At 39.7% G+C, this 144,179-nt stretch overlaps 1 protein-coding gene across 1 annotated transcript; it reads left to right on the top strand.

Moving 5' to 3' along the window:
• Positions 1–37,739: 37,739 nt before the first annotated feature.
• Positions 37,740–120,355, top strand: PNLIPRP3 (pancreatic lipase related protein 3). The gene is made up of 14 exons (XM_064269901.1): positions 37,740–37,834; positions 78,354–78,402; positions 81,070–81,253; positions 90,231–90,385; positions 95,580–95,699; positions 96,415–96,546; positions 98,826–98,934; positions 104,312–104,431; positions 104,512–104,634; positions 108,440–108,558; positions 114,754–114,886; positions 116,960–117,071; positions 119,840–120,007; positions 120,274–120,355. Exons 1-14 carry the CDS (start codon positions 37,740–37,742, stop codon positions 120,353–120,355), a joined length of 1,701 nt encoding a protein of 566 aa, XP_064125971.1.
• Positions 120,356–144,179: the final 23,824 nt, after the last annotated feature.

Below are 144,179 nucleotides of genomic sequence, written 5' to 3'. Positions count from 1 at the left end.
ATTAAAATTTGAAAATACCAAGGCCATATTTATAAAAACACTTCTTTCCAAAAAAAATCAAAGCTCTCTCTTGAGATTCTAGTTGGAAGTCATGCATTTAATCCCAGGTTTTGCAGGTGGAACTAGATCTTGATTGTTGATCTAATTTGGGTGAGGTTACAGGGAGCAACCAAATCCATTGTTGACTCAATTCCAACTCGTAGCAACCCCATAGGAAAAAGTAGAATTGCCCCACAGGGTTTCCAAGGAGCTCCACAGACAGCAAGTGATCTCTTTATTTACAGTTTAATTGCTTGGGTTTCAGTTCTAACATACATTAAAAATATATTCATTTTGAAGTTTTGCCTACAATAAAATCTTCACAACAAGTAAATATTAGAAGATAGAGAAATTTGGGAGCCCTGGTGGTGCAGTGGTTAAGCTTTTGGCTGCAAACCAAAAGGTTGGCAGTTTGGATTCACCAGCTACCCCTTGGAAATGCTATGGGGCAGTTCTGCTCACCTTTTTGGTACCAGAAAACATTGTTTAATCAGAATCAGTGAATGTTAATCTTTAATTTACTGATAGGACTATCTTTCCACACTCCTTGAGGAGAAAGGGGCAAATCAGTGCAAAACAGACACAAATCAAACATTATTGAAAATTCACCTTGTAGGTATTTATACCCATCATATTACAGTTTCTACAAATGCATTTCTACAAATGTTACCCTGTGGTCACTAATACTTAAAGTAATAACCTGAGGGAGAGCACCTTCTTAAAATACAAAATAATGAAGTTATGTTCATCCTTCAGTACTTGCTAAGGCAGGAATGTGACGAATAGAAAACTTCCAGAAAGATCAACATGAAAAAGAATTTCTCATTAACCTGAGGTTACCACTGTTGCCCATTGCTTTCTTTTCCCCTTCCATGTTTCTCTCTCTCCATTCTCTTATTCGTGCATTCATCTATCCATCCTGGCCCCCAGCTACCTGGTCTCCAAACTCATTGCATTGCGTATCACTCCCCCGCGTGCACTCTTCTCCAGCCATACTGGTGTTCTTTCTGTTCCCCAAATAGGCCAGACATGCTCCGACCTTGGGATCATTGCACGGCTGTGTTCCTGCAGCCTGGGAACGAACCTCCTCCTGCAGGTCTCTCTCCTGGTCATTCAGGTGTCCTCTGAAACGTCACCTCCTCAGAGAAGCCTTCCTTTAAACACTCAGTCTAAAGTCACAGGATCGTGCTGTCACACACCTAGTTTACTTTCCTTCATAAGGCTTACAATTTCTCATATCTTTCTTTTTTTCCTTTTCTGTTTATCACCACTAAAACGAGTTCCCTCAGAGCAGAGGCATCATTCCTCAGATCCTGGAACAGTGTGCCTGGCATATAGGAAATGTTCAATAAATATGTGTTGAAACATGGGTGGAATTAACTTATTTCTTCAACCTGCAGTTATTAACTGAGGACTTAAATATAAATTGTTGATTATCTAGTTAATGCAGTGATTCATTCATTGTTGATTCTATTTCTTGGCGGAATTAGCCTATCTTCTCATTTCTTGCTCTTTCTGAGCTCCTGTTTACTGAGCTGAAAAACGGTGGTAATAATGTTTACTCATTTCACAATCTATCTACAAGAACCAATGAAAGCATTGAAAAGAACCTACAAGAAAATAACGACTCCGCATCCCATGATGGAAAGTTTGTGGGTCTTTCAATGGTCACTTACAGCTTTCTGTTATCAAGCTGTTGATTGGCAGGTAATAGTTATGAATGCTTGCTTTCCACAAGCTGCTAGAATAGGAAGTGAAAATTGTAAGTTATTTGCAAGCTATGAATGTACACTAGAGCAGCTTAAAAGCATTATTTCTCCACAGTAATAGAAAATTTAGAAATGCATTTACTTCTGACTATGATTTATTCCATCGTCCTTGTCTGAAATACAAAGTTCAAGCCATCCTGTTTTTATTCGGCACCATATTTAGAAAAACATATGAGTGCCATCTGCTGGATGTCTCTGGTACCACATTGAACAAGATGATACGACAAATTTGGAGAGATTGTTTCAAGTTTGGGAATGACAAATTTCTTGTAAAAGAGCCTTCCTTCCTCTGTTTATGTAGATATGAATTTTAAATTTTCGATTTTTCAAATATAATTGTCAAGTGTATATTTTATGTGAATTTCAAAATTAGAATATACCCTACAGAAAATATAAGTCTAAGAAATCTGGGCAAATCTGGGGCAAAAGACCTCTTTAAAGTGTTAAAACGCAAATATATCACTTTGAGGACTAAGGTGTGCCTGCCCCAAGCCATGGTGTTTTCAGTCGCCTCCTATGCATGCAAAAGCTGGACAATGAATAAGGAAGACTGAAGAGGAATTGATGTGTTTGCATTATGGTGCTGGCGAAGGATATTGACTATATACTGCCAGAAGAACGACCAGGTCTGTCTTGGGAGAAGTACAGCTAGAATGCTCCTTAGAAGCGAGGATGGTGAGACTTCGTCTCACATACTTCAGATATGTTGTCAGGAGGAGCCAGTCCTTGGAGAAGGATATTATGCTTGGTAGAGGGTCAGCAAAAGAGAAGAAGACCCTCAACAAGATAGATTGACACAGTGGCTGCAACAGTGAACTCAAACATAGCAATAATTGTGAGGATGGGCAGGACCAGCAGTGTTTCATTCTGTTGTACACAGGGCCGCTGAGTCAGACCTGACTCAATGGCACCTGACAACAATAAGATATCCAGAGTGAAGTTTTAGTAATATCGAATACTGTTTCCACTTTTGCTAACCTTAAAAGAGACTAAATCTGTTTAATTAATACATTTCCTTTCTATTAAAAAAATTTAAGTAGATGACTTCCCCTTAAGATCACATAAAAAGTTGGTGTTAATTCAATGATGCTTGAGTTCTGGGTATTCCCTGACCCTTGAACACTTGATTGATTAATCCAGGATAATTTCCCCATGTCATTTATATATCTGCCTATTGATCCATCGATGTTGTTGTTAGGTGCCATCTAGCTGGTTCCGACTCATAGCGACCCTATATACGACAGAAGGAAAGACTGCGCAGTCCTGTGCCATCCTCACATATTTAAGCCCAGTGTTGCAGCCACTATGTCAATCCATCTCATTGACAGTCTTCCTCTTTTGTGCTGACCCTCAATATTCAATATTCTTCTCCAACACCACAATTCAAAGGCGTCAATTCTTTGGTCTTCCTTATTCATTGTCCAGCTTTCACATGCCTAGCAGGAGATTGAACATACCATGGCTTGGGTCAGGTGCACCTTAGTCTTCAAGATGACATCTTTGCTTTTCAACAGTTTAAAGAGGTCAAAATTTCCCCAATGCAATGCGTGTTTTGATTTCTTGACTGCTGCTTCCATGGCTGTTGATTGTGGATCCAAGTAAAATGAAATCCTTGACAACTTCAGTCTTTTCTCCATTTATCATGATGTTGCTCATTGGTCCAGTTGTGAGGATTTTTGTTTTCTTTATGTTGAGGTGTAATCCATACTGAAGGCTGTGGTCTTTGATCTTCATTTGTAAGTGCTTCAAGCCCTCTTCACTTTCAGCAAGCAAGGTTGTGATAGCTGCATAATGCAGGTTGTTAATGAGTCTCCCTCCAATCCTGATGCCCTGTTCTTCATTTATTCCAGCTTCTCAGATTATTTGCTCAGCATACAGATTGAATAAGTATGGTCAAAGGATACAACCCAGACACACACCTTTCCTGACTTTAAACCACGCAGTATCCTCTTGTTCTATTCCAATGATTGCCTCTTGGTCTAAGTACAGGTTCCTGAAGAGCACAATTAAGTGTTGTGGAATTCCCATTCTTCACAGTGTCATCCGTAGTTTGTTATGATCCACACAGTCGAATGCCTTTACGTACCCAATAAAACACGGGTAAACATTCTTCCAATATTCTCTGCTTTTAGCCAGGATCCATCTTACATCAGCAACGATATCCCTGGTTCCTCATCCTCTTCTGAATCCGGCTTGGATTTCTGGCAGTTCCCTGTTGATAAACTGCTGCAGCCACTTTTGAATGATCTTCAGCAAAAATTTACTTGCATGAGATATTAATGATATTGTTTCATAATTTCCATATTCAAGTGGATCACCTTTCTTTGGAACAGACATAAAAATGGATTTCTTTCAGTCAGTTGGGCAGGTAGCTGTCTTCCAAATTTCTTGGCATAGATGAGTGAGTACTTCCAGCGCTGTGTCCATTTGTTGAAACGTCTCAATTGGTATTCCATCAGTTCCCAGAGACTTGTTTTTTGCCAGTGCCTTCAGTGGGGCTTGGATTTCTTCCTTCAGTACCATTGGTTCCTGCTTATACCTCCTGAAAGAGCTGAATGTCTAACAGTTCTTTTTGGTATAGTGACTCTGTGTATTCCTTCCATTTTCTTTTGATGCTTCCTGCGTTGTTAAATATCTTCCCCATAGAATCCTTCAATATTGAAACTTGAGGCTTGAGCTTTTTCTTCAGTTTTTTTAGCTTGAGAAATGCAGAGTGTGCTTTTCCCTTTTGGCTTTCCATCTCTAGGTCTTTGCACATTTCATTATAATACTTTGTCTTCTAGAGCCACCCTTTGAAATCTTCTGTTCACCTCTTTTACTTCATCATTTCTTCCTTTCACTTTAGCTACTCTGTATTCAAGAGCAAGTTTCAGAGTCTCTTTTGACATCCATTTTGGTGTTTTCTTTCTTTCCTGTCTTTTTAATGACCTTTTGTATTCTTCATCTATGATTTCATTCCACAACTTGTCTGGTCTTCAGTCATCAGTATTCAGTGTCTTTAAATGGTCTTTAAATTCAGGTGGGATATACTCAAGGTCATATTTTGGGTCTCATGGACTTGTTATAATTTTCTTCAGTTTCAACTTGAACTTGCATATGAGCAATTGATGGTCTGTTCCACAGTCGGCCACTGGCCTTGTTCTGACTGATGATACCGTGGTTTTCTATCATCTCTTCCGGTTTTTTTTTTTTTCTTCCCACAGATGTAGTCGATTTGATTCCTGTGTATTCAATCTGGCAAGGTCCACGTGTATAGTCGCCATTTGTGTTGGTGAAAAAGGTATTTATAATGAAGAAGTTGTTGGTCTTGCAAAATTCTCTCATGCTATCTCTGGCACTGTTTCTATCATGAAGGCCATATTTTCCAACTACTGATCCTTCTTTGTTTCCAGCTTTTGAGTTCCAATCTCCAGTAATTATCAGTGCATGCTGATTGCATGTACAATTAATTTCAGACTGCAGAAGTTGGTAAAAATCTTCAATTTCTTTGTCTTTGGTCTTAGTGGTTGGTGCAGAAATTTGAATAATAGTCGTATTAACTGGTCTTCCTTGTAGGTGTATGGATATTACCCTATCACTGACAGCATTGTACTTCAGGATAGATCTTGAAATGGTCTTTTTGATGATGAATACAATGCCATTCCTCTTCAGGTTGTTAATCCCAGCATAGTAGACCATGTGATCATCTGATTCAAATGGCCAATGCCAGAGCATTTCAGTTCACTAATGCCTAGGATACCGATATTTATGCGATCCATTACATTTTTGATGACTTTCGACGACCATTTTCCTAGATTCTTAATTCGCACATTCCACGTTCCAATTGTTAATGGTCGTTTGCAGCTGTTCTCATTTTTAGTCATGCCACATCAGCAAATGAACGTCCTGAAAGCTTGACTTCGTCCACATCATTAAGGTGGACTCCGCTTTGAGGAGGCAGCTCTTCCCCAGTCATTTTGAGTGCCTTCCAATCTGAGGGGCTCATCTTCCAGCAATATATCAAACAATGTCCTACTGCTATTCATAACGTTTTCACTGGCTAAATCTTTTAAGAAGTAGACTGCAGGGTCCTTCTTCCTAGTCTGTCTTAGTCTGAAAGCTCAACTGAAACCTGTCCGCCGTGGGTGACCCTACTGGTATTTGAATACCGGTGGCAGAGCTTCCAGCATCACAGCAACATGCAAGCCCCCACAGTATGACAAACTGACAGACATGTGCGGGCATCTATCCATTGATAGATAGATACATGTATAAAGTATGCTGGTACAAATTCAGAATTCCGTCCTTGACCTTTCATGCTAGATGCTTTATATAAATCAGCTCTAATCTTCACCATTAACCTAATATATTGGAATACTGACTGTTTTACAGCCAAGAAAACAGAGGCTGCAAGATTAAAGAAATTGCCAAGATAATACAGTGTCAGTGTCATGATGCTATGAGAATGATGCTAGGTACTAGGAATATTTAAATGCCCTCTTCCCTGGTGGAGACCACTGTTTACTCCTTCTTATCAAGTGTGGAGGTAAGTGGAATAGGAATACCGATTCAGATTTTACACTATGTGTTTCTTTCTCTGCTAAGTGATAAAAAAAAAAAAAAAGTGATACTACCAGGCAAACCCTCTGTGTCCCATAGAGCTTTTTCTGAATGTGCATCATAGCATTATCTGGCAGTGGTATACTTATTAGTCTCCTCTGAATGGTGAACTACATGATAGCAAGAATTTTTATTCATTTGTGCATCTCCAGTTCATACCTTGCATATCAGGTACTCAATAAAAATTGAAGACGTCATGCATGTGATGAATTTATCCTTCATGTAGCTAGTGGAGTAAATGGCTTAAAACAGTACACAGTTATTGTCTCACAGTTCTGGAAGTCAGAAATCTGATGTAGGTCTCACTGGGCTAAAATCAAGGTGTCAGTAGGACTGCATTGTTTTCTGGAGGCTTCAGGGGAGAATCCATTTCCTTGTCTTTTTCCAGCTCATAAAGTCTGTTTGCATTCCTTGGCTTGTGGCCCCTTTCTTCTATCTTCAAAGCCAACAATGTCAGGCTGAGTCCTTTACATGCTACATCCCTCTGGTTCTCCCTCTTCCTTGCTATGCTGCTTAGAAGGACCCTTGTGATTACAGTGGGCCCACACAGATAATCCAGGATAATCTCCCCGTCTCAGAATCCTCTGATTAGCAACTGTAATTCCATCTGCAGCCTGAATTCCCCTTTGCCATGTAATATAACATATTCCTGAATTCTAGAGATTAGAATGTGGACACCTTTAGGGAGGGGAGGACATTACACTGCCTACCATATCAATGAAATGTTTGTGTTTTTAAAGACAGGTTAAGGTGTCCTTCTAAATTGTGCCAGACATTTTGCATTCATTTTCTTGGAAAAAACTTTTGAGTGAAAAATTCAGTATTGATCAATGATATTTTACCTTTTGTGATTCTGTGACCTATCTCCTAACCTGCAATGGAGTAAATATGTGATGTAATTGAGTGATCCCCACCCCCAACAGGAAACAGGACACTGTGTTGTTGTAACAAAGACATTTCATGAACAGTTTTAAATTAGCACTTTTTCTTCTTTTCCATCTCCCTCTTCTCCAATTCTTTGTCCTTCTTCTCCTCATCCTTCTCCTTCTAGTTGTCAAGATATCTGCTTTTCCTTTCTGAGATTTTCTGAAGCACTCCTTTAAAATTTTTTTGTTTTCTCATTTTTTTACCTTCTATTTTGTTTGCACACACTTACGTCTTTTATATATTTTACTGGATTACTTCCACTCTTGGGTAGTAAATAAAGCTGTGTTCCCTTTGTTTTTTAGATTTTAAAACTTGATAGTTACTTCCTGGCTGAATCTCCCTTTTCTGGTAAAAATCTCCAAGTGGAAGTTTCCCTAAAGAATATAAAACCTTTAGAGTGACCTATATAAGCCAAGGCAAAAATATCCATCCTGAAAGTATCCTTTAGGAAAACCACCTTGCAGTTCAAATGTTTAGAATATGTTTTTATTTGAAAAGACAGAAAATATTACAAAGTAATGTTATGTATCAAGGTCTGTGTGCCTCTGAAGGTTTTTCTGTGATGTCGATTCCCTTGACAGATATCCATCTAGTGACTCACCATACATATTTGTAATAATCTTGAATGAACTTGTTCAGGTGCAGTTTTCACAGAGCTATTAAGTATATTATAACAGTCTTCAATTTAATGAGTATGCCTTGAAGTTTTGCCCTTGGAGGTACTGTGTGGGTCACATACATACAAAAATAATAAGATATGGTCTAAGTGTGTAAGAAGCTTATGGTCAAGAAGTCTGTGTTGCATTATAAAATCAGGTTGGGTTGTGAGTTCGTGATAAGTATGTTTATTTGGTTTTACCTCACCTATTCCAGAATGGTCACATGGCAGCTTTAGAATGAGGTAGGCCTGTAATCCTTTTCTGGCTCTGCCCTTTCTGCATGGCCTTGGGCAAGTTACTTAACTCTTCTGGATTTCAGTTTCCTAATTGGTAATAAGAGAATGCCTGTTTTGTCAGGTTGCTGTAAAGATTCTACGGAGACGGCATGCGTAAAGGAGCTGGCATATTGCCTGACAGTATATGCTCAGTGAATCATAGCCATTTTAATTGTTGTTGGGCATAGGAGGCGTCGTAGATTGAATTGTGTCCCCCATAATAAGTGTCTACTTGATTAGACCATAATTCCCAATATTTTATGGTTGTGTTCCATTTTGTGATTGTAATTTTATGTTAAAGAATATTAGAGTAGGATTGTAATACCCTTACCCAGGTCACATCCCTGATCCAAAGTAAAGGGAGTTTCCCTGGGGTGTGGTCTATACCACCTTTTATCTTTCAAGAAATAAAAAGGAAAGGGAAGCGAGCAGGGGAGGGGGGACCTCATACAACCAAAAAAGCAGTGCTGGGAGCAGAGCGCATCCTTTGGACCCAGGATCCCTGTGCAGAGAAGCTCCTAGTGTGGGGGAAGATTGATGAGAAGGCCGACAGAGACAGAAAGCTTTCTCCTGCAGCTGACACCCTGAATTTGGACTTTTAGCCTACTTTACTGTGAAGAAATAAATTTCTCTCTGTTAAAGCCATCCATTTGTGGTATTTCTGTTATAGCAGTGCTAGATCACTAAGATAGGAGGGTATAGGATAGAGTGTCTTAACATGGTACTAATGTTTATAGTGTGAAGACCTGATGGCACAGTGGTTAAGCATTCAGCTGCTAACCAAAAGGTTGGCAGTTCGAATCCACCAGCCGCTCCTTGAAAACCCTATGGGGCATTTCTACTCTGTCCTATAGGGTAGTTATGAGTTGGAATTGACTAGACGACACCTTTTTTTTAATTTATAGTGATGCATTTTATATACAGAGATGAATTTATTCATTCATGTGCTTTGATTTCTTGCTGTGAGCCACCAGAATTTCATGTGTGGCTTGTATCCCAGACCCTTGACACACTTGGCCATGGTAAAAGTGCAGTCTGAAACTGTGAAAAGAATTACCCTCTGCAAACATAACTGACATCTTTTGCCAAGCCTGAAACAACTGAACTGACTGGCTGTCATGGATTGAATTGTTTCCCCCAAAATATCTGTTAACTTCCCAATATTGTATGATTGCCCACTATTTTGTCATCTGAAGTGATTTTCCTATATGTTGTAAATCCTATTTCTATGATGTTGATGAGATGGCATTATTGGCAATTATGTTAATGAGGCAGGACTGAATCTACAAGATTGGATTATGTCTGAGCCAATCTCTTTTGAGATATAAAAGAAGCAAGCAGAAAGACATAGGGACCTCATATGACCAAGAAAGTAGAACCAAGAGCACATGTCCTTTGGACCCAGAGTCCCTGTGCTGAGAAGCTCCTGGAGCAGGGGAAGATTGAGAAGATTGATGGCAAGGACCTTTCTCTAGATCTGATAGAGAAAGAAAGGCTTCCCCTGGAGCTGATACCCTGAATTTGGACTTCTAGCCTGGTAGACTGTGAGAGAATAAATTTCTCTTTGTTTAAGCCATCCACTTGTGGTATTTCTGTTATAGCAGCACTAGATGACTAAGACACCAGCCTAGAGAAACTTTTGAGATGGTTCCATTTGTTTTCAAGCTAATCCTGTTTGCTTTATAAGTCAAGATAAGACTTTCAGTTTCCAGTTGAAGATGGCAGATAAACAAAATTCCTTCCCCAAACTCCACTAATAGTAAAATGATTTTTTTTTTCTTTTAAGACCTAAAGGGCAAAGAGAAGATGATGTAGAGAAGATATGATAACAGTATGATTTTGGAACCTGGGAAGTAGACAGATTAGTGGGAAATGGCTTAGCAAACCCAAGAAAGTGAATCCCAAACTGGCAGAGGGAAAGATGAAAATCAACTTGATTTGCCTGCACAGAGTCCTCAAAACGCTCAGGAGCTGGCAAAACTAGGTACCTCTGGAAGTGAAGGTGAAGGGGGAATTGAAAACAAAGGGTTGATTGAATAGCCTAAGATCCCATTCCCAACTCCAGCTGGGGAACAACCTTTCCCCAACTGTCATGGATTGAATTATGTCCCCCCCCCCCCAAAAAAAATGTGTGTATCAATTGGGCTGGGCCATGCGTGATTCTTGATATTGTGTGATTTTCCTATTGTTGTAAATGTTGCCTCTATGATGTTAATGAGGGAGGATGGGCGGCAGTTGTGTTAGTGAAGCAGGACTCAACCTACAAGATTGGATTGTGTCTTGAGGCAGTCTCTTGAGATATAAAAGAAAGAACCAAACAGAGAGACAGGGGGACCTCAAATCACCAAGAAAGCACTACTGGGAGCAGAGCGTGTCCTTTGGACCTGGTGTCCCTGTGCAGAGACACTCCTAGTCTGGGGAAGATTGATGAGAAGGCCAACAGAGAGAGAAAGCCTTCCCCTGGAGCTAACACCCTGAATTTGGACTATTAGCCTACGTTACTGTGAGAAAATAAACTTTGCTTTGTTGAAGTCATCCTCTTGTGGTATTTCTGTTATAGCAGCACTGGATAACTAAGACACCAACCCTGACAGAAGATTTTAGGTTTATTTTCTGGAGAGTATAAAGCAGAGAGTCTCTGGACAGAGGGTACCAGGCACTGTTGAGGGTAAGTGTCATTAACGACGCACATTTATTAAAAAAAAAAAGTTTACATTCTGAATGTTGCAATTCCCAACCCTTTACTCTAACTCCGGTCTCAGATTTGGGCAATCAGATTTATACCCTCCAGGCGAAACTGTGTGTGTTCAGGACCAGCAGCATCAGCATCAGCATCGAGGAGGAAATTGTTACAAATGTGTGTTTTTTTTTGGACCCTACCCCAGACCTACTGAATCAGAAACTCAGCAACCTGTGTTTTCTCAAGCCCTCCAGTAATTCTGATGCACACACAAGTTTGAGAACCACTGCTCCAAGCAAAAGATTGGAATGTCCATCTTTGGGGAATCTCACAAGCTCAAAAAACTTAAGAGATCTTTCAATAAAATAGTGCAGCCATATGACCTTAGAGTGAAGCCCAGAGTTGACACGATTCATAAGACATGCCTGTAACATGAAGGAGATGTAACCAAAAAAATGGAGGGGAAACAATTTGGAAGAAAGAGACTCTGCAGAGAGCTAAAAACTTTGAAAATCATTGATATCCTCAGAGAGATGAGAAAACATTTGTATTACAGGATACTACTAATAAAAGAAATTAAAAGTGTTAGCAGAAGTTTTAAAAAAATCAACAAGTGTTATAAAGTTGAGAAATCCTCCCAGAAAATAGAGCAAAAAGACAAAGAGATGAAAAATAGAGAAAAGATAAGATTAGAATTAGTTCATTTGTTCAACATCAGAATAATAGAGGTTTAGAAAGAGCAGGAAAAACAGAAAAGAAAATTCTCAAGAATTAAAGGACACGAGTTTTTAGATTGACAGCACCCATTAAGGTCCCATTGGAAAGATGACCCACTGTCCGTGGTACATCATCACAAAACTTCAGAATACGGAGGACAAAAATAAGATTCTAAAAACTTGCAAAGTAAAAAATAGGTCATTGCTAGGAAAAATCAAATCCCCACTTCTCTGACACCATACTGTACTGATAAACCCAAATCAATTTATTATCAGTTCTGTTCCCCTGTCTTCCACTTCTGTCAGACACCAGCTGCACAAGCAGCACTCCCTCCTCTGACCCTAATCACCAGGAGCCAGGTCAGAGCTCCTAAGTTAGAGGGCACAGTCCCCCAGACAAACTCTACCCAAGATTCCAGACACTAGCTGTAAACTTGGGAGTCCCCGTGACACCCTCACTTCTGACCTGCTGGCTCCCACCACTCTCTTGGGTTCAATAATTTGCTAGAATGACTCGCAGAATTCATGGAAAATGTTATAGTTATGATTACAGTTTTGTTATAGGAGAAAGGATTCAAATAGAGCACAGAGCCACCTGGCGTGGGAGGTTCCCACTGTGGAACTTCCATGTCCCAAAACAGGATGCCCTCCCTTTCACGTGCATTGACATCTTTTACCTATCAGGAAGCCCATGGAGCCTCCCTGTCCAGAGCCTTTATTGAGGCCTCATTAAGTAGGCATGACCTATCCCACTCTTTTACCTGAGGTCAGCTGATATCAAGAGGTGGTCTTTCTGACCTGGCCAGCCCCCACCCAAAAGGTACCGCATTAGCATAAACCCTCAGGTGTGGTCTGGAAACCTCATCAAAGACACTTCAGTCAGGGGGGAAATTCCAAGGTTTTTAAGGTTATCTCTCAGGAACCAAGGACAAAGACCAAATTCTTTGGGTAAAGTTAAATATTTTACCCGACAGACACCTATAACAGACCAGGCGTCAGGGTAGCTTTGGACTCCTCAACAGCAACACTTGGATGACCCCCAAATAATTGGTTTACCAATTTAAAAGAGAAGTGATGAAAATCTCCTACATATGGGGAATAAATCTCAGATCATAGCTGTGCACCCAACACAGAAAGCAACCAGTCCAAATTACAGCAGCCTCATGAGAGATGTTTCCAAGAAGATGAAATTACTAGAATACCTGGCATGTTTGAATTATTGTTTGAACAATTGGGGTAGAGTTTTTGGTATAAATCAGTGATAAATACATAGAAAGCTAAGCAAATGTTAAAACAAAACAGAACCAAAAAAAACAAAACAAAGAACAAGGTGATCATTACCTCCAGGGAAAACAAAAAGTTGTGCAAGGAGGAAAAAGCAATCATAACACAGACAGCTCACCTGTGAATATTTTCATAAGCAAAATAGTGTAAACATTGACTGTCTAACTAAAAGTATAATAACAGTATGCTGGAAAGATGAGAGTAGGTGAGAAGGTGTTTGTGCTGGTGGCAGAAGTCCTATCTTCTATACTGGGAAACCAGTAGATAATGCTGAAACGGAAAAAAAAAAAAAAAAGCATAGCATGTTATCTAGTGACATGGAAGTAAGTCCAAAAATAAACAGCCCAAAGGTTCAAATTATTGCCTGAGGGTTGGGAAGGATGGAGAGAAAGAGGGAGCAAGATACTGACTGTTTTCATTAATAACCGTTGTAGAACTTTTTTTTGAATTTTTGCTTTGTAACTCTAAGCATGACATCCAAAACAGATCTTTATTTTAATATAATTCAATGTTGTGCTTGTAAACCAGCTCTCTGGAAAAACAAAATCAAACAACCCTGATTTGTAGCATGTTATAAATATTTCTGCCACAGCCAATTTCAAGCTTACAGTGATTTAACAGCTAGCTTGCGAAGTTCTTGAAATTTCACCATCGGCCCTCTTGAGCCAGTGTGTGCCAACTTATAATAAATCCAATAATAATATATATTATTTAAAGAAAATAAGTCCTCTTTGGCTTTCATGAAAAGTTCAGTATTGCTATGTCAAACATAGTTCTATATTTTTCTTTTTTCTTTAAGGTTGAATCAACTATTGAGGAGCAAGTCACATAAAATGAAATGCACCAATTTTAAGTGAACAGTTGGATAAGCTTTGACAAAAGTGCACACCCACGTAGCCACCACCTGAGCCAATGTATAGAACGCTCCCATCATTCCAGAAAGTTTCCCATGCCTCCTTGTAGCCACTTCCTACTCCTACTCCTTCCTCGCCTCAGGCAACCACTACTTTGATTTTCCCCACTATAGATTAGTATGGCCTGTACTTGAGCTTTATGTAAATGGATTCTACACAACGTTCTCTCTTGTATCTGGCTTCTTTTACTCAACATAGTGCCTGTGGGATTCACCACTTGTACGCGCATTTCCTTCAGCTGACTAGCATTTCACTGTATCTATAGACCACTTTTTTTTTATATAGACCACAGTGTTTTTCACTGTTTGCTAGATATTCTGGATGGTACCTGTAATGAGGTGGGATTATGACATCTTCCTTTAAGGAGTGTTTTGTCCTGATTAAAAAAAAAGCTAAACCCACTACCGTTGTGTCAATTCTAACTCACGGTGGCTCTATAGGACAGGGTAGGGTTTCCAAGCCCCATAGGGTTTTCAAGGCTGTAAAACTTTAGGAAGCTGACTGCCACATCTATCTCCTGTAGAGCAGCTGGTAGGTTCGAACCACTGATCTTTTGATTAGCAGCTGAGCGCTTTAACCACTGTGCCACCAGGGCTCCTTTTTGCCCCAAGGGATGTTTATATTACCGGCAAGTTCTTTTCATCCCATCAGTCTGGGTTTTAGTCTTTGTTAGGGTGGTCCTTTATTCATTTTGAACTTAGTTTTAGGCCTTGGCCCTTACTATTGGGTGTGGTCCATATACTAAGGTATGGACTTTCCGGGGTCTCAATTAAATTTCTGATGTGCTCAGCAAGGCCTCTTCAGTCTGGCTAGGCTGCAGCTACAGAATCTTCCAGCACTGCATAGTCTTTGGTGTCTCAGGTCAGCTCTCAAACTACAACAGGCGATCTCCCCTAGGTCTCCCCGTGCAGCTCAGCCCTCGTAAGGACCTGCAGTGACCGCCCCTCCCCCAATGCAGGCCCCTTTGCTTCTACCCAACCACCTATTTGTGGGGCAGCCTTTTCTCCAGTACCCTGCCGCACAAATTCCAGCTGCCTCTGCTGCCTGGAATTCTGATCTCTGCTTTCTCAGCCAGAAAGCCCACGTAGCCTACCTCTCTCTGCTTGACTCTCACCTCTCACCATGGGTGTCCTATCGCTAAAGGATCCTGAGCTGGCACTGCCTTCCTGCTTGGAAATAGTTGCCTAATATATTTGTACCATTTTATAGTTGTTTTCAGTGGAGGGCAAGTCCTGAGCCAGTTACTCTCTCGTGGTTGGAAGTGCAAGGGTGTAGACAATTTGACACTTTTTAAGCTGTAACTTGGATAAAACTAAAAATTGAAGAAAATAGAATCTCTCCCTTTCATTGCCTCTTTTGAGAAGGCTTTGAGTGGAGACTGAATTCCTACAGGGAGAAGTGGTGCCTTATCCATTTTTGTATTCCAGGGGCTAGGTCTGACCGGGCACAGAGTCAGCTGTCAACGAATCATTATTTAAGTGACTGAATGCACAAATGACTGAGTGGCTACATATGCAACTATGCTAAAAATTTTGAAAAATCTCTGAGCATGATGTATTTTTTCCTTTGAAATCCCCCCTGCCCCCCGCCCAGCAGAAAAAGAATAGCTGGCTGATTTAGTTGAGGGTAAGATATAACTGGTGGTAGGTGATGCGGGCCTAGTCTAAGGATCATTCGCCTGTTGTGTCAAGGCACAAAGAAGACTTTTGTTGCTTGTGGCATGCAGAGAGAAGAAAAAACTAAGTCTCTACTACCACTGCCATGGGTCTAGCAAGATGTGGTGCTGGAATCCTGGCCTGCATCTGACCTCTGTAGCAACCAAAAAAGTTTTTTGATTCTTATCAAAGAAAGGTGTACTGGAAATAAGACTGCCTACATTTGGAAACTAATCTAAACTAGTCTCATTCATTCACGTAAAACTGAACTAGATTTGGATTATGTTAAGTAACAGAAATGAGGTTTTGTGTGTACAGAAAAGTTGCAACATTGAAATTGCACAAGATACGTTAAGAAGACCTGATTCAATAAGTTTGCAACTTGATGATGCAGAAAAGGTAGTGAAATCCTGTCATACTGAGCAGGCAGTGCCCTACGCCTAATACATGCTGTTTGAATATAGCATGGGTTATACAAATCTTTCAATTATAAATTAAGACCAAGATTTATTTCCTGGTGCTTGTCAGGAAGACTGCCATCATAATGGTTAGTTTAAGGATTGATTCTTATGGCTTAATGTAGATACAGTAAACGAGTTCTGTGATGTTGCTCTGAATCTTTTTCTTAAGGGCTTGAACAAAATACAGAGCCTTCTTTGAGCAAAGCTAGACAAACCATTCCTTTAAGATGGACCATGATTCTATGCATGAAAAGTTTGAGAGACAAAGAAGGATCCTTCAGACAGGTGCCTTAAGAGACATAAAAAATCTTGCATGTTGGGATCACAATAGAGGGTCCCAGACAGAGCGGGAGAAAAATGTAGAACAAAATTCAAATTCACAGACAACAACCAGACAGAGACTGGAGAAACCCCAAGAGTATGGCCCCCCGAACACCGTCTTAATTCACCATTGAAGTCACTCCTGAAGTTCACCCTTTAGCCAAAGATTAGACGGGCCTATAAAACAAACAGTAACACAGGTAGTTGAACTGCATATATGAGACGAAATAGGTACGCCAGGCCAAAAGCAAAGATGAGAAGATAGGAAAGCTGGACAAATGGAAACGGGGAACATGAGGTCAAGAAAGGGAGAGTATTGACATATCGTGGGGTTGGCAACCAATGTCACAAAATAATTAGTGTATTAATTGTTTAATGAGAAACTAATTTGCTCTGTAAACTTCCACCTAAAGCGCACGCACACACACACACACACACAACAGGACTGTATCCCCTCCTCCACTTTTAAGAAAGGTTAAATTAAGCTGTATCAAACTTAATTTCTTCCTTTGCTTATGCTGTTTATATTTTTGACTTGGAATCTCTTCTGTGCTTCCTGCCTGTCAACATTTTATCCATTTTAATGGAAATTTATCAGGCACTGAATAAGTTGGGACATTTTATTTGCAAATCACCAGACAACCAACTCAAATGATTTAAAAAAAAAAAAAAAAAAGACTGTACTGTCTCACAAGTCCTAGACTATACCTTGACTTCAGGCATCGCTGGCTCCAGGGCTCAAACATTACCAGACGAGTTTCTCTGTTTTTTTTACTGTTTTGGCTTCATGCTCAGGCAAACCCTGGCCACATGATGGTAAAGAGGGCTGCTGGCAGCTCTAAGCTTTTATGGTATCAATTTAGCTATCCCGCTAGGAAGACAGCACCTTTCTTTAATAGTTCCAGAGAGTCTCAGAACTGGCTCTCATTGGCCTGACTTGAAACAAGCGTCTATTCCTCAACCTATCTCTGTGATTCTGTTGGCCAGGCCACATGGAGGGGTGGGGCAAAGGAACAAAATCACTTAATCCAAACCTCGCCTATCAGAAAGAGGAAGCATATTTCTCCAAAGGGAAGTGGGAATGCTGGTACCACATGAAGGAAGAATAAATGCTGGACAGGACCAGTAAAAGCACTTAAGATGTTCCAAGTACTCTGAACATCTACTTATTCTTCAAGGTTTGGCTTGGATGTCATTTTCTCTATAAAACATTTCTGTCCCTTTATCAACTGTAGGTAAAAATCCTTTAAGTTCTTTTTAACTTTGATATATACCTATATTATGGCATTTCATTGATGTTCAGTTCTAATCAGTTTGCCTTTCTGTTTCCTCCAGGCTCTTTGAGGGCACAGAGTGTACTTTATTCCTGTTTGAATTCCATTTAGTCATTCATTTAGTCAGCAAATATTTATTGAGTGACTGTTATATACCAGACAAGGTATTAATGGTAGGAAGATGGTGGAGCCCAGTATAACATTTTCCCTGCATTAACAAACCATATTCTTAGTAAGGAAGATGAATGAATAAAGCAGAATTACAAAGTGAATGTGCTGAATTTTATGATACAGGTTTTAATGGTTTATGGGAACAGACGCAGGGTAAGGGAATGACTCTTGAGAAGGGTGACGTTTAAACCAAAACCTAAAGAATGAATGAGTTAACATGATGGAGGGTGGATTGGGGGTGGGAGGTGGCCGTTTCAGGAAGAGAAAATGCCGTACATGAAACGTCCGAGGCAAGAGGTGACACCGTGAGTTTTCAAGGAACTGAATCCTGTGTAGATACAGTAAGCATAGGCCAGATCTTTGGATGCTTTATAAACTGCTCTCACTAGTTTGGATTTTACCTTGAGGACAATAGAAAAAGGGTTTTAATAAGGGGAATAACATGATCAAATTTATATTTTAGATCATTCTGATTACAAAATTGGGGGAAAAAAAAGAAACAAGACTAAAGGCAGAAAGACTAGAGGCTATTGTAGTAGTCCAAGTGAAAAATGATAGTGACTTGGACTAGCATGACTGTGGAGGTGATTGTGAGAAGGAAACAGATCTGGGGAAATTTAAACCCTAAAATTATTTTTTTTTTTAAATTGTGCTTTAAGTGAAAGTTTACAAATCAAGTCAGCCTCTCATACAAAAATTTATATACACCTTTCTATGTACTTCTAGTTGCTCTCCCCCTAAAGAGACAGCACGCTCCTTCCCTCCACCCTGTATTTCCTACATCCAACTAGCCAGCCTCTGTCCCCCTCTGCTCTCTCATCTCCCCTCCGTAGCCGCCCACATAGTCTCATGTGTCTACTTGAGCCAAGAAGCTCACTGCTCGCCAGCATCATTTTCTATCTTGTAGTCCATTCAATTCCCTATCTGAAGAGTTGTAAGCTCTAGAATTAAGAGGCCTTTGTGAATGATTGCGTGGGAGAAGGGACAAGGAAGAAATGAAGGAGGCAGAGGAATTAAACTTGTCTTCCAGATTTCTGACCTGATGACTAGGTTGCATTATTGTACTATCTTTGAGATAGGGAAGAGTGGGGCAGCAGCAGGTCGAGGGGAGGTTATTACGATGAGTATTAACTATTTGCAAGATACTTAAGTGGAGAAGTCCCTAGGCTATTGGATACACGATCTCAAGAAAGAGAACTAAGTAGGAAAAAAAATTTTTTTTTTTTGTCAACATATAGGCTATAATTGGAGACTTGGGCATGGATGGGATGGCCTGGGGAGAGTGAGTGGACACAGAAGGCCCATGGCAGTCCCCTGAGGAACTACCAAACTTTATGGGTGAAGTAGAAAAGGAGGAGCCAGCAAAGGAAAATGAGGATTGCCCTAAGAGGTAGGAGAAACGTAAGTGAGTGTGACCTTGAGAAAGCCCAGCAATGGAACTTTCAAGGAGGAAGGAATGGGTAACTGTTCGATGCTGTCAAGGAAGGTAAGGATTAAAACATGTTCAATGTCTAGCACAACAGCTGATTTCATTCATTCATTCCTTTGTCAAATAATGTTTACTAAAAAGCAACAATTGTGCCAAACTCTGTGCTAGGTACTAAGAATCCAAAAGTGAGTAAAAATTTTAGTAAGTGGTTACTATATGTTTGTTGAAGAAATGAGTAATCTGAATGAATTGTTTTTGTTAAAAATACAGATCAGGCTGCTTGAAGATGGGATAAAGCACACAGGGATACACTTCATTAGAATGCTGACTGTCAGCCAGCTTTCTGCCTTTCCCAGTGGCTAAACACTCTGAATGAAAGCAAATTGTTTTCAGCTTAGTTAATCTAGGCCAAAGGAAGGTGTCGTTGGTAGGGAAAGGACTCATTGGTAGGGCCTGGCGGGGTCATTACGATCTCTCACATCAAAAGCCATGTTCATAAGGATAGTTGGCTCTCTGGTCTCACCCTCTGTTTTGGTTCCTCAGGGGACCTCTATCAGTTTTTCATCTAGATTCATATGGAGCCTGCAATTCTTTTTAAAAAGTGTCCATCTTATCTAACAGCACCTGTGGAAATTTCTTATGTCATTGAAGCCTTTTGGGTCAAGCCAAGCAAGATAGTCCATTACAATCTTTTCCTTGTGGCAGAAGGTGGAGGGTACATCAGTGTTCTCTCTGTCTTGTCCAGGTATGTTGCTCATCATCCGGGAAGCATGAGACAGTGACTCAAAGGCTGACTGACACCTGTTACACTGTTCCATTGTCTGAGGACACTTTTAATCAACTTGATGTAATTAAAATTTATAGAACACACTACACCCAACCGCAGCAGAATAAACATTATAAGTGCACATAGATTGTTCACCAAGATAGGGCATATGGTGGGACATGAAAGAAGTTTCAATAAATATCAAAGAATTGAAACCATACAGAGAATATTCTCTGGCCACAATGAAAATAAATTAGAACTCTGTAACCATAAAGTATCTAGAGAATCCCCAAATGTTTAGAAATTGAACAATGCACTTTTAAATAATCTGTGAGTCAAAGAAGAAATCACAAGGGAAATTAGAAAATATTTTGAACTGAATAATGAAAGCACAGCGTAACAAAATTTGTGGGATACAGTGAAAGTAGTGCTTAGGGGGAAATTTATAGCTATAAACTTATATTAGAAAAGAAGAAAGGTATAAAGTTAATTACCTAAGCTCCCACCAAAAGGAGCTTGGAAAAAAAAAAGCAAATTAAAATAAGAAGAAAGAAAATAATAAAAATAGGAGTGGAAACCAACAAAAAATAAAACAGACAAATTGAAAATGAAATAGAAAAAGTCAAAAGTTGGTCCTTTGAAAATGTGAATAAAATTGATATGTCTCCAGCAAGTATGATCAAGAGAAAAAGAAAGGAAACACAAATTGTCTATATCTGAAATGAAAAAGGTGACACCGCTATAGATTCTACACATATTATAAGTGAATACTATGAACATCTTTGGAGCCCTGGTGGTACAGTGGTTAAGAACTTGGCTGCTAACCAAAGGTCAGCAGTTAGAATCCACCAATAGCTCCTTGAAAACCCTGTGGGGTGGTTCTACTGTCCTATAGGGTTGCTGTGAGTCAAGGTCAACTTGACGGTGACTTTTTTTTTTAATGAACATCTTTATGCCAATAAATTTGGAAATTTAATTTCTAATTTAAAATTATAATTTATAATTTCCCACAAAGAAAACTACAGTCCCAGCTAGTTTCATTAATGAATTCTACCAAAGATTTAAAGAATAAATGAAATTAATACTACACAAAGACTTTCAGAAAATAAAGGAGGGAATACTTTCCAATTTCTTGTTGAGGCTAGAATAACCCTGATACCTACCAAAGATATAACAAGTAAATTAGAAACCAAAGACCCTGGTGAACATAGGCACAAAAATCATTGCAAAATACTAGCATATTAAACCCAGTAATGTACATTATGACAAAGTGGAGTTTGTTCCATGAATACAAGATTGATTTAACATTCAAAAAGCAAATCAATGTAATTCACCGCTTAACAGAATAAAGGAGAAAACTCACAATAGATACAGATAAAGCATTTGACAAAGTTCAATACCTCTTCATGATTAAGAGCTCTCAGCAAACTAGGAATAGAAAGGATCCTGCTCAGTTTGATAAAAGGCATTACAAAAAACTTATGGCTAACATCCACTAAACCAAAAAGCAAACCTACTGCCGTCGAGTCAATGCCAACTCATAGTGACCCTATAGGACAGAGTAGAACCGCCCTATAGGGTTTCCAAGGCAGTAAACCTTTGCAGAAGCAAACTACCACATCTTTCTCCCCAGAGTGGCAGGTGGTTTCGAACTGCTGACCTTTTCGTTAGCAGCCGAGCACTTTAACCACTGTGACACCAGGGCTCGTAACACCCAACAGAATGGCTAAAATCAAAAAGACTTAGAAAGCCAAATGTTGGTAACAATATGAATCAACCACAACTTTCATACATTGTTGGTAAGAGTATAAAATGGTACAATTACTTTGGAGAATTGACAGTGTCTTATGAAGATAAACATACACATACTGAGCAATGACTTGGCAATCTCATTCCTAGGGATTTACCCAAAGGAAATGAAAATATGGTGACGAAAAGACTTGTGTATGCATGTTCGTAGCAGCCTTATTGAGAGTGGCCAAAAACTTCAAACAACACAAACACCTATCCTCAGAAGAATGGGTAAATGATGGTATGTTCATATAGTGGAATACTACTCAGTAGCCAAAAAGAATTAACTACCAATACCTACAACAACATGAATGAATTTCAAAAGATTATGTTAAATGAAAAAAGCCAGACAAAGAGTGTATACTTGTATGCCTTCATTTATATGAAGTCCAAGAACAAGTAAAACTAATTTTTAGTGATAGAAATCAAAAAGTGATTGCCCAGAAAGGGCAAGGGTATGGACAATAAACTGGACAAGGGCATGAGGAAGTTTCCTGGGGTGATGGATACGTTCTATATCTTGTTTTTGTGGTGCTAACTTGGAGCACTGGTGGCGCAGTGACCGAAAGGTCAGCAGTTCAAATCCACCAGCCGCTCCTTGGACACCCTGTGGGGCAGTTCTACTCTGTCCTGTAGGGTTGCTATGAGTCAGAATTGACTAGGCGGCAACTGGTTTGGTTTGGTTTTGGGTTAACCTGGATATATATAATTGTCAGAACTCTGAACTGAATATGTAGGATCTATATTTTTTTTTGGATGTTAAATTTACCTTAATTTAAAATATTAAAAAAAAGAAAGAGAGGACTAATGTTACACTAAAAACCAAACAAGCAAACAAAAAAACTGGTGCCGAGGCTTCTAAAGCTCGCAATTCACAGCGCTGAGGCTGAGAAGTACTTTCTTAATAGTTCTTGTATTGAGTTTCTTGGGGGAAACATTTTTGCAGTTGGCACCCTTTGCTGCTGGCCCATCTGCGCATTGTCGTATGCATTTCAAAGTTAGATTCCAGTGGCAAAAAACAATCATGACCCAGCTCCATCCACAGTTCTTTGCAAAAATCCACCTGTTAAAGACGAGTGAAGGGTAGGTACAGGCAGACCCCCTTTGGAATGGGGTGTTGTCTTGTGGGCCATGGGGACAGCTGAAGCAAGGGTGAAGTATCGTCCCACTTGTATCCATTGAACAGACTCTGGTTGTCAATATGGAACATGGCAGCCTGGAGAATGATGAGAAACCCAGTGAGTCTTGGTGGCAGTCTTCTTTACGCTGTATGTTTGGTGATAATCTTTGTTATCTGCACATTCATCCATTCAGCGTGAGCATTTGCTAGAAGCAACCATGAGGGCAGTTCAAACAATCCTGAGTTCACAGACTGTAACATCAGTGAGACTCACTGATTCGTTCAGACTCTGATAGTAACTACGTTATCTAGTGATCTGCCAGTTGCAAGTAATATCAATAGAACCATGATTGTGCCATAAAAGTCTGTTTTTCCTGCTGGTGGCTCAGAGCCAAAGATAATTATTTTATTTTACACACCTTTGAATTGCGCTCCTCTAGGCTGTTGTGGAATTGGGGCAGCATAGGTTATACTAAGGAGTCCTGGTGGCACAGTGGTTAAGCACTTGACTGCTAACTGAAAAGGTTGATGGTTCAACCTTCCGCAGCTGAAAGATGTGGCAGTCTGCTTCCGTGTAGATTACAGCCTTGAAAACCCGATGGGGCGGTTCTACTCTTTCCTATAGGGTTACTATGAGTCAGAATTGACTCAGCCCAAAACAACAACAACATGGGTTATACTGATGCATCTCCAACAGCTGAGTTTTTTTCACCTCTAAATCTCTAGTGCTTGGTTCTCTTGCCCTCTAGATTCCTTTCCTGCTATCCTTTCTATTTGGGGAAAAATCACTGGGTATTGTCTGGGGATCCTGGCCACTAGGGGACATTTCCCTGAGCCTGGATGTTCTCTTCTGGTTATGTCCTCTCCACTAAGGCCCTGATATCTGACTTCATCTGAATAAGGCTGAGATTCTTCTTGCCATTCCTGTCAGAAGGTTTCAATCCTATTCATCCAATCACCCTTTTGCTACTTCCACCAGGCTTAACTATTCCCCCTAAGCCCCTCACAATAGCTTCTCTCTGTCTGCAAGTCCAAAATATAAGTATTCTCCTTGTAGCCCAGGAAGCAACTTGTAATCAATGTAAATTATATAGATGTAATTGTGGACATAATTCTAGAGCCTCCCGACCGTGAGATTGAATCAAGGGCTTCTCTTATTTGGTTCCATTTTGTAGATGACACTGTCCTTTAAGAATAAACATTTGTCCTGTCAGCACCAGCTGATTTCTTAATGTGAAGCAGAGGAAATTATGGCTTGTGTTTGTAATGTCCTGGCACGAATTCAGAACTCAGTGCCTGCTTGATATTCCAGAAAGCATCTCTGTGCTGGTGAATTTAATATTGTGGAGCAACATTTTTCTGGTGGGCTGTAAAATAATTCAACAGTAGTTCACATTTACTGAATAAAAATACCGTAAAAACTGAGTAGCTTGTGAGCACTAAATATGGGCACTTAGGTTCTTATTTGATGGATCACTGGTAGCCTCTCAAAACAGTCCTGTGACCTTAGTTTGGAATCTTTTTGAAGTGACTTGGTATATCCCATTGCAGTGGTCCAGCCTTCTTTTTCCATTAACTTATTAGATTTTCAAGTTTTGTTTGTTTGTTTCCTTAGAACAAAAGATATGTTTTTTTTGCTTCCAAATAAATTGGTCCAATATCAGAATCTAGGTGGAATTATACTGGCTCCTATTTATAGGCTCCCAGTTCCTCAGATTAATTAAAAAAAAAATCTGTCAACAACTTGCTGAGGTCCTATTGCTTGGATATTATCAGTTTTTTAGACCTGAATTCTTGATGATGTGACTGACTTCTTTCCCAAGATATTTTCTAAGGCATCCCCCTGCTAGGGGTACAGTTGTCCTCTGTGGGGGTGGCTCTGTGCTTCTCTGCACCATTTTTAGCTACATCGTCTGTGGTGCTGATCAGTGCAACAGACCATGTGAGGAAGAGTTTGCTGTTGATTGACCCCCAAGAACTGCAATAGACATTGCTCAGTTATGGCCATTTTTGAGGGCTATTGCTAAAGTTGCCCTGCCCTGAGGTCTAAGCCCTAGTTTAGACAATCTGAATAAGACACTTACAATCAATACCACGTAAATTTCCACGTACAATCGTGAACAATTACCACAATATCTGAATGCTATTATGAGGTTGTCTTCACCCTAATGGCATAGTGGTTAAGTACTACGGCTGCTGACCAAAGGGTTGGCAGTTCAAATCTGCCAGGTGCTCCTTGGAAACTCTAGGGGGCAGTTCTACTCTGTCCTATAGGGTCGCTATGAGTCGGAATCGACTTGACGGCACTGGGTTTGGTTTTTTTTGGTTTTCACCCTAATGGCAGGTTCACTCAAAGTGGTACTTCCGGAGAAAATGTCCACCCTGTATCCTTAAATTTGTGGAGAAAGCTTCAGATAATACACAGCCCAAGCCTCATTTGGCTTGCCTGCTTGTATCCCAACTTAGGCATCTCCTGCATTCTGCTGATTTGGTGGGCAGCCACTTTCTGCCTGTGTAATACAGACAACATTCATATCAGAATGTGTTTCCTTAATTATTGTCATGTTTGGTTGTGCGGTTTCACTGGCTGGGGATTTTACTTGAGATGAATTCAGTGAGGCATTATCTTGGTCTTTAACATAAGCACTACAGTTCTTGATTCCATCTTTGAAGGGGGAATCTCTGAGCATTCTCTGACGCCATTGCTCTAATATTCAATTGTGCTATCCTAAGTGAAGCAATAATGACAGAAGACCTTATTAGGAAGTGGTTAAGAGCTATAGCTGCCAACCAAAAGGCTGACAGTTCAAATCCACCAGCCACTCCTTGGGAATCTTATGGGACAGTTCTAGTCTGTCCTATAGGGTCGCTATGAGCCAGAATTAACTGAACCACAACGGGTTTGGTTTTTGATTTTTAAATACACGAGTCCTGGAGATACAGTGGTTAAGTGCTCGGCTGCTAATCAAAAGGTTGGTGACCTGAACCCACCAGCTGCTCCATGGGAGAAAGATGTGGAAGTCTGCTTCCATACAGATTACAATCTTAGAAGCTCTGTGGGGCAGTTCTACTTTGTCTTAAGGGTCTCTGTGAGTTGGATTCAAGGGCAATGGTTTATTTATATATTTTTCAATACATAAGTGGGTTCCACAAACTTTTGTGTAAGGAAAGCCGTCAAGGAAATCCTGGAATGTATATTGATCAACATCAGACTCATCAGTATGTCCCAAATTGCTCATTTTAAAACAAAGTATCTACTTAAGTACTAGGATGGAGGTGAGAAGGACTGAGAATTAGTTAATTCTCCCCTTTTTTGTCCAATTTTCTTTTCAATAGAATCCCATCTTTGTATCCATTGTTCCATATAAGCCTTTACTGGGTAAAAACAATTCTAATCCCACCTGTTCTAAAATCTTACCGTATACAATACATGAATCCAAAAGGAATAAAAATTCCAGCAACTGATCAGAATGGTCCTTGACATGTGTCTTAGTTATCTAGTGCTGCTATAACAAAAATACCACAAGTGGATGGATTTAACAAACAGAAATTTACTCTCTCACAGTCTAGGAGGCTAGAAGTCCAAATTTAGGGCACCAGCTCCAAGGGAAGGCATTCTCTCTCTGTTGGCTCTGGGGGAATGTCCTTGTCCTCAATCTTCCCATGGTCTAGGAGCTTCTCAATGCAGGGACCTTGGGTCCAAAGGACGCGCTTTGGTCCCAGTGCTTCTTTCTTGGTAGCATGAGGTAACCTCTCCTCTTTGCATGATTCTTTTATATCTCAAAAGAGATTGACTCAAGATACAACCTAATCCTGTAGATTGAGTCCTGCCTCATTAACATAACTGCCTCTAATTCTGCCTCATTAACATCAAAAATTTAAATTTTACAACACATAGGATAATCACATCAGATCACAAAACAGACAAATACACAATGCTGGTAACCACGGCCTAGCCAAGTCAACACACATTTTGGGGGGACATAATTCAATCCATAACAACATGCAAAATTTTTGTTTAGTTCCTAGTCCCATGATATTTCTTTTATCCCTATCCTATAGTTGGTCATATACCAACACAATATTTTAGACCTCAATAGATGAATGTCAATTTTAGGGTGATTTTCACCAATTATCTTCTGTACTTAACCAATAATTCCTTATTTCTTCTTCTTTAGGGGTTATCCTATAGTAATTGCTGAGATGTTGTCTTCATTTTTTCTTCTGAAGAAACTTATGGCCATGGCTGCAATTAAAATCTTAGTCATTAGCCTTTCACCAACTCATTAATTCCTTCAACACTCTTCCTGAGTTCCTCTTCCTAATTCCTTTTGCAATGTGCTAAATGCTAGGGGTAAAAAAGATGAGTAAAACAGAGCCCCTGCCTTTGAAGAGCTCACAGTCTAATGGGGAAGATAGACTTGTGCATGACCTTGGTTCCTACCCATTTAGGAGCTTACAACTGAGAGGTGGCAAGGAAATGTTTCTCTTTTTTTGAAAATTGACTAGAATTGGTTTAATCTCTGCATTATGTACCACCCTTTTCTTTTCCCATACCCCCTCAATATGAGAAAAAAGGGAGTGAAATCGTTCTCAGAAAAAGTTCCTCTGACACAGCAGTAGAAATGATATTACTTCCTAAAGTAATAGATTAGGTGAAAGAATGTTACGATTTTAAGTCCACTCATGATTTTGAAAAGTCAGTGAGAGATAACTGGAGATAGCTAGTATAGTTCTATTTAGCACTAAATCAACCAGTTGTTTTCATCCTCTGTTCCTTAAATGATGGTATCACTTTGGCTCAGCATTAGTTATTTCATTTTTTACTTATGCCTGCATTTCATACCCCCACGTGTCTGTCAGTTTGTCGTACTGTGGGAGCTTCCATGTTGCTGTGATGCTGGAAGCTATGCCACTGGTATTCAGATACCAGCAGGGTCACCCATGGAGGACAGGTTTCAGCAGAGCTTCCAGACTAAGACAGACTAGGAAGAAGGACCCGGCAGTCTACTTCTGAAAAGCATTAGCCAGTGAAAACCTTATGAATAGGAGCAGAACATTGTCTGATAGAGTGCTGGAAGATGAGCCCCCCAGGTTGGAAGGCACTCAAAAGATGACTGGGGAAGAGCTGCCTCCTCAAAGTACAGTCAGCCTTAATGATGTGGTTGGAGTAAAGCTTTTGGGACCTTCATTTGCTGATGTGGCACGACTCAAAATGAGAAGAAACAGCTGCAAACATCCATTAATAATCAGAACCTGGAAAGTACGAAGTATGAATCTAGGAAAACTAGAAATCGTCAAAAATGAAATGGAATGCATAAACATCAATATCCTAGGCATTAGTGAGCTGAAATGGACTGGTATTGGCCATTTTGAATCAGACAATCATCTAGTCTACTGTGCTGGGAATGACAACTTGAAGAGGAATGGTTTTGCATTCATTGTCAAAAAGAATGTTTCAAGATCTATCCTGAAGTACAATGCTGTCAGTGATAGGATGATATCCATATAACCAGTTAATACAGCTATTATTCAAATTTACGCACCAACCACTAGGGCCTAAGATGAAGAAAGAGAAGATTTTTATCAGCTGCTGCAGTCTGAAATTGATCGAACATGCAATCAAGATGCATTGATAATTACTGGAGATTGGAATACGAAAGTTGGAAACCAAGTAGAAGGATCAGTAGTTGGGAAATATGTCCTTGGTGATAGAAACAATGCCAAAGATGGAATGATGGAATTTTGTAAGACCAACGACTTCTTCATTGCAAATACCTTCTTTCACCAACATAAACGGCGACTATACACATGGACCTCGCCAGATGGAACACACAGAAATCAAATTGACTACATCTGTGGAAAGAGATGATGGAAAAGCTCAATATCATCAGTCAGAACAAGGCCAGGGGGCGACTGTGAAACAGACCATCAATTGCTCCTATGCAAGTTCAAGCTGAAACTGAAGAAAATCAGAGCAAGTCCATGAGAGCCAAAATACGACCTTGAGTATAGCCCACCTGAATTTAGGTACCATCTCAAGAATAGATTTGATGCACTTAACGCTAATGACCAAAGACCAGACGAGTTGTGCAATGACATCAAGGACATCATCCATGAAGAAAGCAAGAGGTCACTGAAAAGACAGGAAAGAAAGAAAAGACCAAGATGGATGTCAGAGGAGACTCTGAAACTTGCTCTCGAACGTCGAACAGCTAAAGCAAAAGGAAGAATTGATGAAGTAAAAGAACTGAAGAGAAGATTTCAAAGGGCCTCTCGAGAAGACAAAGTAAAGTATTATATTGACATGTGCAAAGAGCTGGAGATGGAAAACCAAAAGGGAAGAACACGCTCGGCATTTCTCAAGCTGAAAGAACTGAAGAAAAAATTCAAGCCTCGAGTTGCAATAGTGAAGGATTCTATGGGGAAAATATTAAATGACGCAGGAAGCATCAAAAGAAGATGGAAGGAATACACAGAGTCATTGTACCAAAAAGAATTAGTCAATGTTCAACCATTTCAAGAGGTGGCATATGATCAGGAACCGATGGTACTGAAAGAAGAAGTCCAAGCTGCTCTGAAGGCATTGGCGAAAAACAAGGCTCCAGGAATTGATGGAATATCAATTGAGTTGTTTCAACAAACAGATGCAGCGTTGGAGGTGCTCACTTGTCTGTGCCAAGAGATACGGAAGACAGCTTCCTGGCCAAATGACTGGAAAAGATCCATATTTATGCCTATTCCCAAGACAGGTGATCCAACCGAATGTGGAAATTATAGAACAATATCATTAATATCCCATGCAAGCAAAATTCTGCTGAAAATCATTCAAAAACGGCTACAGCAATATATCGACAGGGAACTGCCAGAAATTCAGGCCAGTTTCAGAAGAGGATGTGGAACCAGGGATATCATTGCTGATGTCAGATGGATCCTGGCTGAAAGCAGAGAATACCGGAAGGATGTTTACCTGTGTTTTATTGACTATGTAAAGGCATTCGACTGGGTGGATCGTAACAAATTATGGATAACATTGTAAAGAATGGGAATTCCAGAACACTTAATTGTGCTCATGAGGAACCTTTACATAGATCAAGAGGCAGTTGTTAGGACAAAACAAGGGAATACTGATTGGTTCAAAGTCAGGAAAGGTGTGCGTCAGGGTTGTATTTTTTCACCATACCTATTCAATCTGTATGCTGAGCAAATAATCCGAGAAGCTGGACTTTAGGAAGAAGAACGGGGCAATAGGATTAGAGGAAGACTCATGAACAACCTCCATTATGCAGATGACACAACCTTGATTGCTGAAAGTGAAGAGAACTTGAACCACTTACTAACGAACATCACAGATCACAGCCTTCAGTACGGACTGCACCTCAACATAAAGAAAACAAAAATCCTCACAACTGGACCAATGAGCAACATCATGATAAACGGAGAAAAGATCGAAGTTGTGAAGGATTTCATTTTACTTGGATCCACAATCAACAGCCATGGAAGGAGCAGTCAAGGAATCAAAAGACGCATTGCATTGGGTAAATCTGCTGCAAATGACCTCTTTAAAGTGTTGAAGAGCAAAGAGGTCCCCTTGAAGACTAAGGTGCACCTGACCCAAGCCATGGTATTTCCAATCGCATCATATGCATGTGAAAGCTGGACAATGAATAAGGAAGACTGAAGAATAATTGACAACTTTGAATTGTGGTGCTGGCGAAGAATATTGAATATACCCTGGACTGCCAAAAGAACAAACAAATCTGTCTTAGAAGAAGTACAGCCAGAATGCCCCTTAGAGGTAAGGATCGCGAGACTGTGTCTTACATACTTTGGATATGTTGTCAGGAGGGATGAGTCCCTGGAGAAGGACATCGTGCTTGGCAGAGCACAGGATCAGTGGAAAAGAGGAAGACCCTCAACGAGGTTGATTGACACAGTGGCTGCAACAATGAGCTCAAGCATATCAGCAATTGTAAGGATGGCTCAGGACCAGGCAGTGTTTTGTTCTGTTGTGCATAGGGTCACTACGAGTCGGAACCGATTCAACGGCACCTAACAACAACAACAATGACATGAATTTCATAAATGGACATAAATGCAAAAATGGACAGAATAAACTAGGTGGTACGACCCAAAGTTTTCATTCGTGATAATTTAGAGTTTGAAATATAATGCAGGTGTTTAAAAGAATTTAAATTACTTCCACATGTAATTATTTAAAACAAAGATATGTCTGTGTATATCTTTAGTTTTATGTAGCTATAATAACAGAAGTTAGAAAAAAGAGACGCTCATAGATTATATGACATAATATTTCTTTTCAAGAACAATAAAGTAGAAAATTTAGCAATGGTAGCTAAGCAACACGTTAAAGAGCACACTGATTTGGGGGAAAGAAACCTGTTCATGTTGTATGAAAGACTTAAAAATCTTAGTATCTTACGTAAGATGGGTGTGTTATGCATTGATGCTACACTGCTGTTCATTTATTTGATACTTATTTTAACTAAAAGTCTAAGTTTATTCTCCAGGTTAATGAAACAGAAAAAGACTCCATTACAGTAGAATATTTTAAGAGAAGTTCAGAAAGATCCCTGTTTGTCTAGAGCAAAACATCCAGAAAGTGTACATTTTCACATTTGTAGAGCTTAGACTGGCTGAGGTGTTTTGATTTTCTTTATGCAATTAAAAATCATATAACATCATTTTTTATTTTCATACTTTAATAGTTTGAAATTAGTTGAATATGAGATGATCAATTGAGAAAAACATATTATGAAAATTATCTGATTATAGTTGATTTTTTTTCCAAGAAAGCCTTTGAACTACTTTATTTTTATTTTCAAGATGAGAAATTTCATTACAATGATTACTCTTTTAAAACATTTTTGGTCTGTTTTGTTAAGCAGACTGGATGACATTCCTTGTATACATTTGATCACTAGGTATTATTAATAATAACTTAGATTTTTTTTGAAATTTAAAAAGCTTATGTATGATATATATTCACTATTTCATGTGATTCTTTAAAAAAAAGTGAAGTTGATTCAATAGGTGATATTTTCTGCATTTTATGTGTGAAAAAACTGATCAGTTAAGTGTGTTGCCTGAGACTAATTAGCTGTTGAGAATTAGTTATTGAATCAAATTTTCTAATTTAAGTACAAAGCTCTGTGGCCATAAGGTAATACTATCAAATTATGAACTTTATTACCCTTATGTAAAATGAATTTAACACGTTTACTATCTACATTTTATTTGCATTTATTGAACTTTCAGATCCAAAAGAATGAGAATCCTAGATTTTAACATGGAAACCATCTTGCTTTGTAAGTTACTTTCTCATCATTTTGAATCAATATTTTAGCAAATTTTTTTGTAGGCATGATTAATAGAAAAGGAAGAGAATTTCTATTAACTGTTGTGAGAATTAATTGTTTTTCTTTAAAAACTACTTTGATTCATCCATAGATTCACTTTTGTAGATTTTAAAGAACTTCTCCAATACAGCAATTATTAAGTTAAAGTGGAAAAAAAGAATTTGAGCTATTTATGCCTTATTGTATATAAAATATTATCCTTAAGAGGACATTGCTGTATATTTATATAAAGGAAGAAAATATATTTTGAATTTGAGAATTAAATCAAAATATTACAAAGTTATATAAAGAATAATATCATTATTTTTAAAATTCTAAATGATAATGGTGGTTGATCCAAGTCACTCTGATTCATATTGATTTGTAAACACATTTTTAAAGCTGACTGGATCAACTGACAAGAGGGTCAGTGAAAAAGAGGAAGACCCTGAACAAGATGGATTGACAGTGGCTCCAACAATGGGCTCAAACATGGCAACAATTGTGGGGGTGGCGCAGGCCTGGGCAGTGCTTCATTCTGTCATACGTGGGGTCGCTATGAGTTGGAACCAACTCGACGGCACCTAACAACGTATGTAAAGAATCATTACTTAAAAGGCCATTATGAAGTAAACCATATAAGATCTATGACTGGTAAATAGAGAAGATGAGGGATGAAAAACTTAAGCTGAAAAAAAGACTGAAATTTCAACAAGCAATTGTTTTGAATATGAATAAAATATGATGCTACTATGAATGAAGTTATATATTAGGAGAAAACGTTGCCCAGGAAACAAAAGCTTTTATTAATGATGAGCTTATAAAAGAGCATTCATATAATACAGCAGAAATTATGTGTCCTACACTGAGACAATTTAAGTCTTACTGGAAATACTGTTGACCAGAATACTGAAGGTCTGTCTCAGCACTTACAGAAAAGTTACATGAAAAAAGTTAAATTGTTTGTAGCATTTCCTATTGTAGATAATGAAGGGACAGATATAAATAGCATCACCTAGTTCTGGGTTAGTTAGCTATATTTTTTTTGTGGTATTGACAAGAATGTTTATGTATTAGAAGATGAGAGACCATGACTGGAACTCAGCAAATGATCTCTTTATTGATGTCAGTAGGAACATTTTGCATAACGTAACACAGCTGGTCAAAATCAGCAAGTGTGACTCAGCTCTTGCAATGGACAATATTAATGTAAAAACTTAAATTCAAAAAGGCAACATTTTCCAAGAGACATAAAATTTAGGTCTACTGATTACATTATTTGCCAGGAATTGCTTTATGTCAAAAATTTTAATTAACACTATGAACTGAATAGGATACTATTCTCTGAACTATGGATGGCCCAGGGCTTCTCTTCATGAATTAGATGTACAATGCAGTAACCTGTTATAGTTCATGTATTTATGTGGCTGGGTGCTGACATATTTTTGGACACTTTCCTGTCAGTCAAGGGAAAAGCCCTACTTTGGGTTAATAATGAAGACTGAATCAAAGTCTTGAGCTTTTTGGCTGATGTTAGAACCTGTCAGCTTTGACTATTTCTTTGGGAGGGCATTCACAAACAACTACACAAAAGTATGATTTGATTTGCTCATTCAAGTGAAATTGTATCTTTTAAGAAATTGATTTGGTAAGGAATAATCTAGCCCATTTTCTTACACTGAAGTGTTAGTTGTTAGGTGCCATCGAGTTGGTTCCAACTCATAGCGACCCCATGTACAACAGAACGAAACACTGCGCAGGCCTGAGCCGTCCCCACAATTGTTGTTATGCTTGAGCCCATTGTTGCAGCCACAGTGTCAATCCATCTCATTGAAGGTCTTCTTTTTTTTTCTCTGGCCCTCTATTTCACCAAGTATGATGTCCTTCTCCAGGGACTGGTCCCTCCTGATAACATGTCCTTGCTTCTAATGAGCATTCTGGCTCTACTTCTTCCAAGACAGATTTGTTCATTCTTCTGGCATTTTTTGCCAACACCATAATTCAGCTGCATCAATTCTTCTTTGGTCTTCTTTACTCATTGTCCAGCTTTCACATGTGTATGAGGAGACTGAAAACACCATGGCTTCAGTCAGGTGCCTCTTAGTCCTTAAAGTGACATCTTTGCTTTTTAACACTTTAAAGAGATCTTTTGCAGCAGATTTGCCCAATGCAATGCTTCTTTTGATTTCTTGACTGCTGCTTCCATGGGTGTTGATTGTGGATCCAAGTAAAATGAAATCCTTAACAACTTCAATCTTTTCTCCTTTTATCATGATATTGGTTATAGGTCCAGTTGCGAAGATTTTTGTTTTCTTTGTGTTGAGCTGTAATCTATACTGAAGCCTATGGCCTTTGATTTTCATCAATAAGTGCTTTAAGTTCTTTTCACTTCCAGCAAGCAAGGTTGTGTCATCTGCATAACAGGGTGTTAATGAGTCTTCCTCCAATCCTGATGCCCCATTCATCTTCATATAGTTCAGCTTCTCAGATTATTTGCTCAGCATACTGACTGAATAACTATGGTGAAAGGATACAACCCTGACACATACCTTTCCTGGCTTTAAACCACACGGTATCTCCTTGTTCTGTTCGAATGACTGCCTCTTGGTCTAAGTATAGGTTCCTTGTGAGCACAAGTGTTCTGGAATTCCCATTCTTCGCAATGTCATCCATAGTTTGTTATGATCCACACAGTCAAATGCCTTAGCATAGTCAATAAAACACAGGTAAACATATTTCTGATATTCTCTACTTTCAGCCATGATTCACCTGACATCAGCAATGATATCCCTTATTCCATGTGCTCTTCTGAATCTGGCTTGAATTTCTGGAAGGTCCCTGCCGATGTACTGTTGTAATCATTTTTGAATGATCTTTAGCAAAATTTTACTTATGTGTGATATTAATGGTATCGCTCGATAATTTCCACATTCGGTTGGATGTCCTTTCTTTGGAATGGGTACAAATACAAATCTCTTCCAGCTGGTTGACCCGGTAGCTGTCTTCCATATTTCTTGGTATAAATGAGTGAGCGCTTCCACCCCTGCATCTGTTTGTTGAAACATCTCAATTGGTGTTCTGTCAATTCCTGGAGATTTGTTTTTTGCCAATGTCTTTAGTGCAACTTGAATCTCTTCCTTTAGTACCATGGGTTCTTGATCATATGTTACTTCCTGAAATGTTCGAGCATCAACCAATTCTTTTTGGTACAGTGACTCTGTATTTTTTCCATCTTCTTTTGATGTTTCCTGCCTCGTTTAATATTTTCCCTGTAGAATCTTTCAATATTGCAACTCGAGGCTTGAATATTTTCTTCAGTTCTTTCAGCTTGAGAAATGCAGAGAAATGTTCTTTCCTTTTGGTTTTCTATCTCCAGGTCTTTGCACGTTCCGTTATACTTTACTTTCTCTTCTTACCTGCCCTTTGAAATTTTCTGTTCAGGTCTCTTACTTCATTTCTTCCTTTCGTTTTAGATACTGTACATTCAAGAGCAAGTTTCAAAGTCTCTTCTGACACCCATTTTGGTCTTTTCTGTCTTGTCTGTTTAATGACCTCTTGTTTTCTTCAGGAAACCCTGGTGGCATAGTGGTTAAGAGCAGCAGCTGCTAACCAAAAGGTTGACAGTTCAGATCCACCAGGTGCTCCTTGGAAACCCTATGGGATAGTTCTACTCTGTGCTATAGGGTTGCTGTGAGTTAGAATCAACTCGACGGCAGCAGGTTTGGTTTGGTTTTTTGGTTTGCTTTCTTCATGTGTGATGTCCTTGATGTCATTCCACAACTCATCTGGTCTTCGGTCATTAGTGTTGAATGTGTCAAATCTGTTCTTGAGATGGTCTCTAAATTCTGGTGGGATATACTCAGGGTTGTACTTTGGCTCTCTTGGATGTGTTCTAGTTTTCTTAATCTTCAACTTGAACTTGCATGTGAGCAGTTGATGGCCTGTTCCACAGCCGGCCCCTGGCCTTGTTCTGACTGATGATACTGAGCTTTTCCAGCGTCTCTTCCACAGATGTAGTTGATTTGATTTGATTCCTGTGGATTCCATTTGGTGAGGCCCATGTGTATAGTTGCCGTTTATGTTGTTGAAAAAAGTATTTGCAACGAAGAAGTTGTTGGCATTGCAAATAACTTTCCTTAAATGAAAGTAATAGCCCAAACTACATCCCCAAAGCTATAGAGTTGAAAACAGAATTTCAGAAAGGTTTTCTGATTTTTAACTTTATGAAAATAACTTTGTATTACTTAAGTTTGCCTTTGCAGTTTGATATTGATAATATGAATGAATAGTTATTAAACTGCAAACTAATAAGTGACTAAAAACAAGATGCAATATTGTTGGAAGCCCAGAATTGAACACATATCTCTGGATAATATCCATCATGTAAAGAGAGTCTATCCATGTTAAGTAACACCGATGTTTCTAAACTCTGTTTTTGGATATGAAACTGAGTAAAACAAATTATTTCTCCCAGTTGGCAGATTTGTGGTTTAGTTTCATTTGACCAGACAATGATGTCTTATACTAGGTTATAATAACAAATCAAAGGAATGACCAATTATGATAGAAAACTCCAATAGGGAAATATTCCTAATTTTCCGATTTTTAAAAAAATTTCTAATACTGTATTTTTACACAAATAATGTGTGCCTTCTATGTTTGTTTGCCAACCATGCCCTCTCACTCATGGTATTTTCATAAGTGCCTCTATGCCAAATTTTTTTTACATGTTGCTGTAAAAAAAAAAAGTGTGCTTATGAAAATACTTCACAGGGGAGCGGGGAAGCAGGGGAAGGCCCCTTTGGCAAACACACGTACAAGGCGCACATTATTTCTGAAAGAATACATCATCTCTAATACCATACATACTTGTTTGTACTTTTTTACATGCTTAGATCGTTCCTCAGGAAATATAAATTAAGCTGGTTGTTTTTCTGGTACTTGATTTCCTTTGCATCTAGTTGGCTTCATTTATTTACGTGATTGGCTGGCCCTGTTGTTATCGGAGTAAGTGGCCTCTGCCTTGACCTAATCCTCTAGATGATGCTCTGCCATCCACTGATGAAAAACAACATTCAAGATAAGAACCTATATAGTGTCTGTGTCTGTAATCAGAGAGTCCAAAGGGTAAGAACTTGTCAGTGTGTCTCCAGCACTATCTAGGGGAAAATGTACACAGACCAATGGCCTCCAGTACAAATTGTCTTGGCAGATCTATCCTTACTGTGGAGATAGATGCATTAGTCTCTCCTAGACGGATAATGGTGGCCATAAATATCATTCAAATAGTCTCCTCGATCAGATGCTGTGCTCACCAAGCTGCAAGAACATGATTGATCTGGCTTGAGAAGGAGACCATAATTAACAGGCTCCAGAGCATCTTGTCTCCTCAGATGGGAAGTTTTTCTCTATATGTTGTTTGCTTCCTACTTTACGTAGCAGCCTCTTGTTAGTTTGGGTGCCTAAATCAGCCACAGGAACCTTATCACCCTTGGACATTCTGAAAGTTAAAGTTTCCTGATCTGTAACAATGGACCAGCTCCTGGCTGCCTCTGATCCAGCCAATGCCTTGTCCCAGGTGGCTCTACTGAGCACCCATCTGACATTCCACGAGGACCACGTCAGGTTTGTTTACCCATCCATTTTACAATTATTTCTTTACGTATTTATAACTCTGTGTTCAACTGAACTTACATATGAGTGTCTGGGAATACTTTGAGAGGCTTCCTTACCACAAGAATTTAGAAATGAAATTACTCTTTGAAATCCTACATAAATGGATGAGCTTAAGCACTGGTGGAGACTGGTGGAGAAATTTTGGGACTATTCCAAGTGCTGATCAAAGTTGCTAGTGTGTAGTTCCAGGAAAGAATATTTCTACTAATGCTTTTTTTTTCTTCTTTTCATTTCAGTCCGACCCAGCAGCTTTACATTGTGAAAAATTGACCCAGTAGGCTAGCTAGATACGAGGTTACTGCTATAAGAAGTCACATCAAGGTAGAGAGGGCCATCTGCAGAGCTCCCCACCAGGGCCCAATTGACTGTGGTTAATGGCCCCGGTAGGCTTTTCTACAATAAATTAATTAATATGGGTTTACATCCTTCTCAGAGGTGAATTGGCATTCTCTGACATGCACCTATTAATACATGTTATGAGACAAAGTATTTTAATTATATATCATGCCACATAAGACTTTATAACTTATACCAAGTCTGTCAGTATTGAAGTCAATAAAAGTTGAGTGACTGTGAAATAAGGTTCTGAACAATTAATCTTAAAGCTGAAATAGTAAGAAGAGTGAATGGAAATTAAAGATGTATGTAAGCTTATTTATTAGCCCCACCCTTTTTGATTTGTATTATATAAAATAATTAAATTTTTCTTTTAAAAAAAAATCCGTCATGATTATATTGAAAAAAAAGTTCATATCTGTCTTTTAGAAATCATTTTAAATATGCTCTGTTGGGTTTTTTTGATTCAATTCTTTCACGTGTTTTCAGTAAAATTAAGAATGATTGTTCTAAGAACTAATGTTGCATCGTGATAATATATAATAGAGACATTTCTGAAGGAGAAAACATCTGAGACATGAATGGAACAGGAAAGCATACAAGCCTGGATTTTTAAAATCCTCACTGTAGTGATAGTCTTAATAAAACCACAAAGCATTTGTTGGAAGAGATCTTGAAGGTCAGGTTCTTTTTAACATTTTACCGGATGTATGACTCTCCCTTACGTCACCCCAAATAGTCATGCAGCCTCTCCTTGAACATTGCAATGACATTGGATTTGTTACCTTGCTACTCAGTTCATAAATTTTGCCTTCTATCTAGTTTTAGAGTTCTTTATGTATGTGCTGTAAGACTTCTACTAGGTCGTAATCTCCTCGAGGGCAAAATCAATATTTAAATCCCCGTCTTCCCCAAAATAACATTCTCAAATATATTACTGAAGTAATCAATTAATGAGTTCCAATTTGGGGGCACTGGACTTACTAGATTTCTCCTTACTTTGAGCCTTTTACCTTATGCGAACTGGTCTTTCCTTTCCTAGGAGTCCCCCAGCCTTAGGGTGCCTCTTCTTCCACTAAGGTGGAGCTTAAAGGTATTTAGCGTCTTGTTATCGCTTTCATTATTCCTTTCCACGTAGGAAAAAAAAAAAGCTGATCTCAGTTTCTGTCGTTTTAAAATAAATGGGTGGTAGTCCATTTCCCCATCATGCCACTGCAAGGTCTCAGATTTGATTGGCTGTAAATCAATCCTTTGACACATCAAGACACATCAATTCTTTGGTTATTTTAGTTGAAGTTCAAGTCACTCTCCATTCCTAAAATTGCCCAATGATTTCCTGCTCTAAGAGAGGAGCCCTTCCTGGGTGGTGCCAAGAGCCACCAGCTATGATAAACACTGAGTCAGCCTAGGTGGCAAGAAATAATTGCATTTTAGGATGATTTTGTGGTTATAGAGCCAGCAACATTCTCAGAGAGGAAGCCAAATTGGTCAAGTTCCCTCCCCTCCCTCCCTGCTGCTCAAGAAGAACCAAACCCAAAACCCATTGCCATCAAGTCAATTCCAACTCATAGTGACCCTACAGGACAGAATAGAACTGCCTCATAGGGTTTTCTAGACTGTAATCTTTACAGGAGCAGATTGCTGGGTCTTTTCCTCCTAAGGAGCCAATGGTGGGTTCAAACTACTTACCTTTCTGTTAGCAGCCAAGCAGTTAACCACTGTGCCTCCAGGGCTCCTCCCAGAAGAAGAGCTTACTCAAATGCCTATGCATGTGATCATTAAAATTCAAAGCATGTACTGTTTTAGAACCACAAAGGACATATCAGAAAGTTCAACTTCTCATTTTACAGTCAAGAAAGCTAAGACTTAGGGGGTATTGTCCTAGGTCATAGCTAATTAGTAGCAACTCTATGGGACAGAGTAGAACTGCTTCATAAGTTTTCCTAGGCTGAAATCTTTACGGGAGTAGGTAGCCAGGTCTCTCCTCCCACAGAGTGGCTGGTGGGTTAACAGCAAAGCACTTAACCATTGCACCACCAAGGCTTCTGCTAGTGGCAGTATCAAAAGTAAAGCCCAAGACCCTTTATTTCTAGAATAGTGTCCTTCTCACACTGCTCTCTTCAGATATCAAATTGAGTTGTCTTTTCCGTATCATGTCCTGCCATATAAAATGTAAATATAAAATCTGCCAGAGTGCTTTGATTAAAATGTGTTTTGTGATTTATCATGCTAAAGAGTTTAAGGAGTCCTTGGGTGGCACAAATTATTATCATGCTTAGCTGCTAACCAAAAGGTTAAAGTTTCGAGTCCACCCTGAGGCACGTTGGAGAAAGTCCTGGTGATTTACTTCCAAAAAATCAGCCATCGAAAATCCTATGGAGCACAGTTCTGCTCTGACACACATGGGGTCACTGTGGGTCGAACTCAACTCGACAGCAACTGGTATTCATAAAGAGCTTAAAAATAAGTATGAAGTAAGTGTCAACTAGTAGCATGTCAGAGCCATGGTGGCACAGTGGTTAAACATAAAGCTGCTAACCAAATGGTCAGCAGTTCGAATCCACCAGGCACTCCTTGGAAGCCAGATAGGGCAGTTCTACTCTGTCCTATAGGGTTGCTATGAGTTAGATTCAACTTGATGGCAATGGGTTTGTTTTTGTGGGTTCTGAGTAGCATGTCATTTTGTCTATAGCAGCCTATGTGTTGTTGGCTCTCGTGTGAAAAGAGAAAATTCAGTTGGTCTCAGATTACCTCTAAGTCATCTTTTTCTCAGAAAATTTAAATTCACTAAGATGGAAACTAGTCATATTTTTTAAATATAGATGCGCAAATAAGTAACTAGTTAAGGAAATAACCCAGTGTCCTTTATAGAGGTCTAGCAGTCACCAAAGTTGAATTCCTGGCATTATTTATTATGGGAATATATATATGTCATATTAGGGCTGTTGTTGTTAGTTTCTATCAAGTTGATCCCAACTCATGGCAACCCAATATACAATACAATGAGACATTGCCCAATTTGAGTCCATTGTGCCCACTGTGTATTTGGAGTGCCTTCCAACCTACGGGGCTTATCTTTCAGCACTATATTTGAGAATATTCTGTTATGATCCATAGTGTTTTCATTGGCTCATTTTGGAAGTAGGTCACCAGGCCTTTTTTTCCTAGTCTATTTTTGTCTGAAAGCTCTGCTGAAACCAGTTTATCATGAGTGACTGGTATTTGAAATACCAGTGGCATAACTTCTAGTATCACAGCAACATACAAGCCAACACAGTGCAACAAGCTGACAGACAAAACAAACTGACAGGGTAGTGGTACACATATACCTTTTTTAGTATATATTGTTAGTTGCTGTGGAGTTGATTCCAATTCATAGTGACCCCATGTGAGAACAGTAGAGCTGCTCCATAGAGTTTTCAAAGTTGTGACCTTTTGGAAGCAAATCTTCAGGCCTGTCTCCTGAGGTGCTACTGGGTGGATTTGAACTGGCAGCTTTGCATCTAGGAGTCAAGTGCTTAACCATTTGTACCACTCAGGAATTTGTTTTTAGTATGTAGAGGAGAATGATATATAATAGTGATCCTTGGATTTCAGAGAAAAGGAACCTGGCCTGAAATTGATTTTTTTTTTTTAATCTTTGAGCCTGGATGTACTAGAACACATGAAGAATGAAATGAATAAATGTGTGGGGTTGTTTTCTTCCCCATGATTTGCCAAAGATTCTAATTTTAGGAGTTTTAATCCACAAAAAAAATTTCAGATTTTTTATATGCTTAATCAACTCAAGATAAATTAATTTAATATTTATTTAGGTCTCTTCATTCTTTTATTTAAACTTTTTTAGTTTTTTTCACTCATTCCTTCATGTGTTGGAGTATTTGTTCAAGAAGTACTGAGTGCCTGCCATGTAGCAGGCCTCTTATCTGGCACTGGAAAACAAGAACATGACTATGAGGCACTGATTTCCTTAATATTGAAGAGGCGGTCAGGTGGCACAGTCCAACATGCAACTAATAATAATGCAGAATTAGGGTTTTCTCCAAGGTGTAGGGGGAGCCTGGAGTAAGAAGTGAAAATTTCCAATGTAGGGGCTGGAGATGATTTCACAGAGTAGGTAATATTTGAGCTGGATCTGGATGGAGGATTAGGATTTTACCTGGTGGAGGAGAGGGAGGGAAATCGTGGTGAGACTAGCAAGAAGGAGGAACAGAGGCATAGGCACAGCTAGCTTGTTTGCAGTGCCCTGTGTGGTTCAGCTTGACGGGCACTTTGAGAGGGCTGGGGAAGAAAAGCACAGGGAAAGGAGGACTGGGGTCAGTTTGAGGAAGGCCATGCATGACATCTTTATGAGTTTGAATTTTATCTCAGAGACAAAATAGTAGAATGAAATGATCAGACCTGTGTTTTAGAAAGAAAACCTGTATTCATCAGGTATTATAACAAGCATACACATATATACTCCTGGACTTCAAGCTTACTATTTAGTAATGGAGATGAAAAAGTATTTTTAAAAAAGTAAGTAATAAAAAATGTGGTGGGTATTCAGAAACTGGAGAAATCTTGTATGACTGAGAGGAATCAGAAAAAAAAAAAAAAATCCAGGAAAGAGATTGTTACATTAAACTGGGCCTTAAATTATGAGAAGGACTCAGACGTACACAGAACTGTGGAGAAGGACCTCCACAGGAGAAGGAACAGCTTAAACAAAAGCTCAGAAGGTAGAAGAGGAGTGATGGGTGTGTGAAGGGGAATGGGATTATGACTCAGAAGGTAGACCTAGGAGAGGACATGAAGGTCTTTGCCTTAAGTTGAAATAGTTTGAGCTTCACTCAATAGAGTTGTTTGAGGAGAACATGATTAGAGGTGATTTAAGATGTATGTAATGTCTAGGATGCATGATTGGGGATACAGAAACCTGGGACAGCAGCAATATTTCAGGTAAGAGAAAAGATCTTGAGAAGGAATTTTGACAGGAGGAAATGAATAAGGGAGACACCCTAAAGGGAGAACCAACATGACTTATTGAATGTGGGAGGCAGTGACCTTGGGAGCGTCAGAGGTGATGGGGACATTTCCAGCTCAGGTGACTCAAACAATAACAACTGCAATAATACGAATGAGGAAGGCACGAAGAAGACCCTTTGGAGAGAAAAGAAGTGCTTAGGCTTCAAATATGATGACTTTATAATCTGGATGAAACACCCACATTTTATTATTTGCAAGTAAAAACATCCACAGTGGTAATGCTGGGCTGGAAGCTTTGAAAAGAAGATGAAGGGAAGTTTCTGACATATAGACAAAAGGTGAAATCAAAAGGGGGCATGGTATTGCCAAGTGTGAAAATATCTAGGAATCCATGGAGCATAGAGAAAGGAGAAGAATCTTGGGGAGTAACTGTATGCGAAGAATAAGAAAAGAAAAAGAAAGACTCACCAGCATTGGAGCCAGAGAAGTAATAGAAATAGGTGAGAAACAGGTTATTTCCACAAGAGAAAAGACCTGGCAATCTGTCCCCATAAAGATTACAGCCTAGGAAATCCTATGGGGTAGTTCTACACTGTCCAGTAGGGTTGACTTGATGGCATAAAACAAGAAGAAGATAAGGATGTGTTTCAAGAACCAGGAACCAGGAAAAGTAAATGTAGCAGAGCTGTGGGAGGATCAAAAATTTGAAAAGTCTTTTGCAAGACATTGAAGTGATTGCAGTTCATACTAGGTTCAAATCCTAGCCAGCTGTCATAATTATCTTGGAGATAATTTATGTAACCTCTTAGAACTTCACCTTCCTCACTGAATAAAAATTGGAGTAAGTATCAATTTTGTAGGGCAGTTGTGAGAACAAAATGAGGTAATGTATGTGTAACATCTAGCATGGTTACTGATAGGTAAACATGCCTAATAAATGTTATCTTCTTTCTTTACTTCCTTTATTTCATTGCTGACCTACAGTTCAATCACACCTATATAATGTGTCATATAACAGGTGCTGACTTAGGTCATACCTAAAAGATCACCAGCTAATTAACAGGGCCACTCCTTTGTTTCTGTCATTTCATCTTTCAATTGCCAAAACTGATTAAGTAATAATGATATCAGTCTCATTAGTTTGCCTGCACTCGTTTTATTTTTAATGTTAATATTGTTGCCTTTTCTCCCTAATCTAAATGTCATGGATTGCAAATGTCCCCCCAAAAATGTGTGTATTAACTTCGTTAGGCCGTGATTCCTAGTATTCTGTGTTTGTCCTCCATTTTGTGGTTGTAATTTTATGTTAAAGAGGATTAGGGTGGGATTGTAACACCCCTCTACCAGGTCGCATCCCAGATCCAATGTAAAGGGAGTTTCCCTGGGGTGTAACCTGCACCACCTTTTATCTTTCAAGAGATAAAAGGAAAGGGAAGCTATCAGAGAGTTGGGGACCCCATGCCCAAGAAAGCAGTGCTGGGAGCAGAGTGTGTCCTTTGGACCCAGGGTCCCTACATGAAGAAGCTCCTAGTCTGGGGGAACATTGATGAGAAGGCTGACAGAGAGAGGAAGCCTTCCCCTAGAGCTGACACCCTGAATTTGGACTTTTAGCCTACTTTACTCTGAGAAAATAAACTTCTCTTTGTTAAAGCCATCCACTTGTTGTATTTCTGTTATAGCACCACTAGATAGCTAAGACAAACAGGTACTGACTTAGGTAATACCTAAAGATCTCCATTTAACTGGGCCACTCCTTTGTTTCTGTCATTTCATCTTTGGATTACCAAAACTGAATAAGTAATAATTATATCAGTCTCATTGGCTTCCCTGCACTCATTTTATTTTGAATGTTAGTGTGTTTTCCTTTCCTCCCTAATCTAGCTATTCATAGTATTCATGGCACTACTTAAGATGAGAAGAAACAGCTGCAAACATCCATTAATAATTGGAACATTGGAATGTATGAAGTATGAATCAAGGAAAATTGGAAGTTGTCAAAAATGAAATGGATTGCAAAAAGATCTATATCCTAGGCATTAGTGATCTGAAATGGACTAGTATTGGCCATTTTGAATCAGATAATCATATGGTCTACTATGATGGGAATGACAAATTGAAGAGGAATGGTGTCACATTCATCATCAAAAAGAACATTTCAAGATCTATCCTGAAGTACAATGGTGTCAGTGATATTCATACGCCTACAAGGAAAACCAGTTAAAACGACTATTATTCTAATTTATCCACCAACCACAAATGCCAAAGATGAAGAAACTGAAAATTTTTACCGACGTCTGCAGTCTGAAATTGATCAAATATGAAATGAAGATGGATTGATAATTACTGGTGTTTGGAATGGGAAAATTGGAAACAAATAAGAAGTATCAGTAGTTGGAAAATATGGCCTTGGTGACAGAAAAGACTCTGGAGATCTCATGATAGAATTTTGTAAGACCAATGACTTATTCATTACAAATATCTTTTTTCAACAACATAAATGGCGACTATATACATGAACCTCCCTGGATAAATATGAAGGAATCAAATTGACTACATCTGTGGAAAGAGATGATAGAGAAGCTCTATATAATCAGTCAGAACAAGGCCAGAGGCCGACTGCAGAAAAGACCATCAATTGTTCACATGCAAGTTAAAGTTGAAGCTGAAAATTAAGTCCATTGGAGCCAAAGTATGACCTTGAATATAACCCGCCTGAATTTAGAGACCATCTCAAGAATAGATTTGATGTATTGAAAACTAATGACCAAAAACCAGACAAGTTGTGGGATGACATCATACTTGAAGAAAGCAAAAGGTCATTAAAAAAGATAGCAAAGAAAGAAAAGACCAAAAAGGATGTCAGAAGAGACTCTGAAACTTGCTCTTGAATGTAGAGTAGCTAAAAGAAATGGAAGAAATGATGAAGTGAAAGAGCAGATTGCAAAAAGCAGTTGGATTCCTATACACCAATAAAGAGAACTATGAAAAGGAAATCAGGAAAGCAACATAATAGCCCCTAAAAAAACAAAATACTTAGGAATAAACCTAACCAGGGATATAAAAGACCTATATAAAGGGAAATACAAAACACTACTGCAAGATACCATAAAAGACCTATATAAATGGAAAAACATACCATGCTCATCAATGGGTAGACTCAACGTTGTGAAAATGTCAATCCTACCCAAAGTAACCTACAAATACAATGCAATCTCTATCCAAATACCAACAGAATTCTTTGATGAGTTAGAAGAATTATATAGAAAGGAAAGAGGCCCTAGATAAATAAAGAATTTTTGAAGAAGAGCAAAGTAGGAGGCCTTGCACTACCTGACCTCAAAACCTCCTATACAGCTACAGTAGTCAAAACAGCCTGGTACTGGTACAGTGACAGACTCATTGACCAATAGAATAGAATTGAGAACTCAGATGTAAATTTATCCACCTACAGCCACCTATGGAAACCCTGGTGCTGTAGTGGTTAAGAGCTACCTCTGCTAACCAAAAGGTTGGCAGTTTGAATCCACCAGGCACTCCTTGGAAACTCTATAGAGCAGTTCTACTCTGTCGTATAGGGTCGCTATGAGCTGGAACTGACTCAGTGGCTTTGGGTTTGGGTTTGGGTTTGGTTTATGGCCACCTGATCTTTGACAAAGGCCCAAAGTCCATTAAATGGGGAAAAGACCGTCTTTAACAAATAGTACTGGCAAAACTGAATGTCCTTCTGTAAAAAATGAAACAAGACCCATACCTCACACCACACACAAAAGCTAATTCAAAATGGATCAAATATAAAAACAAGAACTACAAAGACCATGGAAGAAAAAAAAGAGGGGCTAGGGACCCTAATATACAACACAAATACAATACAAACCATACCTAACAATACACAAACACCAGAAGATAAACTAGATAATTGGAATCTTCTAAAAATTAAACATTTATGCTCATCAAAGAGCTTCACCAAAAGAGTGAAAAGAGAACCTACAGACTGGGAAAAAAAAATTTTGGCTATGACATAGTCGACAAAGGTCTAATCTCTAAAATCTATGAGAAAATCCAACACCTCTGCAACAAAAATGTAAATAATCTGGAAGGTTGAGCCAACATGGCTCTACAGACAGAAGCACCATGCTGTCCCTCTGTAGCAAAGACCCAAAAAACTAAATAAAACAGATACAAACGTTAATTCTGGAACTCTAAGCATCAAATGAAGGGATAAAGCACTAGGTCCAGCCCTGAGTGGAAGAAGAAAATGACAGAGAACAGAGAATGAGGAGAGCTACAGAGTAGAGGTCTCCTACCAGCTAACATGGTGGCTTTGCAATCTTGGAACACAGCCAACAGTGACCCTGGATAGGGAGTATGGGAAGGCAACTTCTCAGAGCTCCCAACAGGAGTACAGAGCACCCAGTAACCAGAGATACACACTTTCCAACCCCTCATCCTTCTGCCCTGTACACTGCCTCCACTGCTTTCCAATGGGCCACTGTTGCTCGGCTGGGGAGACACCAGTATGCTGCCATCCTGGGCTCTGCCCCACCCCTACCGGCCAGCTCTCTCAATGCCATATATGTTTTTGTTTGTTTGTTTCTGTTTCCATTTCTTCCTTTTACTTCTCCCTTCCAACTAGCCCCTTGCATTGCATATGCCCCTTACTGATGGGCTGTGCTGAACTGCCCAGCAAGAGAGACACAAGCTCGCCACCACCTTGGTTCTGCTCTTCCCCCAACGACCGGTTCCCTCAGTGCCATATTCTTTTTGTTTTGTTTTCTCTCTCTTTCTCTTCCTTCCTTTTGTTTCTCCCACCCACCTAACCACATATGTCACCGCCACCCCTTCTCGATGGGCTGTGCTGCACTACTCAGCTAGAGAGCCAGTGCACACAGCCTCTCCAGGTCTGCTCCCACCCTCTTCCACTGCACTGACATTTTTTTATTTTTTGCTTTTGTTTCTCTGTTTTCTTTTTTTCTTTCTCCCTCCCACCTAGCTCCACTCATCACATCCTCTCCCTTCCCTCTTGCCACTCTGCACTGCCTGCTGAGTGCCGTATCCCCAAACAGCACAGGTGCAGATCTCCAGACCCCCGGACTCTGCCCTGCGCTGCCCCCCAGATGTGCTCCACCAAGTGCTACACTCCCGAGCAGGACCACAACAGACTCCCAGACCTCTGGACCCTGCCCCGTGCTGCCCCAGCCCCACCCCACCAAGTGCTATGCCCGTGACAGAACTGGCACAGATCTCTGGATGCCTGGACTCTGCCTTGTGTCATTCCCTGGCCTTGCCCCACCAAGCACCATGCCCCCATGTGAGACCAAGGTGAACCTCTGGACCTCCAACCCCACCCCACTGTGCCAACCCAGACCTGTCCTGCTGGCCCTGGTTCATGCTGCAGACAAAGGACCCATCCCCACCCCTCCTCCCCCCACTGTACTTGCCCTGCTGCACAGTAGCTGAGCGACAGGCCCTACCCACCTGGGCAAGGTCATAACTATTGTGCCCACAGACAAGCAAGCAACAAAACACACCCAACCCACCCACCCAGACATAATCAAATAAAACAAAAAAAAGAGGATGAAACAAATCTACAATCAATAAACAAAAAGAAAATAATTCCTGAATGTCTCAGAGACAGAAGACAACATCAAAACATAAAAAACAGGACAGAATGGCTCCAGTAAGTGGCCAAAATAAGACACCAAATGACCTTCTGGTAGAATAAAAAGCATTGAAGCTACATGATAGGGAATTCAAAAGCCTAATATCCAGGGGCCTCCAAGAGATTAGGAAAGAGAGCAAAGAAAACACAGACAAAACTAAGGAAAAAATAGACGAAGTCACGGAAAACACAGACAAAGCAATGGAAGAATTCAGGAAAGTAATACAAGAACAAAATGTCAAAATAAACAATTAGAAATCATACGAAAACAGCAATTAGAAATATTAAAAATCAACAAAATTTCAGAAATGGACAACTCCATAGAAGGTTTTAGGTGCAAATTAAAACAATGGAAGACAGGATCAGCAAAATTGAAGATAAATCCATTGGTACCACTTTGTTTGAGGAAAAATCAGAGAAAAGAATGAAGTAAATCTAAGAACTATGTGGGATACAATCAAAGGCAAGGATTTTGCATGTGATTGGAGTTCAAGAACAGGGGGAGAAAATGGAAAACATAGAAAGGATCACTGAAGATTTGCTGACAGAAAACTTTCCTAACATCATGAAAGACGAAAAGCTGTCCATCCCAGAATCTCAATGAAACTCACATAGGATAGATCCCAAAAGAAAGCCACCAAGACATATCTTAATCATGCTCTCCAAAACCAAAGACAAAGGAAGAATCTTGAGAGCAGCTCGAGAAAAATGAAAAGTCACAAACAAAGAAGAAGCAGTAAGATTAAACTCCAAATCATTGGCAGAAACCATGAAGGAACGAAGGCAACAGTATGACATATTGAAACCTCAAAAGAAAGAAATGGCCAAGAAAGAATAATATATCCTGCAAAACTCTCATTCAAATATGATGGTGAAATTAGGACATTTCCAGATAAACAGAAATTAAGGGAATATGTAAAAACCAAAGCAAACTTACAAGAATTATTAAAGGGTAAAAAAAATTTTTTTTTTCTTTTTGTCCTTCATTTAGAGAACCGACAACAATCTGAATCTAGGACACAGGACAGCATCAGCCAGATACTATCCTAGGTAATGAACTCTCAAGGATAAAACAAAGCTAAAAGATTTACAACAGGGAACCAGAAAGGTCAATCTGTAATTGTCAAAACAATAAAAGGGGGAATGAACAGTATTGGTACAGAATTTTCAAAGGGAGAGGAAGTTAAGGAGATATCAAGTAATAAAAGACTGGTTCAAACTTAGGAAGATAGGGGTAAATTTCAAGGTATCCACAAAAAGTTAAACCTACTCATCAAAATAAAGAAGAAAAACATAAAGCCTCAGTAAACACAAATTCTACAGAAATGAAAAGAAATTCCACAAACAAAAGGAACTTAGCACAGGAGAGTAAGAGGAACAAGGAAAAATCAACACCACACACACACACACACAAAAAGACGAAGAAAGCACTGCAAAATGACAGTAATAAACTCACACTTATTGATAGTCACATTGAATGTAAATGGCTTAAATGCACCCATAAAAAGACAGAGAGTGACAGAATGGATTAAAAAAAAAAAAGATCCATCAATATGCTGTCTACAAGAGACACACCTTAGAAACAAAGACATAAATTAAAAATCAAAGGATGGGAAAAAATACATCAAGCAAACAGCAACCAAAAAAGCAGGAGTGGTAATACTAATCTCAGATAAAATAGACTTTAAGGCAAAGATAAGGGATGGCATTATAAAATAACTAAAAGGACAATCCACCATAATGACATAACCATAATAAATATCTTTGCACCCAACGACAGGGTTCCAAAATACATAAAACAAACTCTAACAGCACTGAAAAGAGAAATTGACAGTTCCACCATAATAGTAGGAGACTTCAACACACCACTCTCGGTAGAGGACAGAACATCTAGAAAGAAACTCAACAAAGATACAAAAGATCTAAAGGGCACGATCAACCAATTTGACCTCATAGATATGTATAGAACATTTCACCCAACAGCAGCAAAGTATAAATTCTTTTCCAACACATATAGAACATTCTCCAGAATAGACCATATCTTAGGCCACAAAGCAATCTTCAACAAAACCCAAAACGTTGAGATAACACACAGCATCTTCTCTGATCACAATGCCATAAAAGTAGAAATTAATAATAGGAAGAGCAAGAAAAAAATTGAAAACATAGAAACTGAATAAAACCTTGGTTAAAAACCACTGGGTAATAGAAGAATTCAAAGATGGAATAAAAAAATTCCTAGGGTCAAATAAGAATTGGGACACAGCTAAGCAGTGCTTGAGGTCAATTTATAGCAATAGATGCACACATCAAAAAATAAAAATGTTAGCATTATAACTCAAACAAATAGAGAACAGCAAAAGAAGTCCACAGCCACCAGAAGAAAGGAAATAATAAAGACCAGAGCAGAAATAAATGAAAGAGAAAATAGAAAAACAATAGAATCAACAAAACCAAAAGTTGGTTCTTTGAAAGGATCAACAAAATCGACAAACCATTGGCCAAATTGTCAAAACAAGAGAAGGAAATAACCCAAATAAAAATTAAACCTGGGACATTACAACAGACCCGACTGAAATAAAAAAGATCATAACAGATTACTATGAAAAACTGTACTCCATCAAATATGAAAACTTAGAGGAAATGCATAAATTTCAAGAAACACACTACCTACCTAAACTAACACAAACTGAGGTTGAAAATCTGAACAGACCCTAACAAGAGAAGAGATTGAAAATGTAATGAAAAAAAAAAAAAAAAAACTCCCAACAAAAAAAAAGTCCTGGCCCAGATGGCATAACTGGAGAATTCTACCAAACATTCAGAGAAGAGGTCACACCACTGCTACTCAAACTGTTTCAGAACACAAAAAAGGAAGGGATACTTCTGAGTCATTTCTATGAAGCCAGTATAACCCTGATACCAAAACCAAAGACACCACAAAAAAGAAAATTACAGACCAATATCTCTCATGAATAAAAATGCAAAAATTCTCAGCAAAATTCTAGCCAATAAAATTCAGCATCACATAAAAATACACCCTGACCAAGTGGGGTTCTTGCCAGGTGTCATGGATTGAACTGTGACCCCAAAAAATATCTGTCCACTTGGCTAGGCCATGATTCCCAGTATTGTGAGATTGTCCACCATTTTGTTATCTGATTTGGTTTTCCTATGTGTTGTAAATCCTACCTGTATGACGCTAATGAGGCAGAATTACAGGCAGTTATATTAAAGAGGCAGGACTCAATCTACAAGATTAGGTTGAGTCTTAAGCCAATCTCTTTTGAGATATAAAAGAGAGAAGTGAGCAGTGAGACATGGAGACTGCATATCACCAAGAAAAAAGAGTCAGAAGAATAGCACATCCTTTGGACCCAGAATCCCTATGCTGAGAAGTTCCTCGACTGGAGAAGATTGATGACAAGGACCTTTCTCCAGAGCGGACACAGAGAGAACGCGTTCCCCTGAAGCTGGCACCCCGAATTCACACTTCTATCCTACTAGACTGTGAGAGAATAAATTTCTCTTTGTTAAAACAATCCGCTTGTGGTATTTCTGTTATAGCTGTAATAGATAACTAAGACACCAGGTATGCAAGGATGTTCAACATTAGGAAATCAAGCAATGTAATCCACCACATAAATAAAACAGAAGAAAAGAATTGCATGATCATCTCAATCGACACAAAAAGGCATTTGAGAAAGTCAAACACCCACTCCTAATAAAAGAAAAAAAAATTTTTTTTTTACCCAGTAATTTAGGAATAGAAGGGAAATTCCTCAACACAATAAAAGGCATCTATACAAAACCAACAGCTGACATCATTCTCAATGGAAAGAGGCTGAAAACATTCCCACTGTAAACAGGGATGTCATGGATTGAATTGTGTCTTCCCAAAGTATCTGTCAACTTAGCTGGGCCATGAGTCCCAGTATTGTGTGATTGACCACCATTTTATGTGATTTCCCTATGTGTTGTAAATCCTGCCACTACAATGAAATGCGATGGATTAGTGGCAGTTATATGGATGAGATATACAAGATCAGATAGTGTCTTAAAGCAATTCTTTTTAAAGCAATCTCTGAGATGTAAAAGAGAGAAGCAAGCAGAGAGATAGGGAGACCTCATACCACCAAGAAAGCAGTGACAGAAGCAGAGCGCACGCTTTGGACCCAAGATTTCTGTGCTGAGATGCTCTCAGACCAAGGGAAGATTGATGACAAGGACCTTCCTCCAGAATACAGAAAGAGAAAGCCTTCCTCTTGGAGCTAGTGCCCTGAATTGGGACTTGTAGCCTACTAGACTGTGAGATAATAAGTTTCTCTTTGTTAAAACCATCCATTTGTGGTATTTCTGTTACAGCAGCACTAGATGACTAAGACAGGGGACAAGACAAGGATAGCCTTCATCATCTCTCTTATTTAACATCGTGCTGGAAGTCCTAGCTAGAGCAATAAGACAAGAAAAAGAAATAAAGTGCACCCAAAATGGAAAAGAATTAAAACTATCCCTATTTGTGGATGATATGATACTATACATAAAACCAGAAAAACCACACCCATTGTTGTTGAGTTGATTTTGACTCATAGTGACCCTATAGGACAGTGTAGAACTGCCCCATAGGGTTTCCAAGGAGCACCTGGTGGATTCAAACTGTCAAATTTTTGGTTGTCAGCTGTAGTTCTTAACCACTACACCACCAGGGTTTCCAACACGATACATACAGAATCCTAAAGACTCCAAAAGAAAACTAATGGAACTAACAGAAAGATTCACCAGAGTAGCAGTTTATAAGATAAATATACAAAAATCAGTTGGATTCCTATACACCAATAAAGAGAACCAGGAAAAGAAAATCAGGAAAACAATACTGTCTTAGTCATCTAGTGTGCTATAACAGAAATACCACAAGTGGATGGCTTTAACAAAGAGAAATTTATTTTCTCACAGTCCTGCAGGCTGGAAGTCCAAATTCAGGGTGTCAGCTCCAGGGGAAGTCTTTCTCTCTCTGTTGGCTCTGGAGGAAGGTCCTTCTCGTTAATCTTTCCCTGGACTAGGAGCTTCTCCAAGCAGGAACCCCAGATCCAAAGGACATGCCCTGCTCCCGGTACTTCTTTCTTGGTGGTACGAGATCCTCACTCTCTGCTTGCTTCCCTTTCCTTTTATCTTTTGTAGGATAAAAGGTAGTACAGGCCACACTCCAGGGAAACTCCCTTTACATTGGATCAGGGATGTGACCTTAGTAAGGGTGTTACAGTCCCACCCTAATGCTCTTTAACATAAAATTACAATCACAAAATGGAAGACAACAACATAATATTGAGAATCGTGGTCTAACCAAGTTGACACATATTTTTAGGGGACACAATTCAATCCATGACATTCCACTCTTTGACCTCCCCAAAATTCATGTCCTTGCTACACATAAGACATATTCATCCCATCACGTCATAGCTAAAGTCTTAAAGCAACTCCAAGTCTAAAATTCAAAAATTCCTATTCATCTGTGAAATCTAGAATACAAGTTATCTGCTTGCAAAGTACAATGGCAGAACAGGCATAAGCCAGACATTTCTATTACAAGTGGGAGAAACTGGAAGGAAAGACAGGATAACAGGCACCAAGCAAGTTAGCAGAATGCATTACATTAGCCCCCAAGGCTTGAAAATAATTCTCTGCTCTCTAAGACCATTTACACAATGGCCCTGCCTCCAGACTCTAGGTATTGACCATACTCTCTGGATTCTGAGTTGTTATCCCTTGGCCCTGGGCTTCAACTCCGCCTTCCAGGCCCACTGGGACAGCAACTCTGCTCACTTGGTGTCATGGATTGAATTATATCCCCCCAAAAATGTGTCTATCAATTTGGCTGGGCCATGATTCCAAGTATTGTGTGATTTTCCCGTATGTAGTAAATCCTGCCTCCATGATGTTAATGAGGGAGGATGGGTGGCAGTTGTGTTAGTGAGGCAGGACTCAACCTACAAGTTTGGATTGTGTCTTGAGGCAATCTCTTGAGATATAAAAGAAAGAAGCGAGCAGAGAGACTGGGGACCTCATTCCACCAAGAAAGCATCACGAGGAGCAGAGCACAACCTTTGGACCTGGGGTCCCTGCGCCTGAGAAGCTTCTCAATCAGGGGAATATTGGTGACAAGGAATCTTCCTCTGGAGCCAACAGAGGGAGAAAGCCTTCCGCTGGAGCTGACACCCTGAATTTGGACTTGTAACCTACTAGAATGTGAGAGAATAAATTTCTCTTTGTTAAATCCATCCACTTGTGGTATTTCTGTTACAGCAGCATTAGATGACTAAGACACTTGGCTTTAGGCGCACCATTCTCCTAGTCTATCTGAGTGACAGACCCACCCTTAGAAACACCAGAGGCCATGACACCACCTTTTGAAACCTCAGAGGTCATGGCCATAACTTTTGAGACTGAGGCAGATTGGGTTCCTGTGTTCCTTGTCTTTTCAGCTTCTGCTTTCTGGTTTCTTGGCGTCTCGGCCCTCCAGCCTCTTGCCTGCATCTGCCCTGCTGGGGCAAGTGTTGCAAAGCTCCGTAGCTCCACTGATAAGTGCCTGGAGGCACCCCGTTCCACCAGGAAGCCTTCTGTGCACAGGCATTCAGCTCTCTTGCTCTGTGGCTTGGCTCCAGCACTGTCTGGTGCCAGTCTCCCTGTTCTACAGCTGCTGATTTGCTGCTGAAGCCAGTCCTCTGCTGCTGTTTCTCACCATCTGTGCCTTCCTCAGTGTTAACAGTTCTCCTCATTTCCTTCTGAGTCTTCTATCCATTCACAGTTTCAAAACCCCTTCCTCATATTAAGGTATCTGTTTGAGAAGCACCCCACTCTCTTGGTACCAAATTCTGTTTTAGTCATCTAGTGCTACTATAACAGAAATAGCACAAGTGGATGGCTTTACCAAAGAGAAATTTATTTTCTCATAGCCTAATAGGCTAGAAGTCCAAATTCAGGGTGTCAGTTCCAGGAGAAGGCTTTCTCTCTCTGTCAGCCCTGGAGGAAGGTCCTTCCCATCAATCTTCCCCTGGACTAGGAGTTTCTCTGAGCAGGAATCCCAGGTTCAAAGGACAGTCTTTGCTCCTGGTACATCTTTCTTGGTGGTATGAGGTCCCTACTCTCTGCTTGCTTTCCTTTTCTTTTATCTCTTGTAAGGTAAAAGGTGGTACAGGCCACAGTCCAAGGAAAGTCAAAACAGCCTGGTACTGGTACAACAACAGACACATTGGCCAATGAAACAGAATTGAGAACCCAGATGCAAATTCATCCAGGTAAGTTCAGCTGATCTTTGACAAAGGACCAAAGTCCATTAAGTGGGGGGAAAGACAGCCTTTTAAACAAATGGTGCTGGCAAAACTGGATATCCATCTGTAAAAAAATGAAACAGGACCCATATCTCACACCATACATAAAAACTAATTCCAAATGGATCAGAGACCTAAATATAAAACCAAAAAAAGTAAAGATCATGGAAGAAAAAATAGAGTCAACACTGTTGTTGTTGTTATTAGGTGCCATTGAGTCAATTCTGGCATAAATAGAATACAAACCATAACTAACAATACACAAGCACCAGAAGATAAGCTAGATAACTGGTATCTTCCAATAATTAAACACTTACGTACATCAAAAGACATCACCAAGAGTAAAAAGAGAGCCTACAAGCTGTGAAAAAAAACTGGGCTATGAATATCTTACAAAGTTCTAATCCCTAAAATCTATACAAAGATTCAGCACCTCTACAAAAAAAGACAAATAATCCAATTAAAAAATGGGTGTCACTTTGGTGAGTGGTGTCTCGGGTCTTAAATGCTAGCAAGCTGCCATCTAAGATGCATCAGTAGATCTCAACCAACCTGGAGCAAAGGAGAATGAAGAACACCAAAGACATATGGTAAAGATGAGTCCAAGAGACAGAAAGGGTCACATAAACCAGAGACTACATCAGCCTGAGACTGGAAGAACTAGATGGTATAGGCTACCACCGATGACTGCCCTGACAGGGAACACAACAGAGAATCCCTGATGGAGCAGGAGAACAGTGGGTTGCAGACCTCAAATTCTCTTAAAAAGACCAGACTTAATGGTCTGACTGAGACTAGAGGGAACCCGGAGGTCATGGTCCCCAGACCCTTTGTTAGCCCAAGACTGGAACCATTCCTGAAGCCAATTCTTCAGACAGGGATTGGACTGGATAATAAGAAAACAATACTGCTGAGGAGTGAGCTTCTTGGCTCAAGAAGACACATAAGACTACGTGGGCAACTCTTGTCTGGAGGTGAGATGAGAAGGCAGAGGGGGATAAGAGCTGGTTGAATGGACATGGGGAATACAGGGTGGAGGGGAGGAGTGTGCTGTCTCACTAGGGGGGAGAGCAGCTAGGAGTACATACCAATGTGTGTATAAGTTTTTGTATGAGAAACTGACTTGATTTGTAAACTTTCATTTAAAGCACAATAAATAAATTTTTAAAACATGAGTGAAGGATATGAGCAGACACTTCATCAAAGAAGACATTCAGGTGGCTAACAGACAAATGAGGATATGCTAGCGATCACTAGCCATTGGAATAATGCAAATCAAAACTACAATGAGATACCATCTCACCCAGACATTACTGGCACTAATCTAGAAAACACAAAATAACAAATGTTGAAGAGACTATGGGGAGATTGGAACTCTTATTCACTGCTGGTGGGAATGCAAAATGGTACAACTATTTTGGAAAACAATATGGTGTTTCCTTAAAAAGCTAGAAATAGAAATACCATATGATCCAGCAATCATACTCCTAGGAATATATCCTAGAGAAATAAGAGCCATCACACGAATAGACATATGTACAACCGTGTTCATTGCAACACTATTCACAATAGCAAAAAGATAGAAACAACTTAAGTGTCCATCAACAGATGAATGGATAAACAAACTATGATACATTCACACAGTGGAATACTACAAAACAATAAAAACAATGATGAATCTGTGAAACATCTCACAACATGGATGAATCTGCAGGGCATTATGCTGAGTGAAATAGCCAATCACAAAAGGACAAATACTGTATGAGACCACTATTAATAAAACTCTAGAAAAGGTTTAAACACAGAAAGAAACAATCTTTGATGGTTACAAGGGAAGGGAGGGGTGGGAAGAGAAAAACACTAACTAGATAGTAGTTGATAAGGGGCAACTTTGGTGAAGGGTAAGACAGCACACAATACTAAAGGGAAGTCAGCGCAACTTAACCAAGGCAAAGGCATAGAAGCTTCATAGACGCATCCAACCTCTCTGAGGAACTGTGTTACTGGGCTGAGTGCTGGGACCATGGTCTCAGGGGACATCTAGCTCAATTGGCATGTTGTTGTTGTTGTTAGGTGCCATTTAGTTGCTTCCAACTTATAGCGACCCTCCTAGGACAGTGCCCTGTTCCATTCCTGTGTTGAAACATTTCAACTGGTATTCTTTCATTCCTGAAGCCTTGTTTTTTGCCAATGCCTTTGGTGCAGCTTGGACTTCTTCTTTCAGTACCGTCAGTTCTTAATCATATGCTACCTCCTGAAAAGCTTGAATGTCAACCAATTTTTTTTTGTTACAGTAACTCTGTGTATTCCTTCCATCTTCGTTTGATGCTTCCTGCATTGTTTAATATTTTCCCCCATGGAATCCTTCAATATTGTAGCTCAAGGCTTGAATTTTCTCTTCAATTCTTTCAGCATGAGAAATGCCAAGTGTGTTCTTCTCTTTTGGTTTTCTAACTCAAGGTCTTTGCACATGTCATTATAATACTTCATTTTGTCTTTTTGAGCTGCCCTTTGAAATCTTCTGTTCAGCTCTTTTACTTCGTCATTTCTTCCTTCTGCTTTAGTTACTCTGCATTCAAGAGCAAGTTTCAGAGTATCTTGTGACATCCATTTTAGTCTTTTCTTTCTTTCCTTTCTTTTAATGACCTCTTGCTTTCTTCATGTATGGTGTCCTTGATGTCATTCCACAACTCATCTTGTCTTCAGACATTAGTGTTTAATGCATCAAATCTATTCTTGAGATGGTTTCTAAATTCAGGTGGAATATGCTCAAGGTCATACTTTGGCTCTGGTGGACTTGTTCTAATTGTCTCCAATTTCAACTTGAAATACTGATGGCATAGCTTCCAGCATCACAGCAACGTTCATGCCACCACAGTATGACAAACTGGCAGATGTGCGGGGTCAGTTGGCATAACATAGTTTATAAAAGAAATGTTCTACATCTGATTGTGGTAGGTAGCGTCTGCGGTCTTAAAAGCCTGTGAATGGTCATCTAAGATATATGTACTGGTTCCATTCCATTTGGAGCAAAACAAAATGAAGAAACCCAAAGACATAAGGGAAAGATTAGTCCAAAGGACTAATGGACCACAACTACCACAGCCTGCACCAGACTGAGCCCAGAACAAATAGGTGGTGCCTGGCTACCACCACCAAATGCTCTCACAGGGATCACAATAGAGGGTCTCAGACAGAGAGGGAGAAGAATGTAGAAAAAAATTCAAACTCGCAAAAAAAAAAAAAAAAAAAAAAGACCAGACTTACTGGCCTGGCAGACTGGAGAAACCTCCAGAGTATGGCCCCCAGAGACCCTTTTAACCCAGAACTGAAATCACTCCAGAGGCTCACCCTTCAGCCAAAGATTAGACAGGTCTATAAAACACATGTGAGGAATGTGCTGCACAGTCCAACCATGTATACAAGGCTAAATGGAAACACCAGCCCAAAAGCAAAGACAAGAAGGCAGGAAGGGACAGGAAAACTGGAGGAATAGAAATGAAGAACCTGGGGTAGAGAAGGGGAGAGTGCTGACACCTCATGTGGTTAGCAACCAATGTCACAAAATAATTTGTGTTTTAATTGTTTAATGAGAAACTAATTTGCTCTGTCATCTTTCACCTAAAGCACAATTAAAAAAAAAAAAAAAGAGCTTAACAGAAGATTTCACAGGGCGGCCCGAGAAGACAAAGTAAAGTATTATAATGAAATGTGCAAAGATATACCAAACACAAACCAAATCCACTGCCATTGAGTCGATTCCGACTCATAGCGACCCTGTAGAACAGAGTAGAACTGCCCGATAGAGTTTCCAAGGAGTGCCTGGTGGGTTCGAACTACAGACCTGTTGGTTAGCAGCTGTAGCACTTAACTACTATGCCATAAAGTTGGAAAAACAAAAAGCAAGAAGGTTGACAATTCTCAAGCTGAAAGAACTGAAGAAAAAATTCAAGCCTCAAGTTGCAGTATTGAAAGATTCTATGGGCAGAGTATTGAATGATGCAGGAAATATCAAAGGAAAATGGAAGGACTACACAGAGTCACTGTACCAAAAAGAATTGGTCAATGTTCAGCCATTTCAGTAGGTAATATATGATAAATAACTGATGGTATTGAAGGAAGAAGTCCAAGCTGCACTGAAGGCACTGGCGAAAAACAAGGCTCCAGGATTGACATAATACCAGTTGAGATGTTTCAACAAACGGATGCAATGCTTGAAGCACTCACTTGTTTATGCCCAGAAATTTAGGAGACAGCTACCTGGCCAACTAACTGGAAGAGATCCATATTTGTGTTCATCCCAAAGAAAGGTGACCCAACTGAATGCAGAAATTGTAGAATGATATCATTAATATCACATGCAAGCAAAGTTTTGCTGAAGATAATTTAAAAACGATTACAACAGAACATTGACAGGGAAGTGCCAGAAATTCAAGCCAGATTAAGAGGACATGGAATAAGGGATATCAGATGGATCTTGGCTAAGGCAGAGAATACCACAAAGATATTTACCTGTGTTTTATTGACTATGTAAAGGCATTTAACTGTGTGGATCATAAAAAATTATGGATAACATTTTGAAGAACAGGAATTCAATAACACTTAATTGTGCTCATGCAGAACCTGTACATAGAGCAAGAGGCTGTCATTCAAACAGAACAAGGAGATACTGCATGGTTTAGTATCAGGAAAGGTGTGTGTCAGGGTTGTATCGTTTCACTGTATTTATTCAATCTGTATGCTGAGCAAATAATCCGAGAAACTGGACTGTATGAAGAAGAATGGGGCATCAGGATTGCAGGAAGACTGCATTTTGCACTTGACACAATCTTGCTTACTGAAAGTGAAGAGGACTTGAAGCACTCACTGATGAAAATCAAAATCCTTCAGTATGGATTACACCTCACCATAAAGAAAACAAAAATCCTCACAACTGGACCAATAAGCAACGTCATGATAAATGGGGAAAAGTTTGACGTTGTCAAGGATTTCATTTTACTTAGATCCACAATCAATGCCCATGGAAGCAGTAGTCAAGAAATCAAACAACATATTGTGTTGGGCAAATCTGGTGCCAAAGACCTCTTTAAAGTGTTAAAAAGCAAATATATCACCTTAAGGACTAAGATGCACGTGACCCAAGCCTTGGTGTTTTCAGTCACCTCATATGCGTTCAAAAGCTGGACAATGAATAAGGAAAATTGAAGAATTGGTTCCTTTGAATTATGGTGGTGAGGAAGAATATGGAATATACCATTGACTGCCAGAAAAACAAACAAATCTGTCTTGGAAGAAGTACAGCCAGAATGCTCCTTAGAAGGGAGGATGTTGAAACTTTACCTTATGCACTTTGGACGTGCTATATCAGGAAGGACTAGTCCCCAGAGACGAACATCATGCTTGGTAAAGTACAGGGCCAGCAAAAAAGAGGAAGACCCTCAACAAGATGGATTGACACAGTGGCTGCAACAATGAGCTCAAAGATAGCAACAATTGTGAGGATGCTGTGGGATTAGGCAGTGTTTTGTTATGTTGTACATGTGGTCACTATGAGTTGGAACTGACTTAAAGCCACCTTACAACAACAGATTTGCCTTTTCTCCTTTATCTAGCTGTTCATTTCTTTTCCACTTAACTAACATTTCTCTGTCCTCTTCCCCCCAACCCTGGGCTTGCTTCATAGATCATAGCTACTGGAGCTGAGAGGAGCATTAAAGACCAACCACAGTTAACCTAGTCCACTCATTTGGGAGTTGAAGAAACATGATACCTAAACATATTAAGTACCATGTCCAAGTTCACAGGGCCAGGACCAGAATATAGGCTCCTTCTACTATGATGAACATCCTCTGTGGTTAGTATCAAATAGGATAAGAACTTTCTTTCCCATAACACTCAGACTCTGTGCCTTCCTAGACTCTACCTAATATGCTTCTGTTGCTGCTTTGTGTTTCCATTTGCAAATATTATTTTTTATATTGTAAAGTAAGTATTGAGCTCTCTGTGGATTCAGACTTCTCCTAAATCTTTGCGGTGCCATTCCTTGGATGTAGCTCACATCCTCATGGTCCAAGATGAGTTCTAGAACTCTGGCTATTACAACCAGGTAATGGAAGGAAGGAAGAAGATGGGCTCTTCCCTTTTAAGAAGGCTTTTCAGAATTCTCATATACAATTTCCCCTATTACTATTAGCCAACTTTTAGTTCTATGACTACATGTAGCTGCGAGGGAGGCTAGAAATGAGTCTTTATATCTACAGATAATGTGTAAAATAAAATCCAGGGTTTATGTTACTAACAGAGATAGGGATAATTAATATTGGAAGGTTATTAGCATCCACTGCCACAGTACTTCATGGGACTACTGTGATGGTGAAAGGAGGTAATTCTCATAAAGCCTTTAGCATAGTGTTGACATGTAGAAAGAGCTCACTGCATGTTGGCTATTGCTGTTCTAATACTGTTTGCCTCACTGTATAGCACCACCTATGCGTCTTAATTCAGTGGTGTTCAGAGTGAGCACCTTCCGGAAGTTCTGCCAATGACTCCAAAATGTAAAGCAATGCACTGATGTTTAGTTATACATTCTCTCAGCGTAGTAAGAATAAAAGGAATGCAATCTACTCTGAGTGCCTTTAGTGTTGGGAACTCACCAACTGGCTTGAACACAAGGAGGACAGTTGCTTCAAGGATGCTGACTCATGCCAATTTTGCAATTAAAAGCTAGGCAGTGAGTTCATCAAAAGCACTAGAAGTTTTTGACCTGGTGATTCCACTTCTGGGAATCCATCAAAAGGAAATAACATTAAACATGGAAAACAGTTTTATGTACAAAGACATTCTCTGCTAGACTATTTATAATACTGAAAAAATTAGAAATATCCTAAGTATCTTACAATAAAGAAGTGGTTAGGTAAACAGCATTATAGTTACATTATAGAATATGACATATCCATTAAAATGTTACTTACAAAAAATGCGTGCTATAATGTTATGTGATAAAATACAACAAAATTACAATACATACACTATTGACAGAACTGTAAAAATGTACACAGAAAATAATTTGGTAGAAAATGTATCAAAAAGGATTTTGGATGATGACTAGTCACACCCCTGGGACTATGCATTTATTTATTTTTAAAAATAATTTAGGGACTTATAATACAACAGTATTTTCATAATCACATGTAAATATTCTCTTTGGTACAGGTATATAATTTTTTTAAAGGTGTGATGGTTAATGTGTGTCAACTCAACTAGGTCATGATTCCCAGTTTTGTGTGGTTGTTCTCCATTTTGTGATCTGATGTAATAACCCTCCATCATGTGTTATTATGTAATTATCCTTCACTTTGTGTTGTAAATCCTAATCTCTATATGTTAATGCAGCAGGATTAGTGTGGGGTATATCTTGAGTCACAGCCTTACAGGAGAGTGTAACTCAAGTCACACCCTTACTCAAGTCACTCCCTTACTCAAGTCACACCCTACTCTGATGTAGGGGGAGTTTTCTTGGGGTTGTGACCTATATCCTATATATATGGGTGCTCTGGCAAGGCTCTCCCTTGCTCTGGATCCTGCATCCAGCTTGTCATCATCTGACCTCCAGTTTTTGGGAGTTGAGCCTGTCTTCTGACCTGCTGATTCTGGGATTCACGAGCTTCTGCAGCCGTTTGAAGCAGCTGCCTGCCATCTAACCTGTCAATTTTGAGATTCACCAGCTTCCGCAGTCCCATGAGCCAACAGCCTACTGCCCAACCTACCAATTGTGGGTTCATCAGCTCTTGCAATAAAGTGAGTCAGGAGAAGCCTGATGCCTGACCCACAGATTTGGGACTTGCCAGCCTCCACAACCATGTAAGCCATTTCCTTGAGATAAATCTCTTTATATAATATATATGGATGTCAAAGGCAATTCTGGCAAAGGCTCAGAAGGAAGTGAAGAGAGCTGTAGAGAAAGTCTCTATCATCTTAGAGAATACATATGGCACCAGCAACAGCATGTTGCTAGAAATGTGGATATTAAATGTATTATCCAGAGAATACATCTTAGAGAATACATACGGCACCAGCAACAGAATGTTGCTAGAAATGTGGATATTAAATGTATTTCTGGTGAGACTTTAAAAGAAAATAATGAACATGTGATTGGACAATGGAAGAAGGGTTATCCTTTTTATGCAGTGGCAAAGAACTTGTCTGAATTATGTTTAAATGTTTGGCGGAAGGTAGAACTTGTAAGTGAGGAACTTAGATATCTGGCTGATGAGATTTCTACGCAAGATTTTAAAGGGGCAGTATGGTTTCCCCTTGCCACTTATAGTAAAATGTGAGAGGAAAGAGATGGGCTTAAAAATGAACTGTGCAAAATGAAAAAAGAGCTTAAAGATTTGGAAAATTCTGTTGTACAAAGTAAGGACACATGTCCTTGAATGTTCACCAAAGATGTGGGTACACAACTTTTTGTTAAAGAAATTAAGCGTGTGACTGATGAATCCAATCAACTACCACAGCAGAAAACCCCTTAGACGGCAGGGAACAGAGAAAGAACTAAAAGAGAGAACATAGCCTGCCTCTTATAATTCTAAAAGCAGGAGACAGGCCAAAGGAGCTGCATTTGTTGTCCTCCAAGCAAAGAAAAAAAACATCTCTGGAGCAATTTGGAGATCAACAGAATGGTTGGAAGGAGCACAGGACGCAGAGCTGTCTCATTCTCAAAGGATGGGGCCATGGCCTCTGGGGCTTCAAATGGTGGGGCCACAGCCTCATAGGTTTTGAAGAGTCGGATCTTCACCAACTTGGTTCTGGAGTGTGTGGTTGCCATTAAGGTGTTTTAGGGGATAAGGCTGCTGCTCAAAGTATGGGGGGGCGGGGAGGAGCTTCCATGCCCATGGGGCCTGCCAGTGCCTAAGAGGGTGGGATTGCCACTCAGATGGGCTAAGAGAATGGGACCACCCAAAGCTGAAGGAGCAGAGTTGTTGTCCCAGTGGGCCTGGAAGGTGAAGCTGAAGCACAGGGCTGAGAGGCCTCCACCCAGAATCTGAAGGGCATGGCCAACACCCACAGTTTGGAGGGCAGGACCATTGCCCGCATGGTCTCAGTGAACAGAGGATTATTTTCAAGACTTGAAAGCTAATGTAAATTGTTCTGTTGAGTTTTGGACATGCTTGGTGCCTGTTATCCCTTCTTGCCCTCCAATTTTTCCCGTTTTTAATGGAAATAGCTATCTTGTGCCTGTTCCACCACTGTACTTGGAAAGCAGACAATTTGTATTCTAGATTTCACAGGTTCACAGATGAGTAGGAATTTTGCCCCAGGATGGAATACACCTAAAGTCTCACCCATATTTCATTTAGGTGCTTCAAAGGATGAGATTTTGGACTTGGAGTGGATTTAAGACTTTTGGGATGATGTGATGGGGTGAATGTGTTTTTCATGTGGCAAGGACATGAATTTGTGGGTCCCAAGGGGTAGAATGTTACAGGTTGAATTGTGTCCCCTAAAAATATGTGTTGTAAATCTTAACCTCCATGCCTGTGGCTATAACCCCATCTGGGAATGGGTTGTCTTTGTTATGTTAATGAGACAGGAATAGTGTAGGGTGTATCTTGAGTCGATCTCTTTTGAGATATAAGAGTTTAAACAAGCAAGCAGAGCAGAGATGGGGGAAGAGTGATCCCAAGCCACATGAAGTCTGCCCAGAAACAGAAACTCAGAAAAGACAAGGACCTTCTTCCAGAGACAACAGATGGAGAAAACTTTCCCCTAGAGCTAGCACCCTTAATTTGGACTTCTGGCCTCCTGAACTGTGAAAAATAAATTTCCCTTTGTTAAAGCCATCCATTTGCGGTATTTCTGTTATAGCAGCACTAGATAACTAAGACAAAGGGAAATATGGATCCTTTGGGTATGTGGAATTTAGTCACTTAATCCAAAATATATTAATTTTACACATATGCGGATCCAGGAATTGACAGAATACCAATTGAGGTGTTGCAACAAACAGACGCAGCGCTGGAAATACTCATCTATGCCAAAAAATTTGGAAGACAGCTACCTGGCCAACCGACTGGAAGAGATCCATATTTATGCCTGTTCCCAAGAAAGGTGATCCAACCGAATGAGGAAATTATTGAACAATATCACACGCAAGTAAAATTTTGCTGAAGATCATTCAAAAGCAGCTGCAGCAGTGTATCAACAGGGAACGTCCAGAAGTTCAAGCTGGAATCAGAACAGGACATGGAACAAGGAATATCATTGCTGATGCCACATGGATCTTGGCTGAAAGCAGAGACTGCCAGAAAGATGTTTACCTGTGTTTTGTTGACTATGCAAAGGCATTCAACTGTGTGGATCATAAATTATGGATAACATTGAGAAGAATGGGAGTTTCAGAATACTTAATTGTGCACATGAGGAACCTGTACATAGATCAAGAGGCAGTTGTTCAAATAGAACAAGGGTATACTATGTGGTTTAAAGTCAGAAAATGTGTGCATCAGGGTTATATTCTTTCACCATACTTGTTCAATGTGTTTGCTGATCAAATAACCCGAGAAGCTGGACTGTATGAAGAAGAATATGGCATTAGGATTGGAGGAAGACTCATTAATAACTTGTATTATGCAGATGACACAATTTTGCTTGCTGAAAGTGAAGAAGACTTGAAGCACTTACTGATGAAGATCAAAGAATACAGCCTTTGGTACGGATTACACCTCAACATAAAGAAAACAAAAATCCTCACAACAGGACCAATAAGCAACGTCATGATAAGTGGAGAAAAGACTGAAATTGTCAAAGATTTCATTTTACTTGGATCCACAATCAACACCCATAGATGCAACATTCAAGACTTGAAAAGATGCACTGCATTGGGCAAATGGTCTGCAAAAGACCTCTTTAAAATGTTAAAAAGCAAAGATGTCACCTTGAAGACTAAGGTGCACCTGACCCAAGCCATGGTGTTTTCAGCTGCCTCATATGCATGAGAAAGCTGGACAATGAGTAAGGGAGACTAAAGAAGAACTGATGCCTCTGAATTATGGTGTTGGCAAGGGATACTGAATATACCATGGACTGCCAGAAGAACAAACAAATCTGTATTGAAGAAGTACAGCCAGAATGCTCCTTAGAAGGATGGAGAGACTTTGTCTCACAGACTTTGGACATGTTATAAGGAGGGATCAGTCCCTGGAGAAGGACATCATGCTTGGGAAAGTGGAGGGTCAGCAAAAAAGAGGAAGACTCTCAACAAAATGGACTGACACAGTAACTGCAACAATGGGCTCAATCATAACAAGGACTGTGAAGATGCCGCAGGACTGGGCAGTGTTCCGTTCTGTAATACATAGGGTCACTATGAGTCGGAACCGAAACAACAACATCTAACAACAACAAATATATATATATATATATAAAAAATCTTTTTTTTTTTTTCACTAAATATGGATTCTGGTCTGCAAAATGGGACAGACATGCACTTATCTATTGTTAGGCTTTTTTTTTTAAAAAGACAAATTTTTATTTTAGAATTTTAGATTTATAGAAAAGTTACAAAGATAATAAGAGAACTCCTGTGTACTCCTGTACACTTCACACCCAGCTTCTGCCATTGTTAACATCTTACATCACAATGGTACATTTCTCCTATAGGCACCTGACCTCTTCCTTTCCTACCCCTTTGCCTTTGGGCTCATCTTTACTTCTTCTCCTCCTCCTCCTTTCCCAGTTTTCTCCTCCTTCTTGTCCATTTAAATAAAGCTTACCATGTTTTTACTTTAATACACACCAACTGCACCCGCCCCCCAGGAGGTATTTTCGTAAGCACACCAGGCTAATTTTTTTTACTGCAACATTTTTTACTGGGAAATGATGCTTTGTTATGCAAAAATATATTTCATTCATTCTACCTGAGAAGAAGGATTGTCAAGTCCATTAGATTGTCTATTTTGTTATCTAAATATTTCCACCATGCAAACCCTACCCATGCTCCAAAGCAGTGTTCCTCTCAGACATTACCATGACATAATCCACAAATATTTATGGCATTTATACAGAGTCACTTTTGGTTTTGAGGACAGAGAGCAAGAAACGTGGAACAGCATTTACCTGGGCCTGAACAGTGTTAGTCACAACAGTGGATGTTTAGACTTTCCCATTTTTCCAGTGTTGAATACCAAATCCCTAATGACAGGGGCACCCATGTATAACATCAATAAGCTAATTTCGTACGTGTATCTTTTGTTACCCAGAGTCCTTTAAAGCACAGGGCCCTAGACGGGGAACCCTCGGGTCTGGGTCCAAGTATGTTACTGTTTATGCCCAAACTAAATGTGTTGTGGCCATTCTTCAGATAGAAGATGAACCTCTACCCAACATTTCTCCAAGAGGATATGAAAAGGTTTATAACTAACATAATGCAGCTTTCCGGGGAGAGTAGGGAAGGCCTCCTACCCTAGTCTGAAAATGGCTTAAGAAAGCAGGAAAAGGAAACTGGCTTAGGGTTTTGTGGTGGTTACAAGGTGGGACTGGAGTGAGGGTTCCTGCATGAGGGTACAGGCTTGCATGATTTGAACCTATCTCTGGAGCCAAAGGAAGGAGTGCCTAGGCTTTCTTATCAGCTTGCCCAGATGTAGGCAGAAGGGAAGGAGGGAGAGGTGGCACTTAAAAACTGGACACCAGAAATACCCACAGCCAAATGCAAATGGTACAACCATTTTGGAAGGTGATATGGCGGTTCCTTAAAAAGGTAGATATAGAAATACCATACAATCCAGCTATCCCACCCCTAGGAATATATCCTAGAGAAATAAGAGCCGTCACATGAATAGACATATGCACGTCTATGTTCATTGCAGCATTATTCACAATAGCAAAAAGATGGAAACAACCTAACTGCCATCAATGGATAAGTGGATAAACAAATTATGGTATATACACACAATAGAATACTACTCAACAGTAAAGAACAATGATGAATCTGTCAAACATCTCACAACATGGATGAATCTGGAGGGCATTATTGCTGAGTGAAATAGCCAACCACAAACACTGTATGAGACCACTATTATAAATATTCATGAAAATGTTTACACACAGAAAGAAACAATCTTTGATGGTTATGAGGGAGGCGAGGGGTGGGGAGGGAAAAAAACTAACTAGACAATAGATAAGTGGTAGCTTTGGTGAAGGGTAAGACAGTACAAAAAACCCATAGCCCCTTCAGCACCACCACGAGGAGAGGAAGTGTGATGGAAAGGAAGCCAGAGTGGAAAGACACTTCAAGTCTCCTACAACCAAAACATTTTAGCAAGGCAAAACATGGCCAAGGCCTCTTCCAAAACCAAAAAAAAAAAAACCAAACCCAGTGCCATTTAGTTGATTCTGACTCATAGCAACCCTATAGGACAGAGTAGAACTGCCCCATAGAGTTTCCAAGGAGCGCCTGGCGGATTCGAAATAACGACCCGTTGGTTAGCAGCAGTAGCACTTAACCACTACCCCACCAGGGTTTCCAGGCCTCTTCCAAGGCCTTGAAAATGCCTGCCCAAGTAAGAGCCCTGAAGCTCCATGGTGAATCCTTTTCTGGATTTCAGTTGTTTCAAAAATTGCTTGGCTGGATTTACACTAATCCTCTTAGGCTCTGGTTTCCCTTGTGATGGGTGGAAGTATATGGTGTAACTATAACAAAATTAGGAATGCTGTTGATCATGAAATAAGAACTTCATAGGAACAAGTTTAATCCAACTGAAGCAAATCATCATCCCCTCCTACCACTCTCTTACCTATAATTAACCTTCTTGTTACCAGTTCTTGGGCATATTTTTCCTGTTTTTCTTCCTTAAACCCCACTTAGCAATCATCCCTTTCATCACCTATTTCTAACTGCATCATCATGCTTCCTAGTGAGCCTCTATTGTGACTCTCTCTCCTTGTGGTTCATTTCTACTGGGTCTACACTTCCTTAGGAACCTCATAATTACATGAGCTGTTCACATCCAGACTTCTCTATTGCCATTACACTGTCAGAAAGTACTTACCCACTTGGCCCCATTCCTTCCCTTCCAGTTCTGCCTTTCTCCTGGACTTGTTGAGACAAACATGGCAGCCACTCTAAATTAGGTTCATTGAGTGCCACTCCACATGTAACAGGAGATTGGGTTGGACCTAAGATAATAATAATTATTATAAAAAAATTATTATAAAAATAGCTCCTATTTATTGACTATTTACTGTATGTCTGATGCTGGGCTATGCTCTTTATGAGCATGATCTCATTTAATCTTCATAATAATTCTCTGTGGTACATATTATCCCTGTTTCATGGATGAGAAAGCTGTGGCTCAGAGAAGTTAAGTAAGTTGCTAAACATCACACAGCTAAAGAGACTCCACCAGACTATGAATGCAGATCCAATTCCAGAGTCTAGGCTTTAATTCACATACTACACTCTCCCTGTGAGAGCCTGTCTGTAAATTTTAGGCCATATCTAAATGTGTTGAAGTCACATATGTGATTTGCCAATTCTAAACCAGTTGCGGTTGAGTTGATTCCAACTCATGGCCAGCCCATGTGTATCAGAGTAGACCTGTGCTTCATTGCCATTCTAGAGATAGGTATAATTCCTCCCAATATCTTCTTTTCTTGCAGTTGCCTCCTTGATGACATTATTTTTGTACATTCTATTACTCCAATTTCTTTGCTGAATGTGGAAGAATTTAAATTAATTTTTCAAAGTAATTTTAATAGAGTAAATTCTAGTATAGTAAATTACTATTATGAAAAGTGAACTACTTGGAAACTTCCAGTAGCCTTCTGGAATAACTTGTAATTATAATGAATTGTGTTGACGCTATGTTCATTTTTATTGTATATAATTTCACAAGCATGTGATGAGTATCTAATTATAGTCTATAGTTCACAAAGTAATTGTTTGCAACAATATTTCCTCAGTAGAGGTTATACTTCCATATGAGATGCTTGTTTTATGTCTCTATGCAAGCAATGTATTGTTGCAAAATGTGCATACAAATAAGGCCTTATTAAAAAGATAGATGTTAGAGGTATAATCTATTTTACAAGCACATAACAAAAAATTTTCAGGAAAAATTACATCCCTTGAACCACTTAAGCTAAACCAATTCACTAAAACATTTTTGTCCCATCAAACAGGCTAAGAATTCTTCTGAAGATACTCAGGAGAGAAAACTCATTGTTATTTGAGAATAAAACAGAAAAGAAAGTGAATTTTCCTACCTCTGCACACGTACTGAGGGCTTACCTGTATCGTTGTATCCTTCAAGCACTAAGTTAAAGAATGGAGATAATAACAAAGGAAACTCTGTTGGCTGTACCTTCAAACTGTTGTTCTTAGATGTCATCAAGTTGGTTCCGACTCATAGTGACCCTATGCACAACAGAATGAAACACTGCCTGGTCCTGAGCCATCCTTACAATCATTGTTATGCTTGAGCTCACTGTTGCAGCTACTGTGTCAATCCACCTCGTTGAGGATCTTCCTCTTTTCCGTTGACCCTGTACTCTGCGAAGCATGACGTCCTTCTCCAGGGACTGATCCCTCCTGACAACATGTCCAAAGTATGTTGGACACAGTTTCACCATCCTTGCCTCTGAGGAGCATTCTGGCCACACTTTTTCCAAGACTGATTTGTTCGTTCTTTTGGCAGTCGATGGTATATTCAATATTCTTCGCCAACACCACAATTCAAAGGCGTCAACTCTTCTTCGGTCTTCCTTATTCATTGTCCAGCTTCCACATGCATATGATGGGATTGAAAATACCACGGCTTGGGTCAGGCACACCTTAGTCTTCAAGGTGACATCTTTGTTTTTCAACAATTTGAAGAAGTCTTTTGCAGAAGATTTACCCAATGCAATGCATCTTTTGATTTCTTGACGGCTGCTTCTGTGGGCGTTGACTGTGGATCCAAGTAAAATGAAATCCTTGACAACTTCAGTCTTTCCTCCGTTTATCATGATGTTGCTCACTGGTCCGGTTGTGAGGATTTTTGTTTTCTTTATGTTGAGGTGCAATCAATACTGAAGGCTGTGGTCTTTGATCTTCATTAGTAACTGCTTGACGTACCTTCAAACTATATTGTATCAATTTGCTACTCACCCCCTCCACTGCCCTTGTTCCAAGACACCATCATCTCTCACCTGGATTATTCTAACACCCTTCTACCTGGTCTTCCTATTACTGTATCACATATACAACACGTGGCATCAGTGAAGTAAACATCTTTCTGGTATTCTCTGCTTTCAGCCAAGATCCATCTGACATTAGCGTGATATTCCTTGTTCCACATCCTATTCTGAATCCAGCTTGAATTTCTGTCAGTTCCTTGTCAATGTACTGCTGCAACTGCTTTTGAATGATCTTCAGCAAAATTTTACTTGTGTATGATGTTAATATTGTTTGATAATTTCTGCATTCTGTTGGTTTACCTTTTCTTTGGAATGGGCACAAATATGGATCCCTTCCAGTCAGTTGGCCAAGTAGCTGTCTTCCAAATTTCTTGGCATAGACGAGTGAGTGCTTATAACAGTGCATCCATTTGTTGAAACATCTCAATTGGTGTTCTGCCAAATCCTGGAGACTTGTTTTTGGCCAATGTCTTCAGTGCAGCTTGGACTTCCTCCTTCAGTACTATTGGTTCTTGATCATATGATACCTCCTGAACATCGACCAGTTCTTTTTGGTACAGTGACTCTGTGTATTCCTTCCATCTTCTTTTGAGGTTTCCTGTGTTGTTTAGTATTTTGCCCATAGAATCCTTTAGTATTGCAACTTGAAGCTTGGATTTTTTCTTCAGTTGTTTCAGCTTGAGAAATCTCGAGCATGTTCTTCCCTTTTGGTTTTCTAACTCCAACTCTTTGCACATTTCATTATAATACTTTACTTCGTCTTCTCGAGCTGCCCTTTGAAATCTTCTTTTCAGCTCTTTTACTTCATCATTTCTTCCTTTTGCTTCAGCTACTCTACATTCAAGAGCAACTTTTAGAGTCTTTTCTGACATCCATTTTGATCCTTTCTTTCTTTTTAATGACCTCTTGCTTTCTTCATGTATGATGCCCTTGATGTCATCCCACAACATGTCTGGTCTTTAGTCGTTAGTGTTCAATGTGTCAAATCTGTGCTTGAGATGCTCTGTGTTTTATTGACTATGCAAAGACACTCAACTGTGTGGATCATAACAAATTATGGATAACATTTCGAAGAATGGGAATCCCAGAACACTTAATTGTGCTTATACAGAACCTGTACATAGACCAACAGGCAGACATTCAAACAGAACAAGGGGATACTGCATGATTTAAAATCAAGAAAGGTGTATGTCAGGATTGTATCATTTCACTGTAGTTATTCAATCTGTATGCTAAGCAAATACATGAGAAGACAGACTATAGGAAGAAGAATGTAGCACCTGGATTGGAAGAAGACTCATTAAAAACCTGCAATATGCAGATGACACAACCTTGCTTGTTAAAAGCTAAAAGGGCTGGAAGCACTTACTGATGAAGACCAAAGACCACAGCCTTCACTATGGTTTACACCACAACATAAAGAAAACAAAAATCCTCACAACTGGACCAATAAGCAACATCATGATAAATGGAGAAAAGATTGAAGTTGTCAAGAATTTCATTTTACTTGGAGCCACAATCAATGCCCATGGAAGCAGCAGTCAGTAAATCAAATGACATATTGCATTTGGGCAAATCCGCTGCAAAAGATATCTTTAAAATGTTTAACAACAACAAAAAAAAGATGTGACTTTGAAGGCTAAGGTGCTCCAGACCTAAGCCATGGTATTCTCAATTACCTCATATGCATGCGAAAGCTGGACAATGAATAAGGAAGACCAAAGGAGAATTGATGCCTTTGAATTATGGTTTTGGCAAAGAATAGTAAATATACTATGGACTGCCAGATGAATGAACAAATTTGTCTTGGAAGAAGTACAGCCAGAGTGATCCTAAAAGCAAGCATGGAGAGACTTCATCTCACTTACTTTGGACATGTCATCAGGAGGCATCATGCCCTGGAGAGGGACATCATGCTTGGTAAAGTAGAAGTTAGAGAAAAAAAGGAAGACCTTCAGTGAGATGGATTGACACAATGGCTGCAACAATGGGCTCAAACATAGCAACAATTGTGGAGATAGCACAGGACAAGGCAGTGTTTCATTCTGTTATACATAGAGTTGCTATGAGTCAGCACCAATTCGAGGACACCTAACAACAACAACAACATAGCTTGCTTACAAAAATAGCAAAGGAGTGTTGTGCAGTTGGCAAATAAATGTATAATGTGCTCATAATTTTCGTAAAGATATGGTATGCCTTTGCCCTACTTGAGTCTATTGACAACAGAGTAGTCAGAATGACCCTCTTAAAAGTGAATTTAGGCCAGGACACTTCTCTGCTTAGAGCCCCCCAAACAGCTCTCTTTCTTCTGAGAGAAAAAACTGGCATTGCTAAGATGGCCTATAAGACCTTACCCACTGTGGCCTTAAGTTTCTCTGATTGCATCCTCTGCTAACCCGCCCTCTGTCCCTCTGCTCCCAACACAACGGCCTCCAAGACACAAGCACACTCTGGCCTCAGGGCCTGGGCTAACTTGTTTCTCTGCCTGGAAGACTCTTGCCCCAGCGAATCACTGGCTTTGATTCTTTGCTCAAATGTCACTTTCTCAATGAGGCCTCTCTGGACCACCCAAATTAAAACTATTGCAATAGCAACCCCTCCTCCAATCAAATCCCAAATTACCTTATCTCCTTTACCCTGTTCTACCTTTTTTTCCATAACATTTACCACCCTTCCAAATGCTCTATAATTTACTTCTTTACTGGGTTTATTGGCTGCCTCCCTTGTAATATGATATCCCAAAAGGCAGGGTCTTTATTATCTGTTTTGTTCATTGATATATCACCAGCACCTAGAATAATGCCTGGCACATAATAGCCACTCAAATATTTGTTGAATGAATGAGTGAAAGACAAGATGGCTCCCGTGTTTGACTGTGTGTTTCACTCTACCTTTGCTTCCCCCAAATGGCCATGGTGCTTGTCTCCTTGAAATTTGAGATGATTTGAAAAACTATGCATTAAGAAATCACCTAGAAAGGGATTTTAAAATTACAGCCATATTCTTCAGCATTCTGATGTTAACATTGAAATAATCATCATGACATCTTGGGAGATTCTCTGCTTTACTAAATACTGAAAATAATTTATCATGTCAGAGACAAAATTAATTAAATTGTTATCTACTGTGGGATCAAGAATTCAGTCGAAGTGAAATTAGTCAGATGCAAAAGGACAAATATTGTGTAAGACCACTATTATAAGATCTTGAGAAATAGTTTAAACTAAGAAGAACACATTCTTTTGTGGTTACGAGAGCGGGGAGGGAGGGAGGGTGGGAGAGGGTTATTTACTGATTAGATAGTAGATAAGAACTAGTTTAGGTGAAGGGAAGGACAATACTCAATACAGGGAAGGTCAGCTCAACTGGACTGGACCAAAAGCAAAGAAGTTTCCTGGATAAACTGAATGCTTCGAAGGTCAGTGGAGCAAGGGCGGGGGTTTGGGGACTGTGGCTTCTGGGGACATCTAAGTCAATTGGCAAAATAAATTCTATTAAGAAAACATTCTGCATCCCACTTTGAAGTGTGGCGTCTGGGGTCTTAAATGCTAACACGCGGCCATCTAAGATGCATCAATTGGTTTCAACCCACCTGTATCAAAGGAGAATGAAGAACACCAAGGTCACAAAATAATTATGAGCCCAAGAAACAGAAAGGGGCACATGAACTAGAGACTTACATCATCCTGAGACCAGAAGAACTAGACGGTGCCTGGCCACAACCGATGACTGCCCTGACAGGGAGCACAACAGAGATCCCCTGAGGGAGCAGGAGAACAGTGGGATGCAGACCCCAAATTCTCATAAAAAGACCAGACTTAATGGTCTGACTGAGATTAGAAGAATCCTAACGCTCATGGTCCTCAAACCTTCTGTTGGCCCAGGATAGGAACCGTTCCCAAACACAACTCATCACACATGGAATGGACTGGACAATGGGTTGGAGAGAGATGCTGATGAGGAGTGAGCTACTTGCATCAGGTGGACACTTGAGACTTTGTTGGCATCTCCTGTCTGGAGGGGAGATGGGAGGGTAGAGAGGGTTAGAAACTATCAAAACGGTCATGAAAGGAGAGACTGGAAGGAGGGAGTGAGCTGACTCATTAGGGGAAGAGTAAATGGGAATATGTAGTAAGGTGTATATAAGTTTCTATGTGAGAGACTGGATTTGTAAACTTTCACTTAAAGCACAATAAAAATTATTTTTTAAAAAAACAACACATAGGAATAAAAAGATGGAAAATACAAAAAAAAAAAAAAAAGAACTCAGTTGATTTGCTCTTTTTCCTTACTTTGGTGTGCTGTCATATGTAGACACAGCTTTGATTTTGTGATGAATTTTTTTTATCATTAACTGCAATGTGCAGCATTTTCTCAGCAGAGCTGCCATGATTTCAGCAAGCCGATCCTTGTTAAGTATAATTGCTAGAGTGAGTCTTTATCTTTGAGATTGATAATCTCTCTAGAATAAGAATTTTCCTTGGACAATATGAGATCAATGAAATCTACTGCTATTTTTTTTTTCTTTCAATAAATGTTGAAATCTGATAGACCTTTTTCTAGATGCTGGGGGCCCAGAAACGAACAAAACCCAGCCCTTGTCTCAGAACAGAGCATTCTAGGGGAGGAGATGAACAGGTAAATGCTTAACAAGTCTGTGATATATGAAGTGCCATAGCAGGTTCAGGAGCACTAGTGGCACAAAGGTTACGTATGCTCTTGACTGCTAGCTGAAAGGTCAACAGTTTGAACCCACCAGTGACTCTGTGGGAGAAAAGACCTGGCAATCTGCTTCTGTACAGGTCACATACAGTTTCCAAGGATTCTTGGAAACCGGTGGATATGAACTGCCCACCTTTTGGTTAGCAGCTGTAGCATTTAACCACTACGCCACAGGGTTTACTAAGTTAACATAGTAGCAAAAAAAAAAGCAAATTTGAATTTTACTAAAGTATAAAAGGAGCCCTGGTGGTGCAGTGGTTAAGCTGTTAACCAAAAGGTTGGTGGTTCAAACCCACCAGCTGCTCTGTGAGAGAAAGGTGTGGCAGTCTGCTTCTGTAAAGCATACAGTCTTGAAAACTCCCTGTGAGGCAATTCTACTCTGTCCTGTTGGGTTGCTATGAATTGGAATTGACTCGATGACGATGGATTTGGGTTTTATTTACTATATAAAATTATGTAAATGTGTATTTACCTACATGGGAACTTAAATTTGCCCATATGAACATTAACATATTTTAAAATGACAGTAATACAAATTAACAATATATTACTTCTGTACCAGGTACTGTACATATAATAAGTAATTTAACCACTTCAATGACCTTATGAATTAGGAGCCATAATCATCCCCATTTTACAGATGAGGAAAAGCACAGTGAGACTTAATAGCCCAAAGCCATGCTGGCAGTAAGTGGAAGAGCCCAGGGGTCAGGCTCTGGGGTCAGCGATGATAACTGCTATGTGATATTGCCACACAGGTAAGAGGGGCAGATGAGCCGTGTATCATTTAACTCACGACTTACTTTAGGAGGGTATGCTTGTATTAAGTGGATGCTTATACTGAGAAATGTTAGGGAAAAAAAAAACACTGAAAATGTCTCATCACAGTCTGGAAAAATTACCATTTAAATGTTTATTATCTAAAATCTTGAAGCCTTAAAGTAAGTTTCTGGAATGACTCCGTTTGTGTCTAACCAAAATATTATTAATGATGAAACAACAAACCCTCGGAAGTTTTAGTCACCAGTTATGTGATGTAAGGCACACCCAGCTAATTATATTTCTTCATATGGAGCCAGGAGTCTAGGCTACAGCACATTTCACTTTGTAGGCATGAGAATTAAAGGCAGTGTGAGCTACGTGCTCTTCTAGACCTAGAGCTCCTATATCGAGTGGTGGCATTTTGAAGAAAACTTTAGTAGTTTATAGGCAAGTGACTTTGTAAGTAAAGTTCTTTAGGAGATTTTTGTGTGACTTTTTTTTTTTTTAATCAACTTAGATGTTCAGAATTTGGATTGCTGCACTCTTATTCTTTGGCACATCAAGAGGTAAGACTTATAATGTATAATAAGTTCATTAAAAATAATGAGTATATTCATATCCAAAATGCAATCAACATTGACTTTATTCTTTAGAAATGACTAATTTCAGTCTAGAGAAATGGCCTATGTTTATGGATATAATTGAAATATTTGCTTGTAATTCTATTTGTCATCAAATTATCTAAGGAAATGTGCCTTTTTAAAAAAACTACTGAAAGAACTGAGCACATGAGAAGTATCTATTTCCAATAATGTAAAAGTCCTGGACAGTCTCGTATCAGGCTCCCAGCTCTGCCACTTACTAGCCTCATGGACTTGGACAAGTAACTCATCTATTAAACTCTCAATTTCTTCACTCATAAGTTGCAGCAGTAAATGACAAAATATGTACACACCCATTTCACTACCTCACTCATGATAGACGCTTAATAAGTGTTTGAATGAATAACGTTGATTGAAACTTCCATGTTGATTTCTTCCATTTGGGTCAAGATTTTGTGGAGGGACCTTTCTCATACATTAACTCAATAGACATTGACTTGAGCTGTTTATACTGTGGACTTCTACGTAACTTATGTAGTTGTTACTGGTTTTGTCTGCTCCTATTTCTCTGGTTTAATACTATACCTATAAGCACTAATTATTTTACTTGTTTTAACCAAAATAGCATCAACAGATTTTAGTGTCGAAAGAGGTCATGTAGCAGACTTTTAAAGTACAGTGTAGTGGTTCAGATATTATAGTGGCTAATTTTTTTTTTAAGAAGGTAGTCATCAAATCTTACCTTCGGTTCAGCCATTGGTTTGAATGCTGTCTCTGCTTGGGTTTGAATTCTGGTTCTGCTACTTGGGTATTTGTTTAACTTTAACAGTACTTAACCTCAATGCTTCATCTATAATACTAGGACAATCATAGTAACAACCTCATAGGGTCACTATGAGTCAGAATCAACTCGACGGCAATGGGTTTGGTTTAGGGTTGTGAAACAAGTTAAATAAATAAATTCACATAAAGTGTTAACTGCAGGTTCTGGCCCCTATTAATAGTGAGCAATCAACAAATGTTAGCTCTTATTTTCACAGGTGAAGAAAGCAAAACCCAGAGAGGTTAGCTGCATAAGGTGTCGGCGCTACTTGGTGGCAGTGGCCAATCTCTGACTTTCAGTTCAGCATTTTCAATCCCCACCCGCCAGCTATCCTCTGTGGGATAGAAGGTGATGGGATGGAATTATATTAATTTTCACTTTTCAATTCACCAATTTAACAAATATTTATTGAGCACCTACCCCGCACTGTGCCCTATTTTGCCAGGTTTTTCTGCCCCAGGGTACTTCGGATTGAATGCTGAAAGCAGTTAGGCAGATGAGTTCCAGGGCAGGATGAAGAAGTGTGCCAAGTCTGCCCTGGTCTGCTGCTTTCTCCTGTTGTCACTTTCTCCTCCTTCTTGACCTCAGTGTCCCCTTTTCTATCTCCACTCACAGCCTGCCTCTCGAAATCTACTCTTCACAAAGATGGTAGTACATATTTGAAAAGTCAGACATAAGTTCATTCAACAGTCACCTACTATGTGCAGGCATTGTGTTAAGCTCTAGAGACACAATTGTGATTGATAAAACTTCCCTAAAATTTCTCAGAAATATTTGCATTTCAACAGGGAATGACTTCTGTTTGAAAGCTAATTGAATTAAGCACAAATTGTAAAATGTAAGGTACCAGAGGGCCGGATGCAAATCTGTTACAAGTTTAGTATATGTAATATAAAGGTAATAATACAAATGTAATATAGATTCAGTTTTTTAAGTTATGGCCACTGTGCAATGGACATATGTGTGCTGTACAAATACACATATTATCTAAATTTTATATAACTGCATATTTTGTTTAAAATTTTCTTTTTATCTGGTAGTCATCTCTTCTTAGTTCCCTCTTTACCCAGTTTAAATCCTGTGGCCAATCACCATAGTCACTTCTTTGCATATACCCTGGGCTTCCCTGACACTTTTGATTTGCTTTATTTCATCCTTTAGTGATCCAGTTATTACCTGCTTGAATTTTTTGTTGATACCATGTTTTCATTAATGGAAGCATGCTGAATCGTTGAGTATGTCTGAATTTTTGGGAGGTGCTACGGATTTTCGTTGTTGTTGCCCTCTCCCACAAGCCTACTCTCAGTGTTTATAGGGTTGCTATGAGTCGCAATCGACTCAATGGCACTGGGTTTGGTTTTGGTTTGGTTTATGAAATAGCACTAATTGTATCCCAGAGTCCCCACTGGGATCTGTTGGTACATATGTGTTACAAATTAAAATCTTCAAAATTTCTATTCTTTGTACCAAAAATTCAGACACTTCATACAATACCCTGTAAAAACATGCCCATTTCCTCAGTTTCAAACAATCATAAAGGTCCCTGCCTTGTGGTAGCATGCACTGTCAGTGGTACAGAAGCTTTCCAATAAATCCAGAAACTAAAAATTTCATGGTTGGTGTATGTGCCACTGGGCACAAAAGGGTTAACCATAACCTTGGTTGAACCTGACTCCTCACCTACTCTCCACCCACACTTGCAACCTGGAGAAAAATGCAAACCATGCAGACCGTCTTACTTTAAATTCATGGGCATTAAACTAAAGAGGGCCCTAAAGCTTCTTAGCCATTTTACCATATTTCCCTAGGCCATTCAGTCTTCCAGGCTCCTGGGCTATTTCATTCTCTTTGCTACTCAAACCTCCTTGCCCACTACATTCTTGGCTGATGGTCTTGTTTCCTATTTCAATAAGAAAATGGAAAGAGAGAGAAAAGAGACTATCCACAAGCTCCCAGCACCACATCTATCCATCTACGTGAATATACCTGCCCGTATGCTCTGCGTTTTCCCTGTCCACAGGAGATGAACCATCCTCGTTCCAAGCAAAGGCCAACCTTCAACCTCTGTATTAAATTCCATGCCCTCTCACCTCACTCAAGGATAATACTCAGGAATACGCCCTTCTCTTTCCCCTGCTTCACCGAGTACCCTTCTCTCTACTGGATCATCTCCGTTGACACACAAACAGGTTGTTATTTCTCCCGCCTTGGAAACTCCACGTAAGAACTGTCTGTATCGCTCTTTCCTATCCTTCCTCCTCACTCCCACCTTCTTTCTTGAACCTACTCCAATCAGGTCTCACCCCTGCCAGTCCACTGAAACTGCACTTGTCAAAGTCACCAATCACTCCATGTATAATAAGCTGGTGGTCAGTTCTCCATTTTTATCTAATTGGACTTTGCAGTATTTGGCACTCTTGATCACTCCCTTCTCTGGCAGTCCTTTTGTAAATAGCCTTCCTGGATGCCACCTTCTCCTGGATTTCCTCCTATTTCACTAACTGTTTCTTAGCAGTCTCCTATGCTAGTTCCCCTTCATTTCTTGATTTCCTGATGATGGAGTGCTCTGGGACTCAGTCTTTGGACCTTCCCTTTTCTCTACCTGCAGTCACACCCTTGGTGATCTCATCCATACTCATGGCTTTAAATGTTATCTTTATGCTAATGACTTCCAAATTTGTATCTCCAACTGAACCTCTCCCTTGAATTCCATTCTCATATATCCACGTAATGCCGAGATGAGGAAATAGATTTTTACCAACTTCTGCAGTCTGAAATTGATCAAACATGCAATCAAGACGCATTGATAATTACTGGTGACTGGAATGCGAAAGTTGGAAACAAAACAGAAGGATCAGTAGTTGGAAAATATGGCCTTGGTGAGGGAAACCACGCTGGAGATCAAATGGTAGAATTTTGCAAGACTGGTGACTTATTCATTGCAAATACCTTTTTTCACCAACATAAATGGTGACTATACACATGGATCTCACCTGATGGAAAACACAGGAATCAAATTATCACTACGTCTGTGGAAAGAGACAATGGAGAGCTCAATATCGTCAGTCAGAACAAGGCCAGGGGCTGACTGTGGAACAGACCATCAACTGCTCATATGCAAGTTCAAGCTGAAGCTGAAGAAAATTAATATGCCCCAAACTGGGCTCTTGATCTTTATCCCCAAAGCCTGCTTCTCCAGAAGTTTACTCGATCCTGGTTAATGGCAATTTTAGTCTTGTTTGGGCCAAAAACCTTAGCACCATCATTGGCTTTTCTTTCTGTCACACCTCACTACAATTGATCAGCAAAAAAAAAAAATTAATCCTCCTTCAAAATATATCTAGAACTTGACCACTTCTGTCTCCCTCCACTACTATTACCCTGGGCTTAGCCACCATAGCCTCTAACCTGGTTTATTACAATAGCCTCCTAGATGGTCTCTTCCTCCACTGTTGCTCTACTTCTGTTACTGGAGAATGGCCTCGGTTCTTGTCTTTGGTGTAGGAAAGAACTCAAACACAAATAGTGCCAAGGGAGCAGAGGTTTATTAGCAAGCAGAGAGTTAGTTGTAAAAGTACACTTGACTAGGAAATGTCAAGCGGGCTACTCAGGTAGAGAAAGAATCTGAGTGCACCATAGTCTTTTTCTTAGGGTTCTATACTCCTTTTGTCTCTTGATCTGTCACTATTAACATTTAAAAGCCAGGACAAGACCCCACCCATGAAGACTATTTCCTTGGCTTAAAGTTTAACTATGTAGGGACCATCTTATTGAGGAATGTCACCACCTCCTATCTCTTCCTTTGTTGGGATTGTCTTATTGAGGAATGTCAGCATCACCCTGCCTCTTCCTCTTCCCGAGTGCAAGCTCTCCTCCTCCTCCTTACACTTCAGTCTATTCTCAACACAAAAGCCAACCTAAATCAGTCTATGTCACTTTTTTGCTAAAAGCCCTACAGTGACTCCCCATCTTATTTCAGGGTAAAAGCTAAAGGGCTTACAGTGGTCTACCAGGCGCAATGCGCTTTGCCCCTATCTAACACCATCCCCTGCTACATATCCAAGAGGCCTTATTCAAACCCCCTGGGGCCAGCTGCATTCCAGAAGCCAGATTTTAGAAAGTCACTGTGGGAAACAGGCTGTATAATACATAAGCCCCCAGAGGGATACGGGGCAGCACCTCATAAACAAAGACACAAATATTTCTGCAGTAAAATAGATGAATATTCACATTAAGTGGTATAAAGAGTATAAATAAACTAAAAGTAGCTTTTTCTGCCAAATGGGTTGGATACACACTAAAAAAACGAATGATGGAACAAACAAAAAACACGGTTTTCTTCCCTTATAGAGATATTTGGATTTTAAAAATGCAGATAGTGGGTTGTGGACCTGTCTCTCCCCCTTGTTCATTCAGCTCCAGCCACAGCGACCTGCTCTTCATTCCTCAACCACACTAGACGCATCTGTCTCCTCCCTCTGTCTGGAATGCTCTTCCCACCCAGTTTGTGGGCTTCAGATTGTGATTCAAATGCCACCTTCTTAGTGAGGTCTTCCCTGGCTACCCTATTGAATTGCAGACCCCTCCTCACCTAAACGTGCATACTCCCTGCACTTCTTCAAGGCTCTGTTTCTCCCACCACCAGTCACTGTTTAGCATACGACATATTTTATCTCTCTATCTATTCTTACGTATTCTCTGTTCCCACCGCTTCTAGACTATACATTCCATGAGGGTAGGATTATTTTTTCCACTGCTGAATCCCCAATGCTAACAGTATCTGGCATATAATAGGCACTTGAATAAATATTTCTTGAAAAAAATTAATGAACCTACTTTCCAGCTTTTCTGTTTCATTGGAAAAGGCTGCTCACAGTAAGGTACAGAAAAAAAAAAAAAAATTTAGAAAATGGGAATTAGGAAAGTACAAACTCACATGCCAATTTATGTGATTTCTAAACCTAATAACACCAGCTTCATGTAATATGCTGCATTTGAAGTGGTCTCTGAAAATAGTTGATAACCTTTATTGCTGTAAACCACTACCCTTGTTTTTTAGTAAGTGCTTAATTTATCTAATCCAGCAAACTAAATAGATAACGTAAGGCTGTATTTAGTGTTTAGATAACATGCAAATTAGCTCTTTCTACTTGAGGAACTTTGGAGATGTTTTGATTATGTCCTGCTGAAATAGTATGATCAACAAAACAGGCCCTCTATCCATTCTGGGCAAAGGGCTACAGGTCCTTTCCATAGTATCTAAGCACTCATTGTCATGTGTAAGCGCCCTGAGGAAAGCAAGTCCTTTCCTTGCCCCTTTCCAGTAACAGATGTCTTTAGAAATTGACTGAGGAGATGAGAAAAGGTAAGGAGAAATGAGTTTTTATGAATATTTACTTGGTAGGTACTTAAGTATTAACTCTTAATCCATCCAAGAGCCTACTTTGTCTTCCTTGAAATATTTCCCAAGTAGTATATGAAAATATTTGATATATATTTTAAAGACAATACCCACATTTTCCTTCATTTTTTTCTTTGTTTCTTTTTACTTTTTAAAAATAAATTTAAGTTTGGGGATTTAATGTGGGTGTTAGGAATGTGTGGTGCAGTGAATTACTTAATATGGCCCTTTTAGCCATTTATGGTCTTATGACTTCCACAAAATGATGGGGTGAGACTATGCAAATAAGGTGATTGTGGCCCACCATGGGGATTGGACAGCTTGCTAACAATGCAAATAAGGTGCATAGAATGCTTGTGGGGGTGGGACCATGCAAATTAGGTGTATGGAAACCTAACAAGGAGATTAATCAGTTTTGTCATCCTGCTAGGCTTAAGATGAGCCACCCCAGAGGCAAGGAGAGGGGACCTCACTACCTTCAAGAAGAGCCAGGAGTGGTGCACATCCTTTGGACCCACGGTCCTTGCACCAAGAACCCCCTAGACCTAGGAGACAGAGAGCTGTAACATCCAAGATGGCGTGAGACAGAGAGAAGTGGTAGCAGAGAAACAGTGGCAGCAGAGCCAGGAGGTCAGCTCAAGACAGCACGGGGGCTTCCTGGCCCGTGGAGTGAGTTGGCTATAGTGAGCGTGCTGACCCGTGGAGTGAGAGAGCTGATTACCTTCGGGCAGGAGGCTTATTGGCAGGATGGGGTGCCTCTGGGCAGGTATTGGCAGAGCTAAAGAGCTCTGCAACACTTGCCTGAGCAGGGCAAAGGCCAGGCCAAGGGGCTGAGGGGCCAAGGGCCGAGGGAGAGCCTGCTTATAGGCACGGCCGAGAAGCTGTTCTGACCAAAGAACTGTATCCTGAGTTGTTCCTGCCCCTGAACTGTAACCTGTTACTTCCCTAATAAACCCCGTAACTGTGAGTATGGTCTGTGAGTTCTATGTGGCCATTGCAATGAATTATCTAACCCAACAAAGAAGTAGAGAGTGCCCTGGGAGGGACAGCTGGTGTCAGAATTGGTAAAAAGATTGAAGAGAGGAGGTATGTCTGATCTCCACCTCATAGGAATCAGCTTTGGGCTAATACTGATCTTGATTCTCTCTCCTCCTTCTCCTGAAGTTTGCTGGGGAGGTCTGGGACCACCATGCCATCTTTTTACAGAATGAGACATTATACTTTAAAGTTCTGGCACTGAGTTATCTTTAAATGCTTAGTGTGTCCTGTTTTATTATTTTAATTATTCATTTCTATGGTAATAATAAAGATATCTGGTAGAACAATTTTTAGTAAAGAATATTCTTTGCTTTCAAGTAGTATATGTTTGCATAACTTACCACAAACAAACAAACCCTACGATAACAAAATGAGGGCATGTCTGCAATCCCAAATCACAGAAGCAAATATCTATTTACCAGATACAATGAAATATGGGCCAGGTTTTAAAAGGACAGTAGAAGTTTGACCCATATCCTCCAATCTTGAGCAGGGAACAAATTTTACAGAGTTGATGAGAGGGTTCAGAAAGGCTTCCAAGAGATGAAGACCAAAAGTATGGGTGAGCCACAGAGGTGAGGAAGCTTCTGCTTCAAACTTACTGCTACCCCCACAGAATGCCAGGGGAAGACAGACTAAGGAGGTACTACATGCCATACTGAAAGGCCAAAGGAAAGAAAACTAAGAAAATGAAACCATTATGGAAGTGAAAACCGCCTTAGAAGCAGCAAGAAACAAAGGCGCATGAGGACGGGCTTGAGAAAATTCACACGAAGGTGAAGGGAAAGAGCAACTATGTGAAAATGACAGCAGAAATAATGACACACATGTGAGACAGACACACAAATACACATAACTGGTAGTTCTGTAGCCACAAATGGAGCAGAAAAAATATATATATATATATAAAATATATATTATAAACATTTATTTTATACATATACATATAGCCAGAAGAAGCAAATACTCAGGGGAGTTCTAGCTAAATGCTGTGATAATGAGGTGTAACTTAGGATGGTCAAGGGTATAAGCCATAATGAAAGCTGAACTATCATGAAACTGTCCTTGTGAGCTTTATGACATGTGTAGAATGACCTACTGCCTAGGGCTGAGAATTAAGTGAGATGGGAGGCCCACACTACCTGGCACACAGCATATGTATGTGAATAAATGAAGACATAGAAAAAATGATTATCTTGCTCAGTTTTGCATTGCATCCATTATAATGAACCATAATGCAGATTACTCTATAACTAAGTGGAATTGTATTAATTTGTGTGTATTTGTGTGTCTGTCTCACGTCTCTCATCATCTCTCCTGTCATTTTCACGTCTTTGCTCTTGCCCCCCACCTTCATGTGGATTTTTTTAAGCCTGTCCTCAAGCCCCTTTGTTGTATTAAAAGTTGTATTAATTAGATTTTTCTAGGTTAAGTTGTGGTAACAGATAGTCCCCAGATCTCACTGGGTTACAAAAATTAAGGTTTATTTCTCGCTCATGTTATATTTTGGCTGCAATAGCCTTAGGTTGGCTGTGGCTCTGGTCCAGCAGTCTTCTTCCAGATCCAAGCTAAAGGACTAGCCCCTGCTCAGAACATGCTGCTCTTGGGGCAGTGGGACAGGATGCAATGGCTGAACCATACAAAGACGATTAAAGCAGGCATTCAGACTTGGCATACTCTCTTCCACTGGCAAAGCACAGGTAGGCACTGCAAGGCACGTGCCTAAGGTGAGAGCGTCTAATCCACTTAGAGGGAGGGAGAGTAAAGCAGTGGGAACAATAAGGCCATCTACCCTGGAAAGGTATGAAGATTTAATGTATACCACCAGGATGAACACTTTTTGTTATTTTAATATGCATTTCTTTAATTACCAGGAAGTTTAAATATTCTCTTGTATGTTTCTGGCCATTTGTATATCTTCTGTGGATGAGATCTTCATGTCTCATGTACGTTTTTCTTAAGTTTGCTTTTTTTCTAATTTATTTATAAAAACCTGGAATAGTAATTTGTTCTTTTTCAGTCAGATATTTGGCAAACATATTCAAGTTTGTTGTTTACATTTCTGTTTTATTTAGTTTACTTCTCATCATGTGAAGTTTAGCATTTTATGAAATCGAAATTATCCATCTTTTTCTTTATGGCTTTTGGGCTTTTGTGTTGTTGAGAAAAGCCTTCGCCATTCCAAGATTGTGAACAATTGTACTGTTTTCCTTTCATGATTTTATTGCTTTGCTTTTTCTTTGAAATCTTCATGTATCTGAGATTTATCTAGGTGTAAGGAGTGAGATTTGACCTGGAATTTCCATTTTCTTACCATAAATTTGTATAAAATATCAACATTTTTATTTCTTCCACATCTTTGGCTCTTGCCCTCTATTTATTTAAACGTGCCATCTCAATTATGATCTGTCTTTCTGGTTTTATTAAGCAACAACCACATAACCCGTTGCCATCAAGTCAATTCCGACTCATAGTGACTACCACATAGATTTATCAATTCAATTGTTTTTCCATTTCTCTAATTCATTATTTTCTTTTTATTTTTGCTAATTAAATTCTTTCTTCAACTTTACTTGTTCTTTTTCTACTTTCTTGAGTTGAACTATTAATTCACTACTTTTCTTGGTTTCTAGTTTAGGAACAGAAGTGTTTAAAGCTATACCTTTTTAAATGAATATACCGTCCGTTTTATTTCAGAGATTTTGAACTGTGTTTTCCCTATCATTATATTTTAATGTATTCTGCATTTGAAATGTTTTATTTGCTCTCTGACCTAAGAATTCTTTAAAGGAGCATTTGAAATTTTCTACTGCAGTGTCTCCTTTTGTCTTCTCAGTTCTCCAGTACCTAATTAGCAATTCTTACAGTAAAATAACTGGCATGGTTTCTGTTTCTTGACGGAACCTTGGCTGATACAGGAAATAAGAGAGTCAACTCCTCATTTATTACTGCTGAAAGTTCATTGATCATGTATGTCTGAAGTTGATCAATAAAAATACTGATAGTATAAGCACATTGAAGGAGTCCAGGTGGTGAAGTGAATAAGTGCTAGGCCACTATCTGAAAGGTTGGCTGTTCGAACCCACTAGCCACTCCTTGGGAGAAAGATGTGGCAGTCTGCTTCCATAAAGATTATAGCCTTGGAAACCTTATGGGGCAGTTCTACTCTCTCTCATAGGGTCACTATGAGTCAAAATCAACTTGAAGGCAGTGGGTTTGAGGTTTTTTGTAAGGACATTATATACAGATATGGAGGTAACCACCAGAAGTGCTGCTGCTGCTACGACCCACTGCCATCGAGTTGATTTCAACTCACAGCAACCCTATAGGAAGAGAACTGCCCCGTAGGATTTCCAAGGCAAAAAAATATATATATATTTTTTTTTTTAGTCTTTATAGGAGCATACTGCCACATCTTTCTCCCATAGAAGAGCTGCAGGCATGTTTAGAAGTAGTTTCCACTGGGGAGAGAGATTGTCATTGGGAATGGGGAGAGTATTTGTTCATCTGTACAAAAAATATTTTGATTAAAAAAATCATTTTAATCCCCTATCCTCTACATTTATTGATGTGAATCTCATGCTTAGGGAGTGGAGAAACTGCAAATTGCCTAAAGTTTTGAAGCTCAGATATGGTGGATTTGAGACTCAAAGAATTATTTAGTATTTTTGGTAAATGATAAAAGAAAATACTCAAACACAAGTCCTCAAACAACTCTAACCAACACTGACAAATAATACTAAAGATTTAATTGAATAAATTCAACTATCCCTCCGTAAAAGGGTATAACATGAAGTTATTTTTGTGTTTTAATTCTTCTCTGGGTGTTAAATGAAAATGTAAATGAAAGGGCGTAGTAAAAGGATAAATCAGAACCCAAGGCCGAGTTTCCCCAAGGCCGAGTTTCCCCAAAGCCTCTCATTTTAGAGATTAGTAAACTGCGCTCCAGGAAGAAGACAATTGGTTAAAATTAAATGAAGTTTTGCTCTCATTTACGCTTTCACTCCTGAAACACATGCATATGGGCTGCCTACTGTGTACCAGCCATGGGGCTTGGCTCTGGGAACACAGATTCCTTTCACCAAGAGGTTTCCGGCAAACGAGAAAAGCAGAAGCACAGGGAAAACACAGTCCCTTTTCCATCTTACTTTTCAGGTCCTTTACAGTGGTTTTGCTGTGTAATGACTCTGTTAGTCTTCACGACAAGACTCTAAGGTAAATGGTATGTTCCCATTTTGCTGAGGAGGAAACTGAAACTCAAGGTGGTAAAATAATTGCCTGAAGCCAGGAATGTTTTATTCCAAAGCCCGCACACTCTCATCTGCAGCACCGTGATCTACAGTGTCATAATGTGTGCTTTGGGATGGAGCAGGGGAAGAGAGGAGAGCATGTTTTGACGAGAATCTCTGTGGGTCAGACTGTGTTTAATTTAAAAACTAATTTAAATTCACCCTCACAGCGTGAAAAGAAACAAAGCCTCTCTCCAGGCCTGATTCCTATAAAACTAATACTCCATCTTTTTTGTTGCAGGAAAAGAAGTTTGTTATGAAAGGCTGGGATGCTTTAAAGATGGTTTGCCGTGGACGGGGATTTTGTCAGGACATTTGACAGGTTTACCCTGGTCTCCAGAGGAGATAAACACTCGCTTTCTGCTCTATACTATTCATAATCGTAATGCCCCCCAGGTAGGCTAACTTGCTTCCTTCACGCATAGACTATTCTAAAATATAAGATGTATGTATAGATGAAGAAGGTATAGATATGTAGATACAGTAAGCTACTCTGGCATAAGCTGTTGATTTAAAGGCAAATATTTATTTTTAGTATGTGAACCAGATTCCCATATTATTTTTCTAATATTTAAATAGGAAGACATACGTTGTTTTACATAAGAGAAGTTTGATATTAAGTTCAGGTAAATGTATTGAGAACCTTCCACACAGAAGACTGTGAACAAGCAACAGTGCCTATTACGTATCGAATTGAATTGATCAAGACTGTCTTAACTACATTATAAAAGGGGAAATAGGGTACTTATACAGATCCTTTAATGCAACACAAATTATGATCTGTGATGTAAGACACAGATAAGAGACTCTGGGAACAAAGAGCTTACCTTCACCTTGGGGATAGGGATGGGAGTTAGCAAAGGCATTGAGGAGGACATCATATTTGAAGGGTGTCCCGAAGTACGGACAGATCTTTATAACCAGAGATAAATGGGGGCGGTTGGAACAAAGACGATGGCATGAATAAATACACAAAGGAGAGAAACTTCAGGGCATGCTTGATGAATGATGTGTTGGGATCGGCTGGTCTCAAAAGTAAAGTTAGTCAGAAAAGTAGTTTAGGGATAAATTGTATCATTCTCCTGTGGAGTCCGGGCTTTTTCCTGTGAGCCATGAGTCCCCATTGAGGGTTTTGAAGAGGTGCTTTAGCACATTGACTCTGTCAGAAGTGCACCTTCTGTCTGGAGCTGGGAGAGACTGGAGGTGACCAGGAGATGATTTAGAGCTGTGCCATCCAATGTGGTGGCTACTACCACATGTGGTTATAAAATTTAAAGTGAAATAAAAGTAAAAGCTCAGTTCCTCAATCACACTAACCACGTTTTAAGTGCTCAATGGCCACACATGGCTTAGAGTGGCTGGCATATTGGACAGAACAAATATAGACTATTTCCATCAGCACCGAGAGTTCTATTTGACAGCACTAAATAGCACAGTTTAGATTAGACATGGGGAACTAGCTTAAACTTGTATAAAGAAAGTGAGTAGGATAATATAAAACTGACATGATAAACATCAATTACTGTCCTGAGATTATGAATGGTTGGGAAAACAATGACCCTCTTATCATAAAGAAGAGCAAATTTTGGGTAAGAGAGAATGGGCTAAAGCCTGAACAAGTCAAGTCTGGGCAGACTTTTGAAAATTTTCCTCTCACACCTTAGTGGTCAGTCTGGACCTGGAGAAAGAGAATCAGAAGTCTTTTACCTGGAAGTGAGAGTGGAAACCCAGGGAGTATATGAGATCCCAGGGGTGAGGACAAAGCATGAGACTAGACCCAGGTGTTAGCTGTTCCTGAGTCAGTTCCAACATAGAACAACCCTGTATACAACAGAATGAAACGCTACCTGGTCCTGCACCATCCTCATAATTCAACTTGAGGGGCTCATCTTCCATCACTATACTAGACAATGTTCTGCTGCTATTCACAAGGTTTGAATGGCCTTTTTTAGAAGTAGACTGTCAGGTCCTTCTTCCTAGTCTGTCTTAGGCTGGAAGCTCCGTTGAAACCTGTCCACCATTGGTGACCCTGCTGGTATTTGAAATACCGGTGGCACAGCTTTCAGCATCACAGCGACATGCAAGCCACCACCGTATGACAAACTGACAGGCGAGTGGTGGAGACAAGTAGTAGACCCAGGTGGAGCGTCTGCATTTAGAGAACAGGAGAGAAAGGGGCCTGAGAGGGAATACCCCCCAACACGAGATCATTTTGTCTTCACCTGCATCTATAACCCTGAGGCTTGCTTTCTATCTGACCCATCACACACACGGGAGGCCTTCACATCATATAATCATACAAATATAGTCTGATTTGTAGCTGTCTGCTTATCACACACACACACACAACTCTTTACTGAAATAAACATCTGTTCTGTAGAACTGACTCTACCTAGGGTAGAGAAGAAAACTTGTTTTGGGTTTAAACCAAAACCAAACCAAACCTGTTGCTGTTGAATCAATTCCGACTCATAGTGACCCTATAGGGCAGAGTGGAACTGTCCCATGGGGTTTCCAAGGAGCAGCTGGTGGATTCGAACTGCTGACATTTTAGTTAGCAGCCGAGCTTTTAACCACTGTGCCACCAGGGCTCCTGTTTTGGGTTTAGAGAAACTTATAAAAAACCTATCATCAAAAGTTTGATTTTTATAACTGTCAAAAAGTTGAGAAAATCTATGTTGAATTCAAATGTTTTTAAAGCACAGTAAAAATAAAAATATTTTGAGGCACCTTCTCTGTCTATTTAGGACTCTGAGGGCACATCTGTCCATTTAGGACTGTGTCGCCTGGTCATGACCCTCAGTACATATAGGGCCCATTGATCCTTTTGTACATGTGGTCATACACATGAATTTTTTGTGGAGTAAGAGTAAGTAAGGAGGTACAGACGAGTCATTGGTGAGGCAGCATAAATCCCTAAGCCAGTGAAGACAAAATTGGGAAACCCAATATTTCCTTGATAAAGAGACCATAAAACAATATTCTTCAGGTCTTCTCCCCACCCTTCCTCCCCACCCCCAAAAAAAAACTCAGTGCTTTCAAGTCGATTCTGACTCATAGCAACACCATAGGACAGAGTCGAACCGCCTCCGTAGGGTTTACAAGGAGCATCTGGTGAATTCGAACTGCCAGCCTTTTGATTAGCAGCCAAACGTTTAACCGCTACACACCAGGTCTTCTCCACACCCTCCATTTGGACAGAATCATGTGTGGCTAAAAACCAGTCCTGTACCTGAATCTTGCAATGATAGTTTGCTGTTAAAATGTTTTTTGTTTTTGTTTTGTTTTAAAGCTAGGATATAGGATGAGCCAAGGTGTGATCCTTAAAGCAAGGATTGTCCCAGCCCTGACCAATAAATTTGACTGCCTTTGTTCATGAGAAAACAGACGTAAACTCTTCATAAAATGGTTTGTCATACTCTCTTCTCCGCTACCTTCTGTAAGGATGCAGCCACCCACTTTCCCAGGAGTCCATGACTCCTTAACCAAGTGGCTCATGTGGTCACTAGCGGTGACGCGTATTGGCATACTTTTACCAATTTCTGTGTCTGCAGCTGTAGTTAGGGCTGGAGCATACCTACCTGTTGACTATTTTTGACTTACTAGGAATGAGATCACCTGGAATGCAGTGAGCACTTGTAGAATGGGTTTCTCCAGCACCAATTAGATTCCATGTCTATTCAGTCAAGAAGAAGAATGTCAAGAGGAAAGGCCTGAGCGCTTAGCTAAACTTTGATGCTTTTAGTCCTCTCTCTCAATAACCTGTTCTGAATGATATTGACACTGTTTTTAGTTTCTCTTTGTGCAGCAGCAGAGTCTGATTCCAGGATGTTGAATGGAGTTTCCCGTTTTCTATGCTAGTATGCTATTTTAGAGGGTTTTTTTTTATGCCAGATTGAATGTGAGGCGAACAAAAATGTTTTTTCTATCTTTTCAACTTTATTCAGTTCTGACAACAGAGGATGTTAGTATCCCACAGTACGTTGCCACTTTGAGGTTTGAGTGAGGTCCCACTTCTTCAAACTAGGGAAAGCATACACAAACGTCTACTAAACTCCCTCTCCAAAATAGCCTTTTCTGACGTAGAAACAGAAATATAGCAGTTGTTTGAAGGAGTTGGGGATGTTTGTATTTGCATCTGGGTTCTTTTAGATATATTAGATGGACATCTCTGCACTGGGATTGCATTATTTAGCACAGAAGGATTTCTTAGAAAGCCTGAATAGAATTGATTTTACTCCCTGCCTCAGCAAATGGCACACCCAGTTTGGATCCTATCAGCAGAGAACACTATGATCAGAACACAACTTGAGAGCCCAGTGGTTAACACGTCACATGGCTTCAGAGACAGACCATGTGGGTTTGAACCCCGATTCCAGGGCCCATTAGCTGCAATACTTGAGGGCAACTTGACCTCTCAGTGTCCCCTTTTCCTAATTTGTAAAATGGGATGATGGTGATAGTACCTACCTCCAAGTGTTGTGAGGGTGAAACAAGCTACTCTGTAAAGTGCTTAGAAGAATGCCCAGCACACGGACAGATAGGGGTGTTAGCTGTTACAATGACTGTGTAAAGTACCTTAAGATTCTTGTAATCTTTTTCTTACAGTCTTGGAGATACTTTAGCCAGCACGTTTTATGATTAATTGCATATTACTATTAAACACAGGTAGTAATGGGCTCTGTGTTTGAATCTCATCAGTATTTAAATGTGTTGCTTCTCCCGTTATGGGATTCACCATTGAAATCTTGCTATTTGCTGATTACAGTATTCATTTTTTCAGTAGAATTGCCTATAATTATGCCTTTTAATTTTTCTATTAATAACAAAACCACTTAAATTTCTAGTATTCTAAAGCCGTTGAGAGTTTGGTTATTAAAACTAAATATAAGAAATACAAAAGAATATTTAACATGCATATAAATTTATCTTTAACATCCTGTTTTGAAGGAGCCCTGGTGGCGCAGTGGTTAAGTGCTTGGCTGCTAACCAAAAAGTCAGTGGTTTGAACCCACCAGCAGCAGCCCCATGGGCAAAAGATGTGGCATTCTGCTTCCATAAAGATTACAACCTTGGAAATACTGTAGGGCAGTTCTACTCTGACCTATAGGGTCGCTATGAATAAGAATGGCCTTGACGCACACAACATGCTGTTTTATTTCCTGTGATGAGATTCTAATTTCTATTCCTCATTCATAATGTGGGTGGACGATCCTATTGCCACCTTTGCTGGATGTTTCTAAGCTTCAAATAAGATAATTCCCATGAATTACACTGACAACTGAGAAGTGCTAAGTAAAGTTCACTGAATGTATGATCTAAACTCACCCAACAATGACTTATAAACATTGCCTTAGAACCAAGCACTTCTTTTTCCTCATGCTTAAGTTTGCATATTGCATTTTATAATACATTAATAATTTGTTGGTACTTTTTGCAATATGTAGCAGTAATTTTTTTGATTGAAATGTAATAAAACAGATTGTTACAAAATCAAATTTAGTGAAAGACTTTGGAGCAGATTTAGAATAATTTTACTAAAGATTAGATGATTTAAATCATCATCTTAATCTCTTTTCATTTGAAACAGGAGATCAGTGCAGTGAATTATTCAACTATCCAAGCCTCCTACTTCAGAACAAACAAGATGACTCGTATCAACATACCTGGGTGGAAAACAGATGGGAAATGGCAGAGAGACATGTGCAATGTATGATGTGAACAGTGTCCTCTTTACACTAGAATAAACGCTTTATGTTTAACATGAATATACTTTGCAAGGTAGTAATCATATTCACAGGAATCCTCCATTCAGTTATCCACATTGTCCATGTTCCTGGGCCTCAAATGAATTACCATTTTCTGTTTACTTTCATTTATTATGAATTGCATAGGTTCTAATGGGAGCAGATTTTTATTATCAATTTTGGTGAATTCTTACCTCTGACAAAGGATTAAATGGTATGATCAATTTCTTATCTGTGGAAAGAAAATTTTCCAAGTTTACTCCATGAAATCAATTTTCCTCTCTTATACCTGAGATTAGTAGATGGAAAACATCATAAACAATTAATTATTCATAAGACCATATAGTGGGGTGGAGTCGTCTGTTGGGATTCATGTCCTGGTTCTCCTACTTACTAGCTCTGTGATCTGGGGCAAGTTACTTAACCTGCCTGTGCCTCAGTTTCTTTATCTGTAAATTGAAGATAAGAGTAATACCTATTGCATAGAGTGGTTGTGAGGATTAAATAAATTCATGTATGTAAAAAGGTTAGAACACTGCCTAACATACAGTAAGGTCTCAAACACCAGCTAAGGTTGTTTCTCATTATGGAGCCAATTGTTTAGACACTTTTTTTTAAAAGCAGTTATTTCTTTAATACTTAATCTATACTATCTGATACTATAAGTCTTTATTCTAGGTGTTGCTACAAGCGGAAGACGTGAACTGCGTTAATGTAGACTGGATTAACGGTTCACTGGAATACGTCCACGCTGTAAACAATCTCCGCGTTGTCGGTGCTGAGGTGGCTTATTTTATTGATATCCTGGTGGTAAGAAGCGTTGATTTTTACTTAAATTATACCTAACTGGTTTTGAACTGTAGCATCCAGAATTTTTGACAATTTTATATTCTTTTTATTAGCTTAGACGAGTACTGAACACGTGAAATAATAAAGCATAGTAGAGAGAAAAGGGGCGTTACTTCTACTTCTTCCGGTTGAAAGAAGTGCCTGTGCCTATACAAAGCACCACTAGGTGGCAGTGTCTCTTCACGGGCTCCTTACCAGAAAGTTCCCCAAGGACGGCTGCCTTAGCGTGTAGGACCAAGTTGGTTAATTTTCACCACACTGTAAACCTCTTTTTGATTATAAAGCATCCCCATCTTATGGGTACTATTTCTTCACAACGTGAAATGAAATTTCACACAGAAACGGGGTTCTGTGGCAGTGAATTATTTAGGATTCTAGGCCAATCCAGAAACAACTATTTAACCTACACATATTCTAAAAGAATAAAGTCGAGCTTTGCTCTTTATGAGAGATACACCTTGAGACACTTACAAATCTCCAAGTGCTCTACCACTGTAGAAGGTAATTTCCCACCATTAAATGCAGAGAAGTAAAACTTAAGGACTCAATGACTCCTTCAGACTTTCAAGGAGAGCTTTTTAGTTCATTCAACAGACACTACCCTCAGCACTTGCCAAGGGCCGGCACTGAGGATACTACTGTAAGCAGGACAGTGTCTCTGCTCTGTCAGAGCATGAAGTAGAAGGAAACACATAAATGAACAAGAAAATGTCAGCTGGTGATAAGTGCTGTGAAGAAAACCCAAGGCAATGGGATGAAAAGTGGCAGAAATGGAATCTAACTTAGGGTATCCAGGGAAGGCCTCTCTGAAGAGGTGATGTCAAGCCCTGACCAGAATGAGGTCTCTCCCAGTTGGTAAACACCCTGGAGAAAGGATTGGGGACAGAACAACTCACCTAGGCCCGCACCCTTCTCCTGTCCCTGCTCTGTGCAAGGAGGTACTTACAGTGCCCGAGTCTTTGTATACAAAGGATGAAGAAGATTTATCTACTCTTCAGAGAAAACCCAGTCTAAAGCCTCTGGGAATTTCTGTGTTGATCCTGGGGTTTGATCTGTGGGCTCTTCTAGATTCAGTAAGTAAACAGTAGTGGCTTGTAGGAAGTTGGGAGGAGAGGGTTGCTGAACTGAAGGAAAAGTGTTTGGGAAATTAAATGTCCACTGAATTGAATGGGCAGTCTTGGAGGCCCAGGGTGAGGAGTGGGAGAGGCCCTGGGGTGAGGGGGTCTTGGGAAACCCCCGGGAATAATGCAGAAGCCAGGTCTGAAGAAGGAACAGCCAACGAAATGGCTGTGGGCCTCTTCCCTGTCTCTCTTCTGCCATCTCACCTCAGCTAATTAGGCACCGCACTAACCCACCTGGACTGGTCCTGGGGCCAGCAGAGGGCGAAGTAGATGGAAAGGACGAGAAGCATAGAAGCAGAGGAGGGCCAAGAGCCCATCTCAGATACCAACCTGTACAGGAGGCTGGGAAAGAAAGCGGAAATGTAAAATGGCGGCAGCAGTGGAGGAAGGGACACCGTAATGATCAGGAACCATTCCTGGGTAGCCATCCCAATATGTAAATGAGAGAGAAAATACTCTTTGTAAAGCAACATATAATACTGTCACAGCTAGTGAAAAAAAATGCAACATTTCATCAAGTGACAGATTTACACAAGTAAAGACAATTACTTCATTTTCACTATTTTTATGAAGAGAACCTAAAGCTTAAATGAAACAAAAAATACTTGTTTTGTTTCCCATTAAGTTGGTTGGGTTTTTGTTTGGTTTGTTCTTCTAACTCTTAAGCATACAGCCTCCTTGTAAATACTCTTCAAAACTCCCCTTTTAAGACCAAAGTCATCCCAGACATTTCCTAGTGGTACGTGCCCTGGAGGGCTAACAGCATAGGTGTGTGCTTCCTTTTGGCCCGTTTTGGGCACGTGCTGGAAAGGTTGGCCCACAGGGAGGGTGGACCCAGGGCTCGAAGCCACAGATGCAGTAGTTAGATGTTCTGTTTCTCCTGAGGACAGCGAGGCCCTGCGGACAGAAGAATCATGCCAAGAGAGTCATTCCTCCAGGTCCACCTGATGCTCCTCCCTGTAGGTGGCAGCAGGTGTCGCTTTGTCACTTTACCAGTCCCCACTCTGTATGCCAAAGAACCATGCCAGCTCTTTTTTTTTTTTTTTAAAGCATATTTAAGCCATTCTACCTGCTTTTCTAAGAATACTTGTTCTGTTTTCCTTTAAAAACTTCTATCAGACAAAATTTGGATATTCACCTTCTCAAGTGCACTTGATTGGCCACAGCTTGGGAGCGCATGTGGCGGGGGACGCTGGATCAAGGACACCAGGCCTCGGAAGGATAACTGGTGAGCGTGCCCCAGAGTTGGGCTTTGCATTTGTTTATGTACTTTGTTTACTCATGATATCGAACATCGGAACAACCGTCACCAAATGAAGCAGCAGAAGCAAGTGTAAGAGTCGTCTAAAACAAAGCACGAAAGTGTTTTCAAAGTGTGACTGTCCGGGGTGCCCAGTGCAGCATGGTCTGTGTGGCAAAATAATGGGAAGAGTGTGACCCCGCCTCCTGTCCAGGGGATGGCTGAATGGATTATGACACATTCCATGCTTTGGAATAGACCCAGAATCAAACCCGTTGCTGTGGACTTGATTCTGACTCATAGTGACCCTATAGGACAGAGTAGAACTGCCCCATAGGGTTTCCAAGGCTGTAATCTTTACAAGGGCAGAATGCCACATCCTTCTCTCACAGAGCTGCTGGTGAATCTGAACTGCTGACCTTTTGGTTAGCAGCGGAGTGCTTAACCACTGTACCACCAGGGCTCCTTTGCTTTAGAAATAGAATACCTCTACTACAAAGAACAGGTTGGAGCCCCACTGACTGTCCCGTAAGGGTGTCCATGACACCCAGGGCTGGAGCTCGCCCGGTGTGCACTTGTGCTACTGAGCTGGTTTGTTTAAGGCCAGTGCCCATGCCCTTCCAGTTGCTAAAATTTTGAATATTACTCCTAGATATACTATTAAGTCTGGAAATAATTTATAGAGTAAAACATTTATAGAGTCAGTGCAGCTGTGCCCATGGCTTCTCACTCTCAAAACATATATGAGTTGAGTGTTTTTGAGGGTGATAATTAAGCATATTCCTTCCCTGCACCCTGATTTCCAAGCCAGTTGTTGAGTCAGATGGGTGGAGATAAAAATATTAGCTCCGTTAGCCCCAAGCTGGGCCAGCCTCTCCTTCAGCAGCACCCCCCTCCACCAGTCAGTCACCAAGCCCCATGTCTCTTGCATCTGCTTTGTGCCTCTCCATCCCTGGCCACTAGCCGAGCTCTTGCTGGACTTTGGCCTGGCCCCCAGCTGGTATCCCAGCCCAGTCCGTCTCTCTGCAAGCCATGTCTCATTGTGTTGCCAGGGTCATCCTTCTGGATACAGGCCATGCCACTCCATGGCTTAAGACTTCTCATGACTTCTTAGCTTGCTATATAATTTTTCACATTTCGTTGTATTTTTCCATGTTTTGGACCTTCGCACGTGGCCTCTCTCCCTAAACATCTCCTGTTCATCCTTCAAGATTCACGGCAAATGTTTCTTTCCCAGGCAGGCCTAGTTCTCTGTGCTTCCCTTAATCTTTGAATTCTGCCTCTATTAGATTTGAAAAGACAAATATCATATCATATGGTCTCATAATTATTTATGTGCTTGTTATTTTCAGTTGACCATGAACTATTCAAGAGCCTCCTTACCCCACAGCCACTCTGGGCCTGGCACATTAGTTGTTGTTGTTGTTGTCAGGTGCCATTGCATCCGTTCCAACTCAGAGCAACCCCGTGCACAGCAGAACAAAACACTGCCTGGTCCTGCAACATCCTAACAGTTGTTGCTGTGTCTGAGCCCATTGTTGTAGCCACTGTGTCAGTCCATCTCATGGAAGGTCCTCCTCTTTTTCACTGACCCTCTGCTTTACCGTGGCACATGGTAGGTGTACACTTTCCTATTGTAAAATCAATTATCTGCAGATGTGTGTGTGTGTGTTGCATTAAATTCAGGTTTTCAACTTATAATGTATTTTTCTAAAAATATATAAGAATTCCAAATTGGATTAACGTATTTTGCCTCTGCCATCTCTTGGTGTGTAACAGACTTTTCCTGCTGAAAATACCCTCTTTCTCCCAGCTCCCTGCTCCCAATTCCCCATTATTCTTATTTAGGATAATAAAATTGTATTTTTGCTCTGAAGTCAATGGGTGGCACAAATCCCCTGCTGGCTCTCAGTTTTCAAGCCCAGGGGGAAGAAGAAATGGTCACAGCTTTTGAAGGAGGAACCTTATGGGGGCCCAGGCCTTCTGTGAGGCATTCCAGCCTAAATGAAGGGAAGAACATTGCCGTACAAGTATTAAGAACTCCTACTGGTTACGATAAATTCATGGAGATTTTGTTTTCATTAATTCTTATTCCAAAAATCAGACACTATGTAACTTCCATTTTTCCAGTGAGGTAAATTATCCTTTTGGGTAAATAGAAAACAGTAACTTTTAAAAGGCTCTGTGACTGTCCAGAGAACATATATGATTTGGATGTTGCAATCTATGTTCCTTCTAAGTAGTGAGTGTTTGAGCAATCATGTTTCTTGAATAACAGAGAACTGAGACCTCAGAAACAGAATTTAGCTTTATCATAACACCACTTAAAACAAAATTAATCTGACATACATTAAGGACATTCATACATTTCTGTGTCTATGATGATTATAAATGGTAGACAGTCCTCATAAATGACTGTAATTAGGGAGTTACTCAGATGATTCAAGTTTTTCTTTTCTTTTTATCTATAAACAGCATCAGTGTTTTCCCTGTTTGAGAAACAATTACTCCTCCTATGCTGACCCACACATCCACACAAATGCATGCACGTTAATAACCTCAGTCCCCAGAGGGGTAAGTTCTCATGCAAGTAGTTGAACCTATTAGTTCTCCTTTTCTCCTGAGATATCCCAGAGCCACAGATGCAAATGCTCACCCCTCTCTGTCACTTAGAAGGACCAGACCAGTCTTTTTTGTGTTTTTTTTTTTTTTTTAAACTTTTTATTTAGGGTTTCTTGCCCTCCAGCAATACACTCTGAGAAACAAACAAAAAAAAACCAAACCAGTAGCCTTCAAGTCGATTCCAACTCATGGTGACCCTTTATAAAGGACAGAGTAGAACTGCCTCATAGGATTTCCAAGGAGGGGCTGTTGGATTAGAACTGCTGACTTTTTAGTTAGCAGCCAAGCTCCTAACCCCTTGCGCCACCAGGGCTCATAGTCTGAGGCACACCTGCTATATTTGAATGTTTCTCTCCAGGGCACCTGACTTCATCAGATTGTATCTAATCAGTGCTTACCCACCATCAAAACAAAAACAATTCTTGCAAGAGTTGAAATTTAACAATTCAGTCCTAGAAAAAATTGAGAGATCAATTTTTTTAGTTTTTTTTTTTTTTTTTAATTAAGGATGGTTATTTTGTTCAGATGCGTCTTGGTTTACTTCATTGACCCTTCTGTCTCATTCTGTGCTGCAAATCCCGCCCCCTCTTTGGGGGCCTTGCTCTGTCATTTGTCAGCTTTTTCTCCAATATCTTCAAGCTCCCTTTTTTTTTTTTTTTACTGGCTCTACCTATTAGCGTTGAAACACGCTCATTCCTCCCTGACCCCACATTCCCTTCTATCCGGTGCCCCCGCCCCTCTTCCTTCAGATCCAAACTCCTGGAAAGCCTAGTGGCTCCATTTCCGCAGGGTTCCTTCTCTCCTCAACGCACCGCGGTCTGGTTTCTTTCCCCACCTTCTACCGAAACCGCTTGTGCTGAGGTCACAGATGGCTTTTTAGTGCAAGTTTGACATAACAGACCTTTTAAATCTTCATCCTACCTAACCCTCTGTAGAATTTGACCTGGTTGACCCCTCCCACCTTGGTGAAATACTCTCTCACATCCTGATTTTCTTTGTTTTACGCTGACTGCTTTTCTCCAGGCTACTTTGTAGGTTTCTTTTCTTCCGTCTTGCCTTGAACGTGACGTTCTTCAGGGTTCCATCCGAGGCCCCCCTTCTCTTCCCCTCCCCCATCGTCTCCCGTCTTCTCCCCTCCACTCCTCTTCCCATTCTCCAATTGCTCTTTGAATGATCATAACAGAACAACAAAGACAAGCAAACAACCCCTATGACAGGCTAAGTAGTTGAGGCAGTAAACACCCACCACTGTGGCACAAACATTTATTTCTTGTTCGTATCTCATCTCCAGAGGGGTCAGTGCAGCTGTGCCCATGGCCTCTCACTCGGGCCAGCCTCCACATTACGACAGAGAGTTTTCTAAGACACAAGTCTGATTATCAGTCTCCCCCTCTTGCAGACTTGCAAGAACTTCCCCAAACCATATTGCATCCAAACTCTTTAACATGGTTCAGATTACATTTGGCTCCTGTTTACAATGCTGTCTTCATCTTTTTCCAAGTTCTAGAACTCTACACACTAGCCTCAGCAAACTAGTTACGGTTTCTCAGATACGCTTAAGTCTCTTACTTGGAGGCCATGTACAATTCTCTTTGCTTCCCCAGCATGCTGCCTACCCCATCTTTGTCCTGGCTAGCTCCCTCACATCTCTGCTTTTATGTCCCATCTTAAGTAGAAAAAAAAAAACAAATCAGTAGAAGCGTGTCCTAATTCCCCAGGACTGGGTTATCTGTTGCTTCTCTGTGCTCTCCTCCGTCTCTTCACACTGTGTTGAGGTGCCTTCCCTACCAGATAGGAATCTCTGTGAGAACAAGGCTAGCCCTCATTCCTCGTTGGGCCAAGAGCAAAACCTAGTCCTGGCACTAATACCCAAAACCAAACCCACTGCCGTCAAGTCAATTCCTACTCATAGCGACCCTATAGGACAGAGTACAACTGTCCCATAGGGTTTCCAAAGAGCACCTAGTGGATTCGAACTGCCATCCTTTCAGTTAGCAGCCAAACTCTTAAGCACTAGGCCATCAGGGTTTGATAAATAATTGTTGAATGAGTAAATGGTTGGATATGTAAATAGACATAATGTTTTAGCCCCCTCCAGATATTTTACCCTTATTTTACTAAACATCTGAATATGAAACAATGGGCAGAGAATCCAGCCATCTGGGCTCTTGGTCCATTTCTCTCACATTCTCCGACCTTGGCAACTCACTTCACTTCTCAGGGCTTCAGATTTTTCATTTGTAATATTGTGAAGTGGAACTAAGTGAGCCTTTGCGAAGGACTGAAAGTCTGTTATTTTAACTGTGTTGCTTTGTAGATCCATCTTTGCATATTGAAGGGCCTTATCTTCACTTTTATATATGTATTTTTTTGCACACAGATCTTGTCACATGCCTGTAATCCATAACCTTTATTATCTATCTAGCATTCCGTATACAGACCCTAGAATAGCCACTGTGAGATTTCTGACTTCCTCAACTATTTTGGCATTGTCTAGACACAGGCTTATTTGTATGTAGGAATCTAACATTGCAGTGTATACAGACCGCATTTATATACTCAGTTCTTGTATCTGTACTTGGTCCTGAGTGGTGTTTGACCTTTCTCTTATCTTCTTTCTATCTGCATTACATAGGAAAGAATACTTTGCCTTCACCATCTATCCTTCCAAAATAACATCGCAATCAAGCATGCGCTTGTATAGCAAGTCCTTCTGTGTAATAGACATGATGCTTTCTCCTAGGGTTGGACCCAGCTGGGCCGTATTTCCATGACACTCCAAAGGAAGTCAGGCTGGACCCCTCAGATGCCAAATTTGTCGATATCATTCACACAAATGCAGCTCGCTTTCTCTTTGAGCTTGGTAAGTTTTTAACATTAGCAGAAGCTTCATCGAAACACAGAGATTTTTAGAAGCATTTACCCTGCTTTGATCTACTTTAGGTGCTGGGACTATTAATGCCTGTGGTCACCTTGACTTTTACCCAAATGGAGGAAAGTACATGCCCGGATGCGATGACTTGCTAACACCTTTATTTAAATTTGATTTCAGTGCTTATAAGAAAGGTAAATACTTTCTAAAATATGAAGGCTACTCATATATCATCCATTCAGCTCCATCCTTGGGTGGGATCCCACATCCTTTCTGTATGTATTTATATTTTAGCCCCAAACACAGTTGCATGTATGAAGCTCCCCACTAGTTGTGACATCTTTGAAGCCAGGGACCGTGTCTTAGTTACCTTTGTATCCTCAGTGCCTGGCACAATGTCTAGCATATTGTAGTCACTCAATATAAATGCAGAGAATGCATTCATTTATTCCCCACATGTGTACTGAGTACTTACTATATGCCAGGCATTATTGTAGGGACAGCAGGCATAGGAACGAATACAAAAGGCAAAAATCTCTGCCCTGGTTCTAATCTGGAAGGAAAACAATAAACAAAGAGTGTAAGTGCTAAGGAGACAATACAATGCATAGAAGGGAAAGTCACGTTTTGGTAGCAGTGGGGGTGGAAATGGGGGAAGGAGATTTTAGTAGGGAGGCCAGAAGTCTTTACTGAAAAGATGGCTCTTGAATAAAGATCCAAAAGGAGTTAGTCATGTAAATACCTGGGGGAATGGCATTCCACATTGACAGGGGCAACAAGTGCGAAGGATCTGGGGCAGGAGTCTAACTGTCAGGTTCTAGGCAGTGAGGTGGCTCTTGTGGCTCGAGTAAAGTGGAAGAGAGGAGGCTATTAGGGATGAGACCAGAGGGGGAATAAGGCAGAGGGAGATAACACAAGATTCGATGGACTTCAGTTTTTCTAAAGTGAGACCGGAGCTATGGATGGTTTTGAGCAGAAAAGAGACATGGATTAACTTTTTTTTAAATAGAATCACTCTTGGAGGCTGTACTCACAAATTAAATTAATAGCTTTTAACCTTTTATAGTGGTTGCCAATAATAGTAATATTTATAGGACACTTAGTTATAAGGCACCAAAATTTTATTATTTGGGAATTCTCTTCCCTTCTCTCTCCACATATCGTCATGATGTAAAATAGTGATGCATAACATATCATACATAATACATAATAATGCAACATGTATTTTGATATGATGATGATAAGGTGATATGATATAAAATATTTTTGTGCCTCATATAAATAACTGATAACTCATAACTGAGTGCCCTATAGATGTGTGCCTTATAATTGGAGATTTCCAGTCAAGCAAGAGTTTTCCAGTTTGACAAGTGAGAGTTAACCAGTACCACAAGTAGGCTTACCTAACTTTGTAAATTACTGGGCACAAAAGGAATATATGGTTCAGCTTGTGGTGTTTAAACATCTGGATAGTAAAAGGAAAAATTCGAACGATTCTGTGCCTTGCCAGCTGAATGGTGGCTATCTCACCAGCTGATCCTGTGTGGCCAGAATATCTTGATGATGAAACTATTAGATCTTTCATTTGGCTGTTTTAGAATAAAGACCGTGACATTGAGAGTAGCTTGCATTTCTTTTTCACCAGAGATAAATTACAAAGTTTTAATATTTGTGCAAAGAGTAAATGCGATTTGTAATGGCTGCTTTTTTATGAACTGATGAATCTACAGACACTTAAAACAAGAATTAAGCTGATTCTACCTAGTTCAAATAAGCAAAAATAGGCCTATTGTAAAACTGATTTTTCTCTTATTTTTCTATATTGTAATTTAAAATCATTGCTATTAGGATAAAATATAGATCATAAGACTTCTTACCCAACTATAACTATATTAAGTATTATACATAAAGCATTTGGCATTCTGTAAAGGATCAATTCAAGTAAAATATACATTTATCATAAGCTATCATTTTGAAATGTTCAAAGATTTCCTACAACTTTATTAGATTAAAAGCATGTTTATCTATCATTCATGTTAAGTCTTTAGATGAGTTTTAAGGCTTCACAATATTCTATTTTACATTATATTTGTTACTAAGAAACCATTTACCTTTAAAATCCATCTTGTCCAAATCACAATCGATCGTGACTATAAATATGTATATATAATAACCTGATATAGAAGCATTTCTTTAGGAAAAAAAAAAGATAATGCCAAGTATTGATCTCTGCTGATTCTATTGCATTTCTGAAATTATGCTGTCTCAGTTATCCATTGCATAACAAACCATTGTGGCTTAAAAGAACAATCATTTTATTGCTCATGTTCTATGGGTCAGGATTTGGTCAGAGTTCAGCAGAGTCTACTCCGGGTGATGTCAGCTGGGATGACCCCTGTGGTTGCATCCTGCTGGGAGCTGGGCTGAGTGGGGAGCAGAGGCAGATCTACAGAAAAGGGTGCCTATGGCAAGCACTGAGATTGCCCCTCTAGTGAGAGTAACAAGCACCCAGGGGCAATCTCTAAGTTGCACGTGCCCCCATTTCAAGATGAATAGACGTTGATAGCAGCAACACACACCTTCCCCCTTCTTGTCTGGCTGCCTCAGTTAGGCGCCTTTCATATCTGTGGCACCACGGAATGTCATTCCGTGCCTTGTCTATCGTCCCCTTGGACTTGTACTTGCACTTGGGGGCAAGTGGTACCCTCTACCTCCCGTTGTGTGCCTCTGTGTCTATGGTGCTTGAGGAAGGACAGATGTTGGGTTGTACTGGGTTAATAGACAGCTCAGTGGCACACCTCCCCGCCCCTTCAAGTGACGCCCAGGGCAGGTTCCAAACCTGCCATACCTGAGACACACCTCTGCACTGGGGAGCTCCAAAGTGGCCTTGTCACATGTCTGGGACCTTGGTATTAATCCTCTAAGTGGCCTCTCTCCCCACATAGTCTGTTATCCTTCAGGGTCGCACTCCCCAGCCAGGTAGCTGGGACTGCTTTACATGGGGGCTCCATTCCATGAAAGGCAGAGTGGAAGCTGGCTAAGGCTAAGCCTTCTAAGGACTAGGCTCTGGAATTTAACCAGGTCACTTCCTCCATACTCTCTTGGTCAAAGCAATCATAAGACAAGTCATATTCCAGAGGAGTGAAAAAATAGGTGCAATCTCTTGATGGGAGGAGGGGTAACATGACATTGTGAAAGGGTAAAGGCCCACTATTCTAGTATAAGGGTCTACCACATGGACCATCCTTCTGGTGACCTATAATTTAAGAGACTAGAGTTTCTTAAAGATCAACTAAACCGTATAGGTCACTGGAAGAATGGTCGATGCCATATAGTAAGAACGTTACTTATGCAAGGTAAGGAAAGCAGAAACGACTAGAATGCTATGATGACTTCAGATGGCACAAATATATTTAGATCCCTATTGTTTATTACTGCAATATCCTAACTACTGGTGGCAATGATATCATGCCTGACAATGGCAAAACTCATATGCTATTAACATTCTTTATAATATGCCCCACCTCCCTCATCTCTAGGTACTGCTAAAGGGATGTACTGACTAATGTGGCTGGATAGTTTGTGACTGAGTAAGAGGGAACTCAGTCCTTGCTGCACGAAAGGGGAGACAGGAACTTAATTGTTCTAGAGTGGAGCTGCTGTGTGCACAGGGACTCTTAAAGCTCTAAATGCTTTTGGCAGAGATCCGGGAAGTGCTTGGGGATATTAGTGTCAGAGGACAAAGTCATCTACATTTGCTTTTGCTTCTTTACCCAGCCTGAATATCCCTTTAGATTCACACAAAGAATCCTTTGGTGCAAAGATAAGAATATGAGAATATTGATGAGTGCTGTGCAGTATCCAAGCCTACACACAAGGTCTGGCTGTCTAGCCTCTCCAAGTCCAGAAACTGCATTTGAAGTTACTCTAAGAAATGGTTCACGCCATCTGTTATCAGTCAGTTGCTTTCAGTTAATTGGTAATTAATTGTTTTCGCAGAAGTAACTTCCTTCTTTGACTGTAACCATGCCCGGAGTCATCGCTTTTATGCTGAAAGCATTCTCAATCCGGATGCATTTATTGCTTATCCTTGTAGATCCTATGAATCTTTTAAAGCAGTAAGTAAAACACTTTGCAGTGAAATTTAATTATCAACTAATTTTTTGAAACATGATCCGCCAACTCGAAATTAGGGCTTTTGAGTACGTAGCAAAAAAACCTATCTGCCATTCTGAGAAATAATGGATTGTTTCTCTGCTGAGTACTGAACAGTAGCTGAGATTGCTGAAGGGCTGAAATAACTGAACCCACTATTTGTATTCTGGTTGTTTCAGCTGTTTTGAAGATTATATCCAATTTTGCTTTTTTGGCCATTTGTTATGCAGTAATTAGGTGCTACTGTGTAACAGGCATAAGTCCAGGGCAAAAATATTTCTGTGCATATATTTTAAATATCATCTTCAAAGATACCCTGAGAAGGCTGCACCAATCAATAACTATAACTGAATATATTACCGTGTACTTGGAACATGGAAATTATTTTATTAAAATTCAGTTATTTATACATAGCAGAACTAAGGCATAAGAGCACTACACAGATCAATATGTGACAAAATACCAAATCTGATTTTGCTTGTGTCATAAAGCATGTGCCAGATCTGAGCTAAATGTGTTTTTCATTGGGTATAACTATGAAAAGGAAAAAGAAAATCTATTTTCTAGTGGGAAGTAGAAAAGACTTTTGTTCTTGTGCCTTGGAGACTTAGTCCCCTGTTTTATTGGGGTGGAAAACGTGGGGTTTCCAGCTCAAGTTCATTTAAGTAACAGCACTTTGTGAATAAGCTCACTATTGGGACAGAACACGCCTTGCCTCCGGTTGCAAACGAAGGCAGGTGGATGAGCTCAGGGTGTCTGTGTCTTCTCAGAGTTTGTCCTTGCTTATAATAAGCCCTGGTGAACTGCTGTTCTCAGGAAACTTGATGGCATTTTGGAACATCGCACACACTGGCACTTCCCAGATAAATCCTCTTTTTCCCCAACTTCGCCTTCTTCCTGCCACGGATGCCACCCTGAGAAGCTAAGAGGTCATGGCATTTCCTATGCTGAAAGTGGTGTCAGAGTCATATATTCAGAGATAATGGGCATCACACCGCCAGACTGAAGAACCCTTAGGAGCTGACTCCGGGGCCATGTGAATGCTAATTTTGGTTAAAAACTAGACAACTTTGAGTCAATTTCCTTGATATGTTTTATTCTACTTTTACCCAAGTTGTCTTTAAAAAAAAAAAAAAAAAGAGTAGGACTTGTGTTAGAATGTCTGGGCTCGTATCTGTCCCCTCACTTACTAGATGATAAACATTAGACAAATTGCTCAGCTTCTCTGTGTTTCTGTTTTCTCCTTTGTAAAATAGGGAGAATAAGAACCCCTACCTCACAGGGGCATGACTCAAAATGAGAAGAAATAACTGCAAACATCCATTAATAATCAAAACCTGGAATGTACGAAGTATGAATCTAGGAAAACTGGAAATCATCAGAAATGAAATGGAACGCATCAACATCGACATGCTAGGCATTAGTGAGCTAAAATGGACTGGTATTGGCTATTTTGAATCAGACAATCATATAGTCTACTATGCTGGGAATGACAAGTCGAAGAGGAATGGTGTTACATTCATCGTCAAAAAGAACGTTTCAAGATCTATCCTGAAGTACAACGCTGTCAGTGATAGGATAATATCCATACAGGTACAAGGAAGACCAGTTAATACGACTATTATTCAAATTTACGCACCAACCACTAGGGCCAAAGTTGAAGAAATAGATTTTTATCAGTTGCTGCAGTCTGAAATTGATCGAACATGCAATCAAGATGCATTGATGATTACTGGCAATTGGAATGCGAATGTTGGAAACAAAGAAGAAGGATCAGTAGTTGGAAAATATGTCCTTGGTGATAGAAACAATGCCAAAGATGGAATGATGGAATTTTGCAAGACCAACGACTTCTTCATTGCAAATACCTTCTTTCGCCAACATAAATGGCGACTATACACATGGACCTCACCAGATGGAACACACAGAAATCAAATTGACTACATCTGTGGGAAGAGATGATGGAAAAGCTCAATATCATCAGTCAGAACAAGGCCAGGGGGCGACTGTGGAACAGACCATCAATTGCTCATATGCAAGTTCAAGCTGAAACTGAAGAAAATCAGAGCAAGTCCACGAGAGCCAAAATATGACCTTGAGTATATCCCACCTGAATTTAGAGACCATCTCAAGAATAGATTCGACACACTGAACACTAGTGACCGAAGACCAGACGAGTTGTGGAATGACATCAGGGACATTCTACATGATGAAAGCAAGAGGTTACTGAAAAGACAGGAAAGAAGGACCAAGATGGATGTCAGAGGAGACTCTGAAACTTGCTCTTGAGCGTCAAGCAGCTAAAGCAAAAGGAAGAATTGATGAAGTAAAAGAACTGAAGATTTCAAAGGGCCTCTCGAGAAGACAAAGTAAAGTATTATATTGACATGTGCAAAGAGCTGGAGATGGAAAACCAAAAGAGAAGAATATGCTCGGCCTTTCTCAAGCTGAAAGAACTGAAGAAAAAATTCAAGCCTCAAGTTGCAATAGTGAATGATTCCATGAGGAAAATATTAAAAGAAGCAGGAAGCATCAAAAGAAGTTGGAAGAAATATACAGAGTCATTATACCAAAAAGAATTAGTTGATATTCAGCCATTTCAAGAGGTGGTATATGATCAGGAACCAATGGTACTGAAGGAAGAAGTCCAAGCTGCTCTGAAGGCATTGGCGAAAAACAAGGCTCCAGGAATTGATGGAATATCAATTGAGATGTTAAAACAAACAGATGCAGCACTGGAGGTGCTCACTCATCTATGCCAAGAAATATGGAAGACAGCTTCCTGGCCAACTGACTGGAAGAGATCCATATTTATGCCTATTCCCAAGAAAGGTGATCCAACTGAATGTGGAAATTATAGAACAATATCATTAATATCACACACAAGCAAAATTTTGCAGAAGATCATTCAAAAACGGCTGCGGCAGTATATCAACAGGGAACTGCCAGAAATTCAAGCCAGTTTCAGAAGAGGACGTGGAACCAGAGATATCATCGCTGATGTCAGATGGATCCTGGCTGAAAGCAGAGAGTACCGGAAGAATGTTTACCTGTGTTTTATTGACTATGCAAAGGCATTCGACTGTGTAGATCATAACAAACTATGGATAACATTGCAAAGAATGGGAATTCCAGAACACTTAATTGTGCTCATGAGGAACCTTTACATAGATCAAGAGGCAGTTGTTCAGACAGAACAAGGGGATACTGATTGATTTAAAGTCAGGAAAGGTGTGTGTCAGGGTTGTATCCTTTCACCATACCTATTTAATCTGTATGCTGAACAAACAATATGAGAAGCTGGACTATATGAAGAAGAACAGGGCATCAGGATTGGAGGAAGACATTAATAACCTGCTTTATGCAAATGACACAACCTTGCTTGCTGAAAGTGAAGAGGACTTGAAGCACGTACTGATGAAGATCAAAGGCCACAGCCTTCAGTATGGATTACACCTCAACATAAAGAAAACAAAAACCCTCACACCTGGACCAATGAGCAACATCATGATAAACAGAGAAAAGATTGAAGTTGTGAAGGATTTCATTTTACTTGGATCCACAATCAACAGCCATGGAAGCAGCAGTCAAGAAATCAAAAGACGCATTGCATTGGGTAAATCTGCTGTAAAGGACCTCTTCAAATTGTTGAACAGCAAAGATGTCACCTGAAGGCTAAGGTGCGCCTGACCCAAGCCATGGTATTTTCAATCACATTATATGCATGTGAAAGCTGGACAGTGAATAAGGAAGACTGAAGAAGAGTTGACGCCTTTGAATTGTGGTGTTGGTGAAGAATATTGAATATACCATGAACTGCCAAAAGAACAAACAAATCTGTCTTGGAAGAAGTGTGGTCAGAATGCTCCTTAGCGGCAAGGATGGTGAGACTGCATCTTACATACTTTGGACATGTTGTCAAGAGGGATCAGTCACTGGAGAAGGACATCATACAGGGTCAGCGGAAAAGAGGAAGACCCTCAACGAGGTGGATTGATACAGTGGCTGCAACAATGAGCTCAAGCATAACAACGATTGTAAGGATGGCGCAGGACCGGACAGTGTTTAGTTCTGTTGTGCATGGGGTCGCTATGAGTCAGAACCGACTAGACAGCACCTAACAACAACAACAAACCTCACAGGGATTTTGTGAGGATTAAATTAGTTAAATACACACAAAGTGTTTAGAATAGTGCCTGGCACGTGGTTACCAAAAAGAAAAAGAAAAAAAAAAACACTGCCATCAAGTCGATTCTGACTCAGAGTGACCCTATAGGACAGAGTAGAACTACCGCATAGGGTTTCCAAGGCTGTAAATCCTTACGGAAGCAGACAGCTACATCTTTCTCCCGTGGCACTTGATTAGCACTCAATAAATACAAGCCCTTACTATTATTTCCCTTTATTAAAAATGGTATTTAAATAATGTTTTCCTGTAGTCCTAGCATAAGTGTCCATGTTTTATAAATTTAAAAGCCCAAATGCTCAATCACCCGCTACACAGATTCTTAGTTACACTTTAGAGTTAAAAACTTACAGATAAAATGAAGAAATCAAAGTCCCTTATATTCTTCACTTTGTACCCTAAGGCAGATTTTGAAGTGAATTTGACATGTATCAAATGAATGGTATCCCATTATAAATATCTTTCTGGGTTTTCTTTTTTCACAAAATATTATAATTTCGAGATCTATATTGATGTGCATTTATTTTATAAGAACCAACCACCACTTATTTATTCATCCCCTTACTGATGTGCATTTTGGTCATTTCCAATTTTTGTTATTAAAAGAAATACTGCAATAAATGCCCCTTACATGCCTCCTTACATACTTGGAAGGAAATTTCTTTATGACATATATTAGAAGTGAAATTGTCAAAGTGTATGTGCTCTTTATTAGATGTTACCAAATTGCCATCCACTGATAGCAGTTTATACTCCCACCAGCAGTAAATGAGAATTCTCTACTCTCTGTCTTCACCAGTACTTGGTGTTGTCAGTTGTTTTAATTTTCAGTTCTGCTGAGTATGAAGAGTAGCAAAGAACAGACTAGGTAGCAAACACATTCGTTCTGCTGACTTCATTTCTGTATGAGACATCTGCTGAGAACCTGAAACCCTTAATTATTCTTAAAAGAGGATTGAATAACTATGCAAAAATATCACAAACAGGTTCTTTAAACATTACCAAAACAAGTACAGAAATGTCACAAACACTCCCAAAGGGTAGACAAACCCCTGAAACTATTGCCCTGAGATAATCTTTAAACCTTAGACCAAAAATATCCCCTGAAGATTTCTTAAAACCAAACAATAGTTTAGCGCAACTAGTAAAAAACGTCTGCCTTGAGCATTATGCTCTTTTAAGAACTATCTTTATGGTATCAAATTGCAACAACAACTGGAAAGATTGGACAGGAAACTTAGGGGGCCATGAGTTTATGTTAATTGGGGAGGAACAGCTCAGAAACGGAGGGTGAGAATGTTGCCCAACTTGAAGAAGGTAATCGGTGTCACTAAATTTTACATGTAGAAACTGTTGAATTGATGTGTTTTGCTGTGCATAGTCTCAACAACAAAATAAATAAAATTGAAAAAAAAAAAAAAACTTCCACAAATCTTAAAAGGAGCACACTGCATTTCGTTCCTACCTGCCCCTCGTATCTTTTATTATTTAGCATTTTCCTGGTAAGTATTGAGGCTGAGCATCTTTTTACATAGCTACTGACTATTTGGGCTGGAAACCTTGGTGGTGTAGTGGTTAAGTGCTACGGCTGTTAACCAAAAGGTCAGCAGTTCGAATCCACCAGGCGCTCCTTGGAAACTCTTTGCGGCAGTTCTACTCTGTCCTATAGGGTTGCTATGAGTCGGAATCCACTCGACGGCACTGGGTTTGGTTTTGGTTTTTTACTGTTTGAGCTTCCTCTTATGTGGGTTATCTATTCATATCCTTTACCCATTTTTATAATAGGTAGTTTATCTTTTTCTTTCAGTTCTTCCTGTTTTGCTTTGTTTTTGAAAACTGGCAACTTGGTCATTTTTAAATCATATACTTTATTTACTTAGATTCCAATGATTTATTATAGCTTAGTAATATATCATGAGTTTATTGAAGAGAAAAACTTCTAATTAAATAACTACTTATTTTCTGTCCCCAGGGGAATTGCTTCCATTGTCCCGAAGAAGGTTGCCCAACAATGGGTCACTTTGCTGATAGATTTCACCTCAAAAACATGAAGGATGATAGACCATATTATTTTTTAAACACAGGGACTCTTTCCCCATTTGCCCGTAAGTATTATAACTAAGTTTTATTGTAATGCTTCGAGGTGCTTATCTTAAAAAATTGAAGTTTTTAATGAGTGTCTACTGAGTATTGGGCATTGGAACAGTGAAGAACAATACAGCAAAGTCCCTCATTGAGTGTAGGCTAGTGGGGAAGACTACAAATAACATCTCAGTTTCAATCCCGAGTAATAAACTTTATGCCATGAGACATTCAGGGAGCTCACAGAACACAAAGGAGGAACTTCCACAACCAGCTCAGAGGAGCCTTCTGAGGGAAAGTGATTTCTAAACTGAATCCTGAAGGATGAGTAGGACAGACAGAGAAGGAGAGGAATATTCCAGAAAGAAGGAACAGCATATGTAAATGGTGGAGGTAAGAGAGAGCAGAACTGAAGGAAGATGCCCCTGAGGGAGTGTAGAGGACGAGGAGGATGGTAATATGAGATGAGGTGGGAGAATTAAGTTGAGAATGAAGGGCCTTGTGTTCCATGTGGTGAGTTTGGGCTTTTTCTTTGGGCCAATAGAAAGCACGTAAAGCGTTGTAAGAATTAGAAAATGACTCTAGTTGCTGCTTGGATTAGAGGGGGGCAAGATGGAGGCAGAGTGACCTGTCAGGCAGTTGTAACACTCCAGGCAGAAAGGTAGAGAGAAGTGGAGAGATTACAGAGATGGTTAGGCAGTCGAATCTTAAGTAGACCTTGGCGAATAGATTTGAGGGATGAAGAAGAGGGAGAAGTCAAGGATAATTCTTGCTGGAGGGATGATGTGGGACTCCCTGAGGTTGGAAACACGGGAAGAGTGGCTGGTTTGAGTAAGATGAGAGGTTCAGTTTCTAACATGTTACGTTTGAGGTGCCTTTGGGGCTCGGGTGTGTGCGTACCTACTAGGCAGTTAGAGATAAGGGTCTGAGCCACTGGAGATAGATATGGTGTGGAGATGGAAGTTTGGGCAGCACCTATGTATAAACACTAACCCACTGTGAAAGTAGATGATGTAACTACCCAAGGAGATGTGCCAAATGAGAAGAAAAGAAAGCAGAGAAAGAAGCCCCTGAAAAGGAGACTGAAGAATGAATGGGTAGAGAGATGGAAGGAAAACAAGGGCCGAGGGGGTTGTTAGAGGAGCCAAGGGAACAAAGACAATGAAGAAGAGAATATGCATTCATTCCACCAAACCTGCTGAGAGGTCCGCTGAGACAAGGGCTCAAGGGGTTTATTGTATGGAAGCAACAACTCAATCTCTGGTGAGCTTAGTGAGAGTGGTTTCAGTGCAGAGATGGTAGTGGGAACCAGACTTCAGTGAAGTGGATTGAAGAGGGGAAAGGGTCATTGGCATTGATTAACTCAATGAATTAAATACTTTTCTCTGGTAAGTTCTCCCTCCCTTTCTGGTGGAAATTTTATGAAGAATTGCATTCTTCATAGTTAAAGTTATTAAAAGTTACTAAGCATACAAGAATTTCAGGATACAGGATGAAAGGATAGTTTAGCTCTAGGTTTTTAAAAAAGTTATACTTAACCATGTTCAAGGGAATTATGCTATTGCCAGGTAAGCTGCAGACCCAGATCTATGCCAGCTAGGTGTTCTTAGCCTGTATCCCTGCAGGACGGCAAAGACAATGCACTCTGCCTCTAAATGATTATAAAAGCACAGACCTTCTTGCCCCTGGGGTCTTCTAGAATGTTTATGAATTGTGAAACTATGGTGAATAAAAAACCTGGCGATAGAAAGTATACATGTCACAGAATACAAGTGAAATCAGCGAAAGAAGACACACAACTTCTATTTTAAAAAGCGATAAAAATGCTTGGCAAATGAACACATTTTCTTTTTGAAAGATCATTAAACTATTTACTTTTGGAAAACTAAAATGTGAACATTTATATATGTTTTGAAATGTAGTTTTCCCACCATATTCACTCAAATTATATTAAGTTGTATTTCTTCATGAATTTATCTAAAGCCTTGTTCTGCTTTAGCCCTATAATGTGTATTTCATTAAAATGCCCAGGATACTGTGCATTGCCAGTATTTTTAACCCTTCATTTTCTTTTCTTTTTTTCTCTTTATTTCCAGGTTGGAGGCACAAATTATCTGTCAAACTCAGTGGAAACAATGTCACCCAGGGGAGCGTATTTCTCCGTGTAGGCGGAACGACTGGGAAAACGGGGGAGTTGGAGATAGCCAGGTAGGGGTAAGAGCGAGGAGCTGGCAGCTAACACAGTGTGGGCACTCGGTAAACACTCATTAAGTATCTCGATCTTCACTTTTCCTGCAATACGGGCTACTGTGCGATGTGTGACTTTTCTTTTTATTTCCGGTTTTCCAGATATAAAGTAGGAATCCTAATGTCTATTTTCTTGACAGTTCCAACTAGAAACTGAAAATGGTAGGAAACTGAGATGTGAAAATGCAGGCCTAGGTAATAAGCAAGTGGAAAAAAATTAACAATGACATACACAAGACATATTTTTAATCCAGTCCATTTAACATTATGCAAACTACAGCGTGTGTCTTTATCTGCATAGGTCATAAGTTACATGTGAAATTTTAAAAATGTGTACCAGTTGCTAAATTTCCAGTAAACTCCCTATAAGTCATACCCACAGAGATGAGACATGTGTCGGCACAGTTAGTCTTAGGAATGATTCAGTACAGACATTCACTGTGTGTCTTTGGCTAAATTTCCCCTTTACCTTGCACTTTCTTGAAGTTTTATTTGATCAACCCTAGCATCTTTGTGTTTCACTTCCATTGTTTAATTCTGTAATTCATTTCAGAATTAGCATTACACACACTAACTAGATGCTACTATTTGCTAACAGATGAATGGATTAGATGTTTTGCTTCTGTGATTTTCATTATCTTGAAATAATGGTGGAGGCATGAGAAGCAGAGATTTTGTGGTTGTTTTGTCAGCCGTGGGATGCATCGGTTTAATCACTCTGGCTGAGTTCCTGCATGTCGTCTCGGTGTAACTGGTGTTAAGTGTGGATTCTGTCAGTGATTTTCGGCATCCTAGGTTGATGGACAGGACTCTGGCCCAGCTTTCCAGGGGTGTTTCATTCCTCTTCAGCTTAGCCAGGTTACACCATTTGCGCTCCTCAGCATTAAATAGATCCCACTCTTGCCTCCCTTCCTGATTTTGCCCGTGCTGTTCTTTTCCAACTACCCTTCCCTGACTTAGCATATCTCGCTTCTACCTGTTCTTCACGGTTCCATGAAGCCACCCGTCTGGTAGCAGTTTAACGTAAGAGTGTGCCTGTGGCTCGGTGGCTCATAGGCTACTGCATAAGGCTGTATAGGTTGTTCCATTCACAAAGACACCTGGCCTGGGGGCAGGTGGGGACGAATATGCAGTGCCTGCCCCTTTGAAGATTTGTGGAAGTGTTTTGACATTTCTGTACTTCTTTTGATAATGTCTAAAGCAGCTGTTTGTAATGTTGCATAGTTACTCGATCCTCTTTTAAGCCTTTAAGGTCCCCAGCAGATGCCTTGATATCCTCTTCTTCAGTTAAGCTGTAAGGGTCTGGCCTCACCGCAGGTTATATCTGAGTTGTTTGAGCTTCTAACCCAAAACCCAGTGCCAGTGCTTCTAGTGACACTTTAATGAAGGGCTGCATTGTATGGCACTGAGAGAAGGCAGTTCATGGAGCCACCAAGACATTACCCTTAAGAACTCGAAAGTAAAGTTGCCTTCTGATAATTAAATCAATAAATGCTGCATTGTCATGGAATAAAACCAGCCCTAAGAATACCATATTCATGCATTTATTCAACAAACATTTAAGTGCCTCCTGTGTGGCAGGAAAAGCCCTGGTGGTGCAGCGGTTAAAGAGCTTGGCTGCTAACCGCAAAGGTTGGCAGTTCAAACCCACCAGCCGCCCCTCAGGAGAAAGATGTGGCAGTCTGACTCATGGGGCAATTCTACTCTGACCTACAGGGTCACTCTGAGTTGGCGTCGACTTGGTGGCAGTGGGCTTGGTGTTTTAGTTTGATGTGCCAGAAACTATTCTCATTGCTGGAGTACAAACACAGTTCCTACTTTCATGTAGCTTATATTTCAGTTAGAGGGAAAGACAATAAATTAGCAAATGAGTAAGGAAGTAGCAGATAGTGACAGGTATTATGAGGAAAATAAGGCTAGGTGATGTAATAGGGATCAATGTGGGTACTAGGTTAGATTGGACTGTAGCTTAATCAGTTACTAACTACAGCTTAATTTATTTTACCTACACAACCAAAAAAGGGACTGTATCATCAGAAGGAGGATAGTTATCAGTAGATAGAGAAAATGGGGAGTCAGGTAGCCCTTGTGGAGGAGGTAAGAGATGTTGATCTGGGTGACATGAGCAGTCTGGGCCATGTTGTTGTTGTGTGCCTTCAGAGAAGGATTTTTGCTCCGTACGGAGGGAAAGTTTCATCTGGTCTCATTTTGGCTTGGATGGAACATGCCCCAAGATAATTCACCTCTCTGTTCTTTTGCCATGCTCACCAAAACACCTTCAGATCACTAGTTTGGTTACCCGTGTTCTTTTATATGGATAAAGAAGGTGCCAGGGATCAGGTAGGAGAACAGTCTGGTTCGTAAAAAGGAAGCATTTCCCCATTATGAATTGAGAAACAGGCTTCTGGCTTATAGATCAGTCTTGTGTGAATTTCGTCCATTGTTGACAATGTGATCATTTCCCAGTGTCAATAAAATCTGTTTTCTGATACCACATAGCCAAGACCAGCTCTTTCACGGTGGAAAACTCATCAAGATAATGCCTCTCTCTAGGCATTATCTGGAAGTCAGCTAGCCAAGCTTCTTGTTCACCTCACCCTTCTTTCAAGCTTCAGAACCATACTATTCTGAGATGCTGATCAGTGTGAATGGAAAGAACCCATTCCATGGTACACACAGATGTTTTCTTTCACAGTGCAAGCTTATGAGGCTTTTTCTTCTGTTTACAGTAGAAAACTTAAGCCAGGCATGACTTACACAAAATTAATTGATACAGATGTTAACGTTGGAAACATTACAAGTATTGAGTTCGTTTGGAAGGAGTATTCGTTTGGATATTCTCAGAATAAGTTGGGAGCAAAAATGGTGATAGATATATCTGGAAAATACGGATATGAGTAAGTATTGCTTTTTCCTTTGCATTTCCAAGCATAGTTTAAATTTTATAAATAATATTTAAAATCTATACATAATTAAAAATTTGCAACTAGTATAAAAATTTGCACATCTTGAAATTTTGCAATTAAGGAATGATTAAGAAGTCAATAGTATATTTGTAAAAGTATTTACAAAATAATAATTAGTCTTTATAAGAACTACCAATGTCCTTTTTTTCCCCAAAAAACATGTAAAACACCATTTATTTTTTCTTTAAAATTTTCAGATCTACATTCTGCAGCCAAGACACTGTGGACCCTGATATTGCTCAGATTCTTACACCGTGCTCATCCCAGATACAATTTTGATGGATGTATTTAGTGGGAGCAATGGGAAAAAAAGAGCCTTCTTCCTGTTGGTATCTGGACCAATCTTGGCCTTGTAAGTGAGATAGAAAAGTACAGATTTTTTCCAAATAGAATTTTCTTCTCACTGATAAATTTCTGTGTGTGCCTTGAAAACAGATCCTGTGCCCTGGAACTGAGTGTAGTCATGTAATGTATAAGAACCTGGCTATCAGTGACAAAATAGACAACCCGTGTTAGAATTTCCCCGAAGAGGAGAAACAGGTGCAGCAAAAGTATAGCTGAAAGCAAGTCTTGGTCTGGTCAAGTTCTTGAAATATGTTTAGGAGTATTTCCAGCTGGAATAATCATTGTTCTAAAATGATTTAAAGAGTATTTATTGTTAAATTTTGCTGAGACAAATTATGAATATATTTCATGATATATAGCAGCTCATAACCCTGTGGGTTGATGTGTCTATTTATTAATTATGAAAACTAATGATAGTATATTAGTATTTCCAAGATGTTTCTTGGTCTTCAGGGTGTGTGAGGTAAGAGATTTTGGCATGTCTATGATGTGTTAATCAGAGTAAGCAATGGACCCTGGAGACCACCAGCCCAGGGTGTGGCCCCCTTCTTCCAGAAGCTCCCTGCCACAGGAGAATTACTGGTTTCCCTGGGTCTTGACACCCTGTTGTCAATTTGTATTTAGCCTGAAGACAGCATTTCATTTGAAAAGCACTTGGATAACCCTTTGTATCTGCAATAATAATATTGTAATTATTTAAATGTGTCTGTTGCACTTTTTTCTTTATTTTGCTTCAATTTCTTCTAATTCTCTTGTCCTTAGCCAGTGAAATGGAAAGATGAAATGTCTATATTTGTTCTGCTTTCTGTTGCTGGGCTAAGCCCAAACACTATCGGCAAGAAACGATGACAGATACTCTGTAGAGGGTTTCTTGGTTCTCTTTGGTGCCTCGCTGCCAAATGAACCTTGAGAAGAAACCCGTGGATGCACATAAATAAACCTGAGTTGGGACAGAAAGCAGAAAACGAAGCGGGTGACTCTTCATGGTATGTAACTAGGGGATGGAAGACTGATTGGAGCACTAGGCTTGGTGAAAGGAGGGAAGGAGATGGACACGTTCGGCATGATATGGCAGAGTAGCCTGCCTGCACTGGCAAGCTGGGCATATCAGCTCTAGGCCTGGACAATTCTGGGCCCAGCCCCAGAAGGGATGACCATAAGCCATACTAACTGGGTCCTGGCACCAATGCTCATTAGCAACATGGCAGTGGAGTCAGTTCCATGACACCAGGGAGGGACGTCTTCCTGGATGAGCACCTGACCTGAGTCTGCACTGCTCTCCGCTCAGGCTTTCTTCCTTTCAGGAAGGGCTCAGCCAACCAAGAACGAGAGTTATGAATCAGGACAGCTTTTAAAAAAAAAAAAAAAAACCAAACCCGGTGCCGTCGAGTCGATTCTGACTCATAGCGACCCTATAGGACAGCATTAGGCTCTGGAAAACCTGGCTTGCCTCCTTGACCAAGAGGTCCCTTGGCTGGCTCTTTCTAAGCTTGAAAAGGCAAATGGGAGTCAATTAACTTCTGGGAACCCTATTTTAACAAAGTATAGACTTTCTGTCCCATAGTTCTTAATATCTGTCCCCTTTTTTGTATTAGAAGAATGTTGTGAGGATGAAAAATATTTCATGAGCTATCTAGGCAAAGGAATTCCCAAAGTTCAAGGTCACACCATTATTTTCTATATGTGTTGTTCTCTAGGAATGCTCTAAAAAATGATTCCTTTTGCCTCTTAGGGCCCTGGTTTATCTTAGCACAGGGTCTGTGGCCTGTAACTGTGGGGGGCAAGGCCAACCCCTCTTCTGTGCTGTTGGCTCTCACTTCCTCCTACTTTCTCAGGAAACTTACCCTATGGGTTTCTTTTTCTTTCTCTTGTGTATTCAACCTCTCGTTGCATCAAGTTTTAAAAATCCTAAAGTCTCTTCCTATTAAAAAAAAAAAAAAAATACTTGTTAAACTTAAATGCGCCTCTACTCCCATCTGGCCTTGGAACAGCTCTCACCAAGATTTCCAATGACCGCCAGTCGCTAAATTGAATGGAAAAATTTTATTCATTTACTCCACCCCTCTTTTTTTTTTTTTTTTTTTTACTTTTTATTGTAGAAATTTTCAAATATTCACAAAAGCAGAGAAATCAGTGAAATGAACTTCAGGACTTATCATTCACCTTAACAATTCTGAAATTTTGCCAAGCCTATTTTATGCACATGGACACACACACACACATATATACACACACTCCTGGGTTTTGTTTTGTTTTGATAGAGTATTTTAGAACAAATTCTAGGCATAATACTAGTTATTCCATATATATTTCAGTATTTATCAATAAATGATAAATTTGTTTGACATAACTATACTATCAATTTTATAAAAATGAACAATAAAGCCATAAACCAAACCCATTGCCATCAAGTCAATTCTGACTCATACTGACCCTCTAGGACAAAGTAGAACTGCCCCATAGGCCCATAGGGTTTCCAAGGAGTACCTGGTGGATTCAAACTGCTGACCTTTTGGTTAGCAGCCAGAGCTCTTAACCGCTAAACCACCAGGGTTTCCATAAAAAAAATTCCCCCCCAAAAAAAAGGTTTCCAAAAAAAAAAAAAGAATGATCTTTAAGTGAAGTTAAATTTTTTTTTTTAAATTAACAATAATTCCTTAATATCATCTTATATTCAAGTTGTATTTTTAAGTTTCCCAGATTGTTTTAAAAATGTCTTTTGGCAGTTAGTGTGTTTAAATTGGGATCCAAACAAGGTCCACAAATTGCATTGGTGTTTGTCCTTATCGCTCTTTTAATCCACAATGATTCTCTCTCCCCCTTTACTTCATGCCAGTATTTAAGTAGACCAGGTCACATGTTCTATGAAATGTCTCACCCTCGACTGACTGAATCTCCTCGGTTTCATTTAACGTATTCCTCTACCCCATTTACTTCCTGTGAAGTAGTAGTAAGGTGGAGGGGCTTGATCAGATTCAGGCTTCCCTTTGCTAGTCGGTGGGAATTGACTACATACACGCTGGCCTGCAGGATGGGCCTTTTTCCCACCTTACTCACAGGTCTCCTGTTGTTGTGTTGTTGTGTGCTGTGCCCGGAAGAAAGTTTGCAAGGGCTTATGCTCTAGAAAGGCTAGAGGAAAGGAAGAATGGTTGGGTAAAGACGCAATTATGTAGGAAGCTTTGACCTTCCGACTATGCCCAGGCCTGGGGGAGGGGAAGAATGAAGGCCCCTGCCAAAGTGAAGAAAAGTTCAGACACCTGGTGGAGTCACAAGGTTATTTCCCCAGGCTCCTCTAACCTGCATGAATAATAGAAACTCCCTTGTGTAATAGAGCCCTCAGGTTTTGTTGACTCTGCAACCCTCTGGAACAGGCAGGGGCCTCGGGAACAGGACTATAATTTATGCCAAGTTAGTGTTCTTCAGCCTTTTAAAACCAAAGCTTATGTTAGATAAACATGAAAACCGCACATCCCTCCTGGGGTCTTTACTCCTCCACTTGGGAAAATCAATCTTTCTTCATGTACCCTCTCGCCCAGAAGATTTTGTAAATCTTTACTTTCTGTAGATGGCGTAATAAAAATGATAGGTGTGGTTTTTGTGGTGGTGTGTTTTGCTTTTTTCCCCTAAATATATACTTACATTATAATACCAGCCGGGCTTCTTTATTTTACACCTGCTCCTCTAGAGTTCTGCTCTAAATGATTTAAGGGTTATTTATACTCAGGGGAGTAGAGTCTCTCTACTAGATTACATTCCAATAATGTCTATATAGATGATGCCAGTACTTTTTGACAAATTTTCTTCCTGTCTACAGGGTGGCTATGAGTCAGAATCGACTCGACGGCAATGGGTTTATACAGCCTGCTTTCTATGTGTGATTTTTGTAACCAGCTTTCCTCTATATAGTCATATATTTTCCTATTTTTTTATTCACTCATTTAACAAACATTTACTGAACGATCCATGTGTGCCAGCCATTGTGCTAAGCAATGAGATTATATGAAAAACAAGAAATAGTGCCTGCTCTCAAGGAATATGGAGCCCTGGTGGCGTAGTGGTTAAGAGCTATGGCTGCTAACCAAAAGGTGACCAGTTCGAATCCACCAGCTGCTCCTTGGAAATCCTATGGGGCGGTTCTACTCTGTCCTATAGGTCACTAGGAGTTGGAATTGACTCGATGGCGAAGAGTTTTTTTCTCAAGAAATACATAGCATAGAGGAGGACCCAGGGAAGAAATTCACTGATTATGATACAACAGGGGAAGGATTGTAATAGAGCAGGCGCTGGGGTAAGAGTAGCACAGAAAAGAACCAGTTTACTCGATCCTCGTAAGACCTCCACCCTTTACTCCCTGATGTCCTATGGGAGCAATAGCTACTAAGAGGGAAGCCTACTAGATTTTCGTTCCTGACTTCTGTGATTACCATGTATATTGTTATAAGTGATCCCGTTTGAGAATTCAGTGCACTTTCTTTTTCCAGTAGCGGTGGTCCTGGAGGAATAGAATTGACATTTCGCTTATCATCCCACACATATATCCATCCATCGAGGTGCTATTGACTGTCAGCTGTGGCCAGAGCAGCAATCATTTCCTTGAGGATCCCAGGCAGGGGGAGCAAAGGTCATGCCCAATAGATTCAGGATGAAGCCAACCAGAGCCAACTAATGCACTCATCTCTGGGTCCTCTCTGACACAGTCCAGTGGCCCGCACTGAGTCAACGGCAGAACCCTTCCCACTGATCATGAAGACAGGTGCAATTACCCACCTTCAATCCATCATTCAGGAATAACTACAGCAAAACTAACATTTAAAATAATTTAAGGCTAGAGATGTATGTGTGAGAAGAAGAATGTCCCGTAAAAGTAAAGAAAACACCATCATTCCCTGACTCTCAGCTCAGAGAGCATGTGGGCAGCGGTGATAACTCCTGGACGCTGTTTCTCAAGCTCTTTGTTTAAATAAGGGCTCCACCCAAGTCACTTTTCTGCATGTGAGAGAGAGAAAAGGGAAGCATCAGTGATTCCGTTCTGGCTTGAAAATGCAGGAGTATTTGTAGTTTCTGGAGAGCAGAAAAGAATTTAAATTTTATTTCCAGAGCAAAACATTTTTAAAGTTAACCAATCAGAATTAGATCTTTTACAGAATGAAGGTTACTTTTACAGAACATAACATCCATAGTTAAAGATTAGGTGTTTTACGAAACTCTGTTTAGCATTTAGGAATAGCATTTGCAGCAAAGTTTTCGTGGTACAGGATACCATTTGCTTCCCTCTGAAACCGCAGGGGGAAATGCAGCACTTCTCCTTAGATTCAGAGGTTTCTTGATCGTGGGTTTCCAAGGCCAGAAACTAATTCCATTGCTCAGCACAAAGAGGAAAAGAGAGACCAAGGGGTCCGCAACATACAGCTTGGAAAAAGAAAAACACAAAAGACGACAGAAACAAGGACATTCTAATTTGTGCCAACAATGAAAATGACTTTTTCTGAAATCTCAGAGGCAGAAGTTTATTTCTTTTTAAATATCTTAAAACTTAATGTAGTGAATACAGCCTGTAATTGTGAATTAGAGGATCTTAGTCTTGTCCTGACTCCACCGTCAGTTAATCAATTAATGATGCAAATTATTTCTTCTTTTTGAGTCTCAGTGTGTCATCTATAAAAACGAAGATAGTATTCATAGCTTCTGGGATTTGTTTTTCATTTCTAAGCCCTTTAGGGACTACGTGAGACATAAATTCCCAATGGATTTAAGATTGAGAAAGAAATCCCAGAAACTATGAATACTGTCTTCATTTTAGAGATGATACACTCAGGTGCAAAGAGGAGAAGTAATTTGCTTCATTAGTTGTTTAATTGATGCCAGAGTCAGGGCTAAACCCCAGAGCCTCCAATTCATAAAGGGCCCATAGGTGGTTTGATTCTCAGCCTGTGTACCTCATGCATAGCCACCACCCGTCTGCCAGTGGATGCTTGTATGTTGCTGTGATGCTAAACAGATTTCAGCAGTGCTTCCAGACTAAGATGGACTAGGAAGAAAGGCCTGGCAATAAACTTCTGAAAATCAGCCAGTGAAAACCCTATGGATCACCACAGTCCAATCTGCAGCCAGTCGTGGAAATGGCATGGAACTGAGTAAGGTTTTGTTTCATTGTGCACGGGGGTCACCATGAGTCGGGGCCAATAACAACAACATGCATAGCAATAAAAAATTTATAAAAACGTGCAAGCAATAAAAAATAAGGTTTGGATTTTCTTGTGTGGTCATGGTTCTCTGCCACCATATAACACTCTAATTAGGTATTTATCTGTTTTTATGATTGTACATGTTCTCCAAAAGTTTGTCTTTTTGTTGTGGGAAGGCTTTAATATGTTTATTAAGGTGCCCTCTAGTGGAAGAAAGTGCATAGTGTCAAATCCAGTGACTGCTTCATAAATCAACAAAACACAGTACCATATTTTATACATTTTTAAAATGAATCAGATCTCTGTGCTTGTTCTATGCTCTGTACAGTGAAATTTTCAAGACCTCACTCTGGTTGAAATTGCATTTTGGAACCAGTCTTGGCATTTAAGAAAAGTACTCTTCTGATCGATTGTTGCTCTCGGATTAACAGTACGCCTGATGCCATAGACAACATGGAGAACTCTTCATTGTGCTCGCCACATGCATTAATTGTTGTTAGTTGCTGTGGCGTCAATTTCAATTTATGGTGACCCCATATGTTACAGATTGGAACTGCTCCATAGGGCTTTCTTAACTGTAATCCTAATGAATGCAGATCCCCAGGCCTGTCTTCTGCAGTACCACTAGGTAGGTTTGAACCGCCAACGTTTAGGTTAGCAGTTGAGCACAAACCTTTTGCACCACCTTGGGACCTTATACGTTATTTAGTAGTAGGGTCCCCGGTGGTGCAATGGTTAAGCACTCTGCTGCTAACTGAAAGGTCGGTGGTTCAAACCCACCAGCCACTCCACAGGAGAAAAGACCTGGCGATCTGCTCCTGTCAAGATTACAGCCTAGGAAACCCTGTGGAACAGGTCTACTCTGTCCTATAGGGTCACTGTAAGTTGAAATTGACTTGACAGCAGCTAACAACATAGAAGGAGAAGGCCTTGGAGTGCTGAGCTATTTGCTGTCTTCACAGAATATCTGGGTTTGGGAGCAGAACGGACAGATGTGTAGATGTTCGGGTATCTGCCACCAGTTTATAAAAGAACTTACAGAGGTTACTCACCAGCCTCTGTTACAATGTACTTGCTTTTGGGGTAGTAATCAGCAAAGGTATTTCTTTACGAAAATAAACATTCCCCTTGGTTGAACAGCAAACAGCAGAGTGTGAGGGCAGCATTTAAGCTGTATCTACAAACCAATTTAACACAATTAATCGCTCAGTGTTGTTTTAAAAAAATGATAAAGACAATTTAATCAGGCAACAAAGTTGTGGGTTTCTGTTTTTGTTTTTAACTGAATTCCTCCAGTTACTGATTTTAATTTTAATATATACTAATTCATCTAAAATACCACATTGGACATGGGTATAGAGTGTTATAGATTAAATAGAAAGCTAAAATGAGTCATGGAAACATGAATGTCATGGATTTAAATAATTACCTTGACTAGTATTTATGGAGCCCTGCGTGGCCATTGATACAGCAAGTTTCTATTAACAACTCTTCGTATTAGACTTGGATCATGCCTCACGGTAAAAGAAAGCAAAACCCTATGATAACTAATTTAAAAGTAAGATGCATTTCCATTTTTAATGTAACTATGAAAGTCATAATTAATGCATCTTTGGAGTGCTGATACTTCTTGCGCTGAGGGGGACGAAATCCCACTATTTCTCTGTAGCTCTTGTCGTCTTAGGAGATCACGTTTCCAGAGAGGTTCTCCACATCTTTAACCCTGATGTGTCATGTTCTGTCCTGTTGCTTACATCGTTGACAAAAGGCTGGGCTCCCACGCTGCTAGCGAGGTTAGAAGGAGGATAAATGAGACCAGTAGGTGAATCATAGGTTGGTAAAACAATGAAAACTAGAAAATTACACTGTGTTGTTGTTAGTTGCTGTCGAGTCCAACTCACAGCGACCGTACGTATAACAGAACTAAATGTAGCCTGGTCGTGTGTCATTTTCATGTTCGTCGGTAATCCAGGCCACATTTACAGGAAGGAAGCCCTCTTTGTTGCAAAAAGTAGCTAATCAGGTAAATACATCTCCATTGGGCTATGTCCCAGGCCCCACAGCTTGATGGGCCCACGGACACCCTGTTAGAAGCCTGCTTTCTTAGCTCAGAAAGCCAGTTTATGATCCAGAGCCTGAGACTGGAGCATTTCAAGAAAAAATAACTGTGTTACATTTCCAATTACTTTTTTTTTTCTCTCCGACTATCTGGGTCTTATTTTTCTTTTAAAATATTAGATATTTAGAATGCCTAGTCTCACAATTCTGAATACCTGGTGGCACAGGGGTTAAGAGCGCGGCTGCTAACCAAAACATCGGCAGTTCAAATCCACCAGACACTCCTTGGAAACCTTATGTGTAGCTCTGCTCTGTCCTATAGGGTTGCGTTGAGTTGGAATCAACTCCATGGTAACAGATAGATGGATGAGTCGCAGGATTAGGAAATTTCCAGCAGATGTGTTCGTAGGAGACAAGAGCTTCATAGACGTTAAGCTGCTTTAGAGGGCCAAAGTCTCTTTCAACCTGGTAGGATTTGGGCATTTTCTCAGTACTTATGGGGATTGTCGCTACTTCCTAGGTATCCATGGGTAGAAGCAACAGCTTCTGAGAGGCTTTACTGAGAGGCTATCACGTGCCAGGCACAGAGCTAACCACTCTACATGCATTCTTTTGTATGATTATCACAGAACCCTATAATGTCGTGACATATGGGGTCGCCATCAGTGAAAATTGACTTGATGGCAATTCTTAAAAATTTTATTGTCCCTATTTGACAGATAAGGAAACCAAGGCTCAGAGAGGCAGAGACAAATTTTGTGGATTGGCAAAAATTCCTTCTGTTACATAAGTGGAACTTAGGAGTACACTGCACTTCAGAAAATGGTAAGATAAGGTAGATCCAGTCTGTCTCTTCACAAAAGTATATGTATGCAGATTATGTAAACTCCATACATATACATCTTGCAAAGCAAGGAAAGTGCATATCCAGTATTAAAGGGGCATGCACATCTCTTTTAAGGTTGTATTCAGCTGAGCCTTGTTTGCAGGCACACCTGAAGAAGGCTGATCATACTGGGCAGCGATGATGCCACACCGTGGATGTGGGTCATGGTGAGGCTCCCTAACGCCCCCACTGGGTTGAGCTCCTTCACTGAAGTCTTCTCAAAGTGCCCACCTAATTTCCATCTTGTGGGGCTATTTGAAAATCATCCTCCCCTTGTTTAATATCTTAGGTTTTTAAATGAGCTAAACTTCAGGCCTTCTAGAATTTTTCCCTAGTTAAAAAGAATTATGTATATATATATATATATTTAAATTATTTTTATCAAGATAGATCCTTGGAAGGTAAAATCATGTGTATAATGACAGTTTCTAAGGAAAATATTAAGTTATATTTTGACATACTTGCTAAATATCTTATTTTGTTCTTGATAAGACAAAGAACATCAAATATAGTCCAAATGAATGTATGTGTCTCATGAGGTTCTGATTTGGAAAGAAAAGAGGAAAAAAGTGTTTGAAAGACACACGTTTGTTATAAACTTTCTATTGGACTTACCTAGGTTATTTATTAAGAAGTTACATTTTCCTGTAAAAGAAACCATAGTTACCCTCATTTACCTATGGCCTAACTATTACAGTCACAAACAGCTTTTGTTAACTGCAAAAAACACACAAACTTAAATGATTCTTTGTAGTCATAATGTGTTCCAGATCAATTATTCTAATCTTGGAAAACATAGTGACTCACGTAACAGTAATCTATCTCATCATTATATTCTGATCAGAATACCAGCCACAAGAAGATAATGGTCACTCTTGTGAGATCATGTCTGATTTCACGGGGGTGTGTGCCTGTCATCACTTAAGAAGCTACAAATATTGTTCTGATAGCATCCTCACCTCAGATGGTTGCCAGATACCCTTGCTCTTCCTGTAGTGTTTTTATTACAAAAAGTAGTTATCAAGTTCTGGGCAGCAGTAAAAGATAACATCCACTAAATAAAATAATGGCATGTCAAACTAATTTTTATGATGAATACAATCCTCTTCATATTATGTACACTCAAAATATGTTGCTATATGACTAACTAGCATTAGCATACTTTTTTAGCATTAGCATACTTTAAGCAAACTTCCCTTTTCAACTGAATTAACCTGAAAACTGCTTTCTTTGAGATTCTTTGTGTAAACCTGCATGATTAGAGATGGATTTGTGGTTTTTATATAAATAAAAAATATAATTGGATTCTGACTCACAGCAACCCTATAGGGCAGAGTAGAACTGTCCCATAGGGTTTCCAAGGAGCCCCTGGTGGATTTGAAATGCTGACGTTTTGGCTGGTAACCGAACTTTTAATCACTGTGCCACCAGGGCTCCATATTTAGTGGAGAACATTTAAATACAATATTGAAAATGAAATAATAGTTATGTCTCTTGTTTTCAATATTTATTAAATATAAGCATTTTACTTGTTAAATGGCACCATGTATCATTTCACAAGTAAACCACTGGGTTATATGTTGAGTGGGTAATATTGATCAGATCTACTGCACTGAAGGAGGAAAAATTATTTGGTTTAGTTAGTAGAACAAAATGAATTCCACTAGGAAATGTAAGGAAGATTAAACAGGTTGCCATGGACTAGTATAGAAACAATATAAATCAGCTGCAGCAGTGGGATCCCTGGAGGATTGTCTTTTCTTTTCATTTTTTTCCTAATTTTTGTTTATTCATATATTTCCCCCTTTTCCTTTTTTTCTTTTGATTTTCTCCATTTCTCAGTTTCTCATCTCTCCACTCCAATGGCAAGCTCCCTTAGCACTCTTTTTGTTTGTTTTTGGCTCCTGTTTCTCTCTTCTCTTTCCCATGCCCACATTAGCACCACACATCACAACCTCCCCCCCTTTCCTGCCTATCTGCACCATGTGCTGAACATCACACCTCCAAGCAGCACAGGCAAGGCCTACTAGAACCTGCCCAGCACTATTCCTGACCCACCCTGATGGCCCTAATACGTGCCACAAACAACATATCCCAGCCCCTCCCCTTCAGCCAGATGTACACTACTGCACCCAGCTGAGCAACTGGCCCTGCCCATTAGACAAGGAGGTGAAAATTATTGTGTTCCCAGATGAGCAAACAAAAAAGAACACACAGCCTGTCTGCTCATACATAACCAAATAAAACAAAAAAGCAGGACAAAACAAATATTTTATAATCAATAAACAAAGAAAATAATTTCTGAATGTCCCGAGGACAGCAGACAATATAAAAAGTTTGATGTTTCCAGTAGGCTTCCAAAATAAAACACCAGATGACTATCCAGTAGAAGAAAAGGCACTAGAACTATCTGATAGGGAATTCAAATCTCTAATATTCAGAGCTATCCAAGAACTGAAGCAAAAAGCAGACAAAAATGAAGAAAAATAGAAAAATTCATGGAAAAGGCAGACAAATTAATGGAAAATACAGACAAAAAATGGAAGAATTCAGGAAAATAATAAGGGAACAAAATGCCAAAATAAATTCACAAATAGAAATCATACAAAAACAACGATTAGAAATCCAAAAGATAAACAAGATTTCAGAAATGGACAGTGTCATAGAAGGGCTGAGGAGCAGGTTTACAAAGATGGAAGATAGGATCAGCAAAGTTGAAGACAAACACTTGGATAAAACTCTGAGGAAAAAAAAGAATGAAGAGAAATGAAGAAACACTGAGAATGATGTGGGATACAATCAAAGGCAAAACCTTGAGAGTGATCAGAGTTCCAAAACAGGGAGAGAAAACAGAAAGCACAGAGGATCACTGAAGAATTGATGACAGAAAACTTTCCTAATATCATGACAGATAAAAAGCTGGGCATCCAAGAAGCTCAACAAGCCCATATAGGATAGACCCCAAAAGAAAGTCACCAAGGCATGTTATAATCACACTCACTAAAACCAAAGACAAAGAAAGAATTCTGAGAGCAGCTCAAGAAAAATGAATACGGAGGAGAAACAATAAGAGTAAGCTCTGCTTATCTGCTTATCTGGCAGAAGCAATGCAGGCAAGAAGGCAATGGAATGACATATATAAAACCTTGAAAGAAAAAAATTGCCAACCAAGAATAATATATCCTGTAAAACTCTCATTCAAATATGATGGTGAAATTAGAACATTTCCAGATAAACAGAAATTAAAGGAATATGTAAAAATCAAACTAAACTTGCAAGAATTATTAAAGGGAGTCCTTTGGTATGAGAACAAACAACATCAGACCACAGCTGGAAGCTAGGATGCAAGATTGCACCAGCTAGATACCAACCTAGGAAATGAACTCTCAAGGACTATCCAAAACCAAAATAATTACAACAGGAAACCAGAGAGGTTCATCTGTAAATGAGAACATCAGAACAATAAAAGAGGGAATAAATGATGTAGGTATAGAACTTTCTAATGGAGAGGAAGGCAAGGTGATACCAAGTAATAATAGACTGGTTCAAACCTTTGAAGATAAGGGTAAATTTCAAGGTAATCACCAAGAAAGTTGACAAACCTACTCATCAAAATAAAGAAGAAGAACAAAGTCTCAGTAAAAACAAAAGAAATGAAAAAAATTCAGGAATTCAGCACAGGAGAGTAAGAGGAACAAAGAAAATGTCATCACCACAAAAAAAAAAGCACTACAAAATGACAGCAATAAACTCACACCTATCAATGGTTACACTGAATGTAAATGGCCTAAATGCATCCATAAAGAGACAAAGAGTGACAGAATGGATTAAAAAAAAGGGGGGGGGGGTCCATCAATATGCTGTCTACAAGAGACACATGTTAGAAACAAAGATGTAAATTTATTAAAAATCAAAGGATGTAAAAAAAATATATCAAGCAAACAGCTACCAAAAAAGAGCAGGAGTGGCAATACTAATCTCAGATAAAATAGACTTTAAAACAAAATCCACCATAAAGGACAAAGAAAAGCACTATATAATAATTAAAGGAAGGTCCATCATGAAGACATAACCATAATAAACATCTATGCACCCAATGCAGGGCTCCAAAATACATAAAACAAACTTTAACAACAATAAAAAGAGAAATTGACAGTTTCACAATAATAGTAGGAGATTTCAACACACCACTCTCGGTAAAGGACAGAACATCTAGAAAGAATATCAACAAAGATACAGAAGAGCTAAAAGGCAGAAACAGCCAACTTGACCTCATAGGCATATGGAGAACACTCCACCCAACAGCTGCAAAGTACACATTCTTTTCCAACGCACATGGAACATTCTTCAGAATAGACCACATCTTAGGCCACAGAGCAACCAAATTCAAAACACTAAGACAATACAAAGTATCTTCTCTGACCACAACACCATCAAGGTAGAAATTAACAACAGGAAGAGCAAGGAAAAAAAAATCAATTACATGGAAACTGAATGACACCCTGCTTAAAAACCACTGGGTAATAGAAGAAATCAGAGATGGAATTTTTAAAAAATCCTAGAATTAAATGAGAATGAAAATATATCATATCAAAACCTTTGGGACACAGCAAAGGCAGTTCTCAGAGGTCAATTTGTAGCAATAGATGCACACATCAAAAAAGAAGAAAGGGATAAAATCAAAACGATAGCTACAGAACTTGAACAAATAGAAAGAGAACAGCAAAAAAGTCCACAGCCAACAGAAGAAAAGAAATAATAAAGATCAGAGCAGAAATAAATGAAATATAGAATAGAAAAACAATAGAAAGAATCAACAAAACCAAAAGTTGGTTCTTTGAAAGGATCAACAAAATCGACAAACCCCTGGCCAAACTGACAAAAGAAAAACAGGAGAGGATGCAAATAACCCAAATAAGAAATGAAATTGGGGGACATTACAACAGACCTAGCTGAATTAAAAGGGATCATAACAGAGTATTATGAAAACCTGTACTCCAACAAATTTAAAAACCTAAAGAAAATGGACAAATTTCTAGAAAAACACTTTGTACCCAAACTAACACAAAATGATGTTGGAAATCTGAACAGATCCATAACAAGAGAAGAGATTGAAAAGGTAATTTAAAAAACTCCCAATAAAAAAAAAGCCTTGGTCCAGATGGCTTCACTGGAGAATTCTACCAAACATTCAGAGAAGAGCTTACACCAGTACTACTCGAACTATTTCAGAACATAGAAAATGAAGCGGTACTTTCTAATTCCTTCTATGAAGCCAGCATAACCCTGATATCAAAACCAGGCAAAGACACCACAAAAAAAGAAAATTACCATTATCTCATGAATATAGATGCAAAAATTCTAGCCGATAGTGTTCAGCATCATATCAAAAAAATAATACACCATGACCAAGTAGGATTCATACTGGGTATGCAAGAACCGTTCAATATTAGAAAATCAATCAAAGTAATCCACCACATAAATAAAAGTAAAGAATCAATGATCATCTCAATGGACACAGAAAAGGCATTCGACAAAGTCCAACACCCATTCCTAATAAAAACTCTCAATAAAATAGGTTTAGAAAAACCAAATCCGTTGCTGTCGAGTCAATTCCGACTCATAGCGACCCTATAGGACAGAGTAGAACTGCCCCATATGGTTTCCAAGGAGCGCCTGGTGGATTCCAACTGCCGACCTTTTGGTTAGCAGCCGTAGTTCTTAACTACTATGCTACCAGGGCTTCCATAAGAAAAATAGGTGTAGAAGGGAATATAAAAATAAAAATCTCAACATAATAAAGGGCATTTATGCAAAACCAACAGACACCATTCTTACTGGAGAGAGGCTGAAAACCTTCCCCTTAAGAACAGGAACAAGACAAGGATGCCCTTTATCACTACTCCTATTTAACATTGTGCTGGAAGTCCTAGCTAGAGCAATAAGGCAAGAAAAAGAAATACAGGGCATCCAAATTGGTAATGAAGTTAAATTGTCCCTATTTGTGAATGATATGATACTATACATAGAAAACCCAAAAGACTCCCCAAGAAAACTACTGGAACTAATAGAAAGATCCAGCAGATTAGCAGGATACAAGATACACATACAAAAATCAGTTGGATTCCTATACACCAATAAAGAGAATGATGAAAGGAAATCAGGAAAACAAATACTGTTTATAGTAAAAAAAAAAAATTTTTTTTTGTTTGTTTGTTTATAGTAGCCCCTAAAAATATAAAATACTTAAGAATAAATCTAACCAGGGATGTAAAAGATGTATACAAAGAAAACTACAAAACACTACTTCAAGAAACCAAAAGAGATCTACATAAATGGAAAAACATACCATGCTCATGGATAGGTAGACTCAACATTGTGAAAATGACAATTCTACCCAAAGTGATTTACAAAAACAATGCAATCCTGACCCAAATACCAACAACATTTTTTAAAGAGATGGAAAAAGTTATCATTAACTTTGTAAGAAAAGGGAAGAAGCCCTGAATAAGTAAAGCACTATTGAAGAAGAATAAAGTAGGAGGACTCGCACTACCTGTCCTCAGAATGTGCCCTACAGCTACGGTAGTTAAAACAGCCTAGTACTGGTACAATAACAGATACATTGACCAATGGAACAGAATTGAGAACCCAGATGTAAATCCATCCAGCTTCAATCACCTGATCTTCTACAGGGGCCCAAAGTCCATCAAATGGGGAGAAAACAGTCTTTCTAACAAATGGTGCTGGCAAAACTAGATGTCTACCTGCAAAAAAAAAAAAAAAAAAGGAAGAAACAGGACCCATGCCTTACATCATATACAAAAACTAATTCAAAATGGATCAAAGATCTGAATATAGAGCCAAAAACTATGAAATTCATAAAAGTAAAAATAGGATCAACACTAGAGTCCCTAATACACAGCATTAACAAGACACAAACCACAACCAATAATGCACAAACTTCAGAAGATAAGCTAGATATCTGGAATCTTCTAAAAATTGAACACTTATGCTCATCAAAAGACTTCACCAAAAGAGAATCTACAGAGTGGGAAAAATTTTTGACTATTACAAATCAGACAAAGTTCTGATCTCTAAAATCTGCAAGAAAATCTAACACCCCTACAACAAAAAGACAAAAATAATACAATTAAAAAATGAGCAAAGGAAATGAACAGATACTTCACCAAAGAAGACATCGAAGCAGCCAAAAGACACATGAGGAAATGCTTGAGATCAGTAGCTATCAGAGAAATGCAAATTAAAACCACAATGGGATACCATCTAACCCCGGCATTACCAGCGCGAATCAATAAAACAGGAAATAACAAATGTTGGAGAGGCTGTAGAGAGATTGGAACTCTTATGCACTGTTGATGGGAATGCAAAATGATCCAACCATTTTGGAAAATAATACGACGCTTCCTTAGAAAGCTAGAAATAGAAATACCATATGATCCAGCAATCCCACTCCTAGGAATACATCCTAGAGAAATAAGAGTCATCATACAAACAGATATATGCACACCCATGTTCATTGCAGCATTGTTCACAATAGCAAAAAGATGGAAACAACCTAGATGCCCATCAACAGATGAATGGATAAACAAACTATGGTACATACACAAAATGGAATATGACACAACAATAAAGAACAATGATGAATCTGCGAAGCATCTCATAACATGGATGAATCTGGAGGGTTTTATGCTGAGTGAAACAAGTCAATCACAAAAGGACAAATATTGTATGAGACCACTACTGTAAAAACTCATGACATGTTTACACACAAAAGAAACAATCTTTGATGGTTATGAGGGAGGGGAGGGGTGGGAATGGAAAAACATTAAATAGACAATAAGCGGTAACTTTGGTGAAGGGTAAGACAGTACACAATACTAGGTAAGCCAGCACAACTTGTACAAGGCAAGGTCATCGAAGCTCCATAGACACATCCAAACTCCCTGAGGGACCAAATTGCTAGGCTGAGGGCTGTGGGGACCATGATCTTGGGGAACACCTAGCTCAACTGGCGTAACATAGTTTATAAAGAATATGTTCTACATTTTACTTTGGTGACTGGTGTCTGGGGTCTTAAAAGCCTGTGAGTAGCCATTTTGATATAACACTGGTCTCACCCCTTCGGGAGTAAGGGAGAATGAAGGAAACTAAAGACATAAGGGAAAGATTAGTCCAAAGGACTAATAGACCACATCTACCATATCCTCCACCAGACTGAATCCAGTACAACTAGATGGTGCCCAACTACCACCTGACTGCTGTGACAGGGATCACAATAGAGTGTCCAAGATTAGCTTGAGGAAAATGTAGAACAAAATTCTAACTCACAAAAAAGACCAGACTTACTGATCTGGCAGAGACTGGAGAAACCCTGAGAGTATGGCTCCCAGACACCCTTTTAGCTCAGTAATGAAGTCACTCCCGAGGTTCACCCTTCAGCCAAAAATTAGACAGCCCCATAAAACAAAACAAGACTAAAGGGGCGCACCAGCCCAGGGGCAAGGACCAAAAGTCAGGAGGGAACAGGAAAGCTGGCAAAATGGATCCCAAGGTCAAGAACAGAGAGCGTTGACATGTTGTGGGGTTGTTAACCAATGTCATAAAACAGTATGTGTACTGTTTTATGAAAAACTAGTTTGTTCTGTAAACCTTCATCTAAAGTACAATTTAAAAAAAGAAAAAGAAAAACCTTAAATACTGCCTCTAAAATGTATGATCTGATAGGTCTCAGTAGAGGCCTAGGAAATGATTTTATAAACTTCCACAGGTATTTGTGATGTTCATCCAGTATGGCAACCGTTGATCTGTGCCTCTTATTGTCCAAAATGCTTCGCCTAGTACTCTGCATGGCAGGTGAAGCCTTGGGATTTTTGGAGAATTCATCAAAAAGCTAACATCCTCAACCACCCCTTCACCTCATTGCTGGCACCTTAAATTCCATCATCAGCACTTAGAACATTTAGCTTTTTACTGCCAAAATAACTAACTAAAGAAGAGGATTGGAACCTACGTGGCAAAAGTGATGTCATTTTTCACTCCCAACCCATAGCCCCATCACTAACTGATCATACTCTTTTCTATTGAAATTAAGTATGATCTCAGAATCCTTCTCACTCCAGTGCCCCTGGCAGTCACTACCGGTTAATTATTGATGACACACAAGTCAAAACCTATTTGTCACCCTTGGCTCAAAACACTACTGTTATCCCTTATGCACTCTGAGTAGACAGAAGAATATAATTTTCTTGCATGTATTTCTTAACTTGCACTAGGGGCCTGAGAGTAGATGATGATGATAAACTGAGAGAAATCATGACCACTTCATGTACCTGAGGCTGATAGTGGTGGTGTGTTCATTCCTTCAACAAATATTTATAGAGTTGACAATGTCCAGTTCCCATGCATGGCTGTAGAGCTCAAAATGTAGAAATATAGATATAATTCCTGAAAAAATGGTGTGGCAGAGGCATCTGACCCCCTTTAACTTCACAAAGGGAAAAGAGAATCAAGGTCAGCACCCCAATTAGGATTCCTATGAAGCAGAGGTCAGGCATACCTCTTTTTGCCAGTCTTTCTACCAATTCTGACACCAGCTGTCCCTCCCATGGCACTGTCTACTCCTCTGCTGGGTTCTATAATTCATTGCAGTGGCCACACAGAACTCACAGACAATACTCACAATTATGGGGTTTATTAGGGAAGTAGCAGGTTACAGTTCAGGATCAGGAAGAACTCAGGATACAATTCTTCGATCAGGACAGCCTCTTCTCAGCCCTCCCTGTAGGCAGGTCTCTCTCTGGCCTCTGGAGCCGGCCCAGCCTCTGTCCTGCTCGGGCAAGTGTTACAAAGTTCTTTAGCTCTGCCAGTAAATGATTGGAGGAATCCCACTCTGCCTGCAAGCGTCCTACCCAGACGCGCAGCTCTCTTGCTCCGTGGGCTGGGAAGCCCACCCTGCCATCTCCTGCCAGTCTCCTGGGTCTGTGGTCTCTGCTGCCACGTTTTTTCTGCCATTGCTTCTCACCATCTTTCCCAGTCTTCCACGTTACAGCTCTGTCTGTCTCCTGAGTCTAGGAGGCTCTTAACACAGGCATCCCAGATCCAAACGACATGTTCCACTCGTGGCTCTTCTTTCTTGATTGTGGTGAGGGCCCCCTTTCTGCCTCTGGGATGGCTCATTATAAACCTAGTGAATGGCAGAACTAACCAATCCCCTTTTTAGGGTTCCATATGTGTTATTTGCATAGTCCCACCCCTACAAGCGTTCTGTGAACCTTATTTATATTTTTTGCAAGCTATCCAATCCCCTTGGTGGGCCACAAGCACCTCATTTGCATAGTCCCACTCAGTCATTTGGTGAGGATTACAAGACTATGGCTAGAAGGGCCATATGAAGTAACTCACTGCACCATAGTTCCTATCCTCATGGTGTTTCCTGCTCAGTTCTTCTCAGAGGCAGTTCTATCTAAGGGTGCACAGACGGTTCAGCAACATCAGATAGATAAAGGAATGAAACAATTTTGTTCACATACATTTGACAAATACAAAATGTAATATTAACTGTGATTTCCACAGAAGTCTCATTCCCTTCTTAGTAAATTTAGCATGGACCGTGAGGGTGAAATCCATTGTTTAGCCTCAGCTAGCATTTTACTTAACAGGGAGACGTTCTTCTCAGCTAATGGATTTTCATGTCATTTGGGGGTTATTCTTCAACTGAGCCTGTTAATTTGCACAATTTATTGTTACTTCTGTGTTGGTTACATCCCCAATTTCACTAAGAAAGATCAATGGCTCAAAAATTGTTCATTGAGGTTGAAAATCAGAGATGACAGTAGCAACAGAAATACCATAGCACAGACTAACAAAATAAAACCAGCCCTAGGTCAAGTGAATCTGGAAGTACGAGAGGAATAAAATGAACAGCCAAAAATACTTTCATTTTTCTTTCAGTGCGAGGAAACGACATCAGAGAGCGAAGAGACCAGATCTGTAGAGCTTATAAGGATGAGGCAAGGAACTTGGACATCATTCCAAGGGAGATGGGAAACCACTGGAGGGTTTTGAGAATTTTACATAAGTTTCTAACTCATTAATAGAAACAACTTTGCCCCTAACTTTTCCAGACACAGAAGAAATGTCCCCACTTTCGCGAATTTGATCGCCAGCAACGGGCTAATGTAAACCTGGTGACCTTGGTAATCTTGTGCTTTTTTTGCTTTAAGTATCTGTTGTGTGACTGTGTATTTATTTAATGACCCATCCCTTCTGAAGAATGACTTCCTTGCAACTTCTTTGCAAGTAAACTTCTTCTTTTCTTTTCTAAATGCTTTTGACTCTGAGCCATCCTTTCACACCACCCACAGGCCTTACCACCATCCCTGTGCTCAAAAAGAACAGCTTCATGAGTTCTGCCTTCCTTCCTGTTGGCATCTGTGACTGGTGCCTAAGTTGGTCAAGGGTGACCATAGTTGGCTGTCTTGGAATGTGATATGCAGTGGAGACTTCAAGAGAAAGGTTTTGGTGGCAGGGCTAAGCAGTCCACCTGTGGTGACACTTGTATACCAGCCCATGGGGCAACTTCAACCTCCCACGTATGGCATCTGGGATCCAGGCAGCAGGGGTTAATCTCCACTGAGATTTTGAGTTTTGCTTGACCTCAGGCTGCCTGAGACTCACAAGTCCCATAGGTATGATAAATAGTAAGGGCTGTATTTGAGTGCTTCACCAAATCCTGAGTTCTAGATAATTTAAGGGCAGCAAATGGGAAAAGGTAATTTTTTTTTTTTTCTAATATAGAAGACCTCCTTTCAGGATATTAGGGTTATGCACAAGTATTATTTCTGTAAAAATATTTACAAATACTGCCCAAACTATTAATGATGTTTGCAGCCCAGTAGGAGATGTTTTTTGTACCTGAACTTTCAATGGACTCTAAGGGGGAAATCAGTGAATAACGAAATGCTGAAATACTCTAAACTATTTCTCTACTGGGAAATAAATGGCACTCTTGAGGCCTGAATAAATCATTCTGGTTAATAAAATTTCCTGCTATGGCTTCTAGTGAATTTGCACTAGGAAGATTGAATTTGAACAGATTTATTCAGTCCAACAAGGTCAGGCTAGATAAAGGAAAGCTGTTTATCCAGCATTCAGGCAACATAAATTTAGACTATTCATTATGTAACCACACTTGTGATGGTTGCCCTTTGTAGCTTTCCTTTGAAATTGGACAACAGAAGGCTTACGCTGCTAGTAATACTCATTACTGCTAGTAAGAGACGGCACTGCAGGATTCAGTCCCAGGTTATTTGACTCAAAAGTCTATGCCTTCAGTCATTGCATGCTTCAGACTTTTTCTTGTCAAAATAATATCTCATTTTAATTTACATTTTTCATTATTATATTTTCTATATTTTGCCTTATAAATATCATGTTGATTATTATATTTTATTAAACATTGTATATGTTTTTAATTTCTGAGTTCCCTGTTTATGTGCTTTGCCTATTTTATCTGGATGGTTTGTCTCTTCCTTATTGATTTGTAAAAACTCTTTGCATATTAGGGATATTATTTTTTTCTGACATGCGTATTGCAAATGTTTCTCCCAGATTGAGGCTTGTATTTTGTCTTTGTTTTTATGTTTTGAGATGCTTGTAATTTTTATGCACAATCAGATTTTGTGTAAGAACTGAGGTTAGGATTAGCTCTACTTTTTTATTCAAATGGGTCACCAGTTATCTAAAATCCATCACTGTCCACTGATTTAAAATAACACCTCTATATTAAACTATATTTCTATAGATACTTAGGTCTAATGCTAGATTCTCTACTCTGCTTTGTTCAGTTGCCTATTTTAGGGTTTCTCAACCTTAGCACTATTGGCATTCTGGAACCAGATAATTCTTTATTGCAGGGGAGTAGGGTGGGAAGCTGTCCTGTGCATTGTAGGCTGTTCAACAGCATTCCCGTCCCTTACCAACTAGATGCCAGTAGCATGCCATCCCTCAGTTGTGGCAATCAAGAATTTCTCCAGATATTGCCAAATGTCTTTAAGGGGTAAAATTGTCCCTGGCTGAGAATAAATGGGCTTTTCTGTCCTAATACCTCATTATTTTAATGGTTGTGGCTTTTGGGTTTATTTTAATATCAGCTAGGACAAGATACCTTCTTTTCTCAGAATTTGCCTATTTAGACTTTCATATTTTAGAATCATTTTGTGAATTAAAAAAAAAAATCCTATTGTGAATTATATCACAATAAAGTTTTTATTTAAAAATCCAGTTGCTATGAGTCGGAATCGACTCGACGGCACTGGGTTGTTTTGATCAGAATTATTATTGGGTTTGCATTTAATTCAAATATAATTGGAAAAGAATTGACATCCTTCATAAGATACAGCCGTCCTATTCAAGACATATCTCCTCCTCTCCTCCATTTAGTCCTTACTAGAGTTGTACAGTTTTCTTTATAAAGGTTGACTGGCAGTCTTGCCCAATGGTTAAGATCATGAACTTTGGATCAGACCCTGATTCTGCTATATTCTGTAAATGATCTTGGCAAGCTCTTTTGTTATTTTTAATTAATTTTTGTTGTGATTTAAGTGTAAGTTTACAAATCAGGTCAGTCTGGCAAGTTCTTGAACCTCTCCGAAGCTTGGTTTTCCTATTTGCAAAATGGATATAATAAAAACTCCTATGCATAGTTTGCTTTGAGGATTAAGTGATAATGTAAAATTCCCTTAGCCTCAACAGGTGTTTGTTACTCTTGTGATTCCTTGATATTCCAGGTCTTAATGTTTTTGTGAATAAAGCCTTCTCTTTCCTGGTACTAATTGTTTCCATACAAATAAATCTATTTTTTGCATATAAATTTTGTAACTAACCACCTTGCAGAATTCTCTTATTGTTTTCAAAGGCTTTCAGTAAGGCGGTGATAGCATCTGGAAATAATGGAATATCGTCTTCTCTTTCCCAGCTGGTATACTGCTGGTTATTGAATCATTGCCTTGGTTAGCACTTCCAGAACAATTTAAATTATAATGAAAATAACGAGCATCTAGTCTCATCTAGCTTAAATGAAAATACTCCTAGCCTTTCACCATTTAGCACTTGTTCCTGAGAGTATTATTGTTGTGTTGAGGAAAAAGCCTTCTATTCTTACTTTCTGAAGTGTTTTTTTATTTTTTTTTTTAAATCAAAAATAAGTGTTGGGTGCAAGGGTAGACAAAGGAACCAATGGAGGAAAATAGAGGCAAGATACAGACCCACAGAAATATAGAAATGATACACTATTGAACTGACCATTCGTATTGGGGGACATACTGGACTTTGTAATAAATAGCACTTGGACAACTGGCTAGCCACATGAAAATGGACCCCCTACATCCCACTATACATAAAAACTCAACTGTAGGTGGACTAAAGACTTAAATGTGAAAGGAAAACCCATAACACTTTCAGAGGAAAATACTGAATATTGTTATAACTTCTGAATTGAGAAGGATTTCTTAAACATTTATATTTAGAATATATAAGAGATGCTTACAAATTAATAAGAAAGAGAAAAACAACCCAGTAAGAAATGGGCATATGAAATGATCACGTG

Source organism: Loxodonta africana, chromosome 16, assembly GCF_030014295.1.
Source record: "Loxodonta africana isolate mLoxAfr1 chromosome 16, mLoxAfr1.hap2, whole genome shotgun sequence".
NCBI classification, from domain to species: Eukaryota; Metazoa; Chordata; class Mammalia; order Proboscidea; family Elephantidae; genus Loxodonta; species Loxodonta africana.
Note: the sequence above shows the minus strand (reverse complement) of the source record. Positions and strands in the feature narration are given on the sequence as shown.

Bases quoted from the DNA above. Each gene is read 5' to 3' on its own strand.
- PNLIPRP3 (XM_064269901.1), top strand. From the start codon at position 37,740: ATGGACCAGCTCCTGGCTGCCTCTGATCCAGCCAATGCCTTGTCCCAG. The intron at 104,635-108,439 runs GTAAATACTTTC...TTGTTTTCGCAG, and splicing joins TTTCAGTGCTTATAAGAAAG to AAGTAACTTCCTTCTTTGAC. The intron at 120,008-120,273 runs GTAAGTATTGCT...TAAAATTTTCAG, and splicing joins TCTGGAAAATACGGATATGA to ATCTACATTCTGCAGCCAAG.